The 143182-nt window shown below is 45.9% G+C and overlaps 3 protein-coding genes and 1 non-coding gene across 8 annotated transcripts; 1 reads left to right on the top strand and 3 right to left on the bottom strand.

Annotated features, from left to right (window-relative positions):
* Window positions 1-44619: 44619 nt before the first annotated feature.
* On the bottom strand, window positions 44620-70797 carry SNX5 (sorting nexin 5). Of its 2 annotated transcripts, XM_036120498.2 has the most exons (14): window positions 70663-70797; window positions 70341-70423; window positions 59620-59724; window positions 57987-58097; window positions 57039-57160; window positions 55754-55877; window positions 53950-54045; window positions 52685-52790; window positions 52524-52599; window positions 51517-51556; window positions 51342-51428; window positions 49532-49691; window positions 45907-45992; window positions 44620-44820 (listed from the first exon to the last, which is right to left on the bottom strand). In XM_036120498.2, exons 2-14 carry the CDS (start codon window positions 70389-70391, stop codon window positions 44770-44772), a joined length of 1215 nt encoding a protein of 404 aa, XP_035976391.2. In that variant the 5' UTR covers window positions 70392-70423; window positions 70663-70797; the 3' UTR covers window positions 44620-44769. The 2 variants fall into 2 exon arrangements, with proteins under 2 accessions (XP_035976391.2, XP_077913013.1); XM_078056887.1 differs by lacking the exons at window positions 45907-45992; window positions 70663-70797 and having other exon boundaries at window positions 70341-70578.
* LOC118553496 (small nucleolar RNA SNORD17) lies at window positions 64562-64798 on the bottom strand. Its single transcript, XR_004926061.1, has one exon. It is a non-coding gene; the product is annotated as a small nucleolar RNA SNORD17 (small nucleolar RNA).
* Window positions 70798-70922: 125 nt separating the features above from the next.
* On the top strand, window positions 70923-89333 carry MGME1 (mitochondrial genome maintenance exonuclease 1). Of its 2 annotated transcripts, none has more exons than XM_036120499.2 (5): window positions 70923-71074; window positions 71705-72284; window positions 76192-76408; window positions 87638-87770; window positions 88153-89333. In XM_036120499.2, exons 2-5 carry the CDS (start codon window positions 71771-71773, stop codon window positions 88312-88314), a joined length of 1026 nt encoding a protein of 341 aa, XP_035976392.1. In that variant the 5' UTR covers window positions 70923-71074; window positions 71705-71770; the 3' UTR covers window positions 88315-89333. The 2 variants fall into 2 exon arrangements, with proteins under 2 accessions (XP_035976392.1, XP_077913014.1); XM_078056888.1 differs by lacking the exon at window positions 70923-71074 and adding an exon at window positions 71139-71612.
* A 20255-nt stretch (window positions 89334-109588) lies between these two features.
* OVOL2 (ovo like zinc finger 2) lies at window positions 109589-138527 on the bottom strand. Of its 3 annotated transcripts, none has more exons than XM_078056885.1 (4): window positions 138145-138527; window positions 135715-135935; window positions 122988-123177; window positions 109589-110289 (listed from the first exon to the last, which is right to left on the bottom strand). In XM_078056885.1, the coding sequence occupies exons 1-4, from the start codon at window positions 138347-138349 to the stop codon at window positions 109976-109978; spliced, it is 930 nt and encodes a 309-aa protein (XP_077913011.1). In that variant the 5' UTR covers window positions 138350-138527; the 3' UTR covers window positions 109589-109975. The 3 variants fall into 3 exon arrangements, with proteins under 3 accessions (XP_077913011.1, XP_035976388.1, XP_035976389.1); XM_036120495.2 differs by lacking the exon at window positions 138145-138527 and adding an exon at window positions 136608-137208; XM_036120496.2 differs by lacking the exon at window positions 135715-135935 and having other exon boundaries at window positions 138145-138281.
* Window positions 138528-143182: the final 4655 nt, after the last annotated feature.

Here is a 143182-nt window from a genome sequence, read left to right as displayed (position 1 = left end):
GGACCCTGACAAGAAGGAGGAACTAGATGCAGGCATGTGTCGCTGGTTCTTTTTGTCTCTCTGCCTCCACATGTCTCTCCTGCTTCCCCTTCCATGACACCTCGCGTGGGGCCAAATACAGTTCACGAGTTCATATATTCTAAATAAATATAGGTTGTACTCCGCCAAAATGGGCTCACACTTGCATAGTGCACTGCAACCTGCTTTTATTCGCTTACCACCAGGAAGCACAGCACCACATTCGCCAGCCCCCAGCCTTCCTCCAGGCGCTGGACCGGGATTTCCTTCATGGATCTGTCCCCTAGCCTAGCATGTGAGCATGTTTTCGTGGCAACTATCACTGGTGTCTGGAACACTCGTCCCTTCCCCAGAGCCTTCTCCCAGGATCCCTTTTAAAGCGGGGGACGGACTTATTCTCCATCTCAATCCCCCCTCCCACCCCAGCCCCTGATCTGGCTTTCGTTTGAAGCTCACCACAGCCAGTGCGGTGGCAGATACGGCATCCTCTCTCTCTCCCGTCCTGCTTTGACTTACTCCAAGCTTTCTGAACATATCCCCCTTGGGGATGAACCCATCTTCATTCCGGCCTGTGTTCCTTGGCAGCTGTGGCTTTTAAAACGCAGTTGATTCTCGCACTGAAGATGGGCACAAAGCTGCTCTTCTCTCCTTCTCCAAAGGCCAGCTCTGCTTCTTAAGTTCAAACAACAGCGATTCGATTGAACACACACATCCACTTCTCTCCTGAGGCCTTCAGGAGAGGAAGAGGATACCACAGAACTTTCTAAAACATTGCACAAAGTAAAAATTTTGAATATCATGTCAGCCACAGTCCCTGGGGACCCAGATGGCAGCACTCACACTGGGCAATTTGAGGGGAGTTTGATAAAGACACCACTGATAAAGATGTGGGATTCATGCGGAAGGCTGGGGCCAGCAACATCAAGGGACCATTCCCAAGGGTGAGGGACTGATTACTGGAACCCAGAGAGAATGACAGTGTGGAGGGTGGACAGGAGCTGGGATCTTCAGGGGACAGATGCACCCAAGCTTGGGGACCCAGAAAGGAAGCTGGGGGCCAGGGACGGGGAGGTAGTGCAAATACCCATACGTCACTTTCCACTTGCCCTCCAGATAGCCTCCCCTTGGGTGCACCCAACTGGAAGCTAGATGTCATGGCTGCCATTGATACAAGCTGTGTCCAGTATCCCAGGACACAAGTCACAGTAGACAGGGATCAGAGAGGGCTGGGAGGGAGCAGGAGAGGAGAGCAATGGAAGGTGATTTTCCACAAATGCTTTGAAAGTATGCAATCCGATTAGAAATTATGAATTTAGTGAACAGAAACTAGGGAGTGATTATTTGCACAACTAAATGATTTTTTTTTTTTTTTTGGCTTTCAAACATTTTCAACTAGTTGCCTTTAAATAACAAACTTCCCCCTGCAATTAAAATATGGTTCCACTTATGGAAAATTCAGCTTACTCAGAGCTCTTCAGGACCCCAGACATTCAGATAAACACTAGTATGGCGAAAACTTGGGTTGGCTTTAAGTTAAGGACACTTCCTGCAAACGTCCCCTCCAGCAACCTCCTTAATTGCATCCAAGTTGGGGAGAGCAGACAGTTTCCAAGAAGGGCATGCTGAAAGGGGGAGCAGGCTCTGGAAGGCCACAGAATGCCAACCATCCATTCTACACAGGCACAAATTAACCTGCAAAGTCACCCCACTGTGAGGGCTTGAGCCCTGATGGAAACCACCAGCCTATTCTCCCCGATAGCTCTCACAGATATTCCAGGGAACCTTCCACACTGAACTGTGATCTTTAAGCACCCAATCAGCAGCGTCTTTCCCAAAGATGTTCTCTCTTGATGCTCCCATCAGGAACACCTGGGTCTGCCACATGCACCCCCTGCCTTGGGTGACCTGGCAGCTGGCAAGTCTCTTCCAAGGAAAGTCTTTCTAAGGGGATTTTTCTTTGTTCTCAGAGTCCCAGATATGAGACATCACTGCAAAGTTGTGCTCCACTGATAATAATTGAGTGTATGACACCCATAGGGATAGACTCCTCATCCATCTGAGGGTTCTGCTCCAGTCCAAGGCCCAAGACACCTGCAGAGCCCGGGCCAGCACACGTGTGGCTGAGCCCAGCATCCCAAACCCACCCCAGGACAGCACGTCCCCCAGCACTGTGCCGGACATGATCTCAAGGGCAGAAGTCAAGAAACAGACTGCCTGCAAGACTGCTTTAAACACATCATGCTCAGACCCTCTCCTTCTAGTTCAATCTCTTCCCGACTTGTGCTAATGGAGAATGATGGCTTCGTCAACTTGGAAAATGGATCCAAAAAGCACCAGCCTGAACCAACAAGGACAAACTACCACCAAGGTCAGAAGACACTGCGTGTTTAAAAAGCTGTTTTGAACAACTGACCTTTTCAGGCAAATCCCAGCAAAATCTCTCCCTCTACGCGCCATCTCTGAGATGGCAGGTCGGGGGGTGGGGTGGGAGGGTGTGCGGGGCTCGGCGGCTTGCTGCGGGCCCGCTCAGCAACACCTCCTGTGCCCTCTTGAGACGCCCATTGTTCCCTGACGTGGTGGCCATGGACCGGCTGGTCCGTTACGTCATATTTCCTCAATGGAGGGCATTGTCTCCTGCTAGCAGCCCCACGGCTCTTGTCTTCACAATGCGCTGCCCGCCGCCCCCCCAGCCCAGCTCCGTGGGCAGCCTAATGTGATCCTGGCAGGGCTCAAAGGAGGCCTTCACTCCCTCCCCACACGTGCAAGAGTCCCACTGGCAGGACCGAGGAGGGGAGATCTCTGTCCCCAAGCTGGGGCCGGAACTTGGCCACCTGGAGTGAGGGCAGATTCCATCCCACCCTCCTGCTCCGGTCGTGCCTGATTTTCTTCTGGCCCCATCACACCCCCACCCACTGTTCCTGAGATAGCAGGCTTCCAGATGGACCCCACCTCCTGGCCAACCGGCCCTCAAGCGGCCACCTCCCACACCACATAGGGCCGGCCTGCGTGACGGGCTGAGGAAATGCCAGCGTGGGACGAGGCCAGAGGAGGCATGGCGGCTTCCACCTTGCTCTCCCTGGGGTCACTCCCTCTGCGGAGAGCCAGCTGCCAGGTTGTGAGGACACTCCGGCGGCCCTGTGGAGAGGTCCACAGGGTGGCGAATTGAGGCCTCCCGCTAATGGCAGGCAGGAAGTTGCCATCCATGGGAGTGAGCCATTTTGGAAGCTGATCCTCTGGTTCCAGTCAAGCCTTTGGAGGAGTGTGGACCCGGTGCATCTTTTTTTGTTTTGTTTTGTTTTTGATTTTAAGGTTTTTAATTTATTTGAGAAAGAGAGAGAGAACATGAGCAGGGGGGCAGAGGGAGAAGCAGGCTCCCCGCTGAGCAGGGAGCCCAATGTGGGGCTCGATCCCAGGACCCTGGGACCATGACCTGAGCCGCAGACGCTTAACCGACTGAGCCACCCAGGCGCCCCGACCCAGTGCTTCTTGATGTGAACCTCATGAAAGACCCAGAGCCAGGCCTGCCCTGTGAAGCCCGCCTGGACTCTGGACCCACAGAAACTGAGAGACATTAAATGATTATTGTTGTTTCAGGCCACTCTGCTTTGTTACACAGGGTGATTTCTTTCACAGCACTGGCTAGGTTAACACTCTGGGTGATAAAGTCCAAAGAGGTCAGCCTCTGGAGGCTCGGAGCAGAGTGAAGATGGGCGGAGAACGGACCTGGAGGAGCAAATTAATTCAGCACACTTGGTTTCCTGATCCCTTACCATGGGCCTCTTATTTGAAACAAAAGGAAGGAGGTGTTAAAAATGGAACGAAGGGGACCCCTGGGTGGCTCAGTTGGTTAAGTGACTGCCTTCGGCTCAGGTCATGATGCTGGAGTCCCAGGATCAAGTCCCGCATTGGGCTCCCTGCTCAGCAGGGAGTCTGCTTCTCCCTCTGACCCTCCCCCCTCTCATTCTCTCAATAAATAAATAAAAATCTTTAAAAAAAAAAATGGAATGAAGTTGTCCAATGAGCTCCAACCAGCAGTGAGCATGTAGGACCATCCCCTTCTGTGAGCTGGATGCTACCCTCCCCACAGAGTGCTCCAAATCATGTCTTTATAAAAAATGACACCCCACCATTGACTACAAAAATCCTGAGCTCCTTTTCGTATAAACTACTGCCCAACCAGTCCCCCGCAACCAGTTCTGTGTTTGGACAAAGAATTTCTCTTTAAAATCTAGCTTTCTGGGGCGCCTGGGTGGCTCAGTCGTTAAGCATCTGCCTTCAGCTCAGGTCATAATCCAGGGGTCCTGGGATCAAGCTCCGCATCGGGCTCCCTGCTCAGTGGGAAGCCTGCTTCTCCCTCTCCCACTCCCCTGCTTGTGTTCCCTCTCTCGCTGTGTCTCTCTCTGTCAAATAAATAAATAAAATCTTTAAAAAATAAAATAATAATAATAATAATAATAATAAAATCTAGCTTTCTCTCTCATGAGCTTCATCTCAACTTTATTCTAAAGTTCCAATCTATCAAAGTAACTTCCATCTCAATGTAGCTGTCACTGTCACTCTTCCCTCCCACACTGGGTCACCTGCACATTTGGTGCCATAGTGCCTTGCTATCTGCATCCGGAATGTTGACGGAGGGGCGCCTGGGTGGCTCAGTCGGTTAAGCATCTGACTCTTGATTTCGGCTCAGATCATGATCTTGGGGTCGTGAGATTGAGCCCCACTTCGGGGTCTGCGCTCCTTGGGGAGTCTACTTGGGCTTCCCTCTCTCCCTCTCCCTGAGGCCCCCACAAAAACAAAGTTGACTGGAGAGAGTGACCTGAACAGAGCTAAGCCCAGAGCCCTTTGGCTCTCCCCTGTGGACTCCACCACTGCCCAGGTAACAGAGACCCCTTGATGATACACACTTTGTACAGAGTTGTGCAACCTGCCATAACAATCTCATTATGAATGGGTTTGCCCAGCCTTTATTAAAATGGGTTTACTCCCTCCATCCACCAGCACTGTCTACAGAGGAAGTTATCTTGGCTTGTGTATTAGTTTCTTTCAGTTGCTATAACAAATTACTACAAACTGGGTGGCCTGATACAATAGAAATCCATTCTATCACAGTTCTGGAGGCCAGACGTCTGAAATCCAAGTGTCTGCAGTGCTATGCTCCCTCTGGAGGCTCTAGCAGGGAATCTGGTCCTGCCTCTTCCATGTCCCGGGGGCCACTGGTATCGCTGGCTTCTGTCAGCAGTTCCAGTTTTCAAGTCCAGCGCCTTCCAGTCTTCCTCTGCTCTGTCTTCACCTCACTTTCTCCTCTGCTGAGCGTCTTATAAAGATACTTGCAATGGCATTCAGGGCCTACCCAGATAATCCAGGATAATCTACCTATGTCAAGATCTTTAGTCACATCATCCGAGACCCTTTTTCCCTAAGACATTTGCAGGATCCAAAGATTAGGCCCTGATATCTTGGGGGGTCATTATTCAGCCCCCCACAGCTTGGCACGCTCATCCCCTCTGCCAAGCTTTCCCACAGGGGTACGGCGTTCTTTTCTAATGGTTACAGATAAACTATGTCATGCTCTGTTCTAGCATCTTCCAAAAGTCAACATAGACATCACCTGTCCCTACTTTTTGGAATCTACTCGAGACCTGGACTTCCCCAGGTCATATCAATCTAGACATAAAAATGGGGTCATAATAAGCAAAAACAGCATTTCTCAAATTTTCCATGACTGCTGGTTCTTCAGCCTCCTAGAAATGTCAGGAACCTCGGGTTGTCTGGCTGGCTCAGTTGGCGGAGCATGCAACTCTTGATCTCAGGGTTGTGAGTTCAAGAGATTACTTAAAAATTTTTAAAGATCTTTAGAAATGTCAGGAACCCCTAGAATGTATCTCTTAAGAGGAGGCAGCCTAGAAATTGAGGTCACAGTTTCTCAACTCAGACTGCCTGGGTTTGAATCCTGGTGCTGTCACAATGGCCAACTGTATTTTCCAAAAGTGACGACAAAAATATCTCCCATCCTTCACATTCTTCTGCATCAAGCAGCAAAGTCTACTTCTCCACCCCCTTGAATCTGGGTGAGCCCCTAAGTGCTTTCTCCAATAGAACACAATGCACCTGACACAGCCATGTCTATAGAATATGTTGCATATGACACTGTGCCATTTCCAGGCAAAGCTTCTAACTGGACTCACATTTTCCTATTCCTGCCTGTTAGAATGTTCATTCTTGGGATGCTGCTCTCTGAAGCCAGCCAGCATGCTGTGAGGAAGCCCTCGTCACACAGAGAGACCACTTAAAGATCTCTGGCTGATACCCCAGCTGAGCTTCCAGTGTGGGAGTGAGCCATCGTGGGTGTCCAGCCCAGTGGAGCCCTTAGAGGCCTCCAGGCCCACCAACATCTGACTGCAACCACACGGACCCTAAGTGAAAACAACCCAGCTGAGCTCAGTCGATCCACAGAACAATGAACGATAATAGGTTGCTGTCTTAAGCCATTGAGCTTTGAGGTGGTTTATTATATAGCAATAGACACTCAGACGAGCCACTTAGAAACTACGTAACCTGACGCAAGTGATGGGCGATAGTTAAGAAGCAGACCCAGCAACAAAGACTTGGTGTGTGTCATTTATCTGGGTGGTAGTTGCAGGAACTATAGGTGGGAGAGTGGAGGAGTGAGAACAGAAAGGAGGAGGCAGGAAATATAAGAACACTTACGAGCAGGTCACCACAATGATCAGTCTTTCTGGGGACCCTCTGAGAGAGTCCAAAACTCATCTCACAATTATCTCATCAAGAAAACCATGCAGCCACTGTGGAAAACAGTTATGAAGTTTCCTCAAGAACTTAAAAATAAAATTACCATATGATCCAGCAATCACACTTCTAGGCATCTATCCAAAATAATTGAAAACGGGATCTCAAAGAGATAGTTGCACACCCATGTTCACTGCAGCATTATTGCACAAGAGATAAGAGCCAAGTGTCCATCAGTGGATGAATGGATAAATAAGATATGGATTATACTTACAATGGAATATTTTTCAGCCTAAAAAATAAGGACATTCTGTCCCAGGCTACAACCCAGATGCACATTGAGGACATCATGTTAAGTGAAATAAGCCCATCACAGAAGCATAGATACTGCCTGATTCCACTTAGATGCTCTATGTAAAGTAGTCAAATTCATAGAAACAGAAAGTAGAATGGTGGTTATCAGGGGCTGGCGGAGGGGAAGGGGAAAAGGAGAATTGTTCAATGGAAACAGGGTTTCAGTTTTACAAGATGAAAAGTTCTCGAGATCTGTTGCACAAGGTACATATAGTTAATACTACATACTGTAAATTTAAAAATAGGTAAGATGGTAAATCCTACATAATGAGTTTTTTGACCCAATAAAAAAAAATTGTCTTATCAAGGAGCAAACAAGTTGGGGTATTTGCCATCAATTCCCTGGTTGAGGGTTGCTCTTGGGGTATTAACTCCCCACACTCCAAAGACCAGAGAACATCCCTGAAAAGAGATGCAGGAAGCCATCAGCACAAATGGGGACCTTCTGGGGTGACCTCCAGGTGACTGAGAACATTGGGTGGGGCGCTGACAGGATCTGCCACATCACCTACGTTGGAGTCTCGCTTTCCTTGTCTATAAAACAGAAATGAGAAATACCCACCTGGACAGACGGTTGTCAAAGTTATTTTGGGTGACATATGCTCCCTGAATGCCCCGCCCTGTGGGCCCCCCACCCCCAGTCTGAATCAGGAGTACACGTAGTCTCCAGTTGTGACACCCTCATGGCCACACACCGTGCCTTCACCCTCACTTTTATTTTTCCAAATCAGTAAAATATTGCCCAGCTCCAAACTTTTGGAACCAGCCTCTGAGTTTTGCAAAGATCGGGGCAGTGGCTCTGGGCTCTCCAACCACACACCCCGCGCCCCCCCCCCCCACACACACACAGACGTCTTCACTGGGCTAAGTTCTCTCCTTCTCGGCTTACAGACGTTGTCCTGGCCTAGTGAAGGGAACACACAGGCAGCCCTCGCTCCCGGCCTTTGAGAACATGACATCACCTTCCCCAGCAGAGAAGACTTCAGCTCTTCCTTATTTTGTTTCCTGCTCCAAGCACAGCTTTAAAAGCCCTTTCTGGAGGCTGCCAAAAATAATAGCAGTGATTACAGCCGTTTGTAGGGCTTAGGGAGTAGGTATTTTCTTCTTTCTGCTTTTTCTGTTTTCCACAATAGGCACATTCTATTTTTTTGTTGACAGAAAAACACATTAGTGTTTTTTTTTGTTTTTTTTTTTTTTAAGATTTTATTTATTTATTTGAGAGAGAGAATGAGATAGAGAGAGCATGAGAGGGGGGAGGGTCAGAGGGAGAAGCAGACTCCCTGCTGAACAGGGAGCCCGATGTGGGACTCGATCCCGGGACTCCAGGATCATGACCTGAGCCGAAGGCAGTCGCTTAACCAACTGAGCCACCCAGGCGCCCCCACATTAGTGTTTTTTAAGCAAGCAATTTAAAAGCCAGTGCAGTAGCCTTCGGGAGGTTTCATAGCCTCCACTCATTCTAGGCGTCAGCTTTCCACACATCACTCTCTCCAATTTTTTCCCTCTCTTCCTTGAATCCTTTGCTCCTGTCCTTTGAAAATCTCAGCTAAATCGCAGTTGCTCATGCAAACCACACCAGCCTCCCTAGATGCTTTTTGATTTTCCTTCTCACTGGGAACATTTATTGACCAAATTTGTTTTAAAAATCTCCCCAACCAAGAAATTGACCTCATCTTCCTGATAGGATGAACCAAGAAGAACACAACACGGGGTATGCCTGGGTGGCTCAGTTGGTTAAGCGTCTACCTTCGGCTCAGGTCATGATCCCAAGGTCCTGGGATCGAGCCCTGCATCGGGCTCCCTGCTTGGCGGGAAGCCTGCTTCTCCCTCTCCCACTCCCCCAGCTTGTGTTCCCTCTCTCGCTGTGTCTATCTCTGTCAAATAAATAAATAAAATCTTTAAAAAGAAGAAGAAGAAGAAGAAGAAGAAGAAGAAGAAGAAGAAGAAGAAGAAGAAGAAGAACACAACACCCCTGTCCTCATATTCTTGCCGAAATGCACAACCGGAGCGGACTCACAGGGAAATGTCAGACAGACCCAAAGTGAGGGGCGTTCTCCAGAGTCACTCTTCAGAAACACCAATGTGGTGAAAGACAAAGGAAGTCTGAGGACCAGTTCCAGTGTGGAGGAGAGAGTGGACAGTGAATTGCAATATGGGAGTAGGGATATTGTTTAGCTATAAAGGACATTATCGGGACCCTTGGTCAAATCCGCGCCTGAATAAGGTTTATAGATAATTGTATGGAATTGATATGCTTCCTGAGTTGGGTAATTACATTGTGGTTACATAAGAGAATGTCTTTTATATTTTTAGGATTTATACAGTTGGAGCTTTGAGGGGTAAAGGGCATCATGTCTGCAAGTTTTTCTCATATGATTCAGAAAAAAAAAACTACACACACACACACACACACACACACTGAATCTGGGTGAAGAGTAAAAAAATTCTTTGTTCTATTCTTGCAGTTTTCCTCGTAGCCTGAAACAATGTGAAAATGAAAGAAATTGAAAGATTAAAACAATCCCGCAAACCTCGGCACCAGGGGCATTTCGCACCCAGGGACTGTCCTCTCTTCACATGTGCGGTGAGCTCCATGACAAAGACATCTCTGTCCTGTCTGGGGGCTCGTCCTTCTCTCACCCACTACTCCAATTCCTCGCTGACCCTTCAGAGCTTCCACCTGGGACTAAGAATCCCTTTCCCTAGTGAAGACAAAAGGACCTTTCCCATCCAGCTCTAAAGCAGGAATCCCATGCTGAGGATCCCCTTAGTTGAAACAGTGCTTCTCAACCCTGGGAGACGTTTAAAACTCCAAAGCTTGGAAAACTCCCTAGATCAAAATCTCTGAGGGTGGGACCCAAGCACCAGGGCCTTTTAAAGCTCTCCAGGTGATTCTATTGAGTAGGCAAGACTTGAAAAATTTGATGCTGCCTCCCGCCCAGAAAGACTTGAAAAATGTCATGCCTGGGCAACATTCCAGACCAATCAAACCAGAAGCTCTAAGGTTAGGACCCAAGCAACAGATTTTTTTTTTTAATTCCCCAGGAAATTATACCTCCCTGATGCTGCTTTTTAAAAACGAACAAACAGGGGCACCTGGGTGGCTCAGCCCGTTAAGCATCCGACTCTTGATCTCATCAGGGTTGTGAGTTCAAGCCCCACGTTGGGCTCCACGCTGGGTGTGGAGCCTAGTTAAAAAAAAATAATAATAAAGTGCACCCCGATGTTTATAGCAGCAATGTCCACAATAGCCAAACTGTGGAAAGAGCCAAGATGTCCATCGACAGATTAATAGATAAAGAAGATGTGGTATATATATACAATGGAATATTATGCAACCATCAAAAGGAATGAGATCTTGCCATTTGCAACGACGTGGATGGAACTGGAGGGTGTTGTGCTGAGCGAAATAAGTCTATCAGAGAAAGACATGTATCATATGACCTCACTGATATGAGGAATTTGTAATCTCAGGAAACAAACTGAGGGTTGCTGGAGTGGTGGGGGTGGGAGGGATGGGGTGGCTGGGTGATAGACATTGGGGAGGGTATGTGCTATGGTGAGCGCTGTGAATTGTGCAAGACTGTTGAATCACAGATCTGTACCTCTGAAACAAATAATGCAATATATGTTAAGAAAAAAAAAGAAGATAGCAGGAGGGGAAGAATGAAGGGGGGGAATCGGAGGGGGAGACGAACCGTGAGAGACGATGGACTCTGAAAAACAAACTGAGGGTTCCAGAGGGGAGGGGGGTGGGGGGAAGGGTTAGCCTGGTCATGGGTATTAAAGAGGGCACGTTCTGCATGGAGCACTGGGTGTTATGCACAAACAATGAATCATGGAACACTACATCAAAAACTAATGATGTAATGTATGGTGATCAACATAACAATAAAAAATTTAAAAATAATAATAATAAACAAAATAAAAACAAACAAAAAGAAACAATCAAACAAATATCAAAAAATTAAAAAAGGTAATCAACTGGAAACAGACGATTCCAAGAGTGTTTTCGAACCAGTGATTTAGAACAGTGATTCGCAAACATCATCTGGCATGTGAATCCCTGGTAAAGCTTGATAAAACACAGGTTACTGGGTGCCACCCCAGAGTTTCTGATTCGGTAGGCCTGGGATGGGACCCAAAGAGAGGACTTTTCTACAAGGCTCTGGCTAGGGGATGTCATGCGGGACCTCAGGACCACACTTTGAGAACAAATGACTGGACCACACTTTGAGAACAATTGACTGAGACAATCTTGCTAGTTAGGTGTGGCAATGGGACCAGCAACATCAGTCTCACCCGCGACCATGCTAGAAATGCAGACTCTCAGTATCCCCAGACCTCCTGAGCCAGAATCTGCATATTAACAAGATTTCCAGGAGATCTGTGTCCACGGGAAAATTTGAGGAACATTGCTTTAAAGGAAATCCACACCATCTCACGCACATCATGTGTGTTAGAGCCTCAAGCGCTGAGGACTCTGGATGAGATGGGTGCAGGTGGGGAGAACCCCCAGTAATATGACCAAAAAAACCCTCTAGTCAAAGCAGTGACAGGTGGAAGCAGCCAATCCACTGGACCCACAATGGGAGTTCCAGCTGGTCCATGTTTGTCCGGCCCTGATCATGGTCAGGACACTGATGGGGAGGGAGAGGGCAGAAGCCTTGCAGGGGTTAACTATCCAGAGAGCACAGGTGGGAGTAAAGACCCTGCCCCCTTGCAAGACAGCTCAGCCCCCTGGCATGCTCCTTGATTTTGACCTCTGGATGATGAAGTTGACATAGCAGCCTAACTCCTAGGTGACTCCCAGCTAATACATTTGCTTGATGTTCTTGACCTTGGATTGTGTCCTTACCCTGATTTAGCCCCCATAGAGAGTTTCTTAGCAGGAAGACCACCAGCTCAGAGCTAGGGGGTCTGTCACTGCCCCATCACTACCAGAAGGGGTACCTTCCTTTGAGCACTTACTATATGCTGGTGCTGCCCTGAGGACTGTCCTTCACTCACTCTTCGCCGTAATCTTGAGGTTGGTGTCCTTATGCCCCAATTTACAGATGAAGAAACCGAGGCACAAAGAGATGAACTCACATGCCCTCGAACATAATAGCTATTAAGTGGCAAGGCCAGAACTGACTCCCAAATCTCTCTGGCTCCACAGTCTTACATTAAACCAACCTGAAGTGGAATCGTCATCAGGGATATTGGTGAAGAGGGGACTTACTGGACGCTTCTCTGTTTTTGCATTTCCTCTCTTGCTTTTCCTTTGCCAAAGTGATGGAAACAAAAATGATTCCAAAACTGGGCTCCCTGATACAGTGACCACTGGACACATGTGACTATTTAAATTTAAATTAACTAAAATTAAATAAAATTTAAAATTCAGTTTCTCAGTCCTACTAGCCATATTTCAAGCGCTCAATGGTTACACATGGCTAGTAGTTACTGCCATTAGCTCAGATTGTAGAACAAATTGCCCAAAGTTGTACTGGATAGCACTATTCCCAAAAATGTTACATACCCTTCACTACCCAAGGTCACTCTCCATTCAAAGTTAACTTTTTTTTAAATAAAACTTCAAATCCACAAAATTTACTTTTACACTGTTCTCATATGTCACAGGGAAACCAAAATGTTCCGCAGGAAGAGCATCAGGTTTTAGAAGGGAGGCACCTACTGGCAGCACGTGGGATCACAACCTAGCACAATCAGACCCTGGAAACCGGCCAGAGGCTAGAGTCCAGTAGCCATTAGCCGGATACAAGTGGATGGATCCACAAATGAGAGTGAAACCCCACGCCAGGAAAGGATCAAAGATGAAGTGCTGGGAAGAGAAACTGAGTCAGAAGATGCATCCACCACCAGACTAAAATCCCCAGTATTATATCCCTTATAGCTGACACCAAGGACATACATAATAAATGTCAGTTACTTAAATGATTGATTGATTGATTGATTCTGAAGATTCCAGAACTGAACTGCTGAGCATTTTATCCACAACATTTTTTTTCCCCAGTTGGACACATCTCTTACATTATGAAGTCAACACAGAAATAGGATTTACTGGGGGTGCCTGGGGGGCTCAGTTGGTTGTGCAACCAACTCTTGATTTTGGCTCAGATCATGATCTCAGGGTCGTGGGACTGAGCTCGTGTGGGGCTCCATGCTGGGTGTGGAGCCTGCTTGAGATTCTCTCACTCCTTCTCCCTTTGTTCCCCACCCCCCCTCACACTCTCTGTTTAGGCAATTTCTTCTCTCTCTAAAAGAAGAGAAAAGGAAAGGAAAGGAAAGGAAGGAAGGAAGGAAGGAAGGAAGGAAGGAAGGAAGGAAGAAGAAAGAAAGAAGGAAGAAAGAAAGAAATAAAGAAAGAAAGAAAGAAAAAAGAAAGAACTTCCTGTTTCAAACAACTTAGCTGCCACAAAAGTGTTCAGTCATTAAGGGAGATTAGGACTTTCGGAAATCATCAAGAACAAGAAGATGTCAAAATTTTCAAGTCTCTGGTAGAACATGAAAAGATGGTCCTGTTTTTTCCTTTGGCCCAAAGTGGCACTTAATGAGAGACAGCTTGCCTGACTGAGAGATGAATCAGACCCCAAATCACTCATTTATCCATTCAGTTCACAAATCCTGATCCGTCTGCTTGGGAGCCAAGTGCAAAGCAGCTGGAGGCTGCTTATCTGAGTCCTGTGCACACAAATGAACATAATGTGTCCAAAGTTAATCACCAGTCTGGAAATCACCCTGGGCAGAGCAAATGTTTAACAAAGACCTGGGCTTGGGGAGGGCAGCCTGTGGTCCCTGAGGAGCTCCTCTGGGGATCCAGGCACCTAAATGCCAGGAAACCTGCACTATTAGATGCAAATCTTGACCCTGAAGAAACTGGAGTGTAGATAGTGATACAATTACAGGGGATGTGGAGGACCCCTCCCCCCCGACCCCGTTACTGGGGAAGTTTCCATGGGACCCAAGCAGGCTGATCAACAAGTCTGAGTCAGGGCTATATTAGCAAGCTGGCAGCCTAGGGCTACTTATGGGCCAGTTGTCCAAAACTGGAGGGGACCCAGGGTCCAACCTAGCTTCAGAGGATTGGAAGGGTAGATCATGGAGAATATCATTCATTGTAAGATCCCCAAAAGCCCGCCCTCCAAACACCCACACACACACACACACACACACGCCCATACGGGACAGTCCCCCTACTTGATGAACTTTAACTGGTTTCCAATCCTGTGCAGCCCGCTGTTCTAGGTACTGGGGAGACAGACTGATAGGCTTCAGTGGGCTGGGGGCAGATTCATTAAGAAGGGCCCTTCTCTCTCTCATCCTCCTCTTCACAAGCCTACTTGAGTCCCCTCTCAATTCCTGGCATAAGTAAGGCACAATTTCATGACATTCCTGCCCTTTACTAAAGGGTCTCAGATACCCAATTGAAAAAAACAACAACAGGCAAATGACTCGGACCGGCACTTCACACAACAGGAATACCCAAATGGCCAGGAACCATGTGACAAGACGCTCCACATCAATGATTACAGGGAAATGCACATTAGAACAACAAGTGCTGTGACTACCACTCACTAGAATGGCTGAAATCAAACCTCTGAAAATATCAAGGTGGGTGCGAATGTGGAGCGACCAGAATGCTCATGGACTGCTGGTGGGAGTGTAAATAGGTACAAGCACGTCAGGGAACTGTTTGGGCAATTCCTTCTAAAATTAAACATACACTGAGGCTCCTGGGTGGCTCAGTCGGTTAAGCTTCCGACTCTTGATCTTGGCTCAGGTCTTGATCTCAGGGTCGTGAGTTCAAGCCCCGTGTTGGGCTCCAGGCTGGGCATGGAACCTACTAGAGAGGAAAAGGAAAAGGAAGAGGAAGAGGGAGAGGGAAAGAAAAGAAAAGGGAAAGTAAAGGGAGAGAAAAAGGAAAGGGAAGGGAAGGAAAGGGAAGGAAAAGGAAAAGACATTATACATACGCTTAACACATGGCCAGGAAGTTCTACTCCTGGGTATATACTCAAAAGAAGTGAGCATGTTTATGCACACCAAAGGACATGTACAGAAACATACATCGCGGCTGAGTTGGTAATAGCCAAAAACCCACCAAATGAAGAAGGATAGATATATTGTGTACAACACAGAAGGAAAATGAGTGAATTGTTCTTACTCGCAATAATGGGGATGAATCTCAGAAACAATGTTAAGGGAAAGAAACCAAATACAAAAGAACACATCCCGTATAACAATGTATAAAAAGTAAGGGCCACCTGGGTGGCTCAGTTGTTAAGCGTCTGCCTTCGGCTCAGGTCATGATCCCAGGGTCCTGGGATCGAGCCCCACATCGGGCTCCCTGCTCGGCGAGGAGTCTGCTTCTCCCTCTCCCTCTGCCCCTCCCCCTGCTTGTGTTTTCTCTGTCAAATAAATAAATAAAATCTTTTTAAAAAATGTTAAAGAAAAAAAACAATGTATACGAGGTTCAAGACCAGGCAAAACTCATGTGTGGCGAGAGAGGTCAGAATAGGGGTCACCCGGTGGGGCAGTGGAAGGCAGGGATTGACCAGAAAAGGATTCAAAGGAACTTCCTGGAATGAGGGAAATGTTCTCTGTGCTGATCTGGGTAGTGGTTCCACAGATGTACACATAGGTAAAAATTCATCAAACTGCCCCCTTTAGATCTGTGCATTTTACTGGCTGTAGATTATGTCTCGATAAAAGAGGAAAAACAATTAAAAGTCTTGGGTGACCACACTTGATGGAAGCATGGCTGAACACCAAAAGCTTGCGTGTCATACAGTGGACACAGTGGTCTGGGGTTTAACAGAACAGCCTCCCATACAGGCACTTCCCAAAGCCCTTGGCCACAGTTTCAATCCTTACCGCTCTCTGGCACCAAAAGAACAGAGAAACAGACGCATTTCCTTCCAGCCAAGGAGGCTGTGGCTCTGTGCAGAGCTTACCAGGGACTCCCTCTTCTGAGTTGTCCTCTTACTGCCCCCACGGCACTGGGGCCGGGCACTCTGGAAAGCCAGGCCTGCTCGGAGCCCCTGAGAGGGGCCCAGCAGGGCCTTAGAGGGAATTTATGGTGACCTGAGTGCCCTGGATGCACAGAGCTGGCCTGTAAGGAAAGACCAGGTGAAGAAAGAAGATTCTGTATTCAGAGCGCCGCTCATACCAGTGGAATCACACAGGTCAGCCCATGGACCAGGAGTTACCAATCTCAGCTGCACATCAGAACCACTGGGAGCTTTCGAAACATAGGCTTCCCCCAGGCCCGCCCGCCCAGCCCCAGGCCAGAGGAAGCAGGACCTGCAGCACGGGGTTTCTCAAAGGGGATTCCGGAAGCAGGAACTTGTTAGAAATGCACATTCTCAGGCACACTCCAGACCCGCTGGACTCTGGAGCCACCCCAGCAATTTCTGCTCTCATTGTTCTGATGAGCTCTCCCATGATCTGATGCATGCTCAAGTGTGAGGCCCGCTGCTGTGGGTAGAAATCTGCCTTTCTAGAGGGCTCCTAGGTGATGCAGCCTCTCCAGCTCTGGGCACCACGCTTTGAGACCCACCACTGTCCGTCTCATGGGCAGAGCCAAGCTTGGGGACAGAAAGGGGGAATTCAAAGCTACCCAGGTAAGCGACTCTGATGCAGATGAAGGTTAACAAGAAGAGCTTCCATAGGCGTTCATCATGTAATCTGGCAGGAGGCCCACACAGGTGAGAATGTTACAGGAGAAGAAATACAATTTGCTGCTGAACGTGACCTGTCTGGGGCCTCTTTTTGTCCCATAAAACTGCATTTTATGGTTCCCGGTGGTGGAAGATTTACTTTCTAGGCATCCATCCGTGAGAGTTTGTTCTGACACTACTGGACCTGGAGAAATTTCTGGTAGAACACTTTGCGTAAAAGCAAATTTCCCCCCAAATGGGGAGAATTTCCCCTCAAATTGGGGGAAGGCTTGATTTTACCCTCAAAGGTTAACCTTTGGTCCAAGGTAGATGGAAAACAAGGGCAGGGGAAATTAAGGAGGAGTAAATGGAATGAACAAGAAGAGATTTTGTGCAGGGCTGGGTGAGAGGCAGGGAATGAGGGGGAGTGGAAGAGAAGAGAAGAGAGAGCATCACAGGTGAGAAGGGCAGGAAGATATTCTCTTCTTTCCGAAGAGGCCTGACTCTGTCTTGTTTTTTTTTTTTAACTGAGCACTGAGAGGGGTTTTGTGCATGATTGGAGGGAAGAGCTGGACAAGCTGATCTCCAAAGCAAGAAAGGAAGAATTTGAAGTGAGTCAAGGGGAACTGCGGGGAGTCAGGGGGTCAGGGAGGCCAGCGTGCCAGGGAGGAGGGTCAGCCATCATGAGGATTACAAGTTCCTGCTCTGAAAAGGCAAACCACATTCTGGGAGAAAATATTCACAACAGGTATATCTTTAAAGAAGAAGAAGGAGGAGGAGGAGGGGGAGGAGGAGAAGGAGGGGAGGAAGAAGAAGAGGAAGGAGAAGAAGACTTACGTTCTGAACATATAAAGAACTTGTACAACTCACTAACAGGAAGGCAAACCACTCAGCGAAAAAAATGGGTAAAAGACATGAACTAACAAACAACATACAAATGACCAAAAAGCACATGAAAAGATGATCAACATCATTTGTCACCAGGGAAATACAAAATAAAACCACAGCAAGATACCACATAACACCCACTAGAATGACTAAAATTAAAAGCTTGCAAAACCAAGTGTTGGCTAGGATGGAGAGCAACTGGAACTCTCATATCTTTTTTTTTTTTTTTAAAGATTTTATTTATTTATTTGAGAGAGAGAGAATGAGAGAGAGTGAGTACATGAGAGGGGGGAGGGTCAGAGGGAGAAGCAGACTCCCTGCTGAGCAGGGAGCCCGATGCGGGACTCGATCCAGGGACTCCAGGATCATGACCTGAGCCGAAGGCAGTCGCTTAACCAACTGAGCCACCCAGGCGCCCTGGAACTCTCATATCTTGCTGGCAGGAATTAAAAATACTACAACCACTCAGGGAACTACTGGAGTTTCTTTTATACATATACCTCCCAAATAACCCAGCAATTCCACTCTTAGATATTTACAGGAGAAAAAACAAACAAACACAAATTTCCCCAGAAGATTTGTACGTAAGTATAAATAGCCACACAGGGCTAGTGACCGCCATGTTGGACATGTCAACTCTACATGATCTAGTTGCTCAAATATTCATGAAGGTCTACATTAAAATACATAATTTATCTTAAGAAATAAAAGGCTTGTACACAAATGTGCCTAGGAGCTTTATTCACAATTGCTAATAACTGGAAACAATCCAAACATCCATCAACTAAGAAATGGGCAAACAAAATTTGGTATATCCACAGAAAGGGATCATAATAAAATGGATGAAATTACTCATAGATGTAACAACATGGATGAATCTAGAAATCACTATGCAGAATAGAAGAAGCTAGATGCAAAAGAGTGCCTGCCCCATGATTCCATATAAAATTTTTAAACAAGTAAAACTGATTTAGAGTGACAGAAAGCAAATCAAAGCTTGCCTGGAATTGAGGAGACTTCAAAGAGAAACTAAAGAACTTTCTGAGATGGTAGACAGGCTCTAGATCTTGTTTAGGGTCCAGGCATTGGTCAAAAGTCACTGAACTGAATGCATAAAGTGCATAAATGAATATCACTGGATGTAAATTATACCTCTGGTGATATAGCAAAAAAATTTAATGAGGCATATACCTCATTTTATTGCACTAGGCTTTATTGTGCTTCACAGATAATGTACTTTTTTACAAATTGAAGGTCTGTGGCAACCCCGCATGGAGGAAGTCCCAACGGCATTTGGCTCACCTAATGTCTCTGTGTCACATTTTGGTAATATGCCCAATATTTCAAACTTTTTCATTATTATTATATGTGTTATGGTGACCTGTGATCAGTGATTATGATTCAGTGAAAGCTCAGATGATGGTTAGCATTTTTTAGCAATAAAGTATTTTTAAATTAAGGTATTTACATTTCTTAGACATAGTGATATTGTATGCTTAATAGACTACAGTATCATGGAAACATAACTTTTATATGCACTGGGAAACCAAAACATTCATTGGACTCACTTTATTGCAATATTCACTTAATTGCACTGATCTGGAATGGAACCTGAGAAATATGTCAAAGGTATGCCTCCAAGGAATTGTCCTCCACTCCTATAGAGCAGTGTTAACTATAATCATCATGTTGTACATCACATCCCCAGAACTTATCTATATTATAACTGCAAGTTTGTACCTTTTGACCACCTTCACCCATTTCCCCCACCTCCTACCCCTTGCCTCTGATAACCACAAATCTGGTCTCTTTTTCTATGAGTTTGGGTTTTTTTTTTTTTATTCCACATATAAGTGATATGATACAGTCAGTATTTGTCTTTCTCTGTTTGCCTCATTTCATTTAGCATGATGTCCTCAAGGTCCATCCATGTTGTCACAAATGGCAGGATTCCCTTCTTTTTTATGGCTGAATAGTATTCCATTATATCTATAGCTTTATCTGTCCTATTTTCTTTACCCATTCATCTGTCAATAGACACTTAGGCTGTTTCCATTGTAAATAATGCTCAATGAGGAGTCATTCTTGAGACACAGGTTGAGGGGTGACGATGGGGGCTAAGGGAACAGAGAGCACACCTTAGCCAAGCAGCTTTGTCAGGATGCTTGAGGAAGGAGAGAGTGGGCTCCTAACAGAGCTTGCTATGAGAATCCCCAGGAAATCCCACCTGGCCACCCAAATTCCCCAACATCTATTGTGTATCAATTCTTCATTTCTACAGAAGGATGGACCTTATTCTAACTGCCGCTCTGGGGCAAAGTATGCCAAAAGTCCCCATGCCCTTCTTCTATAAAGACTTGTCCTATATTTGCTCTGAGGAAGGCTGAAGAAACTAGGTGAACTGTCCCACCTTGAGTTCCCAGGATTAAGGCTGGCTTGCCCATCCAGGTCTCCTTTCCCATTCACCTGTGTTGCTGGTGGGAATATATACTAGTACAACCTCCATGGAAGGCGAGCTGACAAAAATCTATCAAAATTACACATGCACATACCCTACACTTCTACCCCAAAGTATTTGTTTTGTAGAAAAACTTGCACACATATGAAACCATACATATACATGGTTATTTATTGCCTCACTTTTTGTAACACTGCTTGGCCAGAAACAACACAAATGTCCCTCAGTAGGGTCATCAAAAAATATTAATATTGATTAAATTATTTATATTGAGTATTTATTATGTTTATATTTATTATTTAATATATATTTTAAGTATGGAACATACCAACAATGGATACTATTCTGGTGCAAAAAAGTAATGAAGATGCTCTCTATGTACAGACATTGAAAGTTTTCAGGATATATATATATATTTTTTTAAGATTTTATTTATTTATTTGAGAGAGAGCGAGAGCATACAAGAGCAGAGGGGAAGGAGAAGCAGATTCCCCACTGAGTAGGGAGCCTGACACAGGCTCGATCCCAGAACCCTGAGATCATGACCTGAGCTGAAGTCAGACGCTTAACCAACTGAACCACCCAGGTGCCCCACCAAGATATATTTTTAAGTGGAAAAAAAAGCAAGATGTATAACAGTCGTACAGTACAAAACCATTCATGTCTAAAAAATAAATAAAAGGTGTATAAGTCAGATCCAGAAACTTATACTTGTTTATGAATCCCCACAAAAAAAGTCTTGGTAAGAGTCCTCTAGCCTATTAGGTTCAGTACATGGGGGCCTGCAGATTAAACTGACAAGAGACAGATAACAAGAGAAAAGACAGCTTATTAACACATGCAACACACATACACGCATTACTCATGCTCATTACTCAATGATGAGTGACTTAAAGTGGTCATTAGAATTTGAGCCTTATATATACTTATATATCTAACTTTGTAGGGAAAAGGGAGGGAGAGAATAAAGGCTTCTCTGAGAAGAGCAAATAGGTTTCTTTAGGAAAGACAAATGGGTTTAGAGAACAAACTGGAGATCAGAAAGTTTGTGATAATGCTTGTTATGCAGGTGCAGGCGGTGTTTCCCTGTTCTTCATGGCCATAAAACTCCCCTGGAGAGAGGACTTACGGCAGGTTTCCTCGTGGTCTCTCTCACTGCCCCCAAGAAAGGATTTATGACAGTCCTCCTTTCTCAGAAGTTTCTACTTTTAGTCAGATAAGGGAAACTCCAAAGGCTTCCTTCTACATCTGTTGAATTTCAAATGTCTTCAGCTTAAAATAATCCTTCTACCAACTCTGGGTCCTCATGCAAAGATACACCAGAAACTGATAATGGTGATAACGCATTTGTAGGGCAGGGCAGAGCATGGCGGTGGAGAGGAACTGAGAGGTTGGGGACAGTGATATGGAGAAGACTTTTGGGGTACACTTTTTTATCTTTATTAAGTTTTAGCAAAATGTGAATGTGTTGCCCATTCAAAAAAAGTAAGTTCTAAGTATGTTTCTAATCTATTTAAGGAGTGGTTTGCCACACACACTCTCTTTAGGAAAAGATAGATTTTTGCCTCATTAGCAAAGCCTAATGGGATCCAGCCCTGAGGGAGGTGCAAAGATTTTATCATCATTGGCTGCAATTTCTACGCAGAAAGGTTATAAAACAGAGTCAGAGCACCCTTTTCATTTTGCTGGGAGAGATACTTACAAGCTGAAAGTCCCAGGACCCTCTCACACTGTCCCCCTCCAGTCTCCAGGAACACAAAGGCAGCTGCAGAGGATTGGGGGGAGGGGGCGGTTGCTGGGAGTAGAGCCAAGAGCCAGCGGACAATGGAAATCTGCGCCCTTCAAACAGATGTCAGGATTATTATTGGGGCTTTGCATGTGGTGGAAGATAAAAGGACTGGCAGAACCCCTACAAATGCCTGCATCTTGTCCTAACATCCTAACTCATTGCCCATAAAAGAATCAAAGTGCTTTCTAGCCCAGAGAGGGAGACATTTCTGATCTGAAGATTCCAAAATAGGAATTCAAAGTCAATTGAAGGTTTTTCAGATAGAATTGATGAGCAGAACTTAAATGCCCTAAAATTCCAAAAAACAAGCCAAAGAAAGAAGGGATCAAGATTCTGTTCTGGGGACACATCTCAGTTCTGGAACATGCCAAGCACACTCCCACCTGAGGGCATCTAAACCAGCTGTCCCCAGTGTCCACAATAGCCAAACTGTGGAAGGAGCTGAGATGTCCTTCAACAGATGAATGGATAGAGAAGATGTGATTCATATATACAATGGAATATTACTCAGCCATCAGAAAGGATGAATACCTACCATTTACATCGATGTGGATGGAACTGGAGGGAATTATGCTAAGTGAAATAAGTCAATCAGAGAGAGACAATTTTCATATGGTTTCACTCATATGTGGAATATAAGAAATAGCGCAGAGGATCATAGGGGAAGGGAGGGAAAACTGAATGGGAAGAGATCAGAGAGGGAGACAAACCATGAGAGACTCTTGAATCTGGGAAACAAACTGAGGGTCAAGGAAGGGGAGGTTGGTGGGGGATGGGGTAACTGGGTGATGGGCATTAAGGAGGGCACGTGATGTGATGAGCATTGGATGTTATACGCAACTGTTGAATCATTGAACACTGCATCAGAAACTCATGATGTAGTATGTTGGCTAATTGAATTTAAATTTAAAAAAATTAAAGACCAGGAAAAATAAAATAAAATAAAGCATCTGTCCCCTCCACCTAGAATCCTCATCTCAATCTCCTCACTTTGGTCCCAGCTTCTCATCCTGATCTCAATTTACACTCCCCCTTTTCACGGGAGGCCTTCTGTGATCACCCAAAATATAAGCCCACCAAACACTCTCGAACACATACATCCCCATTTTCATTTACTCTCTTCATAACCCTTACTACCATCAAATTCTGTATCTATTTGTTGTCTGTTTCTCCCAGCTAGAATGTCCTCCAATGGTACAGCGATAACTGGTTCATTCTCCCCACGTCCCCAATGTTTAGAGCAGTTGCCTAAGACATAGTGGGTGCTCAATCAATATTCGTTCAGTTAATGAAAAAATGAGTAAAAGTTAAACTTGAGATGTCTGTGAAATATCCAAGAAGGGATGTGAAGTGAGGAAGTTGTTGAATTGTCAGCGTGGGAAAGATCCAGGCTGGAGGCTCATATTTGGACATCATTAGAACAAATTCAGTTTTTAAATACATAGGAATTGATGAATTCACCCAAGGAAGGATTTAAAGAAAAAAGAGCCTGAGCTCCAAGGAAGCAAAAATTGAGAGGCTGGAGAGAAAAGGGAGCAAGCAAAGAAGAGCAAGAAGAGACCAGCGAGGTAAAAGGAAAACTAGCAGCAGGTGCCCTGAGGCTGAGTCTGGGGTTTTTGGAGACAAGGAAGCAGCCATCTGTGTGGGATGCTGCCCCCACAGCTGCCAGCATGGAGGCTGTCAGCACAATGATGAGAGAGACCAGTTTGGGTGCGGTGGTGGGACAGAAGCCTGCCAGGAACAGACCGAAGGATGACTGGTACATGAGGGAGTAGAAGTTTGGCTGAGTTGGATGGCAAATATACTTGATGTAGTTAAGAGGCAGGCAAATACAGGTCAAGGGAAGATTCTTCTTGTTTGCTCAATGTTTTATTTTGAAAAATTTCAAGCCTGCAGAACAGCTGAAAGAAGAATACCATACACACCTCTTCACTCTTTACCTTAATGCATCATTTGTAAAGACTTTGCCACATCTACTTTCCACACACACCCATATATATTCATTTCGGGGTGAACTGTTGGAAATAAAGTTGCAGATACCTCTAAATACTTCAACATGCTTTTCCTAAGAAAAGGGCCTTTCTCCTATGTGACCTCAATGTTATATCCCACCTGAAGTAATTAACATTGAATCAATAATATCATCTGATAAACAGACTATATTCACATTTCCCTGGCAGTCCAGAAATGTCCTTTTTAGCTGCTTTCCTTTTTCCCTGGCCTACAATCCAATCAAGTTTCATGCATTCCATTTGGTTGCCATGTCTCTACAGTCTCCTTTAATCTGAAACAGTGCCCAGTCTTTTTTTGTTTTTCATGGCACTGACATGCTTGAAGAGTTCAGGCCAGTTGTCACGTAGCATGTCCCACAGCCTGGATTTGTCTGATTGTTTCCTCATGATTGGATTCAGGTTAAACGTTTTTGGCAAGAACACCAGATAGATGGTGTGAACTTCTCAAGGGAGAGGTTTTTTTAAAGATGGAAAATATTCAACCTACTTAAATGCCAGTGGCAATTATGCAGTAGATCAGGGATGGATGCTGGGGAAGGAAATCAGAAAAATTAATGAAGTAATGAAGTCTTTGAATTGGCAGGAGGGGGGCACCTGGGTGGCTCAATTGTTAAGCATCCGACTCTTGATTTCAGCTCAGGTCATGATCTCGGGGTTGTGAGATCGAGACCCACGTTGGGTTCCACACTGGACATGGAGCCTGCCTAGGGTTCTCTTTCTCTCGTTCTCTCTCTCTCTCTGCCACCCATCCCTCCCCCTTAAAAAAATGAATTGGCAGAAGGGTAGTAAGTGGAATTAGATGAAGGGATTTGTCCAGACTGACAGCTGACATGTCTGTGGTTGTAGCAAACAGGAAGAAGGAGAAGATGGTGTAAATGAATAAATGCAGTCAGACACAGTGACCTGTGGGTTTGGACCTGATGGCTTCTAATCTCTCAGTGAAGTGAAGCAAAGTCAGCTGCTGAACCTGGAAGTAAGCCTGTGGAAGGGGAGGAAGGAGCTTTGAGGAAGGAAGAAACAGTCTGACATGGTCATTGGTGGAAGTGGCAAAGCAAGCTTTCTTAGAGAAATATCAGAAGTTAGGCAGCACTGTTGTGACATGGACAAATCCAAGAGGACATATCAGTACACACGTCCAAATCAGTATGGACATAGTTGGACCAAAAGCACCACATATCAAGGGGATGTAATTGATATCCTTAGACTACTTCATCCAACAACAGTACAATACACATTCTTCTTAAGCTCACAAGGAATATTCACCAAAAGAGACCACAATCTGGGCCATAAAACACACCTTAACAAATTTATAAGAATTGAAATCATACAGTGTCTGTTCTCAGACATGGTGGAATTAAACTAGAAATCAGTAACAGAAAGATAAATGGAAGATCCCCAAATATGTGGAGATTAAACAATACATTCATGAATAACAATGGGTCAAAGAGGAAACCTCACAGAAAACTTAAAAACATTTTAACAATGAAAACACAACTTATTAAAATTTGTGGGATGCAATGAAAGCAGTATGAATAGGGAAATTTGTAGAATTGAATGCATATATTGAAAAATAAGTAAGATCTTAAATCAACAATCTAAGTTTCAGGGTACCTGGGTGGCTCAGTCAGGGAAGCATCTGCCTTCGGCTTGGGTCACAATCCCAGGGTCTTGGGATCAGGCCTGCACTGGGCTCCCTGCTCAGGGGAAAGTCTGCTTCTCCCTCTCCCTCTGTCCCTCCCCCCAACTTTTGCTCTTGCTCTTGATCTCTCTCAAATAAATAAATACAAACTTAAAAAAAAAGGAAAAAAAGATCAGTAAGATCAATAAAATAAAATCTAGCCAGACTAAGAAAAAAAAGAAGACACAAACTTCTAATATCAGAAATTAAAGAGAGGACACCACTACAGATCCCATGAACACTAAAAGGACATTAAAGGAATACTAGAAACAACTCTACGCCCCCAAATTTGATAACCTAGATGAAATGGACCAATTTCTTGGGGCACCTTGGTGGCTCAGTCGGTTGGGCATCTGCCTTCGGGTCAAGTCATGATCCCAGGGTCCTGGGATTGAGCCCTGCATCAGGCTCCCTGCTCAGCGGGGAGCCTGCTTCTCCCTCTCCCTCTGCTTGTGCTCTCTCTCTCTGTCAAATAAATAAATAAGATCTTAAAAAAAAATTCAACCTTACAAAAGATTCCCCTCTACCCACCGTTCCCAATACCAGAGGCATGCATTTCCAGTCCCTTTCTATTATTTTCATTCATATTTATGTACCTATAGAAAATATAGAGTGTTAAAAATATAGAGAGAGTGTTGTTTGTTGTTGTCTTTTCCCACTCAATAATGTGTGTCAGCCACCTTTCCATGTCAAGTTTCATGTCTTTATATTTTACTATTACATGGATTTTACAGTATGGACATAAAATGTTTATGTATTGATAAATATTTAGGTTCTTTCTGATTTTGTTTGTTTTGCAAGCAACACAGCAGAACAGCCCTACCCAAAGACTGTGGTCTAGCACGTGGTGCTGGCCCATGAGCTGTTTATTAGCAGTCTATGCTGGGATACAAATAGAAACCGAAGTTAAGCACTGAGAAACTTTTTTTTTTAAGATTTTATTTATTTATTTGACAGAGAGACAGAGCGAGAGAGAGGGAACACAAGTGGGAGAGGGAGAAGGAGGCTGCCCGCAGAGCAGGGAGCCCAATGTGGGGCTCGATCCCAGGACCCTGGGATACGACTGAGCCACCCAGGTGTCCTGAGAAACTTTTTTTGTTTAGATTTGGTTTATTTAACCGAGAGAGAGAGCACAAGCAGGAGGAGAAGCAGAGGAAGAGGGACAGGGAGAAGCAGGCTCCCCGCTGAGCAGGGAGCCCAAAATGGGGGCTTGCGAGGTTCGTGGAGTTCGTGGAGCTCGTGGGGTTCGATCCCAGGACCCCACGATCACGACCTGGGCCGAAGGCAGACACTTAACTGACTGAGCCACCCAGGCGCCCCAGGCACTGAGAAACTTATATTTGACAGAGTGATGTTATGTTGAATCCCACAATAAAAATCGCAGGGTTGTATTTTGTAAGTCTTGAATTTAGAATTTCATTCTCTAGTAATTCATTCTTACTGTAAAATAAAAAATGTACATGTTTGTAACTGATCGGAAATTAAAAGCCTACAGATGGTTGAGAAGCGCTGCTTTGGTGAACAGCCTCATGCATACCTACTTCCTTATGCTTGTGTGCAAGGAAGGGTCTCTCTGCAGTAAATGTGAAGAAGTGATTCTCTGGGTTTTGGATATGAACACTTTTTATTGTACGGGCATACCTCAAAGGTATTACTGGTTCGGTTCCAGATCCTGCAGTGAAGTGAGTCAAATGAATTTTTTGGTTTCCCAACATATATAAAAGTATGTTTACAATATTCTGTAGTCTCTGAAGTGTGCAATAGCATTATGTCTAAAAACACAATGTGCCTAGTTTAATTTAAAAATATTTTATTGCTAAAAAATGCTAACCATCAGGGAGTTGGGTGGGGGTATGGGTAAAATAGACGATGGGGATTAAGGAGTCCTCTTGTGATGAGGAGCACCGGGTGATGTACGGAAGTGTTGAATCACTGTATTGTACACCTGAAACTAATATAACACTGTATGATAACTAAAATGTCAATACTTAAAAAAAATTAATAAAAATTGGGCACCTGGGTGGCTCAGTTGGTTAAGGGACTGCCTTCGGCTCAGGTCATGATCCCGGAGTCCTGGGATCGAGTCCCATATCGGGCTCCCCGCTCAGCGGGGAGCCTGCTTCTCCTTCTGACCCTCTCCCCTCTCATGCTGTTTCTCTCTTGCTCGCTCGCTAATAAATAAATAAATAAATAAAATCTTAAAAAATAAAATAAAATAATAAAAATTAAAAAATTAATAAAAATAAAATAAAAAATGCTAACCATCATCTGAGCTTTCAGCAAGTCATAACCACTGATCACAGATCACCATAACAAATATCATAATAATGAAAAAGTTTAAAATACTGCTCGAATTACCACAATGTAATAGAGAGACACCAAGTGAGCAAATGCTGTTGGAAAAATGGTGCCGATAGCCTTGCTGGATGCAGGGTTGCCACAAACCTTTGGAAAAAATACACTATCTGCCAAGTGTCACAAAGCAAAGCACAATAAAATGAAATATGCCTGTAATACCTAGTGTCAGCTTACTAGCTAGACACCCTCCCCCCATCCCTAGCATCTTGCTTTAATTCCCGTGTTCCTGAATACCCATGAGGTGGAGCCTCTTTTTATACGCTTATTGTCTGTTTATAGGTCTCTTGGAGCCTCAAGCCCAGGAAGTCAGCCAGGCTCTGGGTGGTAAAGATCCTTTTGTAACCTCATTGGCTTTGATGTTCCAGGCATTCCTAGGAGGTGGGCTGGGGAAGGGTAATTTCCCCTTCAACACTGTGATTCCTCCCTTGGGGAATTGAGGCTGGTGCTCCACACGTGTATCTGTTGGCAGAGCCCAGGCCCCCTGGCCCAGATGTCCCTCTCCAGACTCAGAAAGATGGCCCAGGTGCAAAAGTTCACCAGGAGAACAGGCTGGGAATATACAGAGGGTCAGGGAGGGCCAGGGAGGGTCAGGGAGTCAGAATAAGAACCAAGAAGTAGATCTGGGCGGGGCAAGTGGGGGAGGGGGAGAAGGGGGGGGACAGTGAGAAACCGGGACACACCCCAGGGCATCCCAGTGTTGGGAAATTGCAGCTCCTGGAGGTATCAGAGGAAGCTGGGACTAGAGATTAAACGGGTTCTCTGTCTGGCCAGCAGTCTAAGCAAACAAAGAAGCCAGGAGTTTCTTCCGCCTATTTGCCTAATCTTTTAACACAGCTTCTTGGTGGGTTGACATAACTCATAACTTCCTGAAACAGGACAGGAGCGAGTCCCCATCCAAGTCAAACAATGAATGTACAATTACCAAGACATTAGGCCGAACCATCACTCATTCTGATGGGATGTGACATTGTGCAAATATGCACCCATTTCCGAGCCAGTCCACCTTGTGGCAAGTGAGCAGGCAGCGTAGGAGGAACTTGCCATGAGAAGCAGAGGCAAAGGGAGAAGATTTCAGGGTCGGATGGAGACTTAGAACCATTTAACGCAATCCTTACCCGAATCATAGCACTCAGTACCGTTTCGATGAACCGCAGTTTCTTCATCTGTAAAATGGAGATATGCCTGTAGTGGGCGCTATTGGTGCCCCACCTGTGTCCTGTAGAAGACCCTTATCATCTCCAAGCACAACTTTGCCTGAGGACTTTCTCTAGTAGCAAGAGCCCACTCTTGCATGCATGCTTAGAAGTGCTAGAGAATGAACATGCCCAGGAGGAACCCTCAACCAAAAACTGACAGGAGTTGGTATATAAATACCCCAGCTCAGGAGGGACAGGAAAACTCTTACATACGTGTTCTATATGGTCTCCCTCAAGGTTATCCAGCAGGATTGAGCCCCAGGGGCACGTAGCGATAATGTGCTTGATAATACGACAGCTGCCCTCCACTCCCTGTCTCACTTCCCCACTCCCCATTGAGATCACATCCCAAAGCAAATACTTGCACTTGAATCCTTGTAACAAGGTCAGCTTCTAGGAGAACCCAAACTAAAAAACTTCCCAGCTTTCTCAGTTGTTGGTAAGATCAGGTGAAGCTCTTGGACAAGGGTCAAGGTTATCATCATGAAATCTTGGTGCTATTCTGTATGCCAGGCAAAGGGAGCTAAGGTCAATATGAGCTGGATATTCTGGAGCTTTTGAACTCTAGGTTTTCACTGAACAGACACTAAGGTAGAAGGAACATAATTTGTAGAAGACAGTAGACGTGGAGCCTACTGGGTCCTGCCTGGTTTTACCAGCTCCCAACACAACAATCATAACATCCAAACTCCAAATGGTGGGAATTTCTTCCAAAGAACCAGGTCTGCCAACACACCAGTCAACGAAGGAGTAGGTTTGGAGCACAATCTGGACCATAATTGATACCAAACAGAAGATGCGATCTGTGACCACAATAGATCACAATCTATGCAGAACACAAAGGATACCTAACAGGGGCTCCTGGGTAGGGCAGTCGGTTAAGCATCAGACTCTTGGTTTCGGCTCAGGTCGTGATCTCAGGGTTGTGAGAGCGACCCCCAAGCAGGGCTCCGCACTCCGTGCTCAGGGTTGTCAGAGACCACTTGACCACAAATCTAGGCCATCAGTGTGGAGTCTGATTAAAAGATTCTCTCTCCTGGGGCACCTGGGTGGCTCAGTCATTAAGTATCTGCCTTCAGCTCAGGTCATGATCCCACGGTCCTGGGATCGAGCCCTGCATCGGGCTCCCTGCTCGGCGGGAGGCCTGCTTCTCCCTCTCCCACTCCCCCTGCTTGTGTTCCGTCTCTCGCTGTGCCTCTCTCTGTCAAATAAATAAATTAAATATTAAAAAAATAAAATAAAAAATAAAAGATTCTCTCTCCCTCTCCTTCTGCCCCTCCCCCCACCCTGCACTCGTGCTCTCTCTCAAATAAATAAATCTTAAAAAAAAAAAGGGGGGGTATCTAACAGTTAGCTGAGTGAGGCCAGCAGCAAATTCTGGAACTTCATGTGAAACCATAAAAAGGGGGGGCCTGTTGAAAGAACAGAGCTCTGAGCAACCAGGGTTGGAATCATCTGAACAATAAAATAAACAATGATGGTATTAGAGTATAACCCACAGAATAAAATATCCATGAGTCCACACCGATATAAATAACTACTTGATTAAATAAATCGATGGAGCAGAAGTGACAGGTCTTTCTTGCAATGGAAATTCAGTGAATAAATGTGGAAGGAAGGAGAGAAGGAGAAAATCAGCACTGGGCAAACAGACACCTGCTATGGACCAGATCTGCTGATAGATGCTAGAATCTGTGGAAGGCTTAAGAAGAAAAGGGATTTGCATAGCCTCAAGGCATCTCTCCCAGTTTGTTAACTAGTCAGGGGGTAGTGAGTAGATATAATCCTACAGAAGAAAAGCCCCTCAGAGACCACCTGACCACAGATCCAGGCCATCAGCGCAGAAGTAAGAGGCGTCAATGCCATGACCCCGCAGCATGGCGCCTTGAGCGGTACGCTGCCCTTGCCTGCGATGCACGACCTCCACCCAGTCGTGAGAAGCCCCAGACAGGCCTGCACTGAGGGGCATTCAGCAAAGTAACTGCTCAATAACTCTCTGTGGGCATCCAGGCCCTGAAAGACAAGGAATGACCCTTGCAGACAACAGCACACCAGAGAGAAAAAACCAAGTACATGCCAACATGGGGTCCCGAAGGCTTTCCTGGAGCAAAAGAAGGATATTAGTGCAAAATCATGGGAGGTTCTTACAGGGGCTTTAGTTTGAGTAAGATGTTAATACCAAGGTCCATATCCCGGTTTTAATCACTACGCTATGGTTTTGTAAGGCTGGGGGAGGTTGTGGGAAGGACAGAGGGAAACTTGGATTTTTTTTAAGATTTTATTTATTTATTTGAGAGAGAGAAAGAGCACCAGCAGGGGAAGGGGAGGGGCAGAGGGAGAAGCAGACTCCACACTGAGCAGGGAGCTCGACTTGGGGCTCGATCTCAGGACCCTGGGATCATGACCTGAGCCGAAGGCAGACGCTTAACTGACTGAGCCACCCAGGTGTCCCAGTAACTTGGATTTTTGTCAATAAATACAGTACAGGAATGTAAATGTATTTCTCTTCCTTATGATTTTCTTAATAACATTGTCTTTGCTCTAGATTACTTTATTGCAAGAATATAGTATATAGGGACGCCTGGGTGGCTCAGTTGGTTAAGCGTTTGCCTTCAGCTCAGGTCATGATCCCAGGGTCCTGGGATTGAGCCCCACATCGGGCTACTTGCTCAGTGGGGAGCCTGCTTCTCCCTCTGCCTGCCCCTCTCTCTCTCTCTCTGACAAATAAATAAATAAAATCTTAAAAAAAAAACAAAAAAAAGAATACGGTATATTATACATATAACCTACAAAATATGTGTTAATCGACTATGTATGTTACTGGTAAGGCTTCCAGTCAACAGTAAGCTATGAGTGGTTAAATTTTGGGGGGAGTCAAAAGTTATACGTGGTTTTTGACTGCACGGGGGTTGGAGCTCCTAATCCGCCACCTTGTTCAAGGGTCAACTGTATTTCAAAATCCAGGAGTGGGGAGGAAAGAGCCAAGGCACTCTCCCTCTGAAACATTCCCCTAAGGTTCGAAGGAGACAAAAATTAGATCTCAGCTGAACAGATTTGGAAAAAATAAATGTTCAGTGACCTGTGTGAGGGCTTCACACGTTTATCCATGGCTCCGTGGCTCCATGGCTCCGTGGCTCCGTGGCTCCGTGGCTCCAGCTCGGGTCTTCCTGGCCTCTGCCAACGCTGGGATCTGATTTCACAGAAAATGATGCTCACATCTGTCTCAAACCACACAACCTTTCACCACGACAACCTCCCAGGGGCTTGTTCGGACTTGGATCTGGAGCCATGCTGCAGCTAGGAGATTTGGGGAACATTTAGAATGTTCTGAGTTCTAGGCCCGTAGTGCAGACACGACGCGTATGAAACCCGAGGACAGATTTGGGGGGGGTCTCTGAGGGGAAGTGGAGTCAAGGGTGATGTGAGAAAGCTCTCCTCAGGCCTGGAGCCCCGTGCTGGAGCCAGGGGCAGAGGCGGGCTGCCTGGTGAGCGGAACGTGCCGAGGACCAGGCAGCCCGCACAGAAACACCAGGAAGCAGAGCGCAAGGTGTGCCGCATCTGTTCCTGCCTTTTAAGCAAATACCGGGCTGTTGGAGGCTGCAGAAGAAGTAAATATTGACAAAGGTGAGGCCCGAGGCCCGGGGGCTGAGGCCGCAGAGAGAAGGTGGCCTAGAGAGGGTCCCCTGGAGGGTGCTCCCAGAAATCCCCAGGCCACTGAGCACCCCTCCACCTCCCTGAGGTCCCTGATGCCTTTCAGCTGATGCTCCAGGACCCTAGCAGACTCTGCATCAGGCCTCCAGGATGGGGAGCCGTGCCAGGGGCTCAGCAGCTTGTGTTTGGCAAAGGTGTAGCCTCAAGGGGCCACCTGTAATCTCTGGCAAGTGCCAGGGCTGGGAGGTCCTGGGCAAACGGTGCCCCTGCTGCAGCAGGGTACTTGGTGGATCCCGGGTCCAGAGGGCAGCTAGCAACCTCAGTGAGTCGGGAGGAGCTTCTCAAAGTGTGGGTGCAGTGCTCTCATAGAGGCCTCTGGGGTGCTAGGTAAGCAGGCACATTCCTAGGCTGCTTCTACCCCACATCATCCCTCGAGACAGTCAGGGATGAAGCCCAGGAATGTGCATTTTTAGCACCTTCCCTGGTGATTCTGATGCCCATTCAGCTGTGAGGCCCACCAGACCCACTTGACAGAAGAGTAAGCCAAGGCCCCGAGAGGGGGTGCAACTTTCTTTGGCCACACAGGGAGTGAGGGGCAGTGAGGGAGGACAGCCCCAGTGTCCTGGCTTCTTCCTCTCTCCACAGCCCCACCGAATGGAACAGTCAGACCTGCTTTTGTCACTTTGGCTGGGAATGCTTGCCCCTCCCTCCCACCCAAATTGTCCAGTAACCACCACCAAATAACCACTCCAAGCCATGAAAGTCTCAGCCCCTTCCCACAGGAAGGCTTCCCTGATCCGCTCCCCCCCCCCAACCCCTGGGCTTCCCTCTCTCGCTGGAATGTGACAAGCCACCGACCCTTGGCTGCCCCACAGCAGCATGGTGCTTGGCAGGTGGACACAGGGGCAGGGGCGAGGTCACCAGGGTTCTCTCTGCAGTGGCCCACAGGAGAATCTGGGGTAAGGAGGTTTACTCGGGGTGGGAGGCGCATCACCGGAAAGAGAGATGGCAGCTGGTAGGCAAAGCCCAGCACACATCCGCATCCAGCCCCACCTCCCCTCCTCCCCTCCTCCCCTCCCCCCACCAGGGAGCCTCATCATGAGAGCTGTGCTGGTGATCAAAACTCTTCGGGATTGAGTCCACTCCTGTCTCCCTGTCTCTCTTACTTCCTTCTGCCTTTTTAGGGCTGCCCAGAACAGCCTTTCCCTTTGTTGGCCTGATGGCCCTTCAAGGGTTTGCTGACAGCTCTCAAGTCTTCCACCAACCACCCAAATGCACTCCCCTCACATGGGTGATTCCCTGGCCCTGCACTCCCACTTCCTCTGCCCCAGACCCTTCCCATGCCAGCTGCCTGCCCAACCCTGGACACTTGCTGTTCATCACACACGGACCACTCCCCCTGCTCCAACCCTCAACGGTACCCCATTCCCTGCCATCCCAACCTTCACTCTAAAATCCATCTAAACCTGGCCCCCCAAATAGAACTGGCAGTTAGTCATTATCCCATAAGCCTGTTCTGATTATTTATAATGAAAAAGGTAAATATCTCCAAATTCTCTGACCCTCCTGGAGATTGGACCCACTCATGGGCACTCTATTCTTGGGCGAGCTCCCAAGACGGCAAGTGGAAGGTCCTGGGAGCTTGCCTGTCTGTTGAGAGCACAAGCCTGCTCAAGCCCGCTGTGGGGGGGGCAGGGGATCACATGGAGCCCAAGTGAGCCATCCCAGGTGGGACCATTCTAAACCATCAGCCCCAACCCACCTGGCAGGTGACCTCAGACAACCAAGGGACCCCAGCTACCAGAACTGCCTAGCTGGGCCCCCCATTCAAAATACACAGTGCTATTTTAAGCACTAGGATAGTTTGTTATGTAGCAATAGCTAACTGAGAGCACACTGGAAATGTTGGTCTATGGCATTGCCCCAAGGTCTCTGCTCAGTGAGGTCATCCTGGCAGGTCCATATAAACCACCCCCATTCACTCTCTCTAATAGATACCTCTCTGATAGCCCGCATTACGTCACCTCTTATATTGGCCTATTGTTTATTGTCTCTCCTGCCCCAGCGCTCACAGTAGAGTCTAAGCTCCATGAGAGGAAAGATACTGTCTATTTTCTCCATGCTAGCCCTGGTGCCCAGCACACAGTAGGGGCTCAGCTGCTTGTGGAATGAACAAAGGAGTTCGTCTCACACCCTGGTGATTCCTATCCCGCTGGGCACGGACCACCATTCTGGGCATCCCTGCACCTGCCCGCCTTGCTCTGGGCCCTCAGCTCCCCCGAATCACAGTGGTCCTTGCATTTAGATAACCCTGTTAGCATGTAAAAGGGCCCTCCGCACTTATCTGTTTGGTTCTCCCTTTCCCTCAGTCTGCCAGTGGGGGACACTTTCACTCCTACGTCTCAGGTGAGAAACCAGAGGCTGAGTGGCTTGCATAAGGAATATTCTGAGGCCCATCTTGCCTGGAGCTCCCTCAGATCACCAGACAGAGGTACCTCCTGCTACCACCCCGGCCCCCCCACAAGGCTCCCAGTTAGCAGACCTCGCTCTGAGCCTCTCTCCTCCTCCCAGCCTGTGCTGGGGCCTGGCCTGGCCCTCCAGTGCAGATGAAAGCCCGCCCACCCCCCCACCCCGGCCCCGCCAGTAAGAAGCCGCTGACAACCCCAGCCCCTGATTAAATGGACTTTCATGTTGTTTAATGCGAAGCGAGCAAAAGAAAAGGGAACAGCGGGCTACCAGGTCTTGGCTGTGGGCCCCTCCACTCAGAGCTTGACGGACTAAGAGAGAGGGGAAAGGAGGGGCCTCTCCTACAGCCTCAGGCTGCTCCCACCTGCATCTCAACCTCCCTCACTCCCTCGTGGGCGCCTCAGGGAGAATGCTGGGAATTTGGGAGGGAAGCCACAGAGAGCAAGTGTCTGGAGTTTGCTGGTAACATTTGCCTTAGTCTGGGCTCTTTCCAGAGCGGACACTTTGCTTGGGAGGTAGCCCCAGGAAGTCCTGGCAGCGGGGAGGGACTGTGGAGAATCCACGGCCAATTCATCCCACCGAGGGGCGGGGCGAGGACCCACCAGCTCCCGCCAGGTGGGGTCGCTCCCGGGCGCTGCAGGCAGGCGTGCCCTGGGACAGAGAGCTGGGACCTGAGGTAGGGCCAGGCTGCATGTGCAGGGACAGCTGAGGTGGCCGAGGTGGCCAAGGCCCGGGGGTGGGGGGTGGGGGGGACTGAAAACCTCGCTAATGTATCAAAGAATGGCTCCCTAGGGGTCTTTCTGCAGAGAAGGCCAAGGTTTGGCCCAGGAGGACTGGGGCAGGTGACTCTGCACCCTCAGGCTGGGTAGTAGTGCATTGTCCAAGCCCGCCGGCCCACAGAGGCACCTGCGGGGTCCCGGCTGCTGCGGGAGCTGCCTGCCCAGCCATAGGAAGCCATGACCTGTTGCCTCCGGTTATATTCTGGAAACTCTTCATGGGCAGAGCTGAAATTCCTAGAATTAGCCCCCAGGTAAATGGCTCCAAACCAATGGTATGAACAGCACTGAGTGAGAGTCTGCCTGAGCACAGCCTGCTGTGGAGAGGGGCAGGGACTAATCGTAAGACAACAGTCCCATTTATTAAGCACTGACTGTATGCCGAGCACTGTGCTTAGAAGGCTTTGCGTGGACTCCCCCCCACTTTTGATCTCACAGCCCCTCAGACTCGTCTGAATTATTCATCACAGAGGGAACCGATATTGCAAATGCCTCTTAGGTGCCGGCGAGGGGGCTAAAAACGTCACCAGAGACCCTCTGCTTGTGCTCAGAGTAAAGTTCCCCCACGTTACGGATGCCGAAAGGAGTGTGTCCCCGGGCACCGCTGCCGGGAAGGGAGACAGCAACCCACCCCTGCAAGGCCTGGATGATTCCAAAACGCCACAGAATCCTTTCCCGCGGGAGCCACGGTTCAGTGGGGAAAACAAGACCCAGAGGAGAGCGCACAAGAGAAGTTAAACCCCAACACAGAGCCTTCACACGGGGACGGTGGGCGCCCAGGTGTCCTAGCCGCTTCTCCCCTGGCGGGGGGCCCCTTGCTCTCTTTACATATTCTGGGAAGTTTCTAAAACGGTTTCTGAAAGACTACTCCCGAGTGGCACTTGGTGGACGGAAGGGGTTGTGGCTTTCTACTCTGAAACATTTGCCACCGGATTTTGCCACACCCCCTGTAGGGCTCTAGAGCTGCTGCCTCTCCCCTCCCCCCAGCCCCCCTGCCCCCCCCCCCCGGACAAGCAGCCAGCTGTAAGAAAGCAGCCCCTTTAATTAAGTCAGGGAGGGGCCTCCCGCTGGAAACAGAGCCCCCAGGTCCTGGGAAACTGCTGAGGAGGCAATAAAATTAGAGGGAAGGGCGGAGAGCAAATTACAGAGCGGGAGTGCGCGGGGCCAGAGAGCCTCTCATTAGCCTCATTAGCTAAGGGTGAGGGCCCGGATGGAGGGAGGGCCGGCCCTGGGTGAGGAGGTTATCTGCCTCCTGTGGGAATAGAGGGCTTTTCCAAAGAGCTCGGGGCCCTAGTCCCAGGCCTCTGCCTTCTGGTCAGACCCTGTCCCCTCACTGCAGCGGGAGGACCAAGAGACTCCCAGATGCACCATTTCTCACCCTTGACCTCCGGGTACGCGGCAGAGCCTCTGAGTCCCATTGTCCTCATCTGTAGAATGAGGTTCTACTCTATTGCCTCACCGGCAATAACCAGGATTCAGGTAAACAAGTGGTTTTATTTATTTATTTTTTTAGTAGGCTCCACCTCCACGCTGGGCTTGAACTCACGACGCTGAGATCAAGAGTCAGATTCTTAACCGACTGAGCCAACCAGGCACCCCTAAACAAGTGGTTCTTCTAATCCTGCCTGAACGTCGGAACAACCAGGTAAATTTTGTAAACTGCCAACATTTGGGCTGTACCCTGTACCATCGAAATCGGAAACTATGGAGATGGGCCCAGGCACCAGCTTTTTAAAAAAAATCTTCCATGGTGACAGGCTAGGACAAGACCATGCCTAGGAAAGTGGCTAAGATGCCTGCATTCATGTCACCAAGTTAAACCGCAATTCACCCTCTGGGAACCTCACCCTCTTAGAGGAGAGACTACTTGAGGACAGGGCCGTCCCCTGTCACGGGCACCTCTGTATCCCCAGGTCCTGGGACAGTACCTGGCATGGAGTGTTTGTTGAATGAATACTCTTAACAGGGAATCTAGGGACAATGAACAGCACAGCCATACCTGAGAGGCATCTGGGAAAATGTCACCCCCTCATCCACTTAACATTCGTTCACTCATTCCACAAGTATCTACCGAGTATCCACTGTGTGAAGGGCACTCTTCTCGGCATCTGGGGCATATCAGAAAACAGGAAAGGTGGAGAGCCCTGCCTACCCTCCTTGATCTTATGGTTGAACAGAAATAGATGGAAAATAAGCTATATGTACAGAGTCAGGATGGAGAGGTTTGTGAACATTTTTTATATAGAGTAAGGTAAAGTGAATCAGGAATTAAATAGGGTGGTCAGGGAAGGCCTTACTGAAAAGTGAGCTTTGAGCAAAGATTGGAAAAAGGTGAGGGAATGAGCCAATATAAGGGAGAACATTCTAGCACAGGGAGTGGGTGAAGCAAAGGGCCTGAGGCAGAAGTGTGCCTGGAGTTCCCTAGAGTAGAATGAGGGAGGGGTCTAAGGAGAAAAGGTCAGAGAGGTCAGAGGAGTTCAGCCGCTATTGCTGAGAGCAAACCACCACGATGTCATTGCTTGAAACCACCACTATGTCATGCTTCAAGACAGGGTTTAGTGGTTACACAAAGTCTGAGGCTTCAGCTAGGGAGATGTGATTGTCTTGGGGTGACAGGAGTGACTGGATCTGGAATTCTCTAGAGTGCTCTGTCCAATGCAGTAGCCACCAGGCACATGTGGCAAATCAAATTAAAATTTAAGGGGCGCCTGGGTGGCTCAGTCGTTAAGCGTCTGCCTTCGGTTTAGGTCATGATCCCAGGGTCCTGGGATCGAGCCCCACATCGGGCTCCCTGCTCAGCGGGAAGCCTGCTTCTCCCTCTCCCGCTCCCCCTGCTTGTGTTCCTCCTCTCACTTATCTCTCTCTCTGTCAAATAAATAAAAATTTTTTAAAAATATTTTTTAAAAAATTTAAATTTAAATTAAACAAAATGTAAAGTCGCTTCCTCAGTGGCACTAGTCACATTCCAGGTGTCAGACTTAGCCAATAACCATGCAGGATGCCCAGGTAATTTGGATTTCAGATACACAATGAGTAATTGTTCTTAATGTAAGTATATTCCAAATAGTGCATGGGACATACTTATACTACAGAAGTATTTACTGTTTAACTCAAATTCAAACTGAACAGGGTGTTCTGTGTTCTCTCTACACCTTAGCTAACATGCGGCTAATGGCCACCGTATTGGACAGCACAGATACAGAACATTTCCATCACACATGAAGGTCTATGGGACACCGCTGAAGACTTCTAGAGACTTGTCTGGTTCCTGGGCTGGGATGACTGGAAGGCTGGCCTTAGCTGAGACACACGGCCCCTCCCAAATGAGGCTTGGCTTCTCCTAGCATAGCAGCTGGATTAAGAGAGACAGAGAGAGACAGAGACAGAGAGAGGCCCCGGGGGAACAAGGGTCATCCAGAAAGTGAGGCTTCCTCTGGTCTATATTGGAAAGGTACCTCCCCACATCACTTCTGTCCCATTCTATGGCTTACACATGTGTCACTAAAGCCAGCTCAGATTCAAGGGGGCAGGGAGAGGAGACTGACTTCCTGTGACGGGGAAGCAGCAAGGTCCCATTACAGAACATATGGGATTGGAAATATCGTCTTGGACAGCTTTGGAAAACACCTCCGCAGGGCAGGGGCAGCAAATCAGGCAGGGCCTTGTCATTGGAAGGACTTGGGCTTTTCTGTTGCATCAAATGGAGAGTCACGGAAGGTAGAGAAGGCCATAATCAGACTTAGGTTTTAAAATACAGCATAAGGGGTGAAGGTAGGTGCGGGGGCTTATCTGGAATGGAGCTAGGCTGCCATGCCAGGACCCGAGATGCAGGCACTGCAGGACCGTCCCAGACCCGCACCCTCACACCCCTCCCCCTTCCCCGCAAGGACCCTTGCAGCCCACCACAGGGCATCTCCATCTCCTGTCCCCAACTCTGAGGCAAGTCACATCTGGCCAGCCCCGTGTCCCCTGCCCCTCCTAGTGGGATGAGCGCTTTAACAGACAGTGCAAGAGGGGTCCAAAGCGCTGCAGACACAAACCAGACCTTGGAAAAACACTGCAAACCCCGTAGGGACCCAGCAGGCGTTTCCAGCGTTTCCCTCGCGACCGCCCAGACGGGATTTCCTGTCTTCTGGGGCATTCGCTGAGCAGGCCAAGATCAGCTTCACGGAAGGAAGGAAGGAATGGGGCTTTATCCATCGCCTATCTGCACACGCTCCCTGGCTCCTTCTCTTCTGCCCCCCTGAGGATCCTTTCCCTGTATTCTTCCTCCTCCTGCTGCCCCTTTTTCTGCCCCTGAACACGGGCTCGGCCACCTACCTCCCAGCAAGACCGGATTAGGGGCTCGTGTGATACCAGCAGCCGCTCCGAGGGAGCCAGCTGCAATCCCAAAGGCTGCCTCTGGCTGGAAGCTTCCACACTGAGCAAACGGCTTTGCAGAAACCTCCCTTGCGCTGGCAGGACGGGGCAATGGGGAGTCGCAGCTCCACCAGCTATGTCAGAATGACCGTGTGTATCGGGCCACAATCAGGACTCACTGGTACCAGCCCAACGCCCCCAGTAGCCCTTTCTATTTGCTATTCTGGAATCTTGCCTCATCTTGGGTTCATGATCCAGGGCATGAAAAGTTCCTTCTGTGGCTTTGCGGTGTGGAGGGGACATGGCAAAGAAAGGACAAGCAATCTCCACTCCATCTGTAAACAACTCTAAAGTGACCGGAGAGATCCACGACGTGGCAGCTAAAAAAAATAAGACCAGTCACGGACAGTTCCTGAAACACAAGCAGCCCACCAGCCTCCCACCACGCCCCCAGCGCCCAGATCCCTCCCCTCTGACCGAGGCTAAAAATCCCCCCACCCCCACCCCCGTGGCTGAGGGCGCACCCCATGAATTAATGCAAGGGCTGGAAGGCAACTGTCAGAAAGAAAAATGGCTGTGGGCTGGGATTATGGGTCTCCTTTTCCTGAGTGTTTTGAATATTACAGGTCCCACAGTTTAACAAGCTTTAAAGTTTTGTAAAGCATAAAAATAAGACCCAATTAAAATTAAAACCCTCCTAAAATGACCACAGACTTCATTCACAGTCTCAGTAATGAAGCCTTTGCAGGAAGAGGGATGTCTGCTGACAGAGGACTGGGGGCAGGGGGATGGGCAGTGGAAAGACAAGATGCCAAAGAGATGTTCAGGGCCATGGAGATCATTCCAGAGAGATACTCAACAGCTAGGAACCTCCAAAAACCACCCCAACTCTGGCATCCCTAAATTGCTTTCCGTAAACCACACTACACATATGGCTAGGGGGCAAAAAAAATCAGAAACGTATTTAATAACTGACTTTTAAAAAAAAGTTTTTAGTTTTTAGTAACCTCTGTACCCAACGTGGGCCTTAAACTCACAACCCCGAGTCGCACACCAGGTGCCCCTAATAATGGACTTTTATGGGATTCGTAAACTAGAGGACTTTTACTTTCTAGTTTATACGTATTTGTATTATTTGGGTTGCTTCTAAGTATGTATTGCTTTTATAGTCAGAAACAAAATCAAAAAGTAAATGCCTTTGGATGGCGACCAAACAAACCTCTGATAAGGAATCTGCTCTGCCCATCCAGGCAAGGGGAGCCATGTGTTCAGGGGACAGGATGGGGAAGGGTTCTCCCGGACTTCCTTCCGGCGAGGTCACATTACCTCATGGCTGTTTGACGGTCCCAGAGGCGAGTCCCCAGAAGGAGCAGCCTCAGCAAGACATTGTGTCGTGGGTCACCAGGGATCAGGGGCCCACATGAATCCTGGAAAAGAATGCCGGTCTGGGAACACACCATCTGGAGTCACTGGATATCTCGGGTCCCGAGACATTTCTCTTCCTGCCTCAAGATGATCCTTTGAGGGGCGCCTGGGGGGCTCAGTCGGTTAAGCATCTGCTCAGCGGGGAGTCTGCCTCTCCCTCTCCCTGCCTCTCCCCCTGCTTGTTCTGTCAAATAAGTAAATAAAATCTTAAAAAGAAAAAATTAAAAGGGCTCCTGGGTGGCTCAGTCGGTTGAGCGTTTGCCTTCAGCTCAGGTCATGGTCCCAGGGTCCTGGGATCGAACCCGTCGGGCTCCCAGCTCAGCGGGAGCCTGCTTCTCCCTCTCTCCCTGCCCATACTCTCTCAGATAAATAAAATATTTTTAAAAGATTAATTTAAAAAAATGATCCTTTGAGCAACTGTGCAGAACCACCAGGCTTTCCCCCTCAGTTGCACCCAGAGAAGCCCCACAAGAGGGCGCATGGCCGCCCTGGGAGCCTCTGCCGCCTACAGGCGGAAGGCTGGTAGTGCAGGGAAGAGCTTCCAAGAGAAAATCCACCCCTTACAGGGCTGGGTCTAGGTCTTCTCTCAAATGAACCTTGCAACCCCAAAAGGTGGACAAGGCAAATACTGACACCCAAAAAAATGGGGGTGGGTCACGTGGGGAGGGAGCTGGCCCACAGCTTGTGCTAAGTGACCAGGGTGGTCTTCCCTCGTCTGTCACCGCGGAACCGTGGCTGTGCAGGCTACAATGCAACACCCCCAAGGATGGCCAGTGGGCAGTCTCACTGAGGCTTTCCTGACACCCCCACACAGCATTCTGAAGCGACCCCAGGTCACCCAGTGGCCTTAAGCCATTCTGAAAGATTCTAAGCCCACTTTCACACTCAGAAGGTTCCTCAGCAGCTAGTTTGCCACTTGACTTTCCCCCTGCAGAGGCCCACACAGAAGCCCTCTTTGCTCCGCACCACGGGGGAGACACACCGGCGTCCGGCACACTGCCTCGCCTGCAGATCCCAGGATGTTGGCTACCTCTCCGCAGGTCCGCCTGGTGCCTCAGGAATACTGAGCACAGGACAGCACAAAGGCAGGGATGATTCCGTTGACAGACACCGGCGGGAAAGGACTGGAAACACCCCTCACCCACTCAGAACCCCATGGTTTCATGGAAATGACTCAGACCCAGTTGTGACTAAATTATTCTTGAAACCAAGATAGTGCAGGTGCACACCTGGAAATGTGCCCAAGATTACACTTAAAGTCACTGGTAGAAAATTGAGGGGTACCAAAAGAATTGCTTCTCTCAGCATGCAGGGCCAGGACTCAGGACCCCAGCATCCTGGCTGCTTATTTGGCACCCAGCCAGACCTAGTCCAAAGTGCAACAAGGCCCCAGTTGAGCCTTGAAGCATGGGGTGCAAGCAGCCGGAGCACCTTAGCAGTTGTGACCCAGGGACACTAAGTTACCCACCCCAACCACACCTAACATTCGTGCTACTACGGATAGTATAGTATGGGGCTGTCAGGTAAGCAGGAGAGAAATATGGTCAGGAACCCAGACTGGAGTTTCAACTGTTTAAATTCATTTTGTGCACCATGCTTCCTAAATATGTAACATGGAGAAGCAAGCTGCTGTGTCTGGCCCGTTTAGTAAATTTAGGTACCTGGCTCATTTTATTAACTGGCTGGGTGGGAAAGCTAGACTTCAATGCCAGTTTAATAAAAGAAAAACTGCTCCCTGTGGTGTTCAGACATCAATATTTTGCAACTCTTGTACCAGTTACAGCTAATCCAAGAACAGGATGAAAGTGGTGGGTAAACATCTTTTACAGTCTCAAAGGATCTTCCCAATAGTTACCTACAAAGGGTAAGATGTAAAACTTCACAGGGGAACCCCTGGCAGGTACTAGTCATCACCAACAACAGGATCGATGCAGCCTGAGGACATAGCATCACTTATGCTAAGCCTGTCAAAAATGCAAACCCGAATTGAACCCATGAGCAAGCCAGGCAAACCCGATCTGGAGACCTTCTAAAAAAACTGGCCGTCAGTAGTCTCAAAAGACATTAGGATTAGAACAGAGGCTAGGACTGTGGGCAGAGAGACCTCGAAGCCCTCAGCATCAGAGGGTTAGCACCAACTGCAGTCTTGGGGCACACTTGGGCCTTGTTTTCCACAAAAACACTCCGTATGGTAACATGATTTATTTTATTATACAAAGTACACACACACACACACACACACACACACCTCCCCCTACGGTCAGGAAGGGGGCTGCTCACATCTTAACGTAGACTGGCCATCTTCTAAAGTAGGCCATATTATTTGTTTTTATACCCTAAGATATTTCTCTCCCCTCAAATATTTATATCCCAACTACAAAAAATGGAGCTGCAAAGGGTATATAAATGAGATTTTCTCGTTCTTGTTATAGTACAATCACTTAAGGTGACTAAAGAACCATGAGTGTAAGGGGGGGGAATCACATTAAGGAATGGAATGTATATGTTACCTGCAACAAGCAGCTGACTTATTTGTTGTCAGTGGCACCTACTCTAAATTAACTGGTTTGTAGGGACATGGGCACATGAAACCACGAGACAACATGCGCCAAGCCATTGCTTGTACTTGGTTCCAGAAGGCACGTTTCCTGCACTCTTTATAACTAAAGACAAATTACAGGAAAACAGCATGTAGATTCTGCCCACTTTGAGGTATTAAATGCATAAGGAAAAGATTAGTTACGTCCAATTAGCATGCAATAGAAATATTTTTAAACCAACATGGTTAAGTGTTAAGATTTTTAGAAATCAAAATATTTATTCACATAATTTTAAACTAAAGTCAAAGGTAATAAATCTTCTGTGGTGATGATTTAAGTGCAAGTGATGCTGGCTTTCTTTCACATTCGTGTCCTTCATTCAGAGAAAAGGCAGATCAGTTGTTCTTGAACAAGTCAATGCAGCTCTGCAGGAGGGAGACATTGTTCTGGAAGAAAGACAAAAGTCGAGGCAGACCAATGAATCTCTCGAGTCCAGACCTCCTACATATCTGTAAGAATTCAACTCAAACCCACAACTTAAAACTTTTCACAAGAGATTTAAAGCCAAACTGGGTTGGGTCCTTTTCTTCATTAAATCTCAACTGAACCTCATCCTACAACCTGCACCCCAATTTCATGTTGGTGAGTTCCTCTCCCTCTGAGGGTCTGGGACTGCCACCTGGAGAGGCTCACAGCTCCACTGCAGGTCTGCTCTCAATGCAATCCTGCCCATTTTGCTTACTATGACATAACCTAAATGCTATAGAAGAATTTTTCTTTGAAATTGAAGGCCCTGGAAAGACCGGATAAAAAAGTGCTAAAAAATTCAGATTACAAATGATAAATATTTGTAAAGAACTTAGCACAAACTGCTTTACAAAGAGGAACTGAGAAAACACAGAACACTCAACATTACGTGTATGATTTACATATACAGGCCAATTTAAAAGGTCATACACAACAGGACCTGGACTTAATCAAAAAGTAAATAAATGTTGTAGTCAAAATAAAGAAATTCAAAATACACACATATGTTCAAAGTCCTCCTGCTTAACCAATGCTGATGGGACAGACAGCACTTCTGGGACTCACACGCAGATGTACCTAGGAACCACCGGAGGAGCCATGCCCAGAAACTGAGCCAACTGCTCTGGGCACCAAAAAGTCTTTAAAAGCTCCTTTAGGAGATTCTCATGTGTACCCAAAATTGAGAACCATTTTTCTCCGTCTTTTCTGTACCAAATTAAGCTACAGACATTAAATATACAAGGAAGTTCTTCCTTTCTAAACAAAAAAAGAAATTAATATTAAGACACTAATATGCTCTTCTCCAAAGCAGTATTTCATCATGATGTTGTAGAATTTTGGTTTGCAGCAGAAAAAACCCAACAAGTGACTCCCACCTACACCACAGGAGATTAATACCACAAAACAAACCTCATCTGCCCAATGATACTGATAGTGAACTGCGAAATAACCTGAGGGGGAACCCTAAAAAGCTTCTGGAGGAAGCTTTGGAGAAAAACACTTACCCTGGCATGCTTTATTTCCAGTTCAGACATTTCAATTAGATTCTTTCTAAACGCTGCCACTCTCTTTCGTTTGAAATTGATTAGTTCTATAAAAGAATGTATACCAACAAAAGCTGAACAATTTCCATCTTTAACTTCTGAATATCATTCTTACATATAATCTCCAAAACTTTGATACACACATTTTCTCATATTCTTATTATTTCTGCAATTGGGACATATACCTGACATTGCCTTTATTTATTTAAAGATTTTATTTATTTGAGAGAGAGAGAGAGAGAACATGAGTGGGGAGGGAGTGAGAGAGGGAGAAGCAGACAGACTCCTCTGCTGAGCAGGGAACCCGATGCAGGGCTAGATCCCAGAACCCTGGGATCAAGATCTGAGCCGAAGGTAGACACTTAACCAACTGAGCTACCCAGGCGCCCACCTGTTTTTTTAAGATTTTATTTTTAAGCATCTCTACACCCAACATGGGGCTCGAACTTACAACCCTGAGATCAAGAGTCACATGCTCGACCTACTGAGCCAGCCAGGCGCCCCTGCCATTGCCTTTAAAATGAGCACTAGCACTGCACCCAATTACTGAGCATCAAAATTCAGAGAATGCCACGGACTACTTGGAGAATCTATGAAATAAGCAGTCTTGCCCTGAACTTCTAGCTACCAGTACTTGTGGAAAGAAGGCTGGGGAGGTGGTGAGCCACATATACATACCCGCACCAATGGCTATTTCTTTAATGATTATTTTTAAACTTGTGGTGAAACTACTGCTTATGTTCAGACTGCTTCTCCGTAGATATGATCTATACAACATGCCACCTTTACATCTATTATTTTCTATCACCAAACACTATTCAGCATTAATGCCCCATTAGAAATTAGGGTAAACCAAAAATAAGTACTTCCTCCCTTGGATTCCTTTCATAAACGTGTAGTTCTGGTCATCACTCCGTTGGTCAAAGCCCTCCCCAGCTCAAGCTGGCGCTCTAGTCCTCAGGAGCAAACTTACCCTCCTGTACCAGGTCTATACAGCACCAACCAAAAGAAAGATGAAGCAGCCAACATTAAAAAGTAAAAACTTACAAAACAAATCTTATCATGAGGGTTAATGACATTACCTTGGATATACTAAATAGGTCTTCCCAGAGATCAGGATAAACTCCTTTCCTCTAGGCCTGCACCCAGGACCAGGACTCAACGCTAACCTGTCTCATTCTCCCGTGATGCCTGTCCACACCACCATCTTTTGTACTATGCTCCCATTCAGTGCAGTATTCTACACAACGCTGTACTTTTAAATATAGCATAACCAGGCTTATTTTGAATAAAAAGGATAAAATCTAACACAGGAGCAAACCTTAGGTAAGGACAGGCCTAAACTGGCACCATTTTAAAGCTTTGTGGTTTTTCTTTAATCCCCTCGAAGTTGTCAGGGCTAGTAAACTCTGGCCTATGTAATAACCTAAGATTTCAACTCAGGAGTTTTGAAGCTTGTTCTTTTCCTTATAAATTTAAAGTAACTAATTAAAAGCAAAAGGCAAAAATTTATCTTACCATGGCAGCAAGGAGATTCCTTTGAAAAGAATCCAAAAGACAGCCAAGCGAGCATATGTGCATGCCCCTTTCAAGATTTTTGTACAGAGAAGCTCTGTCTCTTACAGCTAAGGAATTATAGTACTGAAAACAATGAGCCAACACAAAGGCTCACTATTATCAGAACGTTTTCAAATAATGCTTAGATTCCGGAACCACAGGGGAGGGGGAAAAAGTTCTGAGAAAACAAAGTCTTTAAAATGAGATAGGGATTTCTCACAGAAACTCAAGTTTGGGGGTGAATTCGGTACAGACTATCAGTATAATTACATTCACATTCAGGAAAATACATTCTTTACTTTCTGGCATGTTCCATTGTCCCCTGAGAACTGCCAGGTAGTGAGACCCCCTAAAGAGAAGACTACAATTTACACTCCTGTTCTGTGGAAATGGAACTCTATCTCCTGAATTAAGGTAAGCCATATTCCCCCTTACTCTGGAATTGGGTAGGCAAGAAAGAACCCCAAGGCTATAGATTGGAACTGAGTCACCACCATGGACTCATGATTTCTGAAAAGAGTTACACACCCCTCCATTTCCTGGCTCTGTCTCCTGAAGGGCCTAGAAGCAAACATACCCCAGGAGGAATGAGCACTTAGCACCCAAATCTTGTCACAATTCTGTAAATAGAAACCCAGGGGCGCCTGGGTGGCTCAGTTGGTTAAGTGTCTGCCTTCGGCTCAGGTCATGATCCTTCCTGCTCAGCGGGGAGCCTGCTTCTCCCTCTCCCTCTGTTGTTCCCCCTGCTTGTGCTCACTCACATGCTCTGTCAAATAAATAAGATCTTAAAAAACAGAAATAAAAACCCATGTCTCTAATAATGACAAGGAAGGAAATGTGGGAAAGAAGGGAAGGCTTGTGTTTAAAGGATGATGGCGGCCAAGGGCTTGGAAAGAGAATGCTAGAACTGGGGGAGGGGAATTGCCTTTCTGCAACCATCACAGTATAGGCTGGCTCAGACAAGAGTCAACACAGACTAAATTTAGGGAGAAAGTATGATGAAGAGCAGGCTATCTGCAAGGTCTTAAACTGTCTCCCCACACACTGCTGATTAGTGGCACGGCGGGGGGCGGTGGGGGGGAGATTAACTATACAGTGGAGAAATTGGACAACACCTTGATTGGGTAATCAAACTTAACACCACAAATGAGAGGGAAATGGGACATAAGGTGCCCTCAGATGAGACACCTGAAAGACACATTACTCAGATAGTATTCTCCTGGAAATGCATAACCAGAACTATTCATAAGGGAATAGACATTCCAAAAATGAAGAACACTATTTGCAGAGACTGTGGTCCCCCAAAAGGCAAATGTCATTTTATTTTTTATAGTTTTTTTTTTTTTTAAGATTTTATTTATTAACTTTTCAGAGAGAGAGGGAGAGAGCACAAGCAGGGAGAGTGGCAGGCAGAGAAAGAAGGAGGTTCCCCACTGAGCAAGGAGCATGATGCGGGACTTGATCCCAGAATCCTGGGATCATGACCTGAGCCGAAGGCAGACGCTTAACGACTGAGCCACCCAGGCATCCCTGCAAATGTCATTTAAAAAAAAAAGGCAGGGGCAGGGGTCCCTGAGAAGGGTTCCTTCCAAATTAAAGGAGACATAAGAGCTACGGTAACCTAATGGCAACCCTAGAGAGGAGGACGTTATTGGGACAAACAACAAAATGGGAATATAGACAACAGGCTGGAATGTATTGCATCAAAGCTTGCCAAAGTCAGTAAGTATACTATAGGGATATAAGAGAAATACACCACAAAGCTTTTTAGGGATAAAAGGACAGTAGATACAACTTAATCTCAAATGGTTGAAAAAGGAAAAGAAAATTCCACCCCGTGTGCATTTATAAACATACACGTGCCACTACGTGTTTGTGCAAGTGACGAAGCAGAAGAGGCAAACTGGACAGCTAGGGAACTCCAAGTAAACAATGCACAGGTGTTCTCTGCATTATCTGTGCAACTTTTTTTCTATAAGCTTGAAATTATTTCCAAATAAAAAGCAAAAAGTAAATAGCCCTGCTCAACCTTCTTTTGCAGATTCAGAAAGCTGTTCAAATTTCTGGCAGCATTCCTGCTGGTGTGCCTCAGCCAACTTAACATCTTTGCTTTTCAACCGGGCCTTATCCAAGGCTTTGTTTGAGTTCTCATAGTCAGTGAGGGCTTTGGTGCGTCTGTATAAGAGATCCTGAGAAAAAAATTAACAGACAGCAAATGGTATTTAAAGTTATCCTGGAAAATGGCTAGAGAACAAAACAGGAGGAGTAAGTATCTAAACTACTCTAAAATTAAAAAAAAAAGAGGCCCAAGGGTCACAGTGCCAATGCACTGTCTGAAATGTCAGAAGGCAATAATCTAGCCCACTTCTACCTCCCCCGCTTCCATTATGTTTTTTTTTATTTCAAGATTATCCTAGGAACAGCAATTCTTGCAGCACTGTTGAGAGCTTTTGGAAATTCTTTATATGGATCAAAAAAAAAAAAAAAAAAAATCCAAAAAACCCAAAACAAAACAAGAACAAAAAAACACCCAACAGTGAAAACTAAAGGATCGAATCATTTCCATAATTCACTCATGGAAAGCAGTTTCAGAAAATTAACCACTTCTACCAAAACAGCAGGCACTGCTGGGCGGGTCAAGTGATGCTACTAGAACACAAGTGAGGCAGCAGGAAGAACGTTCTTCTGACCTCATCCCATCACAAGCCCTGCCTCAAGTCCGACAGAGGCTCTCACATCCGAAATAAAGACTATTTGCAATCTCCAGCAATGTACAAGTTACCACCATATTTAAAGCAGAATAGATACAGGAGGCTCAACATACATGTTTTTGTGTACACTCAAAAAACTTGGGTTTATAATCAGCTCTCAAGTGCATTAAAATACAAAAGAAATATAGTCTGAAGTATATAAAAATATATCCAAATATAAGACTAAGGAAACATGCCAAAAGACAAGTTAACTAAAAATGAAACTATGAGGAAAATCATGAATTTCTACTTCCTAATGACATTTCAGGGCAGTGTTATGCCCAGTGAAAGCATGTTTCATTCCCAAAGGTCATTCTGCTTACCACTTAGTCTTGGTTTTGGTGAGTAATGGTTTATAGACTCAAAAACTGCAATTCAATAAAAAACTCACAAAACCCCAAAACCTCTTCTCCCTCAGAGCCCTTCTGGAATGTGTTCGGTTATACCCGCATCCAATAACCTATAATCCCCCAAATTACTATCTGTCCACTCAGCACCACTCCTACTGCTCCTGATACAAACTAAGGACACAATGCCACAAAAAGGTATGTTACTGTAAAAAGATTTCAATCTAAAATGGAACCAGAGGCTATGAAATGGAGAATCTCACACACGTGCCCTCAAAAGAATGGAACCTAAGAACTAAGGGACTGATTTCAAATGCCCAATTTATAGAAGACCCGGAAGATAAGAGACTTATCTCCGGTCTGATCAACTCACTTCTTGGCACAAACATCCTCAAGCCAATGAACTTAACTGCTTGGATGTCCCTTTCTTCACACTCCTACTAAATACAAGCCCAGCCCAAACCCTTAATGCACTTGCCTGTAGCTTGCTACAGCGTGTGTTTCCTGAACTGCAATTCTTCTGCTATTCCCAAATCAACTCAATTTCTGGTCAAACTTGTCTCAGTTTACCTCTTTATTTAGTATTACTTACACAAACAATCCTGACAAATTCCTACCTTCTTTCATTTTCAACAACAAAAACAACAAGAACAAAATAATACTTCTCTAACAGGAGACCTCTTCTGGGTCATGGCAAGGTGGTCTTGTATTGTTCTGACGAGTTAAACACCTGCTGCCTTACCTTAGCAGCCTCTATGTTGAGCATGTAGTATCGGAGAAGCTCTGTCAGCTTTAAGTCTTCATCTGAGGAGACTCGACTTTCTACTTTCTATTAAAAAAAGTAAAGGTCACCATCATCTAAGCAAAAATCTACAGATTATAAAATATATAATGAAGACCAACATAAAAATCCTTACCCTAAGTTTTTCAAATAGCTCAGCAACCTTCAATAGGTACCTGAAAAGATACACATGATTTTGGCTTAAGGTCTTAAAATCATGTATGAAACAGGACCTTCTCAGTAAGACATGAATGAGTAAATGCAGGAATCTGAGCGTGTGGTGCTTTAGAATTAATTTAGCAAACTAGTACTTTCATCACCAACTGGCCCAATCTAGTAGAGAAGATGGTTACAGAACTGAGCACATCTACGGTGCCACACTCGTGGCTATCAACCCCTCTCTCAGTGCCCCTCAGCCACCTTGCCATGCCGATACTGTGTCCCTAGATAGTCTTTAACCAATGTCAACGCCGTGTTAACCAAGGGCAGGTTCTAATGAGCTGCTACCATGGGTGTCCCAAAACCATAAATATGCTATTTAAATAAAAAAAATAAATAAAATTTTTAAAAAGCTACTGTTTCATTTTGACATTAGCCTGACTTCCATCTTCAAATCAGAAATACCACCACCACCTATTATACCAAGCCCTAACTGTTAAGTAGAGTGCAGTCTCACACCAGAAATACCCAGGATGGAGGAACTGTGAATTCATATAAAAAAGCTCAAACCAGACTGCAGTCATTGCATTACCCTTAAGACCACCTTAACCAAAACAAATTTCTTAATTCCATGGCTTTACCAGGTGAAACACCACTTGCCAGAGAACATATAAGGCAAACTTCATTCAGAGACAACTCCAGAATTAAATCAAAAAAAGGAGACAGTTTGACAAAAATAAATTCTTTGACAACAGCTACCATGTTTGGTATAGAAGTGCCCTCCGAGTACCCTACAAACATCTTAAACTGTGTCTATGTTCACATGGTGTATAAAGATGTGAGTGCTATAGACTCTACTATCCTCTACTCTTGATGAGCTCGTACTCAAAAGCAGAAGTGAAACTATACAGTCATTCTGCATTATACCACTCAGGACTTTTCAATTAGGGGAGTAGGGAAAATGCTTTTCCAACAAAAACTTACTTTTTGATGACCGTGGGCTCTTCTAAAGCCAGGCTATGCAGGCAGGCTGCAGTGTGGATATAGTCATCTGCAACATCTGCAGAAACAAGGACAGCCCTTTTTATATGAACAGAGCTAGCACATTAGCAAAGCTAAGTGGCTAGTGGGTGAATGGTATTTACTTTTATGAGATCGGGTCATTTTGTCAGCTTTTGCACATGAATCCTTGATCCTATTATAATAGTTAATGAGGAAATTCTTCTCTTGCTCAAAGAAGTCATCTACCTCCTAAAAGGGGAAAAAAAAAATTTAAGAAGCAAAACTCTTAAAAATACGAATGTATTATGCATTAGAAGAAACATTAAGAAAATAACCTCATGCATTAAGAACTTTAACCTTTATGGACCAAGGAAAGCCAAACTGACAAGACAGCATTTCATGCCCAAGATCAGCAAAACTCAAGCGCTGGCAGGAAATGTCAACAGAGAAAACAATTTAAGAGCCATTCAACAATGCCCAGGAAAACTCTGGTATCCTCTCTAATATCCAGCAATCCTGGCAGAGAAGTGGTTCTGGCTAGCAGGTTACAACTCAGCAGTGGATACCCACATCTGTTTGTATGGGGGGGTATATTTGGTGCACACCAGTCAGGGATGCCAAACATCCTGTGATATGTGAGTACAGGACAGCCCCATATACCTTAAAATGCACCAAAGAGAAATTCCTAGAGTTTCCAAATTCCTGACAATGCCCTCTACTCAGCACCTATACTCTGGGCCCCTTGCTCAAGCCCTCAACAAGTGGCAAAGTTAAACACAAGACGGTAACTCAGTTAAAAAATGGAAGGGGCTGAGGAGTGAGATAAATATCACCCATGAGGATAATGAGAGACCTGTTTGTTAGTCTTTTAAAACAGCTGTGTCCAACAGAAATATGTGAACCACATGTGCTATTTAAAATTTTTCTAGTAGCCACATTATAAAAAAAAACAAAAACAAAACACAGGTGAAACTACTTTTAATATTTTACATTCTTTTCTTCACATCAGATCCTCGAAATCTGGACATGCAAATAAAATTAAAAATCTGGTGTGACTGGGACTACCAAAATGGATAGTAGTCCTGGAGAATTGCATGAAATACTAATCCTGTAGCTTATTTTCTTTTTAAAAAATAAACTGAGTAACCACTCTCTGTACAGAAAAGGAGAAAAAGAAGAACAAAGCGTGAGACTGTTCTTATCCCCTCACTTAAGAGAACAGGATATTTTAGGAATATAAGTGAAAAATCAATGAGTAGATAAAAATAACCAAAATTTAAAAAATTATTTACATTTCTGTGAGGTTAATACCATTTGTTTTACAAATATCTCTTGTGAAGAAATAAAAGCAGCAGCAGAAATAAAATGTAACATGAAGAGTTTTCTACAAACAGCTAAAAGCCCTTACCTTAACTCCAGAAAAAAGGACCTCATCAGCACTTTTCACCACACTTTTGAAAAAGCCACCAAACATCTCTTTGGTATTTTTCCGCCTAACACTTAGCTGGAAAAAAAGAAAGAAAATTATGAAAAAATAGTTTATGGTATACATATTTCTCTAAGTACTTTAAGCTCTTAAGTATCTTCCAAGTGATACTGTGTACTAGCATAGGAACACACATAAGATAACCTTTTAATTCCATCTTAGCCACCAAGTCTAAATAGGAATAAACAGCAAAACCTAAACACAGGTCACAGTTCTAAAAGCGTGACCTAAGGGCGCCTGGGTGGCTCAGTCGTTTAGCATCTGCCTGCTCCTCGGGAAGCCTGCTTCTCCCTCTCCCACTCCCCCTGCTTGTGTTCCCTCTCTCGCTGTCTCTCTGTCAAATAAATAAAATCTTAAATAAAATAAAAGCGTGACCTAAAGATATTTTGGAAAAAATACCTGGCACTAAGTCTCAGTGGCTTTTATTTTATACTTTATTTTTAAGTAGGCTCTACACTCAATATGAGGCCTAAACTCACGGACCCAAGATCAAGAGCTGCATGCTCTTCCAACTGAGCCAGCCAGGCATGTGTTAGTGGCCTTTAAATCCTTGGCTGAATTACTGTACTGTTGTTCTATGTTGTTCACTGAACTTCACTGGTTAGACGATACTGAGGAACTTCTTAAGTCAGGACTTGCCTCACACATATTAAGTAATTAAAAAAAAAATTAAAAGAAAAAAAAAAAAGGCCAACAGGGCACCTGGGTGGCAGAGATGGTTAAGCGTCTGCCTTCAGCTCAGGTCACTATCTCCAGGTCCTGGGATGGAGCCCCACATTGGGCTCCTAGCTCAGCGAGGAGGCTGCTTCTCCCCATCCCTCTTCCCTAAGCTTGTGTGCGCACGCACTCTCTCTCTCAAACAGATAAAATCTTAAAAATAAGGCAAAACATACAACTCCTTCCAACAAACAGGTAACCAGAAACAAATGTAAATTGAAATTCCTCTTAATCCCAAAACTGGGGTGCCTGAGTGGCTCAGTCAGTTGGGTGTCTGACTTTAGCTCAGGGCATGATCCCTGCACATCAGGCTCCCCGCTCAGTGCAGAGTCTGTTTCTCCCTCTCCCTCTGCCCCCACACCCGCTTGTTCTCTCTCTCTCAAATAAAACCTTTCAAAACAAACAATCCCAAAATTAACTGAAGGCAAAAACTGGTCCTTTATTAAAAGGGGAGAAAAGTAATCTTTACGCATTTTATAAAAATGTCTTGAAATGGATCTACGAGGGAGGTGGAAACAGTATCTAAAAAAAAGATTCCATTGTCCCATTAAAAAATTCAGTACTTTAAAAGTCAATTTTTCAGAAAATATATCAGGCCATCAAGTATATTTATTTTTTTAAAGCAATCTCTACACCCAAACATGGGGCTCAAATTCATGACCCCAAGATCAAGAGCTGCATGCTTTTCCGACTGAGCCAGCATGGTGCTCCTCAAGCGTATTTTTTAAAAAAAATACAGTCACATGGGGGCTCCTGGGTGGCTCAGACAGTTAAGCATCCATATCTAACTCTTGATTTCAGCTCAGGTCATGATCTCAGGGTTGTGGGATCGAGCCCCGCATCGGGCTCTGTGCTAGGCATGGAGCCTGTTCCGGATTCCCTCGCTCTCCCCCTGCCCCTCCCCCCACCCCTTCCCTAAGTGGGGTGGGGGGTGGGGGGTGGGGAATAGGAAGAAATACTGTCATGTGCATTTTCACTGGATCATGGAAATGGAACAAAAATGCCTTACATCCTGATCATATTCCAGGAACACATGGAAGTTGCGATCTTTACTGAGAACAGGGTGAGAAGAGAGCCGCTGTAGAAAGACTTCATGGGAGGATACAGTCTTCTTAAAGACCGCAAGATACTCACTGGAAGAGAAGCACACAAGGCATTCATCTGGCACCGCTCGACTAAACGACCAGTATTGGTCCTGGTTATCACCACTGTTCTGCTCATGCCACTAAGGGAAAACACCTGAACTGGACCAAAACATTTTGGTATAACCTTTTATCTAATTAATAATAAGGCATTTGCCATTTGGGAACCTGTGGAATAAACCAAAGAAAGGGGAAAGTAATATTATAACCGGAGTTAAGAGAGCAAGTCTACAAAGTCCAAACCTACATGCAATTACTGCTAGTATTTAGCAGCCACAGAACACTGGTTTCTGTCAAACAATGAAGAAAATGCCTTAGTCCTGCACCCACATACATAGCACTGAAGTCTAATAAGGCTTGGAATTATCACACATTATAAAGGGACTTTATCTCAACCTAGGTATTACAGATCACTCTAAACTTCTCAATGGTAGGACTTCAGTCTGTTGTGCTCAGTATCTTATTCCCAGAATAGGCCATGACAGGTACTCCAGCATGTGCGGAATGACTTAGTACCTGAGGTGTGTGAACACTGGCCCTAGAGAATATGGCTGTGGGGCAGAGCACAGAGGACAACTGCTGAGATGGGCACCACACTGACAGTGGAAGTGGTGGAGGGAGCCAAGTTAGAGGTGCAAGGATAATTTCATAACTAATTTTAATGCAAATCCCCAACTGTGATACAGTTTTGTTTGAAATAATTACAACCAAATTAAACATGCTTCCTGTGAACCTAGGACTTCTTTCAAACCATCAATGTGATTATTATTCAGAGTGCTTCTCTGCAACCGCATTAGTGCAGTCTAGTTTCAGCTATACTTCAGTCAGCAAACTTCAGGGAATAAGACTTAGTACATTATCAGCAGCCTGAAGAGTTCTTTATCTATAAAGACACAAAGGCTTACTTCTTCACTATGCCAGACCAGCATTCTAGAACAAGTAGTCCACATGGGGGAAAACAATCAATCTATCCAGTGTCCGTCCCCCCCACCCAAGGGAATCAACCACAAAACATAGTTCTACAGGACAGCGCACTAGGCAACTAATTAGCTGCCATACTTTTAGAAAACGGCCAGCTTCTCCTGGTTTCTGTACACATCACCACTTTGGTTCTTCTCAAAAGATACAGCCCCATCAAGAAAACCCACTTACGCTTCCAGCTCTTGCTTCATCTTAGCAAATTCTTCTTTGGTCATAGACCCTTCACCCTCTCCCAATTTCTGCATCTTTTCTCGAGGGCCATCAAAGTCAGGCTTTGTAGGAGCAGGCGGAATCTGTAGGAGAGGCAGGTTAACTCGCAAGCATCCTTGTCCCGACAGTGATGTTCTACTCAGTGCCTATGCACAAGGAGGCAGCCAGCCCAGTGGGGCTAACAGGTCAACCACTGTTTTTCTCTTAACCTTATTCCTTTTGGCCATATAAAAGAAGTCTCCTCCCCACAACTGGGCACTCAGACTGTAATCATTTGTTCAGGTTATCCATTACGGATGATTTGTAGGGGATAATAGTGTTTAGCCTGCTTCAATGTCAGTTTAAAATGTATATATGACCATCAGTGCTAAAATGAAGTCTGTGAAGCACCATCAAAATTAGTCTCTAGACATCAAAGGCAATTTTTAATTCCACAGGATAATTAGAAGATTCCAATTTTGAGTGAACAGAATATTCTCAAACACAAGCTCCAACACTACTTTTATTAGCACAAAGACAACTGCTTCCTCTACTCCTTGAGCGGAGGACACTTTTTGAGAAATTTATTGTACACCATTACCATTCTGAGATTTTCCTAGAAATCAATTCTACTTGATGCCTGGAAGTACCAGAGAAATACCAAACCCAAAGGTAGAGAAGATTCAAACCATGAAACCATTTAGTCTATTATGCAGGTCTTAAGAGTGTATGTATGCTTCACCTCACAGCTATAACACGATTCTCATGTAGTTTAGCCTTACCAATAGTACATGGTCTAGTTGGTAGATGAAATCAGAGAGTTTTCACAATCCATTATAAAAAATGGGTAAAAGTCTCTTTAAACAAAATGAGTAAGAAGGTAGAAGAAACTGGCTTCAGTGATTATTTGATTTTCCAAAATGCACTTACGATAAGCCCAGCATAGTCTGCAGTTTCAATAAGAGTGTCATGTAGCCACACAAAGTCTTCATGTTGCCTTGTAACAGAAAACTCTGGGCTCTGAAACGTGGGCAGCGTGGTCTGTGAAGAACAGAGTAAAAAGTTAACTGGTAACCACCACTTTCTGATAAAGCGGTTTGGGTTTCCTGGGCTGTGCTATGGGAAAATTCTGTGTAACAAAACATCTCAGTGAGACCCAGTCAAGAACAAAAGCAGCAACACATGATCTCCTCACTATAAAAGTCATCGCTGAAGATTCAACATGTTCTTTAAGGAATTCTTTTCACGTAACTCCACCTCTCAGGTCAACTCAGGCAGATATAATCACATAGTCGTCACATTGTCTCCTGAGTGAGGTATGCTAATCAAGCCACCAAGGTATTAAAAGAAAACCACATGGGGGAGGACTGTACAGATAGCGTGTCTGTATGCGGGAGATGGCATGTAACCCAAAAGCTTTGTATAGAATCAAACTGCCCAATTCAAATTGTGCTTCAGCCATTTATTTCACTTAAACCTGTGGCTCAGTTTCCTCACCTGTATAAGGGGATAATATGATACTATCATAAGGTTATTATAGAGAGAAAATTAAATCCATATAAACCCTTTACAATGCCTGGTGTAAGACAAGCATTCAATACATTTTAACTAGTATGGAAGGAGCAAGGACACTGAAAATGTTCCTGAAAGGATGGATTCTGAAACATTACGTTTACTCTCCACATTTTTCAGATAGGCATTATTGCCTTTGTCAAATTAAAAATTTGTACATAAGGCATCCGGGTGGGTCAGACTGACTCCATTTTTGGCTCAGATCATGTTCTCAGGGTTGGAGATTGAGCCCTGCATCAGGCTCCAGGCTCAGCGGGGAGTATGCTGAAGATTCTCTCTCTCCCTCTCTGCTCCTCTCCCTGCTCATGCTCTCTTTCTCTAAAATAAAATCTTTTAGGGCGCCTGGGTGGCTCAGTCATTAAGCGTCTGCCTTCAGCTCAGGTCATGATCCCAGGGTCCTGGGATTGAGTTCCACGTCAGGCTCCCTCCTCAGAGGAAGGCCTGCTCTCCCTCTCCCACTCCCGCTGCTTGTGTTCCTGCTCTCGCTATCTCTGTCTCTGTCAAATAAATAAATAAAATCTTTAAAATAAATAAATTAATTAAAATCTTTTAAAAAAATTGGATAAGGAAAAAAGTGCTTTGAATCACAAGGAACAGGAGGGACTAAGGCCAATAACTTACTAAATATGGGAAAAAGCAAGCACTTCTCACTCATGCAAATAAAAACAAAGATGGAAGATTTGAGCTGTGTAGGTAGTGGCTCCACACATCACTATGCCTGGTTTGCTTCCTCATAAAGCAGAGTATAAGCCACACGAACATCAGCAATACCCACAGCCCTAAGGCTCCACCACAGTGGAAAATGCTGAAGCAAGAGCACTTATCTGATGCTCACTACAAGCAAGATGAGGGATGTTCTCACTCAGCAGTAGTGCTACACTGCAAACAAACAGCAACCATTTTGGTTCAGGATCATCTCTTCTTGCCCACTGTGAATCACAAAGCTACAACATAGCACTGCTTTGATTACTGAAGTCATTCTGTCACTTACCTTGGTGTGCACTGTAAATTTGACCTTATCTCTCTCACTGAGTGCATCGGGTATGTCAATCTGAAGCGAGGGATCAACATTCAGGTCCACAGATACAGATCTCAGCTGAAATACATTTTTTGGCTATTAGTCTCAATTTCACTGTAGTGTTAAAAAGTATCCTTCCAAAAATGGAAGCTAGGATTAAAAAGCATTCTACTGTACCTCTGAAACAAATAATGCAATATATGTTAAGAAAGAAAAAAAGAAGAATGTAGCAGGAGGGGAAGAACGAAGGGGGGGAAATCGGAGGGGGAGAAGAACCATGAGAGACGATGGACGCTGAAAAACAAACTGAGGGTTCTAGAGGGGAGGGGGGTGGGAGGATGGGTTAGCCTGGTGATGGGTATTGAGGAGGGCACGTTCTGCATGGAGCACTGGGTGTTATGCACAAACAATGAATCATGGAACACTATATCTAAAACTAATGATGTAATGTATGGGGATTAACATAACAATAAAAAAATTTTTTAAAAAAGCATTCTATACAAGATCATTTATAACAAAGTCAGTTTAGATATCTCCTAAGTTTATTTGAAATTGTGGGGAAACCTGCTCTTTAGATGAATGGGAAGGTCCAAAATATTCCTGTATTTCTGAACAAAGCAACCACATGATTTTAGGTCTACAAGAAAAATACACTTAACCATATATTTCAACTAAAGCAGCTTTGAAGTAGACAGAATGAGATCTTGAACTTCTCACATAAATACCCCAACTACAAAGAAGCATTACCAGATAGTACACAGAACTGAAAGAAGTTAGAAATTAAGAAAAAGAGAAGACACAGAGAACAGGCATGCAGTATAGGGTTCCTAAGTAGAAGGAAAAGAAAGAAGGATAAGAAAAATCAGCTCGAGAGAACAATTTATAGTCAGGGATTGTTTCAAAGAGATGAGAAATCTACACACAAGATGTGATTTATTATAAAAACAAAGGCCTCAATTAGGAGAATCCCACTGTGGTGACACATAAGGACAAAGTGTGAACACTGCCCTGGAAGCAAAAGTAACCAATTTTGTGATCTGGAAATTCAGAGGAAAAGAATATTCAATTTCCTTTTCCCAGCTTAAGAAGAATTTTGGAAGAACTAGATTGTTGGGGGGATGTGGTTAAAATGGCTTTCCTATTAAATTTAAAACATGATAAATTTCCTAATTCTGAAAGCAGACAATGATGGTCAATCTGAAGATCTGACACAAACACAGCATGACAGTGTATGTGGAATAAGCAGCTCATCCCCCTCTCACCCAACTAGTAATCTAGTGCTGAAGCGTCACAACACTGATTACTGAACCCAGCGAATGCCAAGTGAAAACTGGCATTAAGAGGATGACAGAGCAAATTCCCTCTGAATTTCCTTTTGGATTCTTTGCTTCAAAATTTGAAGTTCAACACCAAGGTTTAACTTCTGAAACTAGAAAGTCTGGTTCAATCAGTTCTATAAAGATTAAATATATTCACATACAAAAAATGGATTCTTTCTCTCCCCTTTCTATCTTAGAAGCAATCAGTACTCTCCTTTCCCAGTGAGCACTGCAACTAAAAATTTTAAACTGCAAAAACCAGTCAGCCCTAGAACAATGGCTCTCCTCTAAAAAAGAAGCTTCAAATAATAAAGTTATTATACAAAGAAAGGCTTCAGGTATTAATACAGTATACTTAACAGTCCCTGACATCTCAACCCAATACTTCTTCCAAATGGATTCTTGATGACTCCTACGAAATATTTGCTTCTTTGGTTCAATTTTCACATGTCCATTTATGAGATCTCTGCAAACAGAGATAAAGCTTCAAGGTCAGGGATACTTCATTTTATCACAACTGTGACTCTAACTCTGACATTTCTGATAAAAGCTTCCTTCCTTCTGTTCATTTACCACTGGGCAAATACAGTGTTGGAAAAGACCTCAAAATACACACAAAATTTGATTGCAGAGAATACTGGCCATCCCAACTATCTTATGTTTATATCTGGTAGTCCAGGAAATAAATAGGCCAGGTATAAAAGAGACAAGAGATACTGCTGGAAAGACAGGGTAGCCCATGGGACAGGTCTAAGGTGCATTTAAACAATTGCTCTTTCCTAAGATTCCAGCTCCCAAGTCACAAATCCTGGTTTCTAGCCAGCTCTCAATTTCTGAACACTGACAATTCCATTTTGGCCCACTACAAGTGAAGTAAACTCCATGAGTCTACAAACTCCACATGGACTACATTCTGAATTAAGATTGAAAGACCCAAGGGGAACATAATCTAGTAAATGGGTTCATTTAAGCACCTCAGTCAAAGCTACAATGGACTTTCCCAACTGCTTTTTGTTCCACTCAACAAATTATTCTGGTTTCCTCTCTTCCCATACTTTCACCCATAGAGAGGTAAAACCCCAGACTACTTACTATATTACCACCTTCCTTTTTTGTCAGCATAGAAATACCAGGTTTTGGTTTTTGTTTTTTGCAACAAGGACACAAAGAAATAGCAAAAACCAATGGAGGTTTCAAAAGACTTTCCGTAAGATACCAAGCATCCAAGCTTCTTCAGCACGTTATCATTTTTTGCCAGGACACATCACCCTAGAAAGGGATTCAAACAAAAATCCAACCACCTGACATGATAGTCTTAACCACCAAAAAACCCCAGATAACACAGTAAGTCTGCATTTGAACCTTAAAGAATTGTCTGGAAAAAAGATACTAGCAAAATTCTAAGCATTCAGGCCATCACCAACTCAAGAGTCCTCATTCACAAGTTAAATGAACTTTCTTGTACTGAAGAAGCATATAACCCTCCAGATAATGAAGCAGATACATCATCAAGGAGTAAAAAATTGTGAAATCTTCAAAGCTTCTAAGTCAGCACTGTATCCTGACTCCGGAAGCACAAGTATGATTAAAAGGTCAGCATTTCTTCTGCTTAGTCAACAAAAACACCACCAGATAGCCCCATGCCACAGTACTTGCTAAATACATCACCAGGATGGAGGGTATAAGGATAACACCCCTCCATGTATTTCTCCCATTCACACACCTCCATCCCCTATCCTAAATAAGTATTCAGAGTACTGCTTAGCACTGCAGGCCAACACTGTCAGTCTGACTTGGGCCACAGAGGCCAAAATGCCTAGAATGGCTGTTTAAATCAGCAAGGAAGCCGACTTCAGAACTATCTGACCTTAGGCATATTAATTTTTCTGTTTCCCAGTTCCCTTAGGTACCTCCTGAGAATCGAATTCAAAACGTTATCTACTCTCAAACAACAAAGTTTTAAAACTTTCTTCTGGGGCGCCTGAGTGGCTCAGTAGTTAGGCGTCTGCCTTCTGCTCGGGTCACGGTCCTCGAGTCCTGGGAACCTGCTTTGCCCTCTCTCTCTGCCCCTTCCCCCTGCTCATACTCTCTCTCAAATAAATAAATAAAATCTTTTTAAAAAAATCTGAATGCTTGGTAAGAGAACCTGAAAAGCAAAAAACTTGATACAGAATCCCTGTGCATTTCCTCACCTGTTTATCACCTTTACAGCTGAGACATCTGATACTGCTTGCAGAGCTCTGAGCCGCTAAGGACCACTTTTGGTCCAAATCTTACTTATGACTCACCCTGGTACAAGAAAATACCACTGCAAAGCTCTCTCTTCAAATGGCTTAATGGCTTACAGATGGCAAAGGGTACCTACCTCTGTGACTGGACAACACAGAAGGCTAGATTCTGAAATTCAGAATCAACAAGAGGAACAGAGAAAATACTTACATAAGGTATATGTTATGGTGACTACAGACTCCAGTTTACACTAGCACCACACAACCAAAATGACAAGACACAACACAATGGGAAGAAATTATCTCACAGTAACTGTTCTGCCAGAATGGGGGCTAGCTGAATAGCCATTTACATCGAACTTTTAGGGCAGGGGATGGGCTAAATAAATTGATGGGTATTAAGGAGGGCACTTTTGATGAGCACTAGGTGTTATACTAAGTGATGGATCACTAGATTCTGCTCCTGAAACCAATGTTACACTGTATGTTAACTAACTACAATTTAAATAAAAATTTGAAAATAAAAAATAAAACCAGTTTTGCACAGAGGAAGAAGTTGGATATGCTAGCACATGTGACACCAATGAGTCTTCCCTTTAAACTGTTTCTATCTCCTAAGGATTTTGCCTTGTTATCCTTCCTACTGCCTAGGAACTAAGACCCCTTTCAGGGAGATGGGCAATATGACATGTCATCCAAGAATGGTCTGTTAACAACATGAGCCAAAACAGGCAAGAAGCCTGCCTTGTAAAACAGATTTTCATTTTGATCACAAGAACCAAGAAACGGGATTTCAGCTAAAAAAGTATGTACACCTTGCTCAGCCCAATACTCATTATTGAGGAAATTTAAAAAAAAAGCTCAGCTGCAGACTTACTCTAAATTTGTATTAGTTCTGAAAATAAGACTCACATGACCCTACTTATGAAACACACTTCGCCGTTTCAATTCCTAAGACGTGCTCTATTAGAATTTCTAATACCATACCCTCCTCCAAACCCCTCTTTATGGTTCAAGTATTGCTACCCCAAGTGTTTGTTATGTTTTCCTCCATCCTGAAAGGTAACCACAAGCTATTTATTATCTGCATTTAATTCCAGCTTTTTATCATAGCATTGGTGCATGAGAAACAATTCAATCAACTATAAGCAATGTATGAGCTCTGCTTTTACAGATATTTGTCCTCATCTCCTGCCTCCCTCCTCCCACACCAACTGGATCTCCCCTTCCTATAATTCAGGCCTGCCAATATCATCTTAGTCCTCAAAGATAACAGAACCAAAGACTTCTGGAAAATTTCAGTCTACAAACACAGGTAATAGCTATGGAAGTCATATGCTTTTAAAACTAGATAAAGGGATGCAGCAAGTGATCAGATTTCCACCACTCATCTTGGTGAGATGGGACCCAGAGGGACCCATCCCTGCTGACACCAACCATTCTAACCGGTAGTCTACCAACACACGAGCTGCCCACGGTAGAACACCGCAGACTGCAGGGCATTTGGAGGCTACGTAGCCCCAAGTTCCTAGAACAGGAACCGAGGCTTGGAAGAAGGTCAGCGCAACGCACTCAGCGAATGGATAAACTGAATCATCACTTCACAAAGCTGCAAGCCTATGAACTAGTCAAATTCCAACAAAGAACCAGAAAGATTAAGTTGAATTACTGGCTTAAATACATTAATTTCAAGAAATCCACCTATATGCCAGATACCTGAAGTATTTTCAAATGAGCTCACAAAACAAATAGGTTGAACTATATGATCTGTAATGATCTTGTAGCACAGAACTTTTACTAGGAAGCAATAAACCAACACTACACAGGAAGTAGCTCCAACAAATCCATTCAGAGCTCAAGTCCTTTGCCTCCCCACCAAGGCTGCTCCCAGCAGTTTCCTGGTCTATCAAGTCCAGGGCCCTCTGAAACAAACCTGATATTTTACACACTAGTTGTGTTGATGAGGGTGTTTAGAAACATTAACCACCATGCTGGCTTAGGCAGCACATATACTAGAAACATTCCCCGCCTGATCCTCATGAACTTATTTTATGATCAACCCAAGATGAAATACACATAGGTTTGAGAATAAAATTGACCTTTACCACCAATGAAGTGGTTCAGCAACATGTACAGAGAACTGTCTGAAGTTAAGCTTGTGTCATCTAAATTTGAAACACAAATGGTAGCATCCAAAGAGAAGGCAGCCTGCTTCGTGGTGGTGTTTCTTCTGCTTTGAGTCAGAGGTAAGGCACATTTCCCAGATCATTCAGATGCAAAGATTGCAGTACCAGCTTTTTAAAATTTTATCATTTACCAGCTCTCCGTATCCATCAGCACAACGTTCAAGCTTTGTAGTGCTCTCCGTGAAAGGCCAAGCCAAAGCCTTGGAAGTTGGTGACATCTGCATTTGTACTCTTCACAATTTATACGGACTAGAATGAAAACTTACGAGTCTGCCCCACCAAAACAAGTAAACCATAAACTCTTCGGGCAGAAAATGCACACCGCAGGTTAACATAAGCAATTATCTTGAGAAAATTACCCTTTCTCTCCAGACCATAGTAGTACTTTAAAAAATTACACCAAATTTGTGAAAGGAAAAGCTGGAGGGAATCAAGCCAAGGACCCAATTTCTAAAGTGAAGGAAGTTCAGTCATTTCTCTGCTCCTCCAACTACAACTTACACACTCCCCCCTGTGGTATTTATGGTTTGCATTTGGGGTGTGAAACAGCTGATGATTTCCACATTCCTCTTTTGGGGGAAGATCTCTTTTTAAGAGTTAACTCATTGGCCAATTATAAATAGGTGTTAAGAGGTAAAGAAATAGCTTTTTGGAAAGCTAGATCATGCAGAAAAACTTCAATTTATACTTGTGAGAAGTTTGCCACATTCATGTGAGACAAGATGTCCTGCAGCTGTCTTCCTGCCGTTTCAAAAAGTAAAGGCAGAATTTTACAAAGCTCTGAAATACTTTCCTCAAAAGAACTGGGTTCATTAGAAGTTAGGTCGTTTCCTTAAATACTGCCTAACTTCACTGCATGAGCTTTTCACCACTGGTTATTTGAAGCATTTGGAGTACTAACCTAAAGAACTACTCTTGCCTAATTTCCTCAAGCACTCAGGCCCTGACAAAGCAAGATGTTCAAAAAGCAGGATTTTACACCAGTTCTACCCACAGCACGCTTCTCCGTGAGCTTGCATCTCGGCCCACAATGCTCCGCGAGTGCTGTGTCAGAGTCTCAGCAGCCTCAGGTTTCCGAAGTGGCACTGAACTCCACCATGGTAAACGCAGCTACCCCTGTAACCTTCAATTGCCCAGAACCTGCTGAAGAAAACCACCTTTTACCATCTTTTGATATGGTTCCTCAATACTGGTAAGAAAGCTAATTCCAAAGATGGTCAACAATGCTTATGTTTTTATACAGCATATTATTTCCTTAGGATTTATCAATCCTAGATCTGACAAAATTTGAAATGGGCTTACTATGTATTAACTTCTATAACACAACCTGACCCACACATACCACACATTTTAGGGAGAAAAGTTACGAAGTGATTCTCAAGGGACCTTTGACAATGCATAATTTTACTCTCACTACTGGAGGGAAGGGAGCCATCACCTAACAGAGGCCAGGAATACTGATGAACACCCTACAATGCACAGGACAGTTCACCACAACAAAAAATTATCAAGCAAAAAATGTCCACAGTATTTAGATTGAGAAATCCTGCTTTAAACTAAAGCTCTATATTAGATGGTTAGGTCTCACCAAATGAGAATCTCAAAGTGTAGAAAATTCTCCCCTGGCCATTTTTTCCTCACAGCCAAAAACAAAATGTGAGCAGATTATGACCTGCCAAAGTAGTATTCACAAATAAGGATCCTCAGACACAGTGTACAAGTTACTGATCCAGAACTAAGGTTTGGGCAGCTCTGATTAAGTCACACTTCTGGCATGTAGAAAATTAGGAGAAAAATGAAGTCAACCATTTAGTATAAACTTCAGTCCACAAAAATTAGTAAATTTGGACTTGCTGTAGTATTGTTAAAAGTTCAAGATTGTTCCTATAACAAACTGTAGGTCACTCTTCATTCAAGCTGAAAGAGAATAGTGTCCCTACAACTTCCACAAATAAATAAAATCTTTAAAAAACAACCAAAACACACAGGGCGCCTGGGTAGCAGTCTGTTAAGCATCTGACTCTTGGTTTCAGCTCAGGTCATGATCTCAGGGTCCTGCGATTGCACCCCCCAGTCAGGCTCCATCAGGTTCCACGTTGCGTGGAGCCTGCTTAAGGTTCTATCTCTACCTCCCCCTCTGCCCCTCCCACTCGTGCTGTCTCCAAAATAAATAAAATCCTTAAATAAGTAAAATAAAAACGAGTTGCAAACCAGAGCAGCACCATAAACATTAATGACTGGCTGAGGAGACCCCATTCAACCAAATTCCACATAACCAACTAGTTAAGGGCCAAGCTGTAATGGCGGTAGACGGGGAGGAGTATCACCTCACAGCTTTTCTTATGTGTTAAACTTAACTACACTCTAGTAGCAATTTATCATTAAAAAAAAGTCCAAGAGGCAATCAGGACCCACAATTCAATTTACCATAGGTTTGCTAGACTAACAGGAATGAGACTCATCAACTTAGAAAGATACACAATGACACTCTAAGTAGAAACTCAAAAACATGCTGCCCACCTATTTTAATGACTTTTTGGCAAAGGGAAGGCCCAGAAAGCCTAGAAAAGCACAAAATGACTGAAGGCCAGGGTAACTAATTTGCAAAAACAAGGTCCTGCATAATCTCCAATTATTTTCGCCTACCCATGAAAAACTCCAAGACACCAGAGAACTCTGGAGGAATGGGTAATCTCAGTACTAGTTTATCATGACGATAAGGCCTAAAATGGGTTAATATTTTAACCCTTTCAGGAGCTAGACTTGGTAAAACCTTACTTTTCTAAAGATCAAAATACAATCTTTCCTATCACTAAAGTGGAGTTAAAAAAACAAAATTAATCATGTATCTCTTTTCCTCAACTGCTTTCTGGGAAAGGAGACAAATCCTAACACCCTCAACTAACGGATGTAACTAAACGGAAATATCAGGCTACCAGATACAAACCAATACTCCTTTTAGTTTTGCTGACCAAGCTGAAAAAAGTACTTGCTGCATGAGCATTCAAAATCCTCAAGAGTCAATTACATTCCCTACTTTACTAGTGGATCTAAACCCCATGAACCCCTATCCTCATGTAAATCCGTAAGTATATGGGAAGTTTACACTTAAAACATTTTCTGTAAAAATGTAAAATACTTCACTTGACTAAAAGCTGTATTATGGCAAGAAAATAGTTTGCCCAAGATTTGACTTCCTGTTATTTCACATTTGTCCCAAACTCCCTTTTGCTTAACAGTGAAAACCACCTAGACTCAATCCACAGCACAGGGCTAGCATCACAGACATAAGAAAGCAAAATGAGGGTGCCTGGGTGGCTCAGCCGGTTAAGCGTCTGCCTTCGGCTCAGGTCATGATCCCAGGGTCCCAGTGAGTCCCACATCCGGCTCCCTGCTCAGCGGAGAGCCTGTTCACATTCTCCCTCTGCCCCTCCCCCCTGCCTGTGGCTTTCTCAAATATATAAAAGCTTAAAAAAAAGGGGGGGGGTAAAACAAAACCATGAGTAAGAGTAGTATTTTAAGTTTTTTTATTTCCTGATTTCTGTAACTTAATAATGCTGTATAATCCTTTCCTGTATCCACTAAAACTGGCAGGAAATAGCCTTTATAATCCTCCAATTCTACTGGAGCTCAGAGTGGTGGGAAAATTACTTTAAAAGCCCGCTACAATATAGTGCAGTAACATAAGAAGGTCAGTTGAAGGAGTTAAGTCCTTTTAGATAGCTGTATAAAACAGATTCTGGATCAAGAGATGAGGTACCAGATTGGGGGGGGGGGTCGTCAAATTGCTGTCAAAATTCCTATTCAGCATCTAAACTTCTTCAGAGAAAACTATGTCTACAGTATTCTAAAAAAAATCATGATCAAGCTCCCACTTTGTTTAGTTAAAAAAAAAAACACTTCAACTCTCAAAAAAAATAAAAAATACCCCAATCAAGAACCCTACCTCACACACAAAGTTGCATTTCAATAACTAACGTAGCAATGATACCCTTGTTGGAAAAATCCAGCTAGCTGTGTGTTAACTTCTGTACTTCCTAGATGAAGAAAAGTCTCTCCACACGTGCTGTGTGTGGATCAAAGGCTGCCTTTGACTTCTAAGTAGATGGAATTCTCTAAGATGCCCTCCAGGTTACTTACATTTGAGAGAGCTTTGTATTCTTAATTTTTTTTTATTTTCTGTCAGAAAAACTTTCAGGGTGATGATTCTGCACATAACCTTGTGGCTCGTACCCACCTCTATGAATTGCGAAACTAACAAGTGTAAACGACCAATGAAAGATAACCTGAACTTATTGCATTAGTTTTCTTTTAGACCTCAAGATATAAGGGGCATAGGGCTAGCTTACATAAACACGAAAGTTTTTGGAAGGAAAAACTAAGTTTAACAAGTATTTGAGTACCTACTAAAAAATGACAAAATTCCCGCAGTGACGCATTTGGCGTTTATAAAGTTCTAAAGAACATGCTTCAGATTTGACTTGATGGAATTTCCCCAGTATATGGGCCAAAAAGCTTTCCCAAAGGGGGGGGGGGTGCAGTTCGAAGGCAACAAAACCAAAATATGCCATTTACTGCATGTCAAGTGGATTTCACGTTCACCGTCAAATCTTTACAAAGCCAGGAAGTTTTCACAACTTTTTACGTGAGAGTACTTTTCGAGTCTCCAGAGAGAAGCTCCAGAGACTCGCCGCGCGCCCTCGGTACCGGACACCCGGACGCGTGCTACCAGGACCGGTCCCGCGATGCTCGCTCTCGCCTCGGGTCCGCGGCCCTCCAAGAGGAGGGAGCAAAGGGCGCGCGGGGTCCGGCGGGTGCCTCCGCGTGGCGGAGGTGGGGGTGGATTTCGCGGGGAAACAGAGCTGCAGGAGCGGACCCCAAGGAATAGGGGAAGGAATGTGGGGCTCCGGGAGGTCGGCGGGGCCTCCCGTCCTGGAGCATGAGGGCGAGGAGGGCCTCACCTTGCTGCGGTCCTCCTCCTGCTGCTGCAGCAACTCGGGAACCGCGGCCATGGCGACGCGGGCCTCGAGCGGGGGCCTTCTGGCTGTGCGGGGAAAGAAGAGGCTGGGCCGCCGCCGCCTCCGGGGCGCCTCTCAGGGGCGGCCGCGGCCCCGCCTCCGCCAGCCTCCCTGCCCGACGGCGGCGGGAGGCCTCCGGACTCCGCCACCATCCCAGCAGCCCCGGGAAAGGCCAGCGGCGCGCCACGTGCTCCCCCAGAGCGGCCTCCCCCGTCCCCGCTGCCGTCCATCTTGGAGCCGGGCAAAAAAGCTACGCGTGGCCTACCCTCGCTCCGGGCCACGCGGAAACGGCCGACCGCAGGGCCGCGACAAGGACTCGGAGCAACGGGTACTCTCAGCAACGCGCGTCTCAAGAAATTCCGCGCTCTTGCGCGGGGCAATTTATTACTCAGCCAGAGTCCAAGATGGCGACAGGCTGTGACGTAAACAAGATATCGTGAGAGCGTAAGGGCGGGATTTGGAGGAGCCCGCGCTAACGCCTGAGGGGAGGGACTCCCCAAGGATCTCGGGAGTGTCTGTAGCGGTGAAGGAGAGGCTAGCTGCGCCGCAGTGGATGCCGGGACCACCGCCCCTTAGGCGGAGCCTAACTCGAGATCAGAGCGCGGGACCGAGGAAAGTACGGGTCCCGAGAGGTTGTCGGCGCTCTGGAAGTTAAGTGAAGTCTGGTGGCTCCTGAGGTACCAATCCGGGCCGTGAGCTGGGCTTCTATTTAAGCCATCTCTACCTAATCCTGACTCCCACACCAGGGGCCCCAGCGTCCTGTCCTCACCGTGGTTCCCCACGTATGGCGGAGCGGGAGGCCCCGTTCCGGGGATCACGATGATGGGCCTCGCTGACCACCGCTTACCCGCTCTTTCCTGGTGGGACCCTTCAGTCTGTAAAACGATGTCGCAGAAGTAACCACCTTAAAGGGTGTGAGAGTTTAGTGAGAAGTCTTCTCCTGGAATACTTAGCAGGGAGCCTGGTATCTAGGGATCAGTGGTTCACCGTGACCGTCGTGGCCGGTATAGGACGGGCTGTAGCGTTCTTTCTCCGTCTCACACATGCTTCCCCTCCTAGGCTTCCCAGTTCTTCGGATTGAATATTGGGGACGTCTTGCCCCAAGCTGTACTATTTCACACTTAACAAGTGCTGGTCGTTCTGGCTATTAAAGAGAGTCTTTCTTTGGGGAAATAGCTTTGTCCGAACATGTCGAAAAAGCTTAACGGAATGCAGGTTAATGCGCCTTATCGTACTGATGCAGCTTGCATTTCAGCCGTTCAAATATTTAATACATTGGTATCTAACTCCACTTTTCTCTTTACTAGGAGTGCAAAAATAAAAGGCCCTCAACATTGCAAGTAGCCTAGAGGGAAGTGAGAAAGCATCTAAAGATGAAGGCGTTTCGGACCATCTGCAGACAGCTCAGAAGTTCAAAGGGGTTTTCTCTAGAACCAACCGCCCATGTGGATTTTTCCACTTCCTCTTATTCTTGTAGCCGGAAGAAAAAAGTGAACCCTTATAAAGAAGTAGACCAAGAAAAGTACTCTGATTTAATACAGTCTGTCTTGTCATCCAGAGGCCTTGCTCAGACTCCAGAATCATTGTTTGAGGAAGATAATTTACTCTATGGACCTGTGAGTAAGTGTAAGCCCCCAAAGCAAGATGAGGAAGCAAAAGTTCCACGAAACTGGTGTCCTCTCTTAATCCCAGAGAGAAGTGTAAAACCAAATGCAACAAGTACTCCTACAGTTCCTTTGAGAATCCCTTTGCAAAGAAATACCATACCAAGTGTGACCAAGATCCTTCAGCAGACCATGACATCAGAACAGATTTTCTACTTGGAGAGGTGGAAACAGCGGATGATTCTGGAACTGGGAGAGGATGGCTTTGCCGAATATTCTTCAAGTAATTTTCTCAATCCTGGTTCTGTATGGTTACTGTGTTTTCTAGAATATAGAGCAGTGTCAAAAGAGTGAGGGTGTTTTTGACCTGAACTAGTGAGGCACTGCTTTCAAGTGATAATTAGCATCAAATAGCAGTTTGTGTATTAACTCAATCATCATAACAACCCTATGCAGCATATATACTATTATTCTCATTTCACAGATGAAACTGAAGCACAGAGAGCAAGTAGTTTGGCTAAATGATGTAGAAAATTCTTTCATAAGCTACAAACTTAAGTATTAAAGTTGCCTGTTTTCTTTGATTAAGGAAAAGAATCAGTCACCTGATAATGGAATTCTATTTGTTTGCTAGGCATTCTATTCAGAATGTAGTAAATACCCCTTGCTCTACTTATCCTTATTGACATGTAAATTTAAAGACTTGGAGTAAACCGGAACACATGATTTGTATTTAGATTTTGGTAAATTGAGATAATCTGATGCTCTTGATTGGTAACAGAATAAACAAACTTTAGCTTTCAACTCCTAATTTACTGACTTCTTAGGTGAGGAGAATAGCTTCCTTAAAACAGGCTCCATTCAGAAGCAAGGTGAAAGACCATTGGCACAGGTGAATTAGCTGGTCCCCATCAGGATCATATAGTTGTCTTTTATTAAAGCTAGGTTTTTTGTTGATCATTCCTTAGCCCGTGCTTCCCTAGTGGTTGGTAGAGAGCACTTTTAATTTTAAGAGTAATGCATTTATTTTGTGTCATCTTAGAAAAAACTGTGTGTGGGTAACACATTAAACGTGTCACATATATTAAGTATATAGATAGCACCTGGATATGGCAAAAAAAAGGTCAAGGTCCTCATCCTTTAGAACATTCCTCAGCTGTGTGGGGGGAGGAATAGATGTGGGAGCTGCCTTTAGGTAATAAGTAACAACACTAATAAGCTATTCTTTGCTTTCTAAATAAGCAACATAAAATGAAATTTTTTAATGGCATCTTATGTTTTTTATTTGTACCACTAGGATTTAGAATAGACGTTGTTTCTTCAGGGGAAGTTGTTTTTTATCTTCCTTAAACCTGGAATGTCATAGTTTGTGGGGATCCTGAAATCACTGATAAGAAAAGTAAAGGCAGAAACCTGCTAGGAGTTTGGGAACCTAGGACTTGTAGCCCTTGGCACAAAGTAAAAAAGTACTCTGGAGGCCTCCTTGATAAAGGAAAGGAATTTCTGTTGGGAATGTGAAGGTGCTCCACTATCCCAAGCAGAGATAAAACTAATGGTTGTTTTCCATATAATCAGCTTTGTTGATCTAGATTATTACTCTGATGTGTTTCTCAGTTAACTCAGGATCAATTTTTTTTTTTTTTTTTTTTAAAGATTTTATTTATTTACTTGACAGAGAGACAGCGAGAGAGGGAACACAAGCAGGGGGAGTGGGAAAGGGAGAAGCAGGCTTCCTGCCGAGCCGGGAGCCCGATGTGGGACTCGATCCCGGGACTCCAGGATCATGACCTGAGCCGAAGGCAGTTGCTTAACCAACTGAGCCACCCAGGCGCCCAACTCAGGATCAATTTTAAGAAGCAGGCAGAATCACTTATTTTTTCATAAGGGGCAATCACAGGATTAGTGTCATGCTCCCCGCTACCACCAAAAAGGAAGGGAAGAAAAGAATGAAAAAGCATGTCATTGCCCACTAAATTGATTAATGGGTCAGGAGAGGCAGTTTTTTAAAATACTGTACTGATAAATTCCTTTCCGCCTGCTCTTCCAAAGGCTAGAGCATAGAGATGTGCCCAGAGCTGGCATTCTCAACTTGGTCAATTTCTCAAGCATCAGTTTACCTTTTGAAGATTGCCAAGGATAAGAAAGTCTGACTTGGATTTATATTTAAGTGTTGATCATAGTGGAAAGGGATGGGGTTTATTTTTTCCAGTTTATTGCTGTAGTGACTTTTTAATCTTAAAATATTATCCATCCTGCCAGTTTATCAGTCAGAATCTTGGAGACTCATGGATTTTTTTTTAAATGCACTTTATATACTGGGACTTGAAAACATTTCACTTTCATTGGTCAATTTAATTTACTGAATGAATATTCTGACTTGATGCTATCTGCAATAAATCTTGTGCTTTTTAAAATTTACTTAGATAGGGGTGCCTAGGTGGCTCAGTCAGTTAAGGGTCTACCTTTGGCTCAGGTCATGATCCCAGAATCCTGGAATCAAGTCCCGTATCAGGCTCCCTCCTCAGTGGGGAGTGTACTTCTCCCTCTCCCTCTGCCCCTTCCCCCTGCTCATGCTTGCTCTCTCAAATAAATAAAATCTCTAAAAAATACTAAAAAATAAAATTTACTTAGACAAATTCAGTCATATTTAATGCTCTGAGCCTTACAATCTAGGGGATCCTATAATCTAGATTCCCATGTTTGCTGCCTCTTTTTAATTTTTTTAATTTTTTTAATTTTTTTGTTTGTTTGCTGCCTCTTTTATGTGAAGAACCCAGCCAAGGGTTAAGTCTGCAGTGGAAAATGAATTGTTTATTTGCTTGGAAATTGATAAAGCAGTTTGTTTTCTTCCTGTTTTGACCATGTTTGTGTTCTGCTTCATTAAGCTTGTCTATAGATGAATGCTGTACTTTTACCTAGATTTTAATTCCATCTGTCCTAAAAATCTTGTAGGCCTTTCATATGCTAATAAGTCCAATTGAACCGAGTAAATTTGGAGTGTAATAGCTCAGTTCTTCAGTTGAATTTCATTTAACTCTCCAAGTAATTTCCCAGAAGTGATTCCATTTTTTGACAGTAGTAGAACTGACCTTTCAAAATCCTGGTAAAATAGTATTTGACAAATGTAAAATATGGTTTAAAATTACCTTATTAGATCAGATTTTCCTCATTTTCTATGGGTCTATCTCTATGCATGTATATTTCCTACTGTGCTTCTGTGTATATCTAAATGATGGTCCCTAATTTTGCCTTACTCACTCTGTTGTATGATGGACTGGAATTGAACATGGACTCTGGTGCCAGGCTGCTAGTCTACCTTTTTTGCCTTGGGGCAAATTAACAGCATTGTGTAGGCCTCATTCATTAAACTGGGGGTAATGATTCTTATCTTGCTGGGTTGTTGTGTTTGAAAGTTAAATAATATTTTGAAAGCGCCAAGGCCACTGCTTAGCACAATGCCTCCTCTTTGTTTCCTTCCCTTATCAAGGATGAAGTGAATTTGTACAATTTCTTGGATTTGTTTGTTTTCTTAAAAGTGTGTGAGGATATACAGATATCAAATCATTATGCTGTATATCTGAAACGAATACAATCTCCATTATACATCAAATTTTTCTTAAGCACATGAGGAAAATTTTCAGGACAGAGCAACTGTCTTAAGCTGTTCTAGCGCCCCCAAAAAGTGCAGAAGAGTGTTAGATATTTCCTCTTGCCCCCAAGCCCCAAAACATCCAATTTGTTTTTGATTTGTATATGCCTTGATTTTCATTCCTTGCCATTCATTAAGCCTGTTAGTAAAAGGATTCTCCCACCTATATTCATTAATTCAGTGTTGGTTGTAAAAAAAAAAAAACTGAACAGAAGTTACTAAAATGGATACTTAAAATCACAGTATGGTACACTAGGTGTGGTCCTATTGCCCCCAGATCTTCAGTTGTAGCTTTGGCCTAATTCTACTAGAAATTCTTTATTTTAATTCATTTTATTGTTCAAACTATTTTAGTCCCTTTGCTTTTCAAAGTGCATTTTTAGATTTCACAGGAGGCTAAAATATGGTATCTTAGCAGTTGTCACTTAAAGGTAACTTAATATAATTTCTAATTTTATTGTCCACAGGTTTTTAAATATTTGTTTTTTAGTACTAGCTTTGTTCTTATTTGTTTTTCTTTTTCCCCTGATTTTCTTTGCAGATATATTTTTACAAGGGAAACGGTTCCATAAAGCCTTGGAAAGGATACTTGCACCCCAAAGAGACTTGAAAGAGAGTGATGAGAATCTCGAATCTGGATATATCAAAAGTGTCCAGCATATCCTGAAAGATGTCAGTGGAGTGCGAGCTCTTGAAAGCGCTGTTCAGCATGATACCTTAAAGTATGTAGGTCTACTGGACTGTGTGGCTGAATATCAGTAAGTATCAGATTTTTTTTTTTTCTATCAAAGTGTGGAGATAAAGTAATGCAGGTCTGTCAAACACTATTTTTTCCTCTGAACTCCTGCTTCAAGGTACAGCCCTGTGAAGTCAAAACCTCTATGATACATAAAAGAATTAGGTATGGGGCAGGAGGTAAGGACAGATACAGGAGGAAGAGCCTCATAATTCTTATAAATCTGTATTTCAGAATCCAAGTGTTTGGTGGAGAAAAGGTATCATTTTTCAATATCCAGCATGTTCCTCCTTCCCTACCCCCAAGCAAGCTACTAACCACTAGATCCAATTTGATGGGGCACCCAAATGGCTCAGTCAGTTAAGCGTCCAACTCTTGTTTTTGGCTCAGGTCCTGATCTCAGGGTCATGAGATCGAGCACTGGGTCAGGCTGTGCTGAGTGTGGAGTCCACTTAAGACTCTCTCCCTCTCCCTCTGTCCTTCTCCCCCAACCCCGCAACTCGCATGCATGCTCTCTCACTCTCTCTCTAAAATAAATAACTTAAAAAAAAAAAAATCCACTTTGATTCCTGCATTTTCTTTCCCATTTCCCTAAAAATAGCACCTCAGCCTATTTTCCCTGAAAATCATTTCTTTTTCTGACCTCCAGGCCGTGTTTGACGTGGATAGGAACTCTGAGCTTACTAAAGCTTCCTGTGGTTTTTAAATTGCTGCTCTGTTAACTGTTTTCCCCACTTACTCCAGATTCCAAGGGGAGATATAACCTGCAGGTACCCCTATTCCAAAAAAAGGATGTGGGCGACCCACAAGGATAGGTAAAAACCTGTAACTCTTGGGGCACCTGGGTGGCTCAGTTGGTTAAGCGTCTGCCTTCGGCTCAGGTCATGATCCTGGAGTCCTGGGATCGAGTCCCACATCGGGCTCCCTGCTCAGCAGGGAGTCTGCTTCTCCCTCTGACCCTCCCCGCTCTCATGCTCTCTCTGTCTCATTCTCTCTCTCAAATAAATAAATAAAATCTTTAAAAAAAAAAAAAAGCCGGGCGCCTGGGTGGCTCAGTCGGTTAAGTGGCTGCCTTCGGCTCAGGTCATGATCCCAGGGTCCTGGGATCGAGTCCCGCATCGGGCTCCCTGCTCTGCGGGGAGCCTGCTTCTCCCTCTCCCTCTGCCTACTTGTGTTCTCTATCTCTCTGTCAAATAAATAAATAAAATCTTTTAAAAAAAAAAAAACCTGTAACTCTTGGAACTCTAGGCAAAATTTAAATTTTAAAAAATTGACAGAATATTCATTAGTCTGGAAAGTGTTCAGGTCACCCAACAGTTTTGTGCCATAATTGCCTCATATCTGAGAAGAGCCCTGGGTGCCTAGAAATTTAATAGGCTGTTTTTAGCTGCCCTTTAGTTAACCAAGGTAGCCATACAATCAATTCTACCCAAGGCCTTCCAGAAGTTTCTGACACCAAGGGTGCCTGAGTGGCTCAGTTGGTTGGGCATCTGCCTTCAGCTCAGGTCATGATCCCAGAGTCCCTAGATAGAATCCTGAGTCGGGCTCCCTGCTTAGCAGGGAGTCTGCTTCTCCCTCTAACCCTCCCCTCTCTCGTGCTTTCTCTCTCTCTCTCTCAAATAAATAAGTAAAATCTTAAAAAAAAAAAAAAAATTCCTGACACCGAACACTTCACAGTGATGTCCACAGTACTGATGTTTGTTTTCTGCTCTTTAGGTGGAAAGCATCAACATTGAGAATATGCGCATTGAATATTTTTGAAAATTAAAGTTTTAGAAATTTTAAAAACATTTTTAATAGTTAATATATGTGTTTGGTTAACCCAAGCTACTAAAATAAGTCTCCCATCTCTACTTTTTCTTTAAAAAAGGTTTTTAATGTGGTAAAATATACGTAACGTAAAATTTACCATAAACTTCACCATTTTTAAGTATACAGTTGAGTATCATTAAATACATTCATAATGTTGTACAACCGTCAACACCATCCATCTCCAGGACATGTCATCTTATAAAACTGAAGTTCTGTGCCCATTAAACAGTAATCACTGGGCGCCTGGGTGGCTCAGTTGGTTAAGCGACTGCCTTCGGCTCAGGTCATGATCCTGGAGTCCCCGGATCGAGTCCCGCATCGGGCTCCCTGCTCAGCAGGGAGTCTGCTTCTCCCTCTGACCCTCCCCCCTCTCATGTGCTCTCTCTCACTCTCTCTCTCTCTCTCAAATAAATAAATAAAATCTTTAAAATAAATAAATAAATAAATAAATAAATAAACAGTAATCACTGTACTCTCCCCTACTTCCAGCCCCTGGCAACCACATTCTACTTTCTGTCTCTATGAATTTAACTATTCTTTCATACCTCATGTGGGTAGAATCAAAGTGTTTGTCTTTTCGTGACTGACTTATCTTTATCCTTGCACTTTACACAATTTTTTTAAAGTTTTTCCTGTAAGCCAATTTGTTTATTTTGTTGTTGTTGCCTGTGCCTTTGGTGTCATATCCAGTAAATCACCACCAAATCCAGTGTCATTAAGCTTGGACCCTATGTTTTCTTCTAAGAGTTTTATGTAGTTTTAAATCTTACCTTTAGGTCATGGATCCATTTTGAGTTAATTTCTGTATATGGTGTTGGGTAAAAGTCCAACTTCATTCTTTTGCATGTGGATGTCCAGTTTCCCCAGTACCATTTGTACCAAATGAGGAAAGGACGAAACAAATGAGGAAAGGACGAAAGACTGTCCTTTCCTCATTGAATAGACTTGGCACCTTTGTCAAAAGTCATGTGTATGTGAGGGTTTATTTCTGGGCTGTCTATTCATTTCCATCGGTCTGTGTGTCTGTCTTTATACAAGTACCATACTATTTTAATTATTAGAGCTTTGTAGTAAGCTTTGAAATTAGCAAGTGTGAGTCCTCCAGTTTTGTTCTTTTTCAAGGTTGTTTTGGCTTTTCAGAATCCCTTGAGATTCCATGTGGATCCATTTAGGATGGGTTTTCAATTTGTCCAAAAATCGTCACTGAGATTTTTATAGATTGTATTAAATTTGTAGATCACTTTGGGTAAAATGAACATCTTAACAATATTAAATCTTCCAATCCGTGAACATGGGCATATTTCCATTTAGGTCTTTAATTTCTTTCAGTAATGATTTGCAGTTTTCATTGTGCAAGTCTTTAGTCTCCTTGGTTAATTCCCAAGTATTTTATTCATTTTGACATTATTATATGGAATTGTTTTTGTCATTTCCTTTCCATATTGTTCATTGTTTATGTATAAAATGCTCTTGAATTGTGTGTTGACTTTGTATCCTGCTACTTTGCTGAATTTATTTATATAGTCCTACCAGTTTTTGTGTGGATTCTTTAGAGTTTTTAACATAAAAGATCATTCATCTGTGAACAGAGATAATTTTACTTCTTCCTTTCTAGTTTGGATGCTTTTTTATTTGTTTGTCTTGCCTAATCGCTCTGGCTGGAACATCCAGATCTGTTGAATAGAAGTGGTGAAAGCAGGCAGCCTTGCCTTGTTCCTGATCTTAGAGGAAAACCTTCCAGTCTTTCAACATTGAGTATGATGTTTGCTGTGGGCTTTTCATATATGGCTTTTACTATTTTGAGGTAGTTTTTTTTTTCTATCCCTAGCTTGTTGAGTATTTTTTTCATAAAGGGTATTTCATTTTGTCAAATGCTTTTTCTTCATCAATTAAGATGATTAAGTGGTTTCCTTCATTCTGTTAATAAGGTATATCACATTGGTTGATTTTTGTATGTTAAACCATCCTTGCATTCCAGGAATAAAGCCCACTTTGTAATGGTGTATAATTCTTTCAATATGTTGCTGAATTTGATTTGCTACTATTTTGTTGAGGATTTTTGCATCCGTGTTCATAAGGATTATTATTCTGTAGTTTTCTTGTAGTGTCTTTGTCTAGCTTTGGTATCAGGGTAATGTTAGATTCATAGAATGAGTTAAGAAGAGTTCCCTACTTTTCAATTTCTTTGGAAAAGTTTTTAGCATTGGTATTAGTTATGTAAATATTTGGTGGCATTCACCCATAAAGTTATCGGATCTAGAGCTTTTAGTTGCCAGGAGATTTTTGATTACTGATGAAATCTCCTTTCTAATTATAGCGCTGTTCAGATATTCTATTTCTTCAAGATTTAGTCCTGGTACAGGTTTTGTGTTGTTAGGAATTTATTTCATCTAGGTTATCCAACTTGTTGGCATATGATTTTTCATAGCGCTCTCATCCTTTTTATTTCTGTAGAATTAGTAGTGATGTCCCAGTTTCATTTCTGATTTATGCAATTTGAGTCATCTTTCTTTTTTTCTAAGTCCATTTAGCTAAAGGTTGTGAATTTTGTTGATCCTTTCAAAAACCAATGTTTATTTTCATTGATTTTTTTCCTATTGGTTTTCTATTCTGAATTTCATTTGTCTTTTCTCTAATCTCTTTTATCTCCTTCTATAAAGGTTTACTTTGGGTTTTTTTTTTTTTTTTGGCTCCTTAAGTTGTAAGGTTAGGATGTTGATTTGATTCTTCCTTGTTTTTTAATATAAGTATTTATTGTTGAATAGCTTCCTTAATACTGTTTTCACTGTGTCCTGTAAGTTTTGGTATGCTGTGTTTTCATTTTTATTCACCTCTAAGTATCTTCTAATTTCCCCTGTGATTTCTTCTTTGGTTGGTTGATTATGTTAATTTCCACAAATTAGTGATTTTTTTCCAATTTTACTTCTTTTATTGATTTCTAACTTCATCTTGTGATTGGAGAAGATACTTTGTGTGATATCTATCTTTTTAAATATATTGAGACTTAATTTATGGCCTAATATATGGTTTGTCCTGGAAAGTGTCCTGCGTGTGCTTGAAAAGGTGTGTGTTCTGTTGTTGGGTAGAGAGTACTATATGTCCATTAGATCTAGTTGGTTTATTGTGTTGTTTTAAGTCCATTATTTCCTCACTTCCTTCTGTCTGGTTCTGTCCATTATTAAAAATAGGTATTGAAGTCTCCAACTATTATTATAGAACTGTATTTCTGGAGCACCTGGCTGGCTCATTTGGAAGAGCATGTGACTCTTGATCTCAGGGTCAGAGCCCCATGTTGGATGTAGAGAATACTTAAATAAAAGCTAAAAAAAAAAAAACTGTATTTCTCCCTTCAATTTTGTCAGTTTTTGCTTCATATATTTTGCTAGTCTGTTACTAGATGCATAAATGTCTATAATTGTTATATCTTCTTGATGTATCGAACCTTTTATTAATATATAATGTCTTTCTTTGTCTCGTCTTTTTCTATTTAAAGACTATTTTGTCTGCTATTAGAGCCACCTTTGCTCTCTTTTGGTTATTATTTGCATGGAGTATCTTTTTCTATCTTTTCACATTCAGCCTATTTGTGTCTTTGAGTATACAGTGAGTCTCTTATAGACAGCATATAGTTGAATCATGTGTTTTATCCATTCTGCCAGTCTCTGTCTTTTGATTGGACAGTTTAATCCATTTACATTTAAATTAATTACTGATAAGGGGAGACTGCTGTCATTTTATTTATTTTCTATAGGCATTTTAGCTTTTTTGTCTCATTTCCTGTATGTTACTGTCTTTTTTGTGTTTTGTTTTCCTTTTTTGTAGTGAAACATTTCAATTTCTCATTCCCTTTTGTGTATATTCTATAGCTATTTTCCTTGTGATTACCATAGGGATTACATTTAACATCCCAGTTATAACACTCTAATTTGAATTTGTACCAACTTAACTACAATGACATAAGAAGACTGCTCCTTCACAACTCTATCCCTGTCCCTTTCAGTTGATGTCACAAAATTGTCTTTATATATTATGTGCCTCAAAACATAAACTAATAATTTTTTTTAGGTTTAGGTTTATTAATCTCTTAAATTATGTAGAAAACAACCCACTCACCCATCCATGGGCCCCTCCCTCTTTGCTGCATGCAGTTTCTGGCACCTGAGGTGCATGGCTCATTGCCAGCAACAGGATGCTACTGGCAGGTTAAGGTTAAGAGTTAGAAAGGGAGTCAGTATATCTTTAAAAGTCTTGCAGAAGTGGCAGGATTGCTTGGTGGATCCAATAGAATGTGTAGTATTGTGGATTTACAAATAGAAGGAAAAGTGACTGCGGAGCAACTGAGACAAAAGGAAATGGCCAACTTGGAGCATGAATGAGAACTAGCTCTGATGGGGCAGGAAATGATGGAGAGACCCAAGTCAGAGGAGCTCCTGTTTCAACAGCAACAGCTAATATTCCAGCTAGAGTTGGAAATGCAAGAAAAAGGTTAGGAGAACTGCAGAGAGCTCAAGAACAATCAGAGAATGAGATGAGTGGGGCAACTGGGTGGCTCAGCCAGTTAAGCGTCTACCTTCCACTTAGGTCATGATCTTAGGGTTCTAGGATCGAGCCAGCATCTCCCTGCTCCTCCGGGGAGTCTGCTTCTCCCTCTCCCTCTACCCTTCCCACACACATCCCCCCCCCCCCCACCACCACACTCTTGCTCACACGCTGTCTCAAATAAATAAAATCTTTAAAAAAAAAGGGGGGGGGGGAGATGAGAATGAGTATAAGAAATAAGGGTGAAGATGTTTCCCATTCAGAGGATACAGCAGCAGACTCAGGCAAGACACTAGTTGAAATTAGTGCTCTGTATGGGGCAGCTCACTTGAGCAGAGTGGAAGAACATGATGAACCAGTGCTATCTGATGTTTCATTAAACATTGATCAAGATTTGTATGATCAACCAACCTAGAGCAATAATTTTTTATGCTTGTTTCAAGTTTACAAAAAAAACTGTAGAAGACAAAAAGTAGAGTTACAAATCATTGTTACAAGAATGCTTGCTTTTATAATCGCCCATGTATTTACCTTTATTGAGGTCTTTGGGCATCTTTAAGACTAAAAAAGTCTTTGTCTAGTAGAACTGCCATCACATCTTTTTCAGGGACAGTTTCTGTTTATTTTTTTCCTTTGAATGGGCCATACTCTCTTGTTTCTTTGTATACCTTGTGATTTTTGTTGTTCTTGAAAACTGGATATCTGAATCTAATATGTAACTCTGGAAATCAGGTTCTCCCTCTACCACAGGGTTTGCTGGACTTTGTTCATTGTGGGATTTTTTTTTGGTTTTTTTGTGGTTTTTTTAAATTTTCTTTTTTTTAAAAGATGTTATTTATTTATTTGACAGGGGGGCGTGGAGAGAACAAGCAGGGGGAGTGGCAGGCAGAGGAAGAAGCAGACTCCCTGCAAAGCAGGAAGCCCAATGTGGGGCTGGATCCCAGAACCCTGAGATCATGACCTGAGCCTAAGGCAGACACTTAACTGACTGAGCCACCCGGGCGCCCCGTTCATTGTTTTTGTTTGGGGTTTTGTTATTGTTCTTGTAGGCTATCTCTGTGCTAAGGATCAGCCTGAAGTATAAACTTAAGGTCTTCTCAAGTCTTTTCTGAGCCTGTGCCCTTCCCTGGACATGCACAGTCACTTTCTAATTTTCCCCATAGATGCAGTTGCTTTGGGATGTTGTAGTCTTTAGTATCTAATTCCCAAAAGGGGAAAAAGAGAAGAATGAGGGGTTGGAAAAAATGGGCATCGGCCCTTTAAGTCCTCTGGAAGTCATTCATTTGGAGGGTGAGGGGCTTGTGGCAGTGGGGGGAGCTGCAGTAACAATGGCCACCCTGCTCTTGTCTTCACCTCTGTGACCAGTGATCAGTGATGAGAGCACAGATCCTTGACATTTGGAGACTGGGGCCCTTTTTGTCCACTCATTCCCACAAGCTGTGTACCGTGCTGTTCCAAGATCATGTGTATAGCTGCCTGCCCCATGAGAAGGAGTGGGGGGATGGGTAGCTGTTAAGAGCCAAAATTGACCAAAATTAACCAGTTTACCATCTAAGCCTTCAATAGGCTCTAGATATCCAATAATTATATCAGACAGATTCTGCCATTGCAATTGTTGTCTAGGTGGGCCTACAGATTTCTGGTGCTTCCTACTCTTCCATTTTCCCAGAATCCTCCACCCCCACTCTGGTTTTAAGTTCTTGTGACCCTGGGGCGCCTGGGTAGCTCAGTCGGTTAAGCATCTGGCTCTTGATTTTGGCTCAGGTCTCGATGTCAGGGTCGTGAGATCAAGCATGGGGCTCCATGCTGGGCATGGAGCCTGCTTTAGATTTCCTCTCTCTCTCTCTCTCTCTCTCTCCCTGCCCCCCCCACACATTTCTCCCTCCCTCCCTCCCTTCCTCTCTCTTTCCCTCCCTTCCTCTCTCTTTCCCTCCCTTCCTCTCTCTTTCCCTCCCTCTCCCTCTCTAAAGATAGATAAAGTGCTTGTGGTCCTGAGATATTTTATGACTGTATTTATAATCATTTGTCTCCACCCCCATTTACTAACAGAGAGTGCCAATCCCTGCTTTTTTTCATTCTGAAAATATTTTAGAGATCTTCCCTTATTAGTTTATGTAGATCTGCAACATCCTTTTCTCTTTTAATAATTCTCCACCACTCAGAATTTACAGTTATTAACACTTTGTCACATCTGCTTTCGATTTTTTTTTAAATATACCATAAATTAAGCTCACATCACCTGTAACCACATCTTCCCTCCTCTCAGTCCCCTGGCCAAAGACAATCACTGTGAGATGTTTGCTACTGTGTCCTAGGCTACTTCCTATCCTACTTAACACACCCACCATACTGGATAGTGCATATCCAACACATTGCCAGTGTGCTTCCTACATACATACACAACACTGTGTATAGTACACATACACAGAATACTATGTCTTGTTACCTCCATGTCTGTGAGAGTCACAATATATAGAAATTTCTACGTACATAGTATCACAAAGCTGGTAAGATATTAGGCTCTGGAGCCAGGCTGGCTGGGTTTGGTTTCTGGCTTTTCATCTTAACCTTAGGCTAGTTAGCCTCTCTGTACTTCTATTTGTTCATCTGTAAAATAAGACAAAAGGACTTACCTTATAGAGTTGTTATAGAGATTAAATGAGACATTCTCTGTATAGTACTTAAAATGCAAACTACTCAATAAATGTTAGCATGATGATTTTGATCTTGTTCTCTCTTTTAACTGTTGTTTGGTATTCCTTTGTATTTTTTTTTTTTTTAAAGATTTTATTTATTTATTTGACAGAGAGACACAGCGAGAGACGGAACACAAGCAGGGGGAGTGGGAGAGGGAGAAGCAGGCTTCCTGCGGAGCCGGGAGCCCGATGCAGGGCTCAATCCCAGGACCCTGGGATCATGACCTGAGCTGAAGGCAGACGCTTAACGACTGAGCCACCCAGGCACCCCTCGTAGTCCTTCGTATTAATGAAGCACATCCATTTCCCTTTTGGGAACATTCAGGTTATTCCTAGTTTTTCATAATTACAAATTGCAGCAATGTACAGGTCTCCTTGTATACGGCTGTGAGGTTCACTTGTTGGTTTGTTTTCATGGATCATATATATAGTTTGAATAAATTCAGTTGGTCTGAAGTACGCCTGGATATGAATATTTAGATTTTCCAGGCACTTGTCACTCGCACCCAGGGTATCAAACCATTGCTCTCCAGTGCATACCGAAAAGGGAAATTGCTGGCTTAAAGGGTACAGGCATTTTCAGTTGTCCCAGGTGTGAGTGTGCTTTGTGCACACCTTTAATGACACAGTATTAGACACAATTGATTAACATTGTCTCTTGTGGTTTCAGTCTGCATTTCACTTAAATTAGGCTGAGCATCTTTTCATTTGTTGTGAACTGTCTTAGTGCAGTTTTAATTTAGGTTTATACTACTAAAAATCTCTTTTCCACATTATTAAGTTCTGCAAGTTATAGTATGTTGCAAGAAACAGTGGTCCATGTCGGAAATCTTTATTTTAGGGTATTTTGATTTATTCCAGGTTGAGAACTGTGAAGCCCCCTGGCGATACTGGGGCCCTCTCTTCATTTGCATAGATTATAATTGTTTTGTAATATTGCAAAGTTTGACAGAGGCAGTAAAACTACCTCTAGACCTGCACTGTCCAAGAGAGTACCCACTAGCCACATACGACCATTAAATACTTGAGTGTGGCCAATCTAAAGTGAGGTATGCTATAAATATACTACTAAGTAGGTTTCAGTGACTTAGTACAAAACAGAGTGTAAAGTATCCCATTAATAACTTCTTTATATTACATAATGAAATGATAATATTTTGGGTATGTTTGGGTTAAATAAAATATTAAAATTTCGCCTGTATTTTCTTTTTTGATATGGTTACTAGAAAATTTGAAATAACATATATAGCTTGCATTTTATTTCTTTTAGTGCTACTCTAGGTTGACTTTATCATTACCTTGCATAAGTTATAACTCTAGAGCTATGGCAACAGGTGGGTAACATGCATACTTTGTACAAAATCTCCCTCTAAACTGCTGGTCTTGAAATTGAAGTTCATGAAAGACAGAATGAACCAGTTATCAGTCTGCTCACCCTGTGATCCTTCTGATATCTGCACTTGGCAAGTATAAAATCCCATCAGGAGAGGGGTGATAGGAAGGAATGTACTGGTTATTTGACTTTTTTAAAGTGGCAGGAATTTTTTTTATTTTTCCAATATCCCTAATAGTAAGACACCTACCCTGTGTGTAAACTTTCAGGGTAGGGACCAAGTCTTATTTGTATTTCTGCATATAATTGGTGCCTATTAAATACTGATAGATCTGAACCCCAGCTTTGGTTTCTGAGCAAGAGAATTTCTGGAGCACCATGATGCTTTTGTCGTTTATGACGGGGACTTTGCTTCTGGTCTGTTGTGGTTCGTCCTGATACATATTTGAAATAAGATCAACTAAGATAGTGATAGACATAGTTTCAATTCCCATGTCAACTGTTAAACAAGGCATGGAGGTCCAAAGGACTTTGGAGAAAGTTTAGAAACTGGAACTGTGGGAAAGTTCCCCAGCACTTCTGTATGGGTCTGCACCTGTAACTCTCGCCAGTGTGCTTCCGGAAGCATTTCCCATCATGCCCCTGACAGGCCTGTTAGTGACCTGAACGTAGGAATCAAAGGAAAGAGAACATCACACTTCTCTGATTCCCAGAAGTAAAGCTCAGAGGAGCCGTCTTTTTGGAAAGTGGAGAATAGAAGCAACAATCATTGAGTGATAAAGAGTAAACCATACCTAAGAAGAGGCTCAACCTCTTACAGTTTCTCAGTTTGAACTATTAACTACGAAGACTTCCTTTGGTTTCTCTTTAGGGGCAAGCTGTGTGTGATTGATTGGAAGACATCGGAGAAACCGAAACCTTATATTCGAAATACATTTGACAACCCGCTGCAGGTTGTGGCCTATGTTGGTGCCATAAATAATGATGTCAACTATAGCTTTCAGGTCAGGACACTGAGCCTCAACTTATATAAAGCCTTGCTTGATGCTTATTTATGGCTACTTAACTCCTTGTGATTTTTATTCTGTTTGTGTTCCACTGCTTACTCTGTTCCTTGTCCTTCTACCACCTTAAAAAGCAATTCCCCCCCGTTCTGAGCTTTCTGTCATTGCTAATAATGCTCTAGTGTTTACAGTTTATTCTTCAATATCTTGTCATCTTTGTGTTCTTATGTATCCTGGTGCAATCTTTTATCAACCCCTCTTAGAAACAGGAGCTATTACTATAGATTGTTTTGTTCTGAGTTTGCCATAGAGCAAGAAGGAAATGAACCTCAGCTCTGGTCCTATTGTATAAATACTGGAACTGCCCTGTGTTTCTTCCTAGGTTCAGTGTGGCTTAATTGTGGTGGCCTACAAAGATGGATCCCCTGCCCATCCACATTTCATGGACACTGAGCTCTGTTCCCAGTACTGGGCCAAGTGGCTTCGTCGACTAGAAGAATATACAAAGAAGGAAAAGAACCAGAATATTCAGAAACCAGACTAGGGGACAGAATGATGTCTGGGAACATTCACTAGTTCCTCACAGTTTGGGAAGATCTATTGCTGTTTACAGTAGAGATGCCACAGGATCTGAGCTACATAACCCAAGTGGAAGTATTTGTTGAAATGTATTACAACTAAAAAGATCAAAAAGCCAGAAAAGTTTAGATTTTAAGGGTTGGACTTGAGCACATAAAAGAAGCACAAGTAAGCATGGTCTATCATTTACCTGAAAAAGGGAAGCAGGATTCACACAGCATTGGTGGCTCTTGGACCCCCCTGTAGAACTTTCTGTATCCCGAGCAGGATGCCCAGTCCTTGAATTAAGATTGGCGGGCGTGAGGCTTGGTGTGCAAGAAGTTCCCCAGGGTACCCCAGAAGGGAAGGGGTCACATGCCCCCACGGTGTGTGTGGTGGGAGAAATCGCATCGGCCAACTCCTACTGCCAACATGGTTTCCTAAAACTGGTTTTATATGTTGAGGTTTTCTATATATTTCACTTGGGGGAAAAAACTTCCACTTAACATTTCTAAAAAAATTTATTTTTTTCATATTTAATGTGATTCCTTAGCCTCAAGTAAACATTGCTCTCTGGAAAGATGGAGCATTTTCACATGGTTGATAATCCCCCTTAGCATACCAGTAAATGACCCCCAGGAGTAGCCAGACCCCAGTCTGAGATTCATAATCGTGGATATTTTAGTAGCTCTGTTCTGGTTTGAGTCAATGAACCATGTACATAAAGAAAAAGTATCATTTGTGAGATTCTTCAGCTAGGGGGAACAGTAATTTTTGTGTGTTTGATAAGTAATAAAAAGTACTAGTTTTCACTGGGATCGGGAAACTTAAATGCCCGCTATAGCTTTGGGGGAAGGCTCCTTATTTTATGGAATGGGATAACATTTAAGTTACAGTTGTGGTCTTAAAATAGTAAGGTGCTACAATTAGTTTTTTTCTTTACTTAGCCATTAATTATAAGAAATAAAATATGTGAGTAAAGTAATGAGACTGTTGGTTCTGTTTCTTTTTATTTAGATTTATGTGTTTATAGAGAATTTTGTAAACCTGGAAATTGTTTAGATTTTGTATTTAGAAGTTCAGAATTCACAGTATTGCCACTGGCCCAGTAGCTTTGGTGTGAGTACTACGTAAGTGCGAACAAGAAGGAGGCGTCCTTTGCCATGGTCACCTGGCAAGGAAAGTAAGCTTCAGGTAGGAAGGAGCAGGATTGCAGGGGACCTTTCACTGATTACACCTCTCCATTCTCTTCAAGCAGCAGATATTCACGTAGCCTGTCATTTCCAAACTCAAAAATCAAGTGAGATCATTCAAAGTTGTAACAGCAGATTTTTCCACACTGCTTTAATAAGCCTCCCTCCAGAATTTAGGAGACTAGGCCCAGCAAGACTGCATTTTAATACAGTTCTCTAGGGTTCACAGAAATATACCTTGGACCTGTCTTGCACCGACTTGCCCAAGCTAATGGCATGCAAGACCCTCAGAGTCTGACCAGGCAGACGTTGTACGAGAACAACCAAAGTTAATCCCTGGGCAGGCTTCCCAGAAAGACAAGAACACACCGGTTTCTCACTACAATCCTGATATTCCTCAGATCTCACCAATTAAAGAAGTCTCAATCCTCTTGAGAGGGAAATGTCAAAAGTTTTTTCCCTGCTAAGGCATAGAAGGAGAAAGCCAAGTCTGAGTTTCTAAATGAGACAACTTTTCAAGAATTAGCATGTATGTTACTAAATTGTGGGTACCACCTGTTCCTCTAAGTGATATGACATATTAAACTCCAGTGAAATGAAACAAGATTTGTGATGAGGGATTCTCTAAATGAGGATAATTAAAGTATTTTTTTAAATTTTTATTTATTTGAGGGATGCCTAGGTGGCTCAGTCAGTTAAGCGTCTGCCTTTGGCTCAGGTCATGATCCCCGGGTCCTGGGATCAAGTCCTGCATCGGGCGCCTTGCTCAGCGGGAGCCTGCTTCTTCTGCCTACCACTCTCTCTGCTATGTGCGCTCTCTCTCTCTCTGGCAAATAAATAACCTTTAAAATAAAATTTTTAATTTTTTATTTATTTGAGAGAGAGAGCACGGGGGGGCAGAGGGAGAGGGAGCCCAACGTGGGGCTCGATCCCAGGACTCCAGGATCAAGACCTGAGCCCAAGGTAGATGTTTGACTGAGGCACTCAGATGCCCCTAAACTTTTTTTAAAGGAGGTAGAAATTGCCCTTGTGAGGAGTCTCCCTCATAGTACAGGACATAGTGTTACAGTCTTTTGGGCTTTGAGACAATCCGTTAGGTTTAATGCTATCCACCACATACCCTTTTCCTCTGCAGTTCTACACATTCTCAGTGCATTCAGCAGCTGACAAAAGCTCCATGCTGGCTGGCACTAAAAACCAATTTTCAATTTTATACAAAAAAGTTATGCTTTCCCCCTTCCCATCCTAACCCCCCAGACCTGACCTCTTGCTCAGAGCCATTATCCCCTTTTAATCGGAGAGCATTAACCTCTATACACCTATTATAGTTCTAGGAAGACCTGTCACCATATGACCTGTGGTTTCATATGTGCTGACTGGTAAATAAAGGAAGATGGTTAGTTGTAAATCATTGTGTTTCTAGGTAACCAATTTGCCTACCGGCTTTAAATGGAGTTAGAGAGGGGTAATTTGTTTGAATCACTGTGTCTTTCCACCTGAGCAATTAAACATTTGATTATAACCTGCCTTCCCCTCCCGTCTCCCAAAAGTGAAGCAAGGGAATAGTTGGAACTTTACTTGAAACACTTCAGTTTGAAGCTGGGGCCCTAAAGAGAACCACTGTCTTAAATCAGTAGCTAAGTACAAGGCAGAAGGCTCCCTGTCCCCATCCTCCCTCCCTTCTTTCCAACCTCAGAGGCCTACAGGCTTGTGCTGCTGCAGGAAGTCTAAGGTGTGGAACCTCAGGTGATTTACACTATAGAAGGGAGCTTGAGAAAAGCTCTCTGGGGAGATGCCCCTGATGGAGCAAAAGGTTTGTATGGTTGCTTGACAGTAACAGTTGTCAGGTTTGAGGAATGGAGTTATTTGAGAGGATCCAATCATAAAATGATATTCTGGATTAGAGTAGGATTTGAGCTTTTGCCTCTTGGCTCAAGAGACAGGTAGGTAGGGGCGCCTGGGTGGCTCAGTTGGTTAAGCAACTGCCTTCAGCTCAGGTCATGATCCTGGAGTCCCGGGATCGAGTCCCGCATCGGGCTCCCTGCTCAGCGGGGGGTCTGCTTCTCCCTCTGACCCTCTTCCCGCTCGTGCTCTCTGTCTCTCATTCTCTCTCTCTCAAATAAATAAAATCTTTAAAAAAAAAAAAAAAGACAGGTAGGTAGAAAGAAAGAGAAAATAATAGCACATTACAGATAATCTTAAAAGCCCTTGTCTTTTGTTTCCGGAGTCCTATTTCCCTCACCCCTGACACACCATCATAAATTTGGTATGTATCTTTGCGGTGTATCCTTTTACAGTTTTACTCTCCACGCTGGGCTCCATGAATAATATGCAGTTTTGCTTCCTGTCTTTTTGATATTTGCTTGCTTTATCTCAACATTAGTTTCTGCCGGGTTGACCACTTCTAGATCTAGTTGCATGGCTTTAACGTTCTGCAGTATTCCCTCAGGGTTTCTTGTCTCACTGACGCGGTTAGGCTAACGCACTGCTGCAGTGAACACCCTCCTCTGTGTGTGTGTGCGTGCGTGTGTTCCTGGTGTACAGGGGGCACGTGCAGTGTACTAGAAGCAGGGTGAGTACTGGAGCTCTGCCACTTACTAGCTCTGACCTTTGTGTGCCTGGATTCCTCCTTTGCAAATTGGGAGGGAAATACTCGTACCTGCCTGCATGGAGTTGGGAGGACTGGATGAGGTAAGCACTTAGGGCAGGTTCTGGCACAGAGTCGGGACAAAATAATCTGAGCCGTCATCATCCTTCTCAAATGATCAAATCCAGACGTGTCGGGGCTGGGTCACATGGTATGCGCAGCGTGAACGTGACTCTCAAATTCCTCCAAGATAGTGCTATCCACTTACGCTTCCACCAGTGCTTTCTGAAATTTGCTGCTTTCCCACATATTCACTAACACAAGAGTTTTAAGACTTTTTTTTTTTTTTTTTTTGCCAACATCATGGGGTGAAAACAGTTACTTTTTATCTTTAGCAGCATTATTGCTTGAATAAAATTTGTTTTAAAACGGGATTGCCATCTAGTGGTGGGAAAAGTAGACTGCACTTACACGGCACAAGCCAAATCTGGGTGGACCTACACGTAGCTTGGGGTACTTTGGGCATTCGAGTCACTACCACGGGTCTGGTTGCTTTAATTCCACTGTGTGAGGGTTCTTCTATTATTCTCCCCCCATTTTTAAGCAGCTCGTGATTTTCTCCTCATTTTTTCCGGCACGGCAACATGGAGATCCGTCTGCACCACCCTGTGCGTGCAGCCTCCCAGCCCAACGAATCTGGGTCACTGGCTCAGAAAAGAGGAGTGAGATAAATTAGGAACGAGGCTATTTACAAACTGGCAGGAGACTGTGGCTCCCAGCAGAGCAGGCTTTCCTTGAGCGATCCCAACTCCCCAGTGGAGAGGTGGTCAAGTGCCTGCATCAGCTTCATTCCCTCAAACCGCCACAGAGGGCTGAGCAGGGTCCCAATTGCCGTCCTTCCAAATCCGGGACTTGGACTGTCTGTTGTGAAGACTTTTCAAATCATCGTCTGCAAAGATTTAAAAGTGTCTGACAATGTTAGATATTAATCATCAAAGACATAGGTACATTTTTTTTGAGATTTTATTTATTAGAGAGATGGAGTGAGCACGCGTGGGGGAGGGGCAGCAGGCAGAGGGAGAAGCAGGCTTCCCGCTGAGCAGGGAGCTAGATGTGGGGCTTGATCCCAGGACCCTGGGACCATGACCTGAGCCGGCTTAACCGACTGAGCCACCCAGGCGCCCCACATAAGTACATTTTTAAAGATCTGTACAAAAATGTTCCATGAAAGATAAAGGTATAAATAAAGCAGTGTTGCTGAAAAGCTTACACAACATGCATTGAATTAAGTCCCGTTACTAAAATAATGGGATATTAAAAGTTAAAGAAAGAAAACAGTCTCAACAACAACAAGCAAAGGTCAGCTGTGGTTAGAAACACCCAGTCAGGCGGCTCTAGACCATCCCTCAGCTCCGGGCTCCTGCCCATTTCTAAGCTGTTATTCGTGTGGATGCCTTTGCCTAAAATAACTTCCCTTCCTCGTTCGGCCAGATCTTTGTTTTCCAAGTGCTCGGGCCTAAACCCCAATCCGCCTTCAAGTCTTAAACCAACGCTAACAGGGAAGGAGATGGTGTAGCGTAGATGGCACGAGCCTCAGAATCAGGCAGACGCTGAATCCGGCCTGCTGCCTGTTTCTGTACCGTCTGTGAGCTAACAATTGTTTTCACATTTTGAAACAGTTGAAAAAAAATCAAAAGACGATTTAGTGACACAAGAAAATTATAAAAATTCTAATTTCAGTGTCTAAAAATAAAGTGTTCTTGGAACACAGCGACACCCACTTGTTTAACATATTGTCTACGGCTACAGAGTTAAGTATGTCCAGCAAAGGCTGTATGACCCGCAAAGCCTAAAATATTTGCTATCTGGACCTGTAGAGAAGAAGTTGGCTGACTCCTGGCCTGGATGAGAGCTGATGGTGACGTGGGCAAGAGAGGTGGCAGGAGATGCTGGGCAAGAGCCAGATCTGAGATGTACTTTGGGAGGCTTGCCTGGCCGTTTGGATGAGTGAGGTTGAGGGAGAGGTATAAAGGTGACTCCTTGGTTCGGGGTTTGGGCAGGTGAGTGGTACTTGCTGGAATGGGAAAGACGAGAGTGAGAGAAAAAACCAGGTGAAATCCTAGCTCTTCCCCCATTGTCAGTGCCATCAGCTAGCTCTGCTGTGTTACGGATCACCCCGTCATTAGTGGCTTCCCAAACTTATTTCTCATGAGTTCGAGGACAGGCTCTGGTGTGGGGACTCAGCCGGGGCAGGACGATCTAGGATGGCCCATGGTTAGCTCAGCACCAGCTGGGGCCATGGAGCTGCCTGGCCCTGCGTCTGCTGTCCTCCAGCAGGCTAGCCTGGCTTGCTCAGAAGGCAGCGGTGGAAGGGCTCCCAGGCCTCAAAAGAACAAGTCCCAGTGCACTGTGCTTTTCAAGCCTGTCCGGGGCATGTTCGCTGATGCCCCAATGCCCAAAGCAAGTCATGTGACCAAGATTTCGGGGGGGGGGGCAGGGGAACTGTTAATTACACTTATCACCTCTTGATGAGAGAAGCCAAAAAGTCACCTTGCAAGGGAGGGTGGGGGTGGATCCAGGGAAGGGAAGACCTGGGGGCATTTTTACAATGTACCATGCTGACGGCGTGACTCAGGCAAGTTACCCAACGTCTTTGAGCTTCGGTTTTCTCATCTGTAAATGGGCAAGACAACAACAACTTCATAGAATTTTTATAGGGATTAGAAATAGCAGATTTAAAGTCCCTGGCATAGAACAGATACCCAATAGTAGCTGTTTTATTGTGATGATGAACAATGATCAAGTTTAATCTCTATCGGGTACTAGCATTTCCTAAACTTCAGTCCCTCCCCGCCACCACCAGGATTTTTGCCATCTTTGAGGACCACTTAGACTCATATTTACACAATATTTTTCTTCAAACAGGTTCACTCTTTTTATTTAAAGAATTTTAGGGACGCCTGGGTGGTGCAGTGAACCGGTTAAGCATCTGCCTTCGGCTTAGGTCATGATCTAAGGGTCTTGGGATCGAGTCCCGAAAAGGCTCTCAGCTCAGCGGGGGCCTGCTTCTCTCTCTCCCCGCCCCGCCCCCTGCTCATTCTCTCTCGCTCGAATAAATAAATAAAATCTTTAAAAAAAAGAATTTTATTTCAAAAGCAAACTTTATCTCACTACCACAATAAAAACAGGCCACGGCTTGCCATAAATAGAAGGCAACTATAAAATAAATACAATAAAAACAAAGCAGTGCTATTAATCCTAACTCAGTTCTCTTGCTTTCCAAAGGCCAAATCTGAGACCTGCTATCTCTTTGTTAAAAGAGGGTATTCAAGGGGCACCTGGGTAGCTCAGTGGGTTAAGTGGCCGACTCTTTGATTTCAGCTCAGGTCATGATCTCAGGGTTGTGGGATCAAGCCCCTCTTCAGGCTCTGGGCTTAGTGGAGTCTGCTTGGGATTCTCTCTCTCCCTCTCCCTCTGCCCCCCTTCCCTCTCTTAAAAAAAAAAAAGGGTATTCAAGAAAAAGTTGCCAAAGAAAACCTGCAGAGGCTTTCTTCTCCATATAACCAGCAGGATAGAAGACTCTTCCGCTGTTATCTCCAGAGCAGCACATATAATGTGCAGTACAGAAATGGTCTGCAGTCATTTAGGAATGTGCAGGCCAGAGACGAGGAGAGAATTGCTTCCCACCCTCATGAAGACCCAATGGGCCTCCGAAGGGTAATAAGAGGAGGGAGACAAACGGGACCTGGGTCAAAGACCCAGGTGTGCCTCATAGACCTGCCACTTCCTAGCCATATAGCCTTGGCCCAACTGATTGACATTTGGGGGACCTTGGTTTCCTCAACTGTAGTTAGGAACATCATACCTGCCTCATAGAGTTGCTGTAAGGACCCACCATGAGCCTGTATGTCACAGTGCTTCTCCATCTATAAAGTACTATCGAAATAGAACAGATTATAAGCATATTCCCTAGGGCTAGGCATGAAGAAGGGGGCACAAGGAGATGGGCTGCTGGGCCGTAGAGGAGGGGAGAGGTTGCCTATCAGCCACCGGGGCAGATGACCTAGTGTTGGCACACTCCCCTCCCATGTGGTCTTAAAATCTAGGATCCAGGGCGCCTGGGTGGCTCAGTCGTTATGCGTCTGCCTTGGGCTCAGGTCATGATCCCAGGGTCCTGGGATGGAGCCCCGCATCGGGCTCCCGGCTCTGCGGGAAGCCTGCTTCTCCCTCTCCCTCTCCCCCTGCTTCTGTTCTCTCCCTTGCTATCTCTCTCACTCTCTGTGTCAAATAAATAAATAAAAATCTTTAAAAAAAAAAAAAATCAAGGAGCCAGCCAGTCGTAGAGCCGGGGTGGGGAGAGAGTGCCAGGGGCCTCCCCAACCACCTTCCAACTCCGGGACCCTCTGATTTGTCCCCAGGGCCATCAGCCAGCTCTCCCTGCTAGGATGTGGCACTGACTGAGAGGCCTCGGCCCGCTTCCAGTGTAGCCTTCTGTGTTGAAGGCCCGCGGACAGTTCTCGGGTTAGGAATTCCGGGTGTCCACCACCCCAGAGGCAGCCACCATATGAGTGCAGTGGTACACATATGTAACCCCGAACTCCTATCTGGTTCTCAGGACCCCACTCATGTTCCCTGCTCTGCAAAGGTTCCCGGTGCCCCCACAGCCTTTGCGCCCGTGTTCACCAGGTCCACTTTATATCCATCTCGCCCACTAGACTCTGCGCAAGGGTCTGGCTTCATATGCACCGCACCTGCCTGGGGCAGGCGACAGACAGCACTGCTTGGTGAGCAAACGCCACCTGGCCCTGCCCGTACCACCTCAGCGCTCACTGTAAATGACGGGCTGGATGTTTGTGTGTCCCCCCCCCCACCACCAAATTCATACACAGAAGCCTTAATCCCAATGTGATGGGACTGGGAAGTGGGGCCTTTGAGGGTGGAGCCCCGTGGGTAGAATTAGTAGTGCCCTTCCCAGAAGAAGCCAGAGAGCTAGCTTGCCCTCTTTCCACCAGAAGATGAGGAATTGACAGCAGTCTGCAACCCAGAAGTGGGTGCTCACTAGAAGCCGACCATGGTAGCACCCTGATCTTGCCCCCCGCCCGGCCCCCAGAACTGTGAGACAGAAATCTCCACTGCTTACAAGCTCCCTGGTCCATGGTGCACTGTTCTAGCAGCCCAAACTAAGACGGAGGGCCTCTGCTAGGAAACTGAGAACTGCCTGAAGGTTTGGTCTAGCTGCAGGGCAGGTCTAAGTTCCACGAACTGAGGTCCTCTGGGGGCCCCCCTTAGGCAACAGGAGAAACAGGAGTCGGTGGATGAACGGCCCGGCTTCCTCACACCTCGGGTGGGACAGCTCTGGGACGCGCCGTGCCCAGCCGCCCACAGCGGTCACCCACTTGCCACCACACCACACCCTGTGTAGTCCTTCTCCCCTCCCCTGGCTCACTTCCGCGCCACCCTGTCACACTCCCTGGGGTCCAATGAACTACCGTCTCGGGGTCTGCTTCTGGGGCAGTTGGCGAGCCGGCTGACTGGATGTAGAGGAGGATGCTTAGCAGCAAAGAAAGAAAGGGAAGCCAGCTTGCCCACTGTCCCTGAGCACATGCTGCTGCTTCCGCAGCGTCTAGACTACGCTGGGGCACGTGCACAGCCAACAGCTCTGGCACAGGAAAAAGCACTTCTCAGCTGTCCCCACCATCCTGCTATTTGTCATCCCATCCATCTGCTGTCCCCACGAAATGCTCACCCACGTCAGCTAAAATGGTGCACTGGGCTTGGAATCAGTTGAGAAAATGTCAGGCCGATGGAACAGAGGAGAGAACCAAAATAGCAACTGTACGGACCGCAGGGACCACACAAATCTGCCCCTTCGCCCGGCAGGCAGGACTCCCAGAGCCCAGAGGCCGCTCCTGGGAGGTTGGTATGGAGTGGGGGGGTGCGGGGCAGGGCCCTCCCCTCTGTTCCTCCACCTGGCACCTGGGTGCTCTTTGCCCCTTCCTAAGCCTGGCTTTGCATGAGCTCCTGCTTCTTGTCCCCTCTTCGGGGCCACGGCTGGGGGGGGGTTCCCCAAACACAGAACTGGATTTGTTTAAAGTTGCTGCTTATTTTTAAATGTTCATGTGAGTCTTCCAATCAGTGTTCCCTGTAGAAAGTGCTCAACAAAAATGTGTCCATTTCATGCCCCAGGTCAGTGGCAGGATGTACCTCACGGACCAGCCTGTGGCCCAACACACTGGGGATGGGCTGTTCTTCCTCAGAGGAAAAGGGCCCTTCTGAAACCAAGGCCATTCTGATCGCAGAAGAGTGGATACTTATTATACTCATTCAACACGTCCATTCATTGTTATTCATTCATTCACGAGTTATTCATTCACGGAGCGCCTGTGACTAGCCAGGCGCTGTCCCGAGCTCCAGGAATACAGCAGTGAGCAGAACGAGGATTCCCCACCTTGCAGAGATCAGAGTGGGCGGGGGGAGGGGGGGGACGGCAGTGAACAAACGCACACATCAGTGTCAGCAAATGGGAAGTGGGGTGAAGGAAAAGCAGGGGCAGGGCAGGGACAGAGACCACGGCTTGTGCTGGGCGGTCAGGGAATGTTCCGGGCATCTACTGCTTGCAGGACAAACCACCTCCAAACGAAGAGCTTCAAACAATAATCTTTGTCTTACCTCCCAAGATTCCGTGGACTGACCGGGCCCAGCTGGGTGGTTCCTCTGTTCCCCACGGATTTTCGCTGGGGCTGTAGTCTTCTGAGGCCTCCCAGAGCCCGAACGTCCAAGACGAGTCACTCACATGTCTGGTGAGTGAGGGACGGGAGAAGGCTGGGCCCCGCTGGGACATCAGCATAACCAGGGCCCTGTCTGCAGGCAGTCTCCGGGCCTTTCCCCGCCGGGGTGGCCTGTCCAGATAGCCCTTCCACCTGGCCTTGCCAGCAGGGTAGCCAGACTTCTCCCACGGCGACCCAGGGCTCCCCAGATTCAAAAGCAGCGGCCAGGCCATCTCAAGGCTCAGGCCCAGAGTAGGCACGGCCTCCCTTCTGACACATTCTGTGGGTTAAAGTGGGTCCCAGGGCTGACATAGATTCAGTGTGTGTGTGCCGGGGACTGCACCGGGCGGTGGGCACTGGGAGGCAGGGCTCGCTGCCCGTGGGACACGGCAGCAGACACCAGAACAGAGTGGACACGTGAGACCTGCAGCGACCGGCGGGCACGCAAAGGCCCTGAGCCGGGAGCATGCTTGGGGTGTGTGAGGAGAGTAGAGTCCACCGTGGCATGAGCCAGGCAGTGAACCCATAGGCAGCTAGAGGCCACACCACCTCAGCGGCGCAGGCCCTACCAAGGGACTTGGGAGCTAGCCGTTAGTGTGATGGGAAGCATGCCATGTGCCATCGTCCACGGTGGTCACCTGATCCCAACACTGCTGGGGTCCTGACGGGGGGTCAAGGCTTCCCCCCAGGATCACACTATTTAACTGCGGTCCCCTCCCCTCGCTCTCTCCCTGCGCCTTCTCTGCCCGATGATTCCTCCACACCACTCAGCACCAACTACATACGTGACATTGACTCATTTCTCTTAGCTACTGTCCACCTTTTCCCTCTAGCACGGACACTCGAAACACGCTGGGGTTTTGTCCGTTCCATCTGCAGGCCCGCCGCTAGTATTTGCTGTAGGAATGATAATCGGGTGGGTCTAGCGCATGGCTCCTGTGGGGACCGTGTGCCTGGTAAATACTGAACAACTGAATTAATTTGGCAACCAACTAACTTTTATAGTTGGACTGCGCTTATCTAGAAGTTACCTTCCAGTCAGCAATTATCCAGGGGAAATGAAGAAGAAAGGAAAAAAGCCTTCAAAGCAGCCTCAATAGCGACTAAAGGTCACAGGACAGCCCCTTGTTTTACGATTCTAGTGAGCTCAATAAGCCGGTTATCGAGCAATTGTGGCCTGGAAGGATCTGGATTAAAGAGGGAGGGCCTCTGCTAGGACAAGAAGGAAAGTGACACCTGCCAGCGAGGGGAGGCAGAAAACTCCAAATGCACCCAGAAGGTGCAGAGCTGAGCAGTCCCAATGGGGGCCCATGGGCCACGGAAGCCATGTCCACAAGTGGTCTGATGACAGGCCACATGTAGAATGACGACTAAGTCCCTTCCAAAAGGTCAGACTGTGCTCACTGTGCTCTGTTTAAGATAAGGAGCTACCCCTATCTGAGGAAGATTTTCACTCAAAGCACCTGCACCACCTCTCACCACATGCCCCCCTTTCCTAGGCAACTCCTTCTTATTCTCCATGTGGGAGTTCTTCTTCACGCCCCAACTTCTGCACTGGCCTGTCCAGGGCTCTTCTCACGGCCACGGAGGACGGTGGCCAGCCTCCTGGATTCATCTTTATTCATCATTCTCTGGTCAAGAAACACTCACATTCCACCTCCACCCCAGACGCCCCACCACCTACTCACCTTGTCCTCCTGCTCATGAGACCCTTTGACGTCTCTGATTCCTCCCTGACCAGCGATGTGCAGACACTCCATCTCAGAAAATGGCACCATAATGCTTCCAGATGCTCAGGCCAAAAACTTTAAAGACGTCCCTGACTCCTCACTTTCTTCTCATAACTAGAGGGCCATGTCATTCGTTACATAAACTAGAGCTGTCCCAGACAAACCAGGATGTGTGGTCTGGCCATGAACCCACATCCAATTCATCAGCAAACCCAGTTGGCTCTACTTTTAAGTACATAGCTAGCCTCCGGCCATTCTCCACACCTCCTGCACTATCGCCCTGGCCCAAGCATTCACCCTGTCCTGCCTTGGTTTTTGCAGTGGCTTCCTAACTGGTCTTCCCACTTCCACCCGTGCCTCCCACCTCCAAATCTGTTCTCACAGCAGCCACAGCAAGCCATTAAAACCTAAGTGAGATCACGTTACTCCTCTGCTCAAAATTCTCAATGGTTTCCCAATTCATTCAGAGGCAAAGCCTCGGTCTTTACCAGAGCTTTGCCTTTGCTGTTCCCTCTGCCTGGAACGCCCCGCCAGGTAACCACAGCGCATGCTCCCTCGCTTCTTCCGGTCACAGGTCCCTGCTCCCTACAGAAAACGCCAACAATCTCCACCAACATCACCTATGCAGCCGCACCCCAGCCCTCCTTGCGTGATGCGACAGACTGCATTTTCTAACAATGGCCATAGCAATCCATACGGTCCCACAAGCTCTTCTAGAACCACTCCTCGCATCAAAAGGGAGTCTTATCCCCCCCTTCTTTGATATGGACCCGCCTTAGGAACTCACTTCTAACAGACAAAATGTGACAAAGGGACACTGCAGGGCTCCGGAGGTGGGCTCTTCCGAGGAGACACAGCCTCCTCCTGACTCTGTCTCTCAGGACCTTCTCCCTGGGAACCCACCACTCCAGAGGAAGCCCAAACTAGCCCACCCAGAGAGACCAGAAGGCGAGGAACCAAGGCCCCAGCCAACAGCCACCATTAACCACCAGCTGCTTGAGTGAATAAGCCTTCAGGGGGTTCGCAGGCCCCGGGCTTCAAGCCTTCCAGCTCAGGCCCTGGACATCAGAGAGCAGAGAAAAGCCAGCCCCTCGCCCTGTTCTGTGCCCTGTTCAAAGCCCCGACCCACAGCACTCCTAAGTTTTGGCACTGTTGGTTACACAGCCATAGTAACTGAAAAATAAACTTGATTTTTCTATCAGCTAACACCATATACATTTACTTGCTTATTTCTTGTGTCTCCCCGAAAGAGAATGGGGACTCCTGGAGGGCAGGTACTTGTGTCTATTTTTCCCGAGTCTCAGTATCTAGAAAAGTACTTGGCACGCAGTGGGCACTTGGTAAATACTTGTTGAACAAACGAGTCTTTGCTAATTAAAGACAACTGCTCCGTACTATAATTGCAACACCTTCTGCTGAGGCACGCGACCTTTTCCTGAAGAAAGCGTTCTCTGGTGTGTTTTGGACAAGCTCCCTGTTAAAAAAATATCTCTTGTCAGCCATCTGGAAAATGATAAAGTTGGATCTATACCTCCCACTATACGCCAGGAAACAGTCCAAACGGATCAAAGATTTATACGTGATAAAACAAAACCATTAAAATCCTAGAAAAAGGCACGACAGGATTCCGATATAACCCTGGAGTGGGAAGGCCTTTCTAACGACGACTCAATCTCTCGCAGCCATAAAAGAAAAAGACGGATCGATTCAAACTGCATAAAAATCACAAAACTTCTGTTTGGCCGAGGAAAAGCAGCATGAGCAAAATCGAAAGATAAATGACAATCTGGGAGGAAAGCCAGCCGCTTCCATCACAGAGCTAAACTTCCTGATATATTTAAACAAACAAACAAACTCCTAGAAGTTGGGCAGGAAAAGAGGCCAACAACTCAGTGGAAACATGGCCATTCAAGGCAATTCGCAGAAAGGGCCCTTAATCGCCTGAAAAAATGCTCCACATCTTTCTCTCACACATAATGAGAGAAATGTAAAGTAAAACTACACTGAGAAACCATTTCTCGCCTATCAGATTGGCCCAAATCCCAAGCCGCAGCGAATGATGTTGGCAGGGTGGCGAGGAGAGGGCTTCTCCCCTATGTGGCTGGTGGGACGGTGAACTGGCCGTATCCATCGATGTTACGGTTGGCTATACCCTTAGCCTGAACAATGACATTTCTGGGAATTTATCCCACAGATCGGTTTGCACGTATGTGAAATAACGTATATATGAAATCACTCACCTAGCATTCTTCAGAGTAGACAAACACGGGAAACAGCATAAACGTCCATCAGTAGAAGATGGATAACCTACATTATGGTACATGCATATCACACAATACTAGAGAGCTGTAAAGAAGAATGAGAACTTTGTTGTCCGATTATAGAAAGAGCTAACAGATGCATTATAAAAAGGAAAATGCAAGGTTCCAAACAGTATGCATGATGCTATCTGCTAATTTAAAAAAACCTGGAGAACAATAATTCTATTCCTGTTTGCTTATATATGAGTAAAGAGACTCAAGAAAGTTACACAAGGGGCGCCTGGGTGGCTCAGTGGGAAGAGCATGAGACTCTTGATCTGGGGATCATGAGTTCAAGCCCCATGCTGGGTGTAGAGATTACTTAAATAAATAAATAAAAACTTAAAAAAAAAAAGAAAGTTACACAAGAAGCTAACAGTGGTTGACTATGATGGTAGAGAGGCTTGGCAGATGAGGAACAGATTTGGAGGGAAGACTATTCTCAGCATGCATTTTAATTTTTTTTTATTTCTCCCCAAAACACGACATAATTTGCAGTGAGCGATTCACTCCTTTAGCTCCAAAAGAGGTCCCTTATCAAAAAGTAAATAATCCATGGAGAAACAGCCAGAGCTTACAGACCTCAAGCTTTTCCACCCCTAATAGTCCATTCCTGTGATTAAGCCCCCAGCTGCTTAGAACACTGGCAGCTAAACAGCCCAGTGGCCATGTCCTTTTCCCCTCCCCACCAGGGATAACCCAAAGCCAATGACTAGTTCCCCGGCCTCAAAGAGGGCCAGCGTCTATAGTGCCATTCACCCTCCAGAGTCCCCCTGAGATCAACCTGAGGCTAGACTCCAGCTGAGCCCACATCTTTGCCTGGTTTCTTCCTGTTGTAACTTGTTTCCGTCTCCTCCTTACTGGTTTCTCCTGAGAGCCTCTCTCAAGAAATCACTTAGCGGGGCGCCTAGGTGGCTCAGTCGTTAAGCATCTGCCTTCGGCTCAGGTCATGATCCCAGGGTCCTGGGATCGAGCCCCGCATCGGGCTCCCTGCTCAGCGGAAAGCCTGCTTCTCCCCCTCCCACTCCCCCTGCTTGTGCCTTCTCTCTCTTGCTGTGTCTCTCTCTGTCAAATAAATAAATAAAATCTTAAAAAAAAAAAAAGAAAGAAAGAAAGAAATCACTTAGCCCAGAATCCCTGTCTCAGGCTCTGCTTCTAGAAACTCAACCTAAGACATCAACCAAATAAACCACCTGAACTGATAACAGATCCCTTTCTCCAAAATGCACCACCAGTAGGCACTTCTGACAAGCACATGCGTGAGTTTCCACACTGTGCGGACCTCATACCAACCAAAAGCGAAGATACTGCTGGCCGGACTTTGTACAAGTTCGTACATGGTTTCCAAAGAGGGCTAGAAAATATTGACAATAACTCGTGCATGCATTTCTATGCCCACCACCCATGGACCTAAGGTCCCGAGGCCCCCAGCCTGAGAACTAGTTCCCCCGAAATCATGATCCCAGACACTTTAGCTGGATTTCCTGACAATTGGCTGAGAGCAGGACAGGCAAACAGGGTTGGGAGGAGGCCAAAGGCTAGGGCGAATGTCAGGGGGCTTTGCCTGCTGTAGCAGAGACCTCGAGACGTCCACCACAATCCATTCCCTGGTCCTGGCATACAAGAGTGTTATGGCCGAGGAGGCTGCATTTTCCTGCCCCTCTGGTAATATGGCAAAATCCTCACCCTGGAATGGGAGTGGAAGGGCTATGTGCTGTGTCCGGGCCAGCAGCTTCAGAGAGTGCGTGTGACCCCTCCGCACCTGTACCAGACCTGTACCACACCCCGCACCTCCCGGCTGAGCTCTCAGCATCGGCTCCGTGCTGACGCCTGCTTACAGCCAACCCCCGTTAACTCTGCCTAAGACCTTTTGCTGGCACAGGGAAGCATGCTTGGCCAGAGCAAGCTGGAAGAGCCCAGAAATGAACGCCCCAATGCCAGCACCCTCAACTAAATCTCCAGGGATGGGGAGTTAGTGGACAAATGGTTTCCTATGCTCTCAAGTAGGGTAACACTGAGGCACATCTATACCGTTTCCCGGAAATCCCCACTAGGATCAAGCTCCGGTTGCCACAGTAGTAACTTCCTTCATTATATTCCCTTTATTGGCTGTCTGCTCTCTCCTATCACACTTCCCCACTCCCACTACAGATGCTTCCTGGGATCGCCTCCTAAGCAGTTGACTTGAACTTGACCCCTAGCCTCAGAACCTGCAGAGAAACCCAAAGCAAGGCAATTCTCCTACCAGCCAAAACCCACTGAGACCCATTTCAACCATGCATATGTTAGAAGTGTCCTAGGGCATGGCAGAGCGACAAAGGAAAGAAGTCCAGGTCTCTGGGGGGCCTGAGTGGCTCAGTCGGTTGAGCCTCTGACTCTTAATTTCGGCTTGGGTTGTGATTTCAGGGTCATGGGATCAAGCCCCACATTGGGCTCTGCACTCAATGTGGAGCCCATTTGAGATTCTCTCCTTCTCCCTCTGCCCCCCCCCCCCCACCGCTTGCTCTCATTCTTTCTCTAAAATAAGTAAATAAATAAATCTTATTTTTAAAGATTTTATTTATTTATTTGAGAGAGAGTGCAAATACAAGCAGGGAGGGGCAGAGGGAGAGGGAGAAACAGACTCACTGCTGAGCAGGGAGCCCGATATGGGACTCGATCCCAGGACTCTGGGATCATGACCTGAGCCGAAGGCAGATGCTTAACCAACGAAGCTGTCCAGGTGCCCCAATAAATAAATCTTTAAAAAAAAAGTCCAGGTCTCTGACTGCTGGCATGAGGAGAACCACCACCAACCCCGAACTGCTAGGTGAGAAATAATCTTCTCTCTTCTTTAAGCCCCAGAATTTGTAGGGAATCTTTGTTACAACAGCTATGCCCTGTCCTAGCTAGGAGACCTGCCAAACATCCATTTCCTCTCTGGTCACGGCACCCGCTTTTCTGCTGGGGAACCACTTTCCTACTCCCAAGCCAGTGGTGTAGCTGGCCCGCTCATACCACCCTGACTTCAGGAGAGGCAGGAGCATGGCTCAGGCCCGGGACAACCACGCCCCCTATCTCCCACAGCACAGTGACAGTCTCAGGGTGAAACCAAGAGCCAAATCGAGCCACTTAGAGACAAGAAGCATCAGCCCAAGATCTTTGGCTGAAAGATAAACCCTTCTTCTGCTGAGCTGCTGTACTATGGGACAGGAGTCCAGAGCAATGGTTGGCCATGAGATCCCCACTTGAACCTGCCTGGATAGAAGTCACCTTCAGGAAAACCAGATACAAGACAGAGAGAAAGATGAGTGATAACATGATTTAAGCACCTAGATCCAGCTATCCCTGGAGCCGGAACAACCCTAGATTTGTCAGCCAATACATTCTCTTTTCTGTTAAAGTCATTTTACTTTATTCTTTTCTTTTATTTTTTTTTTAAGATTTTTTTTATTAATGTGACAGAGAGATAGAGAGAGAGCACAAGTAGGCAGAGGGAGAGGGAGAAGCAGGCTTTCCGCTGAGCAGGGAGCCCGATGCGGGGCTCGATCCCAGGACCCCGGGATCATGACCTGAGCCGAAGGCAGATGCTTAACGACTGAGCCACCCAGGTGCCCCACTTTTTTTTTTTTTTTAAAGATTTTATTTATTGATTTGAGAGAGTAAGTGAGAGAGAGAGAGAGCACAGGAGCGGGGGCAGAGGGAGAGGGGCAAGCAGACTCCCCTGCTGAGCAGGGAGCCCAATGCGGGGCTCGATCCCAGGACCCTGGGATCATGACCTGAGCCGAAGGCAGATGCCTAATGACTGAGCCACCCAGACGCCCCAAAAGATTTTATTTTTAAGTAATCTCTACACCCGATGTGGGCCTCGAACTCACAACCCTGAGATCAAGAGTTGCATGCTCCACCAACTGAGCCAGCCAGGCACTCCTGGGAAAGTCATTTAATTTAATTAATTTATTTGTTATTTTTTAAAAAATATTTTATTTAGGGGCGCCTGGGTGGCTCAGTCGTTAAGTGTCTGCCTTCGGCTCAGGTCATGATCCCGGAGTCCTGGGATCAAGCCCCGCATCGGGCTCCCTGCTCGGCGGGAAGCCTGCTTCTCCCTCTCTCACTCCCCCTGCTTGTGTTCCCTCTCTCACTGTGTCTCTCTCTGTCAAATAAATAAAATCTTTAAAAAACAAATTTATTTATTTATTTACTTGAAAGAGAAAGTGAGACCGAGAGAGAGAGGCCAAGCGGGCAGAGGGAGGGGCAGAGGGAGAGGAACAAGCAGACTCCCCACTGAGCAGGGAGCCTAACGTGGGGTTCGATCCCAGGACCCTGGGATCATGACCTGAGCCAAAGGCAGACACTTAACCAACTGAGACACCCAGGCGCCCCTGATAAAGTCATTTTAAACTGAGTTTCTGTCACTTGCAACCAAAAGAGTTCTGTTTAATAAAAATCTGTGCCAGGGCCACCTGGCTGGCTCAATCAGTGGCGCATAGGGCTCTTGATCTCAGGGTCATGAGGTGAAGCCCATGTTGGGCATAGAGCTTACTTTAAAAAAGAAAAAAAAATTTTTTAATCAATAACTAAAAATCCATCCCTAAAGAGAACATCATGTCAGCTAGTTCACAATTCCCTGTGCAAACCAGACCACAGGCCAGCTGCCCCAGCTAGTCATTTAGATCGTCCATTAGAGGAATACTCATTTTTGTTGTCAAAATTACCCAGATCACTGTGGAGAGCAAATCATGCTTTCTAGACACTCTCCCCTGTATCAAGTGCTAGGAGACGACAGGATGTCAGCAATTGGCCCCCTGCAGCCAGGGCCGAGGCCTTGGCACTGGCTGTCCCAGGAGGCTGCACCATGTGGCCTTCACAACATCCCACTCTGCTGCTCCGGGTCCCAAGTGCATCCCCAGCCACCGCGGATGCTTATACGTGGCCACGTAGACCAAGCTCCTGGACCTTCACGCGAGGCAGAGCCCCTAGGACCACGGTGACCCTTCAGGATGGCTCTGGGGTACGGAGTGTTGCCATTCAGAGAAACCAAAGGCGTGAGGATCTCCCAAAGCCTGCCCTCGTCTCATGCCTGCCTCTTGCATAGTCCTAATTGAACCAGGGGTGGGGGAGGTGGGAGGATGTTCTTTCCTTTCTTAAGGGTGGGGAGGGGGAAAGGGGGATTTTGACCAGAGTTAGGATTCCTGGCCCTTTCCTCCGGCCACCAGCCGATGGCCCCTGCGGCTGTCTCATCTGCGCCTGGGCACCAGGATGCTGACCCCCTTGGGAGTGCTCTGAGGATTGTTCCAGAGAACGCTGTGCAGCCAGGGGTGCCAAGCTGGGTGCCCCCACATCATAGGGGCTCCACAGAAGGTTTATTTCCTCCATTAAGAAAGAGGAGTGGTGGGGCGCCTGGGTGGCTCAGTCGTTAAGCATCTGCCTTCGGCTCAGGGTCCCGGGATCAAGCCCCGCATTGGGCTCCCTGCTCGGCAGGAAGCCTGCTTCTCCCTCTCTCACTCCCCCCCGCTTGTGTTCCTGCTCTCGCTATCTCTCTCTCTCTGTCAAATAAATAAATAAAATCTTAAAAAGAAAGAAAAGAAAGAGGAGTGGACTTGCAAGAGAAATGTTCACTTGCCATGCCACTGAAATTGTCCAGACCTTGGCATAATGCCTGGCCCACAGTGTGGGAAAGGAGGACATTGGAAGGTGGGGGGTGGGGGGAGAGAAGCAGGGAGAGAGGTGGAGGGAGGAGGGAGAGGAAAGGAGAGGAAGAGGCGGGAGGAGGGAGGAAGTACGAAAATGGCACCATCACCCAAATGTTCCCCAGACCAAGAAGCGGCTTGATCCTGACGCAAGATTTTCTTCCTCTTCCAGGGTGGAAATGAGGCTGGGGCCCTGGGCACCGGGGGAAGGCAGCCGAAGGACCGCAGGGTAGAGTAGGTCAGCACTCTCGTCTGTTCAGGCAGCTCCCCAGACTAGGGAAAATCTCTCTCTCGGCCACCATGGTTCCGAGCGTTCGGGCCCTTCCTGCTACCCCTCCAGTCACCGAAGGACCCTGGAAACCACCTGGCCACCCCTCTCATCCCCAGAGGCTCCTGCCTCTCCTTCGCCCGATCTCCGTCTCAGGTCTGCTTTATTGTGAACCGCCTGGGCCTCTGGGGCAGGCCTCCCAGGTGAGGAGATGCGGGTGGCCAAAGGTCACAAAGCTCAGCAGTCACATGCCCCGAAGGAGACTGCTGTCCCTCCCACAAGGGCACAGCATGCACCAGGCCAGCCAGCATTCCTCCCGGTCCCAAGTTCGCAGCTTCTCCGCCAGGGCCAGACTCAAGGGAGGGGCAAGTGCCTGCAGCCAGCAAGTCCCTGCCCCAGAAAGCCAGAAGCATCTCCACAGTGACCCCAGGGACACAAAAAGTGATGAAAGCATCCATGAGTGACCTTCCCCGTCCACCCCAGGCATCTCTGCCCATCCGCCTTGGGGCACCTGTTCAGCTGCCCTCCTACCCAGTGCTCAAGATCTGCTTCCTCGAACCCACCCACCAATACAAAATTACCCACCCCAAAGAACCTGAAGTCGAATGTCACACATTAGGCCCTAAACAGGGAGCTAGAACTCAATGCTCTGTTTTGTTTTTATGAGGAAATTTCCACAAGAACATTTCATTTATTAAAATAATTCCTGTAAACTCTTTCGGAATAATAAAATTCATTTTCCTTGCTTGAGTAGCATGGCAAGTGGTTTATTTCAAGGCACCATAAAATGAGTCTCTCTAAGAACACCTCTGCCTCCACATGTGAAAATCCTAAAAGAAATAAAGAAAGGAAGAAAGAAAGAAAGAAAGAAAGAAAGAAAAAAAAAAAAAAAAACTCCTCCTGGCGATCATGACCACCCACAAACTTTTGTTAATTTCGACTGTTCAACAGGATGTGGGTTACGGAGGGGTGGGGGGCGCCAGACACCACTATTATCATCAACAACCCTTAGAACAGATCCCCTTGCTCAGGCCCCAGAAGGGCAGAGCGATGAACTGAACCCAAGTGGGGCGGGGGACCTTCAAAACCCCAAATCCCCGTAAACGCGGCGGCTCAGGCTGCCTCCGCCCCCCTCACTTCTCCTCCTCCTCACTCAGGTTGGCATTCCCCTGGCGCGTGGACATCAGCTTGGTTTGCAAAAGAGCCGCTAGTTTTTTGGATGTCTTTTTGAGAAAGGCGCTGCCCGGGTGGGCACTGTTCACGTGCAGGTACAGGTCCTCCTGGGTGGGACCCGTGTAGCCACAATCCTCGCAGACGTAGAGCTTGTCCCGGCGTTGCTTGTAGGCGTACTGCTGCTGCACCCCGTGGATCTTCTTCAGGTGGGACTCCAAGGAGCAGCGCTGGGTGAAGGCTTTGTTGCAGATGTCACATTTATAGGGGCGAATGCCTGTAAGGTCGATGGGCAGACACATCACCAGTGGGTCACAGCCAAGCCAGAGCCTCCGAACCACGAAGCCATTTAAAAACATGATGCACAAAAACGAAAACAAAAACCATGATGCACAACCCAATAGCAAAAAACCAAACCGCCTGGTTCAAAACTGGGCAGAGGAACTGAATAGACCTTTTTCCAAAGGAGGCATGCAAAGAGCCAACAGGTACATGATGGTGCTCCACACCGTTGATGGTCAGGAGAATATGAATCACCTCCCACCTGTTAGAATGATTACCATCAAAGACAAGAGATAGCAAGGGTCCTTGAGGATGTGGAGAAAAGGGAACCCTCGTGCACTGTTGGTGGAAATGTAAACTGACACAGCCGTTATGGAAACCAGTATGGAGGCTTCCCAAAAATCAAAAATAGCACTATCACGTGATCCAGAAATCCCACATCTAGGATATATATTCAAAGGAAATGAAAAGAGGATCTGAAAGGCACATCGGCACACCCGTGTTCACTGCAGCATTATTCACAACAGCCAAAAACATGCAAATAACCTAAGTGTCCACCAACGAATGAATGGATAAAAAAGATGTGGTATATTTATACAATGGAATATTATTCAGCCATGAGAAAGAAGGAAACCCTGCTATTTGCAACATCATGGATGAACGGTGAGGGCATTATGTGAAATAAACCAGACGGAGAAAGACAAATGCTGCGGGGTACCACTTATGTGTGGAAAAGTCAAACCCATAGGAACAGAGTGGATAAACAGTTGCCAGGAGCTGAGGGGTAGAAAAAATAGGGAGAGAAAAAAAATCAGCCTGACCAGGTATTCAACATGAGAAAAATGATTAAGGCAGGAGACAAAGTATGTCTACAAGGGTTCGAAGCAAACTTAGCAAGGAAACACCACCTGGCTTTGGGAGGAAGAGTTTTGGCTTTCCCACTTGTATGCCTTACTGTTTTGATTTTATAGTGGGCAGAGTAAACCTTGTTTTTATTTTAGTTGTGGTTTTCCTGGGAACAGACCCCGTGACAAAGATCCCAGCAGCGCCTGTCGGTGAGTGAAGAGGTGGGGCAGCGAGAGGAAGGAGCCCTACAAGGTGGGGACAGCAAGGCGGTCACTGCTGTGGGCGACCAGAGTCCACTTCCACCGGACAAGGTAGAACACTTACCTCTGAGCCATCCTGCCCCTCACGGCTAGGGTCTTCCCCCCACCCCCGCCCCACTCCAGCAGCCTGTCAGGGGCCGTCCCTGGGGGATGCCGATTCTCCTTCCCTGTCTTGTGCCAGCAAGAACACTCTCAGGCAGAGTTGCAGGTGTGGGCAGCTGCAACATGGATGGGTGTGCCCAGAAATGGCAGGAGCCAGGGGTGTGGGCGGGACATGGGTGGCATCTGCTACGGTTATGAAAGCGTTTCCAAACTAGATCTCATGCTGGCCTTAGCAATGGGCTAATACCAGTGGGGCTTGTCTTCTAGATGGAGAGTTCCCATGTGCCATCTCCACCAGGGAGCTCAGCCTCATGAAAGCACAGACCTCCCTATTTCCACTAAGAGCACTCATCCTGACTGTGAGGGCAGAAAGTCACATGGACTGATGTAAGTCAGACCTAACGTAGGCTCTAAAGGGCGAGTATTGTGCTGGGGTACGGGGAACAGATAGGGGGCGGCCCCCACAGTCAGACCATCTTAGAGCCCAGAGGCCAGCTGAGCCATCCCCTACGGGAATCCCCAGAGCCTGAGATGCAAAATTTAAGGGCATGCCAAAAACTCATCAGTCAAGTGAGATAATATTTCAAAAATCGAAGCACATTAAAAAAAATCCACAGGACCCAGTTATCAAAATCTTAAACAAGGACAAGACCCAACAGTGCCATCCTGGAGCTTGAGGCAAAAGGAAAGACGAGCACTCTATGTAGATGTTTTCATGTATTTTTTAAACGGTTATTCTTTTCCCCATAATGTGCTAGCTGTTGAAAAAAATATACTGAACAACTGAAAAGTAGCTGAATTAAAACTCACATTTTAAAATGTTTAAATATTTTTTTTTTACACAAAAATGGAATTTATGATGATTTTACTATCCTGGCTTTAATGGAAGCAAACTTATCCAAAGATATTTTCAAAATCTACTTTTTTAGCTTCAAAATAATCTGGAGGATTTCTCTATGTTGGTGCCTACAGCTCGGTTTCATTCCTTTTCACAGCACCATGGTGTTTTGTTGGACGGCTATACCCAAATGCCATCTTTCACAAGCCAGAGACAGACTGACTGCCTTGTACAACCAGGTCCTCACGCGTGCTCCTCGGGCCAACAGTCAAATTGCGTCCCCTGGGAGCTTGTAGGAAATGCAGAGTCCTAGCCCCTCCCACCCCACACCTGCCCCGACTGAATAAAATGTGGAGTTGTGGTCCTCAAACCCAGGGGGCTCATCAAAACACAGATTCCACGCCCCAGCCCTGGTGTTTCCCTTTCTGGGACAGGGCTGAGACTCCTGCGTTTCTAGCGTGTTCCCAGGTGATACGGAGGCTGCTTGTCCCAGGACCTCTTTGGGAGTCACCGGTCTAAGGCCTCGCCAAATGAGGTGTGACCAAAATGAACATTTGAATAGACCCATTACCAGCAAGGAGATTGAATCAGTAATCAAAAAACTCCCAACAAACAAAAGTCCAGGACCAGACGGCTTCACAGACAAATTCTACCAAATGAGGCATGAGGACGGCACTTTGGGGGTCTGAAAGCAGCTCTGGCCCCAGTATTTTCTCTTCCAGGTTAAATGTCCCCACTTCCTTAATGGTGGCTCATGGAGGGGGGCCGAGAGAGCCCCTCCTGTTCACGAAGTGTGCAGATGATACGGGAACTTGAAATGGAAAAAAATATCCCCCCCACCCCCATCCAACCACCTGAACAAACCAAATCGCTTCCATTTCTCATGCAGCCCACGTCCAGAAGCACACACGTGAAGCGTATCCTGTAACACTCAAGCAGAATGCAGGTCGATCTTATATTCCACACATCCTAGAAAACTGCCAGAAGTTAAGAAACTCCTTTACAATTCTCGGCATTGAGCACATAATAGGTGCTCAGTAAATAATTTTTAAATGAAGGGATGAATGAATGAACCCCTACTGGCCCGGAGAAAGAGATTTAAGAAACAAATTTAAGGAACAGGGCTGCTTTGGGTTTCATGCTCGAGCCCTAGAGGGCTCTGTATCTCTTCAGGCTTTCTGGGCCGCAACAGCAGCTGGCTCCCCCACCCTCTGCCAGAGCAAGCAACAAACCTGATTTCAAACCCACAGCTCATCACAATAGAAATTCACCCAGAGGGGTGCGTGGGTGGCTCACTCGTTGAATGTCTGCCTTCGGCTCGGGTCATGATCCCAGGGTGGTGGGATCGAGCCCCGCATCGGGCTCCCTTCTCAGAGGGGAGTCTGTTTCTCCCTCTCCCTCTGCCTCTGCCTCTCCCCACCCTGCTTGTGGCACTCTCTCTCTCTCAAATAAATAAATAAAATCTTTTTTTTAAAAAAGAGAAATTCACCCAGAGACCAGTTACTCCTTTCAATAGTTATTGGAAGTAACCCGCTACTGTTTTACATCCAAATTGAACATGTGGGGAGAAGAGTGCACTTACCCCCAGCGAGCTCCTAGGCCCCCCAAGAAAGGAAGCTTCCAGTCCTGCTCTAGGAAGCCCTGCCCATCAGTGACCCAAAAAGGTGATCTGAAGTGGCTGCTGACCAGGGCTTTGCCAGATCCCTGGCCCCCCAGCAGAGGTGAGCATGCCAGGAGCGCATTTCCTTCTGCATCCAACAGGTCAGCCGAGCACCTTCCATGGACAGAGCACCCAACAAGGCCCGGACAAGCAAAGACTAGAGATTCCAGAGCCCTCCATCATCCAGACTATATAGAAAGAATGGGAATGACCACGGCGGGTGGGCTTTGCCCAGGGAGGGTGGGATGTGAGCCTAGCTTGGAGGACAGGAGACTCGCAGACACCAAGATGGATGGAAGACAGCAGACACCGAAAACTCCAGTTCGGGCAATTCTGACTTCTGCACACGCGCTTCACGTCCCTTCTCTGGCAATAGCACATTCATCCATCACTCACTGGTGCAAGCAGACACTGTCATGCAGCAGCCCCCCGGGTGACCCTTTCTGGGCTTGGGAACAAACCCCTGCCTCCTGGAATCCCCATCCCGCCATGAACTCAGGGGTGGGTGGGAGATGAAGGTGGCCAGAGAGGACCCCTGGGCAAAAGAGACTGATGCCAGGGCCTCCCCAACTTTGGGGACTCACCCACCTTAGCGCTCTGGAGCCAAGGCCAACCTTGTCCATGTCCGGAGGGGGATACTGGAACTGGAAAACACTACACCCTACCAGACATCATTAACCTACTGACACCACACAGCAAGAGTCCGAGGCCTCTAAAAACCCACACATCACACATCTGCTTCTCATCACGTGAGCCCATGATAGACGGCTGAACCCCTCCAAACCTCAGTTTCCTCACCCGTAAAATGGGGATAACACTCATACCCCCTTATTAGGCTGCTCTGGGGATTAATGGAGACACCACCTGCAAAGGGCCCAGCACGTATTCCGTACTCAGTGGATACAGCTCCGAAGAGTTTACAATCCAGCTTAACAGAACACGAATATGCTCTATTCCTCAACTGGCTGGTGGGCACATATGGAGTATTTGTCTTTCCATTGGCTCTAGATATGCACTTTTTGTATTTGCATGCACTTTGGGATGTATTGTTTATTTCACAGTGGGGAAAAAAAAGGGGATAATTGTTTTCAATGTGGTCAATAGGTGTCTGGTGGAGAGACCTCCTTCGCCGGCAACCCTTTCGAATGTTGTGCTTTATGGCCTCTGTGACCTCATCCAAAAAATACTGCATTGGGTTATGCAAAAGGATTTCTTCTCTTCAAATTTTCTATTCCTATTACCAAAATCAATCTTCATATCACACATCTCCAAAGAAAATTCTTCGCTACTGGTGCTTTCTGCTTGCTCTCCTTGCCGTAGCCACGAGCTGCACTACTGAACTTGATACAAACATGAACTTCAGCAAGAAGCTTTTTACAGGCCTCCTTGTGGGAGTGGGTATTTAGGGCAGCCTCCCTGGGAGGCAATGTGGCCATGCCCACCAAAGATCGCCATGTGTCTACCCTTTGGCCCCCTTTAGGGAAATTATCTACAGAAAGATTCACACAGGTAGACAAAGGATGTGTAAGAATATTCATGGTAGTCTGACATTTAAAAAAGGAAGGAAAGAAGGAAGGAAGGAAGGAAGGAAGGAAGGAAGGAAAGAAGGAAGGAAGAAAGGAAGGGAGGGAGGGAGGGAGAGGGAGGGAAGGAGGGAGGAAGGGGAAGGGAGGGAAAGAAAACTCTGAGAATGGAAACAAGTTCATCAGTTGGGACAAGGGGAAATCATGGTGCCACCAAATTTGAAATTGTCATAATCTCATATTAAAAAATGCTCTGACAACTATTAAAAAGAGGTATGTCTGCCCATGCAGATATGAAACGATGTCCGAGATATATATGACATGAGAAAAGCAATGTGTATTAACAACTTGGGGGGGGCGGAAATATTAAATGTTTGCTTTCAGGCGTGGAATTTTAGGGCTTGGCAGGGGGAGGAAGGCTTACTTTTTTTTTCTTTCACTTTTTCCCCTGTTCATATTATTTCTTTAGCTAAAAAGTAAGTCAAAATGAAATAGAGCAGTGACAGCCTGATGAGCGAAGGAGGTGATCCCACCAGACAGCCTTGAACTCCCTAGGGGTGGAGTTTACTTTCTTCTTTTTCTGCCATCTGCCCCAATCCAAACTTCTCCCAATCTGCATCCCCCCCCAGTCAATCCTTCCCTGTAGGCTCCACACAAAGACTCCATTGTTTCCTCTTCTTCAATCAAGATGGGATTTGTTTGCCTTCCAGTCCCTCTCAATGTGGCCCGATGGAAGATAAGGCCAGAGGGCGTCCCAACGGGTGGGGCAGATACCGAAGCTTGGGCCTGTGCCCCCTCCCCACTTCCCGGCGCTCGAAATCTGCTTTCCTCAGCTTCTTTCTCTGGAACTCAAGAAGCTTCCACAGGAATGCCAGGCGCCTTGACCAGACTCCTTTATTCCAGTGTCATAAAGTTATAACCAACATGGGTTACACCTCCTCGGCACAACCCCCTAAAGGCTGCACTGGGGACCCCACAGATGCGCATGCCCTTTTCGGCTGTTGACAGCGGCTTACACTTTCTTGTCTGCATTGGCTGGAGTCTCTGACTGAATAAGTAGCCATTTTCCAAACAAGAAAAGTAAGACTTTCAATAAATGCCGTACTTGTCTGAAGGGCCTGGCACATCTGGCCATACCAGCCAACAATGCCCAGGCCACACCTCACGCGCCGTGGCCTCGATGAATGTGGTTCTGCCTCTCCAACACGCGCCCAGGGCCCACTGGTGGTGCCGGCTCCCGAGCATGAGGTGGGGCCCTTGGTGCTCAGTCCGGCACATGCAAATGCCGGGTATTACGTTTTATTCTAGAATATGGATCCCATCCTACCCCCCCAACCCTGAAAAGCGAATCATTTCTTTCCACGGATGGCCATTCTTAGGATGCATCCCAGCTAGTTCAACCTAAACATTTAAACAAATCCAAAAGAATCTTCTCTAAAAACAGGCCCGTGATGTCTTCCACAGGCAGTGAACTGAATATACATTCATTTCTTTTTTTTTTTTTTTAGGATTTTATTTATTTATCTGAGCGAGAGAGAGAGAGAGCTCGGGCAGAGGGGGAGGGGCAGAGGTAGAAGCAGACTCCCACTGAGCAGGGAGCCCGATGGGGGGCTCGATCCCAGGACCCCGAGATCATGACCTGAGCTGAAGGCAGACGCTTAACCGACTGAGCCACCCAGGCGTCCCACGTTCGTTTCTTTAAAGCTCATGGCCCCCTCTCTCTATTTTGACAAGAATCTCCCACACTGGCCTCAGTGGTCCTGTCAACTCCACTTAAATAGAGCAGTTTCCTCTACTATGTGTGTAGTGGATGCTGCTGGTCCCTTTGCAGACCCCCTTTCTGAGCTAGTGCTTCATTCTGCATCTATCATGTGTGTGGGCCGCTAACAGCTCCCGGCTGTCCCCTTCTCCAAGGAATGGGCACTGGGCAATGAGTTTCCAGCCCAGGGAAGACGCAGCCCTCGGCTAATGTCTCACTGACACTGAAGTGTCCCCCACTTGCCTATAGTGCTGTCCACACCCAGAACCCCTGGGGGACCAGGCTGAGGCCACATCTCTGCTCACCCCCTGCCCTGCCCCGTCCTGCTCCCCACTCCCCTCCCTCCAGGTTTCCTCTGACCCCTCCCTTAAGAAATCTTTTTTTTTTAAGATTTTTTTTTTTTAATTTATTTATTTGACAGAGAGAGAGAGCACAGATAGGCAGAGCAGCAGGCAGAGGGAGAGGGAGAGACAGGCTTCCCGCTGAGCAGGGAGCCCGATGCGGGGCTCGATCCCAGGACCCCCGGATCATGACCCGAGCCGAAGGCAGCCGCTTAACCAACTGAGCCACCCAGGCGCCCCAAGAAATCATATTATAAGAATCACCATCTCAGAATCTGCTTCTAGGGAATCTGACCCAAGACAATCTGGATTGAAAATAGCCCCTTACTTGCTAATCTATTTTCACAAAATGTTACTTTTTGTGCATCAGTTTCTGTCTTCCAACCTTGAAATCAGATGTCATTTGACTAACATCCCCCCTCCCCATCACACACACACACACACACACACACACACTCTGAGTTACTTTTTTCTTGGTGAAGTCATCCAAAAAAAAAAAAATCTTAATCTTTTCTTTCATCCACTTGGATATTAAGGTAAGACATTTACAGACTCTGGTTTCCCTGGGCCTCTTTCAAGATGTCTCCTTGTGTTCTGAGTCTTTCCTTAGCTGCCCTGTCCCTCCTAGCACAGGACAGGAGGAGATGCGAGGGAAGGAGAGATTAATCCTGGCTCTCTACGCCACTCTCTCTGCCCACCTCATCGATACGGTAGCTATAATTCTCAAAAGAAGGGTCCTGCGCTCCCAGGAAGTCTTTAAATTAGTCAAGACCGGTCCAATCAGACTCTAAGCAAACACAGCCTTCACTCAACTGCTGTCTACTGTATCTGTGTTCACACATCTTTGCTTCTGGTCTAAATACGTTTACTTGCAATCGTTAATAACATAAATCCAAACTTCATGTCTTAATCAAGACCCAAACTCGCAGAATTCTGGTAAGATCTTTTGGAATCAGGGAGGTTGTTTACAAGAACCTTGAAAATGTTTGAGAACCCCAAAGTTTTGCTCTTTTTACTGACTAACCGTTTTGTGCAGAGCTGGAGAGATGGCAGGGCGGGCCCCTCCCACCAGGACGCCATGGCAGCCCCTCCTGCTGCGGGCGTGGCCGCATCCCCAGAGCCAGGAATCCTTTTCCCGTTGGCTACCGCCTAATTTGCCAGTAAGCCCTTTGCTCCTCCTTCTGGTCCCTTACTACCTGGAGGCACATCTCCAGCAGCAAATAAACCAGGGCAGGAAAAACAGGTTCAAGACATTTCCATAATTCTATTTGTTGATCACTCTAAGAGTCAAATTATGTTTGAAAATTTTTTAAATCATTACCTGTAGATTCGATTCGATCTTATAGTCAATGCTGTCCAACAAACATTAAAATGCAAGCCACTTTGTAATCTTAAAATGTCCAGTTGCCTCATTAAAATAAGTAAAGAGGGGCACGTGGGTGGCTCAGACGGTTAAGCGTCGGACTCTTTTTTTTTTTTAAAGATTTTATTTATTTATTTGACAGAGAGAGACACAGTGAGAGAGGGAACACAAGCAGTGGGAGTGAGAGAGGGAGAAGCAGGCTTCCTGCGGAGCATGGAGCCCGATGCGGGGCTCTATCCCAGGACCCTGGGACCATGACCTGAGCTGAAGGCAGACGCTTAACGACTGAGCCACCCAGGCGCCCCAAGTGTCTGACTCTTGATTTCGGTTCAGGTCATGATCTCAGGGTCGTGAGATCGAGCCGGCTGCGCGCTGGGTGTGGAACTTTCTTAAGATTCTCTCTCTCCCTCTCCCTCCGCCCCTCCCTCCCTACCCCACCCCAACCCCGCCCCTGCACATGCGCACTTTCTCTCTCTAAAAAACAAAAACAGGTGAAATTAATTTCAGTGATATATTTTGTTTAACCCAGTGTATTCAAAATATTACCATTCCAATGTGGAATCAACATTAAAAACCGAGATGTTTTACATTCTTATTTTGCATTAAATCAAAATCTGGTGTCGGTTTTACACTGAACACCACATCTCAATCGGACCAGCCACATGCTGGGGGCTCTGCGGCTACCCGTGGCCAGGGGCTGCTGTACCGGCCAGGACGGCTGCAGCTCTCCCCCTCCTAGATGCCTCCCCTTCATGGGGTAAACCGTGAGGGTCTTTAGGAAAGCACTAGGTGGAAGGCATTATGATTCACCAACTTCAGTAATTTCCAGCCCCTCTATGAGTCACTAGAAATGTCACCTTTGAGGAGTCAGAGATGGAGGAGCTCAGGAGTCTGAGATGCCGGCCATCTCCTTCCTTGCCCACTCTTGTGGGTATCTTGGCACCACTGAACACACACACTCAAGACTCCCATGCAACCTGCCCACCCCCAGGCTGCAGTGTGCAGTCTGTGCCAGGCCTGAGTGCCCCCTCACCTCACCTTCTTGCAGGGCAAGCAGGCTTCCAGAAACTGGAATGGGGCAGGCTGGTGAGGCCCCAGCCTCGGGGAGAAACCTGAGTGAGGAAGGCACTGGGAGGCAAAGGGGACGAGAAGGGGACTGACAAAATGGAAGACCATGAACTCTAGCACCAGCCGGTCTGGTTCCTGGCTCCACCACCTATGGTTATCTGACCTCCCTGAGCCTCGTCTCCTCATCCGTTACGTGGGGCTCGCTGACTCCTTCGGGCTGAGATAGCAGCCTAAGTGCTGAGGGCCTGGCATGGAGGAAAGTGACCACTCGTGGCTTGCTGCCATCTGAAGAAGCTGTGTCACCCTCTGTAGGGACTCCCAGCCTCTGCCAAGCCACCCCCCTCACTTGCTACCTCTTCTTGTCCCTAAGAGGACGCTGCCAACACCCTGCCCCCACCCCTGAGCCTTTCACTGGGTCACCTCAGTTCCAGCAAAGTCAGTGGCTTCCTGCATCTCTCTGCTTGAGGAGATTCCCCAGGAAACACCAGAGACCTGCAAGGAGCTGGGGGGAGGAGATGCCTAGGAAATGAGGGTCCCAGGATGGACCCCCATCAATGAGGGACAGGAATTACTGGATAAATACCCCAGCTTCCTCACCCCGGAGCAATTCTGCAGTGCATTCTACATGGTTCTTCAGAGGGTCCCCAGCGGGGTTGAGCCCCTGTTGCCCACAGTGATAACCTGCTCATTAGCTTGCTCTTATTGGCTGTCTTCCCCTCCCCATCTCCCCTCTGTAGCCCCTCACTGTGCTTCCTGAGATCATCTCTTCAAAAAACAGCTTACACCCAAATCCTTGGGTCAGGGTCTGCAACCTAAACCCACGGAGCCCCACCAGCCCACCACTCCCTCAGCATTCTCCTTGCCCCAACCTAGGGTGCCAGCCTAACCACACAGAGATCAAACTTTTACTGATTCACTGGTGCTAGGGACTAAAAAAGAAGCCTTACAGCCAGACCCGGGAGAGTTCACACTACATGATTCCATTTCTATTACGCTCAAAACCAGGCACAGTAATTAATGCTGTTCCAAGTCACACAAGTGGTGCCTCTTGGAGGGAAGAGGATAGTGACACAGGGAGGAGCGGTGACTTCCGGGGGCTAGACGTACGGTAGCCCCCCTTATCTGTGGGTTTGCTTTCAGTGATTTCAGTTACCCATGGTCAACCACAGTCCAGAAGCAGATGATCCTCCTGCTGACCTAGCTTCGGAAGGTCAGTAGTAGCCTAATGCTACGTCATTCAGCTCGCTTCATCTCATCACGTAGGCATTTTATCATCTCCCATCATCGCAAGAAGGGTGAGTATAGTATGATAAGGTATTTTGAGAGAGAGAGAGACAACGTTCACTTAACTTCTATTACAGTATATCTCTGTAAGTGTTCTATTTTATTATCAGTTCTTGTTAATCTCTTACTGTTCCTACTATATAAATTAAACTTTATCAGGTATATATATATATATGATATATAGGGTTTGGTACTACCTGTGGTTTCAGATATCCACTGAGGTCTTGGAATGTATCCCCATGAATAAGGGGGACTGCTGTATTCTGTTTTTTGATCTCGGTGCTAGTTACATGGGTGTGTTCACTTTGTAAAAATTCCTTAAACTCGTCAAACTCTACACTTATGATTTGTGTGCCCTTCTGGATGCATGCTACATTTAAATGAAAAATCCACTTGAGAAAAGGTATTTTAGAAGGAAAAAAGGAACTTCTAAGTATGCCAGTCCACTCTCTCAGATGGAGGACACTCTTCCCAGGCCGGGGAAACAGCTCCTGGCCAGCACTCTCAGAACACAACAGTGGGATAAGGGCTATACAAGAAATCTGAATACACAGGATCGGAGAAGGGCCCTGTGTGAGGACTGAAGAGCTGGGATCTCCATCCGGAGGGAGGAGTGGACACTGTCCTATTCCACCAAGATGCCAGAGGGAACCCCAAACTCTGAAAGGACTTGAGGATCAGGAGACAATCTATCGTAAATTCTATGAGGCTATAGAGAGAATGGGTCATGAGTAGGTTGGGGCCGAATGGTTAGGACAGGATGGGTTTACCTGAGATGAAATGGGATAGGACGGGACAGGATGGGGATTTGAAGATGGGACCCAGATTGTAAGGAGCTTACATGAAGTCCATGAAGATGAGGAGTTTGGATTTCATCTCACCCAGAGTTGGGGAATTTTCAGAAGGGAAATGGCATCCTTAGAACTATCCTCAAAAGATCCCTCTTCTGCGGTGTGGAACTGGGGGCCTCAGGGGGAGCCTAGAGGCCAGATGTGTCTAAATTAAAACAAATGACGCCTTAACCAGTCAGAAGGGCTGGAAGAGAGGCCAATGGGCACCCCTAGGATCCTCTGTGAATTGAGCTGGTAAGGACCCAGATCCATGCTTCATAGGTCTGGAAACTGAGGAAGGACCAAGGGGAGGAAGACACCTGCCAGCCTCACATAGGAGCCGAGCATTTCCTTCTCTTCGAGCTCTTAGGAGCTCATCCTGAGACTGGCTTACATCCCAACAAAGGAGCAAAAGACACCACCAGTGAGACCACAAGAATCCATTCCAGCAGTCAGCCAGATGATGGCTGAACTATGCCCCCGGGGAGCCTTGTGTCAGACTTCACAACTCTGAGGACACTTCCAGCCAGTGATGTGTCTCGAGGGGCCCTAGAACTTGGGCCATTACCACATCATACAGAGGCGAAAACAGCGTCAGCAAAGGGCCTTGCCTGGCCCAAGGTGACTCAGGGGGCTGGTGGCACACCCGGGAGGTGAGCCCAGATGCACTGGCCTCAGACGCCCCAACCTGCCGTCTTTCCAGAAATACCACACTGCTCCATGCTCCCGATGTGGTTCTCTGGTGGCCAAGGGGCAGGAGCTCCGTGGGCCAGAACCGCAAAAGCAAGCGCGAGGCCCACGCCCCCTCCCCTTCCTCACCTGTATGCGTGCGGACGTGCCTCTTCAGGTCGAAGGTGTCATTGAAGCCCTTGCCACAGAAGGTGCACAGGTGCCTCTTCACCTGGTTGTGGCACTTGAGGTGGCGGTTGAGCATGCGCTGCAGGCGGAAGGCCTTGCCGCACAGCTCACAGCTGTGGGCCGCGGGGTCGCTGCACGTGCCTGTGGTGAACTGGGACAGAGGGGGGTGTGTGTGAGGGCCCTGGGGCAAGCGGGCGCAGCCGGTGGGCTCAGCCCGGGGGGCACACCTCCCTGTGTGTCTCCAGGCTTGGCCAGGCTGGGGCTCCTGACCCCTACAACTTCCAAGCGGGTTTGGGAAGGAAATGGCTGGAAGCTCCTCCCCGCGTTCATTCCCCCCCTCCTTCCTCAGAACAGACTTCTGATTTCTGGGCACAATGGGCCCCAGCTGAACGTCTACAGCAAGTCACGGCGGCGGGACTAGTGGGCCAACAGCATATACCCCTTCTGTGGGGGAAGGGGGAGCCCTCTTCCTCCTTTGCTCCTTCCTGCTGGCCAGAACTCCAACAGCCACCCTGGACCATCGAGGGGAAGCCAGTGCTGAGGACGGGAGAGCAGAAAGAAAGGAGTCCAGGTCCCGATGAGGTACAGAGTCCCCGAAGACAGACACGGTCGATTCCTTCCTCCCTGTGCCTGCACGCTGCTCCATCCATCAGGAGATTGGAAACCCTTTCCTCTCCCCTGGGATCTGGGCAGGGCCTGTGTAAGTTCTAGGTCTTAAGACACTTTGCAGCTGGGGCGTCTGGGTGGCTCAGTCAGTTGAGCGTCCGACTCTTGATTTTGGCTCAGGGTCGTGAGATCGAGACCCACTCATTGGGGCTCCGTGCTGAGCAAGCATGGAGCCTCCTTGGGATTCTCTCTCTCCCTCTCTCTCTACCCCTCCCCCCACCAACGTGTGCGCTCTCTAAAAAAACAAACAAACAAACAAACAAAAACAAGAGGGAGAGAGACTATGCAGCTTCTACATGTTCCCTTTTGGAAGCCAGCTGCCATGTAAGACATCCAAGACCACCATGCCACGAGGAAGCCCAAGCAGCCATGAGGAGGGCAAGGCCACTGGGAGAGGCACCGAGGTGCCAGATAAAGCCTCACTGGGCCTCCCAGCCCAGCCCACAGCTGCCATCAGCTAAGTGACTCTGGCCAATGCCACCCAGGGTACAGCTACCTTGTTGGGCCATGCCCCAGCTCCTGACCCACCAAAGTATGAACTCCTAAAATGATCATTTCGGGAAGTGACTTGGTCAGGATCCCACAGCTTCATTCTCAGCAAAATAACCAAACCCCAGGCCCTGGGCTTCCAGTCCCATGGGCCCTCAACCATGTTTGCCGCCTCTAAGACAGAAACTTGAATCCATAATTAAATGGTGAAAAACACCAGAGCTGATATATTCATCAAAGTTTTCCTAGCTACCAAACCAAATCGAAGCTTGAGTCAATTGCTCTGCCATTTGTAAAAGGGCCTAATAACCTGATTTTCATACAAACATCATTAACAGGAAGAGTTGATCCTTGCCTGGCTCAACACCTCCATAGCCCCCAACACCCTTCCGCCTCCCCCCGCCCTCGGTATTGCCCTCCACTAAGTCCCAGCTCAAGTGCTCCCTCCCTGATGCAGCTTCTCCAATTACTGCAGCTTCTGCCCGAACTGTTTTCTGTAGCCCTAAGACCAGGGCCCTCAAGCCCCAGTGTGTGCACAAATCCCCCGGGGGTCTGATTCAGCAGGTGTGGTGGAGTCTAGATGCTGCATTTCTAGCCAGCTCCCAGGAGGTGCCACTCCGGCATGGACTGTACCGGACACATGAGGCTAGGGTATGGCCCTCACAGTTCAGTACGCTATTCCACTCGTTCCAGAGGGTTCCATCATGCACAGATGTCTCCTCAGTGTTCACCTCGTTTCCTCAAGTGAACGCCTTTGCAGAAGTCAGCAAGTGTTTGTGCACATTCCTGCCCCCCAACCCCCAAGCTCAGACTCAGGCCAGGGCACCAAGAGTGCTGATGGGCAGTGGCTCACAAGTGGCAAAATACAAAGAGACTTGGGGAAGGCACAAGACCCCAGAACACAGTTTTTCGGTCGGCCTCCTCGTCTGTTTGGAGCTTACTTTGTCTCAGCCGACATACGGAGTGCCCGGTCTGCAACAGGCCCTGTGCTCAGAGCTGGAGGCAGCACCGTCACCAGGATGGCTTGTCCCCAAGAAGCTGCCAGTCTAGTGGGGAAGCAGACCCATCAAAAGGCCACTGGTATCTAAGAAGCTCCGGGAGCAATGGAACCTCGGAGAGGCACCTACCCCAGACGGAGAGTATGAGGGAAGGTGCTTCCGAGGAAGTGAGCTCACTCCTCAGCCAGGCAAAGATGAGAGGAAGAGAAGGGCAACGGCAATGAATATTCCAGAAGAGGGCAATGGGCAACAGGGAGACTGCGTGTGGTTCCACATGGCTAGCCTGAACCCAAGAGAGCAGTTAATGAAAAGAGCTGGGGTAGCAGGGCAGGGCAGCGTCCTCCTTGGGGCTCTACCTTGGGGCCCTAAAGAAACTCAGTTCTATTCAAAAGGCAGAGGGGCCACTGGAAGGCACACAGGAGGATGGCCTCAGGAGTTGGGGTGTTGACCCAGTGGGTAGCCACCCTGGGCCTCCAACTGCTCAAAGCCCACCTCTGTGTCCTCCAGAGGGGTAGGGCCTGGTCCTCGTCCTGAGGGAGACCCAGCTGAGCCCAAGACTTTCTTATTTCTGTCACCAGGATGGGGCAGGTCTTTTCTCCTTGCCTGGAAGTCCCCATTCTGGGCATTGCAGCCCTTGAAGGGATGTAAAAAGACTAAATATGACCCGGGGTGCCTGGGTGGCTCAGGTCATGTTGCAGGGTCCTGGGATCAAGTCCCGAGTCGGGCTCCATACTCAGCGGGGAACCTGCTTCTCCCTCTCCCTCTGCTCCTCCCCACTGCTGGTGCTCTCTCTCTCTCTCTCTCTCTCTCTCTCGTGCTCTCTGTCTCAAATAGATAAATAAAATCTTAAAGAAAAAGAAAAAGACAAATATGACCCAAGTCTTGGCAAACCGAATACCTGGAGTTTCTCAAGGCCGAGTCTACACAGGAGAAAGGTCACTGAGAGCTGGTGAATGCCTAATAAAACAGAACACAGACAACTGACCCATGTAGTTTGATTAAGAACATGCAAAAAGCTAGAACTCTTCCTGCAGAATGTTCTTAAGGACTTGCCAACTTAGAGTCCAAACCTGAACTCCTGTTTACTTTAAGCCTTTTGGTAAATTCCTATTTTTAAAATGCTCTGCATGTAATATGGATACCTTCTATTACAGTCCAGGATGAAAACCTCAAATCACTGGCATTATTTTGTTTGAAAAGAGTAAAATCTTGAAGGGTAGAGAGAAAGGAGGTTAGTGACAACTTAAGGGAGTACAGGGCCAATGGATCATCTGACCAAGATACAGAAAGCCTTTTAACACAGGGGAGAACATGAGAATGGGGGAGGAGACTGAGGACTAAGCAGTTTTCCTCTGGTTTTCTTGTAACAAAAATAGAAATTCTCCAAGTGTACGTCAACATAGGCAAATTTTCCATTTCTCTCCATCTTCATATACATCCCCATTCCACAGGATGGCAAACTGAGCCAGCACCAAGGGGCTCATTTAGGGAATCCATGAAGCACTGTTTGCCACCTCTCTCTATCTGTGACCAACCCAGCACCCGGATATTAAGGAATTATATTTGAAGGCTTAAAAGGGCCTTGTTGAAAGATGTAAAGTTAATTAAATGGGAAAAGACCATGGCCGATGAAGCCAGCTTCTGCCAGACTATTTCAATCCTCAGAAAGGAAGGACTATTTGTAGGATAAATTCCTAAATGTGAAATTTATCCCAGAGTATATTTCACATGGCAGGTGCCCTGAAATTCTGTCTGCAATGGCAAAAGACCAGGAACTACCTATAAGTCCATCAATAGGGGCTTTAAAAAGATGGTAGAACCATATAATTAAAGCATCTAGAAAAAGGAAACAGTGTCAGCTGTCAGACATGTGATCCAGCCCAGTTAAGCCCCCAGAAGATGCCAGTCGGCTGCCATTTGACTGCGACCACGAGAGAAACCTCAGGCAAGAACGGCCCAGCTAAGCCCAGTCATTCCACAGAACTAGAATATAGAATAATAAATTAGGCTGCTTGGGGCGCCCGGGTGGCTCAGTGGGTTGGGTGTCTGCCTTCGGCTCAGGTCATGATCCCAGGACATCCTGGGATTGAGCCCCTTGTCGGGCTCCCTGCTCAGCGGGGAGTCTGCTTCTCCCTCTCCCTCTTCCTCTGTCCCTTCCCCCCAACTCCGTGCTCGCATTGTGTGCTCTCTCTCTCGCTCAAGTAAATAAATAAAGTCTTGGGAAAAAAATAAATTAATAAATGAGGCTGCTAAATGTGGGGTTATCTGTGAAAGTGCAATAGGGAACTGGAACAGCAAGAGATGTATCACATTCTCTCCAGAGCACGAGGCCTGCCACATTTCCTAATGTTCTCTCCCAGGATGGGCTGCAGGATACAGACAACACATCTGATTCCTGGAATGACATCCCACGGGCCAGAGCACCAGCAATACCCTCCCCAGGTCACTGGGCCATCTTTACAATGTTTATACAGGTTTATATCTAACACCTGACCTCCTACAGTTCAAAATAAGGTTAACCAATCATACCTTGTTACTCCACTTTGAAGTAGTAGACCAAACTAGTTACATCTTGGCCTTCTTGGTTACAAAATGAACAGACAAGGAATGCTGAGGATCAAATAAAAACCTATACCTTCCATCACCCACTTGTGGGATGTCATTTAATATCTCTGCACCACCATTTCCCACGTGTTAAGTATGATAAAATGGCGGGGCACCTGGCTGGCTCAGTCCGTACAGCATGTGACTCTTGATCTCAGGGTCGTGAGTTTGAGCCCCACACTGGGTGTAGAGATTACTTAAAAAAAAATGAGGGGCACCTGGGTGGCTCAGCCGGTTAAGCGTCTGCCTTCAGCTCAGGTCATGATCCCGGGGTCCTGGGATTGAGTCCCTTATTGGGCTCCCTGCTCAGTGGGGAGCCTGCTTCTCTCTCTCCCTCTGCCTCTTTCTCGATCTTTCTATCTCAAATAAATAAATACAATCTTTAAAAAAAAATGATAAAATGGTATTAGATGAGCCATCTTCAGCAGTATGGAGATCTAAGGGCAGAGTCTTTTTTCCTTTTTCTTAAGTTCAAGCCCTGCTCCGCCACTTACAGTCTGTGGGGAGTAGGCAGGTTACTCCCCCTCTCTAAGCCTTAATTTCATCACCTGTAAAATGTGGACAGTATCTATATTTGCCTCTCAGGATTGTTAAGGAATTAAATAAGAAAAGCTAGTAAAAAGGACCTGGAGGAGGCGCCTGGGTGGCACAGTGAATCAAGCCATGAACTCGGTTTTGGCTTTCAGCTCCAGTCACGATCTCAGGGTCCTGAGGTCGCCCTGAGTCCGGCTCCATGCTCAGCGTGGAGTTTGCTTAAGACTCTCTCTGCCCCTCCTGATTGTGCTCTCTCTCTCTTTCTCTCTCAAATAAAATAAATAAATCTAAATAAACAAACAAACAAACAAAGGACCTGGAGGTCAGTAACTCGTAACTCATAGACCAGATCCAAAGTTCTGTGATCCTGAATAAAAGGTAATTGGTCAAAATCTCTTGTTTCTCTGTTGCCCTTTTGAATTTCTCTCTCTCTGATGGAAAAAAAAAAGGGAACTAACCTTCAGTGTGAGCTGCCAACCCTCAGTCCTTCATCCACGACTCTGAAATCCAAACAGCTCTGAAAACCAACATTCTCACATATCTCCCTTTGGCAATACAAGTGGGCCCGAGCAGACACGGAGCTAGGCAGACTTCATCCCATTTGGTGTCAATATTCATGTGTTTTGATACGAAAATTACTAATGTGTTTAATTATAGGGTACTGCTCCAGACCTGCTGGGGGTGGTATATACACCATGCTACCTTCTGGAAAAGCTTAACAGTTTCACCCCGAATCCAAAATTAACACTTCGCAAAAGGCTTATTAATGAAATGGGGGAGCTACCATGGATGGTGGGAGGTGACATCAGTCTGGGGATTCATTCAGGGCAAGAAAGATGAAGAGAGACTGAGTGATTCTCCAACCCCATGGCTGGGGGGCGCTTTCTTGCTTGCTGTCCTGTTTTCTGCAGGATCTCGACTTTCATTTTAAAAAACACACAGGTTTCCCTCTAGTTCTTCTAAAAAACAGGTCTTTGCAGCAAAAACAAACCGATCATTGTAACAGGGCTGTTGAAAACTGCAGGAGTGTCTGGGGAGGTAGGGACTTTGGCTGGCCCTCTGACCAACTTCAAAGCTGGCTAAGGTCACTTACCTGTCAAACTTCTAAAGAAAAAAAAAAAAAATCCTTTATTTTCTGTTGATGCTTCCCCCAGACAAGTTTATTAAATTATTAATGGCCCTATTTCCTGTGGCAGAGTACCGTGAAGGTGGTGGCCATTTGGATAAGATTTCCATTGACACATTTGCTATGCTTCAGCATTAAAACATGCTAAGCAAGGGGCACCTGGCTGACTTAGTAGGTAGAGCATGGGACTCTTGATCTTGAGGTCATGAGCTAGAGCCCCATATTGGTCATAGAGATTACTTAAAAAAACAAAAAAACAACAAAAAAACAAACAACAACAACGACAAACAACCATGCTAAGCGTATTGCCCGATTCCCTTGGGATAAAAAATTCCCTCCTGGTCCCTGTACCACTCACTTCTTTAGGGTTCACAACTCCACTATATGGTAGAATGGAGAACCTTTTCAAATGCAGAGATAATGAAGAGAATACAACCTTATAATCCAGAAAAAAACTGAGGCTCCAAGAGAGCTAAACTGCCCTTGGTCACATGACTTGTAGGTGCCCACACTGAGATTTTGGATGTGGCCTGTTATCTGCGAAATTTGTGCCTACACTTCCCCTAGACAGGTCCATGGATCTGGGCATGATGTGGGGGAGAGAGAGGGGATGAATCCTATTGTTTGTCTCATATCATGGTAAGCAATAGCTTCATGTCAGACCGTCAACGCTAATGGCTGAAGTGTCAAAGACACCTCCCACAATGCAATACAACAAGCCTAAAAGGATCCTTGGGTTGGACTTTGCTACTAAAAACTGTGTCAAATTCAAGGAAACCCCTCTGGGCTTTCCCCTTCTTTCCTTGAAAATGAGGGGATTGGACCACACAAGCTTTAAAGGTCCCTGTAGTGAATCCTATGGATGGACACTCTTCTTAGCATCTCTTCCTACTTTTTTCTGGTGGGCCTTCCTGTGCTGCAGAGGCTAAAAAGCTACAAACTACATTTCCCAGACCCCCTTGCAGCTGTGGGTTTTAGATGTGACTTGGGTTCCACCAATTTACATGCACTATCAGGAGATTTGAATCTGGGCCTGAGTTAAGTGGACAGAGCATCACGATGCGGGAGCAGGCACCCGGAGAGGCAGTCGGCTGTAGCTCCCTTAATGGCCCAGTTCTGCAGTGTGGCTCTGGGATTATAGCCTGGTCTTTCTTTAGTCCATTCATTACCCTATCATTAACCATGCTCAGCTGAAGCTAACTACCATGGATTCTGTTGTCTACAACTAAACCCACTTCACCCATGCTCAAAGTAAAAGCCAGTGCAATTAACACTTATATGGTTCTCCTCTTTTCCCCCTCTTAATTAATTTAGGCTTTTTTGAGCATCTATTCCAGGTATTTTCCAAGATCTATGTTTCCTTCTTGCTTCCTATTTCCTTCCAAATGCTGTCATTTACATCCAGGGACGGCTGACCCCTCCCCCCCACACCTGTATTTCTGTTCTATGTTGACCTATATCCTCCTATGAGTCAGGCATTACTGTACCAGATGCTGGGGATACAAGCCCAGCAGGAACGTTCCCTGCCATCGGTGGGTCTAGAGTCAAGAAGAGGAGGAGTCTGGTCAGCCAGACGTCAGGCACATGGTCGTGAGTTACAATGGGGGCGGGGGTGAGGGGCAGCCAATTCTGCCTCAGGAGATAAAAGACAATAGGCAAGGAGTTAGGGACAGAGCTTATGTTCTCTTCCAAATATCAAATGGATGGGTTTTTAAAAACCACTTAAATCATGATTCACAACAATATTTTAAAAATAAACAAGTTGGCCATCGCTGTAGAATTCTGGTGAACCAACAGATTAGCTTGAAAACTGGTAAATAAAGGGAATCTTATTTGGCCTTTCCTAAATGAACTGCCTCACTGGGAACCAAACAGCAGGTGAGGGGAAATATATCTCTATACAAGAGTATCGGCTAAGAAATGAAGGACAGAATATCACAACCCCTAATAACCTAAAATATTTAGACCCTGAGTATCAACAGCGGCTCATATCACAAATATCGTGCACTTCCTGATGTTAGTAGATGACCCTCCCCCTGACATATTTTTTAGCTAAAATAAATACACCTGAGCAAGCATCTAAAGCAGTGTTGTCCAATAGAACTTTCTGCAATGACAGAAATGTTCTAATCTGCACTGTCCAATACAGTAACCACAGGTCTCATGTGGTTACTGAGCACCCGAAATGTGGCTCGTGCAACTGAGGAACTTAATTTTTAATTTGACTTAGTTTAAATTTAAATAGTCACATGTGACTTTGGCTACCAGAGTGGGCAGTGCAGATACAGACCCAACTACCCGTCTAGAGAAAACACAGAAGACCAAGGAGCGTTAGACTCCGTGCTGATGCATTCCTCAAAATCCAGATTGTTAGCAACTCTCCAAGCAAATTACTCATCTCTTCAATAATTAACTTGTAAGGACATGGAAAAGAGATGGAGGGAACATGGACAAATTATGAAAGAACTGAAAGACATGTCAATCAATTACAATGTGTAGACATTGTGTGGACCTGATTCAGCAAACTGAAAAAAGTATGAATTTATGAGACGATTAGCAATGCGAACACCGCTCTTAATGTAGGTGTGATCATGTATTTCGGCCTTTATCTACTACAGGCACATTCTGAGGTATTTATGGTTGAAGTAATATGATAAATGAGATTTGCTTCAAAATCACGTGTTGGGGATGGGTAGGGGTTGGATGGGCAGGAATAACCATGGATTACTGGTTGTTGGGGTGGGTGACAAATGATGGGAAGAGGAAAAAGACTACTGCATGTTCCTACGTCTGGCAGGACTCGAAGACTTGGACTACAGAGCCAGGTAAAAGACCAAAAATACTTCAGAAGGAATTCTACACTCAATTCCTTTTGAAGTATCCTTGGGAGAGGCCAAAGGACGAGAACAGAAGGAAAAAGGGAGAGAAGACAGATTCACCTGCTACTCTACACTTACACCTGGGTCCCACCAGCCACTGAGCCAGGAAGGTAAAATGTCCGCCAAGTAACTGATTTAACTTCACAGTTACTTAGTTTCCAATAAGCCTTCAAAGGAAGGGCAATGGTGATCAGGGTTTCTGGGGGTCTCTGCCCCGCAGCTGGAGTCCTGTGAATGGGACCAGCACAAAAGAGACTTAAAGCCACCTGGATCTGTCACTACCGCCTTCTTAGATACACATGATCTCTCCACCTCAATCTGTTTGGAAAATTACTGAATCCTCAGCAGTAAAGAGACAATTTAGTAAACTGCCCTGAGGCACACAGTCATAGGCAGATAGGCTGGAAAAGGCCAGTTTCCTAACCAGCACCTACAACTCCTTTCCAGAGCCACTCACCAGCACGGCCGGATTGGCAAATCCCTTGTCCCCACTGTAGGCAACAGAATATTGGACCTTAAGGAAACCTGCCATACATAACTTTTAGCTAACTCCCTACTGGCAGTTTACACATGCACAAAAGTGCTAGACACTCTGCACCCCTCATTTCATCTAACCAACCCTTCTGAGAGGCCGATTCTATTGCTTTTCCATCTTACAGGTCAGGGAAACGAAGACTCAGGACAGATAATGTATCCCTAATACAGCTGGTAAGATGGACCCAACTGAGGTCTTCCTTCTCAAAACCCTTCCAGAACCCCTCCTGTGCCTGTGCAGGAGCATCCACACCTCTTGGCTCGGCCCCTTCATCATCTCACCCTGGCCCAGCTCCTCAACTCCCACTCTTCTCTCTGACCCTACCAGGTCCATTTTCCATTTTCAGGCACTAGGACTTTGAGTCCTTTACCTACTCAAGCTTCAGGCTCAACCCATGCCACTGCCCTAAAGCCCGCCTCTCCCTCTTCTCCACTGCCCTCAAATCCACACCAAGAAACCTTCCCCGGCTCAGAATGTATTACATCTTTGCTTGTGCTTTAGCATTCCCTTTGCTGTAACAGAGTTAATAATGTTTGTGTCTCTCCACCAACCCATATAATTCTAGCTAGAGCTAATGGGCACCTACCACGTTCCTCTCTTCACTCATTTATTATGTTTACCACTCTATAAGGGAGGTATCATTATTATTCCCATTTCACAGACAAGGAAACTGAGGCCCAGAGGGATTAGCAACCTGCCCAAGATCAGGCAGCTAAAAAGTGAGCCTAGAGGCTTAACTGTTACTGTCAGATGATTCTAGAACACCAGGCAGGGAACATCTTTATCTCCTGGCTGCCTAGAACACAGCAGGCACTCCATGATGTTAGATGGGACGCTGCCTCTCTGCGGGGCACTGGCTCAAACCTGCCCCTCCCCTAGTCCTGAGCCAACTGCTCAGGGGGTGTCTTGAAGTCATTCAAACTCAGTCATTATGCATCGTATATGGGCCTCATACTGGATTGGCATTCCTTTCCTTCTGGTTAAGAATTAAGAGAGCAGCAGGTTTTGCATAGAACTCTAGAATTAGGAAATATGCTAAGTCACAGGCGATTTGGACAATCATTTGAAAACGGCCAATACCACAGAAGATAATTCTGGAGGCTTGGAGTATCTTAATACCAAAATGTCTCCTATTTTCAGATGGAGGCTGAGAGGGAAAAGGAATCTAAACATCCTCAGTAAATAAATGGAACTTCTCTGGAAGCTGTGCTAAGGTTGAGGAGCTAACACTATACCCCATCCCCCAGCCCAGGGGCAGCATGTAGGCAAGATCATAGAAATAAGATTGTGGTTTATTTATTCCTTTAATCCAGGGATCCATGGGGCTGTTTGCCTGGGACAAGAGACAGCTCCTCAAATGTTGGTTAAGGGAGTGGATCTTTCTTCCCTGCCACTTTCTTCCCAGGCTAATCTGGGAAATTGGGGGACAGAGGGGCAAACTGACTACAGTCAATCCCAAAACAACGTTGCAATTGTCCTTCCAGCCTGGTGATAAATATGCAAGTGGGACACTTTGTAGAATTTCCTGGAGGGCAGAGCTACCAGCCTCAGGCAAACTGTCCCCTCCCACTTAACCCCATCTGGCCCAGAAAAGCCTCAGGCCAGCTGACTTTGAACCTCAGCAGTCAACTTTAACACCAAACAGCTTGCGCCGTAGCAACCTTTAAAGATGTCTTTCCAGAGGATTTCGGCTCCAGCCTCTAGCCTCAATTCATAACCAAATGCACCCTAGCCAGCTCCCAAGCCAAACCCCAGGAACCAGTAATATGCATAGGGAGGGATGGCCTCGCCCAGGAAAAGTAACCTAGTCTTACCCAATCCACAGCAAACACTAGAGTTCCTCCTCCCCATCCCCCCATCCCCCGCCTGGGCAGCAGGGCTGCAGGACCGCCCTGGCGCGCGCAAGAATTCTCGCCCACCACCCAGGGCCTGGAGCCCGCAGAGTCCCACCAGGCTAGGAAATGGGGTCATGTGATTCCTAAAACACCACTCCCTGGCTCCAGCTGACTAAATCAGTGGAATGAGATTCCTTAATCTTGCGGGTAACGGATACATTTGAGCAGGCGATCATGGAAGTTCTACCCAGAAAAGCCAGATGAATGTCCCGATATGATGTCGCGTACAATTCTAGAAGACTTGGGGGGGGGGGTTGAAGAATGATAATGCAGGGTAACAAACACTCCAACCCACTGGGGGCGGGGCACTGAGGCAGTTTGCAGTTGAACCCCTTTATCCATCAGTTTAATTCAAGATTTGAGAGAGATGACCAATTTAAAGTGCCCAGCACAGACCTGCAGTCTAACGGGCACTCCATAATTGTCAATGGGAAGAGCTGTTATTGTGAGAGGTCCACTGTGTGCCAAACTGTCGCCACTGCCTCCAGAACGCAAGGAAGTGTGTGAAACTCGGAATTCGCATAGCGCTAGGAATGCGCCGCAGAGAATGGAATTCCTGAGAGCCTGGGTCCCTCCTTTCCGAACCCGGGAACCCCGACGGCCTGGTGATTCTTCAGGCTCTGCACACAGAATGGGCTGCTGGAGGGAGGAAGCTGGGCCTGGGTCTTTTAGGCAGTTCCAGAGGCCACCCCCGCGGACCGTGCGGGCTCAGGAGCCGGCCTCCAGGGCTCAGCGGCGCCGGCCGCTGGTTACCCAGCAGACAGGAGGACGCGCAGAGCCGCCCTGGCCGAGACCCAGAGGCAGGTGCAGGAGCGGCGCAGAGGGCGCGCTCGGTGCCCGGGTGCCTGGGTGCCCGGGTGCCCGGGTGCGCGGGCGGGCGCGGCAGGGAGGGGCGCGGGCTCCCGGAGCCCGACGCCAGGGCGTGGTGCAGGTGGCGCCGGGGGGCAGAGTCGACACCGTACCTTGATTTTCGACCTGGCGACCGGGCGCTGCATCGCCGCCAGGTGTCCGCCCGGGCCCTCCGCTTCGCCGGGCTCGGGGATTTCGCGCTCGGGGGCGCGCGGGGACGAGCTGCTCTCGGCGCCTCCAGGCTCCCCCGCGCTGCTGCTGCCGCCGCTGCTGCTGCTGCCGCCGTCGCTGCGGCAGTCCTCGGGGGGGTCGTGGAGCAGACGGCCCAGGCCCACTGCGGAGGAAGGGGCGGCGCCCCGACACACAGACACGCGGCGTCAGGCCCGGGCGTCCGCGGCAGTTTGACCTGCGGGCGGTGCCGCCGCCGCCCCGCCCTGGACCTGGGCACCTGGCCAAGTGGGCAACACGCGGGGGTGGGCGAGCGGGTCCCCGGCTGGGCCTCCGGAGCGAGCACGGGGTTCGAGGGGCGGCTCCTCGGTCCCAGTCCCCGCGCCCACAAGGAACCGAGGGCCTTCGGCGGCCGCGGACCCCGCGCGCCAAGTTTCCTCTCTCTGGGATAGGGGGTTAGGAGTCTGACCTCAACCCACCTAGCCCGAGGGGCTGACGGATCCTGGTGCGACCCCATGAGGACATGGGACTGAGAGTAACCCCTACCGGCCTTCCGTCTCCCCTCCAGGTTCACCCCGGCCCGCGCGGCAGCCAACGGTCCCGCCGCCGGGCAATTACGGGCGCCCACTAGGGGGAAGGGGGCGCAGGGCGTCCCGGGTTCCCCAGCCTCTCACTCTCGGTCTTCCCGCTCCTCAAAGACCCCCCTCCCCGCCCGCCCCGAAAGAGGGGGGCATGTGGTGGGGAGTCCAGCGCCCGCCGAGGAGCCGAGGGGACCCGACCACCCCTGCCCCCACCCCACGAGTCCCGCGCCCAGGCCCGGCCCCCGCGCGGCGCTCACCTGGGATGTAGGTGTCTGCCCTTTCCTCATCCGGCAGCTCATCCCAGCTGCGGACGGAGACCCCCGGGCTCCTCCTCTTCACCAGGAAGACTTTGGGCATGGTGTGGCGCCCCCTCCCCGGCCGGCGGCCCCCTCCTCCCTGCTGCTCCCCGCTAGAAGCTGCGGCAGGGACTCGGTCCCCGGCTCCCGGCGGCCAGAGCCCACCTTCCCGCCTAGCCTGCCCTCTCCCTCCGCCCCCCGCCGCGGCGCGGCCCAGGCCTCTCCCCCGCACGCCCGGCGACTCCCAGCCTCCAGGCTCGGCGACACCTATGCCTTAAATCGCGGGTGAGACCACGCCGAGGAAAAAGTTTCATAAGGTGGAATAGAAAAGGCACCAGGAAACTTGGGAGTGAGCATGCGCCCTGCAACATAACGGTGTCAACAAGCTCGCTACCTGTCCGACCGGTTCCGGCGGCCGGGGCTGCCTGTTCCAGCCCTTCCTTAGGCATGAATGTTTGCAAAAGAATTTAACGTCTGATTCTTCCCCCCCCCCCTCCCCTTTTTAAAAAGGGAAGAATGTTTTTTAATCAACCTCTCGCCCCAGTCCCCATCACATGCACCTCAGGGCAAACTCTGAGAGGTAAGCCGCCAGGTCCGCTTCCCAGGGCATCCATCCTAAGAGTTGGAGCTTCCTGCGAGTTGCACCCCCCCTTCCCCGCCCCCAGGTGGATTTGTCTCCGACTGGCAAGCAAGAAAATGGCTCAGTTCCTCCGGACTTGGTGGATGGTTTCCGCGGCTGGCTGAAATCTCGGCGGGCGGAAAGTGGAGGCGGCGGGGAGACTCTCCAGGACTCTGATCTCGTAAAGGGGGGAACTTGGGGGCTTAGGCTCCCCATCATTTACAACAGACCCCCAAATAAACACAGTAATAATAAAATTTAGAACACGTCGTTATTGATTTGTGCCATACAATCTAGGAAAAACAAGTCGGCTAGCTCTGCTAAAGCAGCTTCCACCCCAAGACCTACCACCCCAAGAGCCCCATCAACCCAAATAAACACACAATGGAAACAAAAGCCAAGCGCATGTTATGCAAACGCGGCTTCGTAACAAATTCCTTATCCTTGCCCACTCCCATTATGGTCTCCCCATAACCTCCCGCTCCCCAAATTCCGAGGCTGGGAAATACGTCTCCCAGTTAAGTGAAGTTGGGCTGCTACTGGGGAGGTGGCTGGAGAGCTTTGTATTTATTTTTGGTTTTGGCTTTTCCTCTCTGCCTTTATACCTGGAGGGGGAGTTGGGAGAGAAGGAAGAGGAGTTGGTAAGAGAAAGATGCCAAGTTTCAAAGGGCAGCCGTGCCTGCATTTGGGGCGCGCGCGCTGTCCCCCTCACGGCCGCTGCTCGGGTGCGCCCGGGGACGCGCAGAAGTGCCTGCACCGCTGCGGTGGGCGCACCCCTCCCGTGGGTGGTCAGACTTGCGCGGGCTCCGGGGGCTGTGCAGGGGCGCGTCTCGCCTGGAGTTCCCTGGCGCCCGCAGCTCGCCCATCCGCCAGACTCACCTGTCTGTAACCTGACCCGCTGCGCGCCCAGCCCACAGGGCCGAGGAATCAACACAGCGGTTTTCCCTGTCCTCTTCCGCCCTGGAATGGCCCTTGGGGACACAGCAGCCTGGTAACGGATTTCTCGGCTCGGCGGGAGTACTCTCCCCGCGCACGGAGAGGGGGCGCAGCTCTCCTGGGTCTGAGAAGGGAAGAGAAGCGCCATGCCTCAGGGTCTGCCCTCAAGAGGTCACCCTCTCCTGGCTCAAGCCTGTCTGGACTCCAGATTTTCTGAGAACAATCAACTAAGAATGAAAAAGACTTTGATCCGGTTAAGCCCGGAGTGGAGAAGGGAGACATTTCTATAGCGGCACAAGGAAACGAGGCTTCTTTTTAGTCTATGAGGCTGATGGCGCAGCTTCTGGGAGAATCTGAGAATGTATTTTTATCTACCAACAAACGGAAGATTTTCTAGAAAGAAGGAGCTTGGTTGAATGAAAGTAAAATAAAGTAAAACTACGAAATCACAGAATTGCCTCCCATCTCATAAAAATTTTTTAAAACTTTCCTTCGTTCAAAATTCCTTATATTTCGAAAAAGCCAGTCAACCCCATTAACAGGTTTTTTTTTTCTTTTATTGGATTTCAGATCAATGAGTGCCTGAACTACTTTGTCCTTTATGTGAAAAGAATATTAAATGACAGAATATAAGGCTAGAAACCTCAGATTCGGGATGAAAATTAACAGAAATAACTACACTTTTTTTCAAGGATTGTTGGATGCACACTTACTATGATATTTGCTAGCTGTTTCTTTGGGAGAAAGGAATTCTAATGTGTTATCTTCCTCTCTCTCTCTCTCTTTTTCTTGATCGGACTTGAGGGGGATTTATCAATATTAACATTTTCAATGTTTTGTTTTTGTTGACTTTATTTTATGATTAGTTTTCTAAGTATTATGAGGAGCTGATAGAGCATCCCCTAAAAGTAGAATAAGAAATAAGCTCAATTCTTTAAAAATCTCAAAGCTGGTAGTTGAAAGAAACAGAAGTCCTGATCTGGCCCACATCCTGCCCCCCACCTCTCCACTGAGAGGATGGGGTGGCCCTCCCTAGAGTCCTTAGTAGGTGTGTGTCCAGCCCTGCTTGAATCTTTACAGGGCTGGGAGCTCACTTTTTCAAAAAGCAGTCTATTCTGGTGAGGTGACAATACGGTTAGAAAGCTTTTCCTTCTGCTTTATGGAAGTCTGTTTCCGCGCATTTCTATCTCTCCTCTGCATTCTGCCCTCTGGGGCTGCTGAGACTCCCTCAGCCTGTGCCCCCTTTCCCTGGTAGTTCTTCAAATGCGTGAAAACAGGCATGGGTGTTCTCACTTAAGACTTCTTTTCTTCAGTAATATGTTGTCAGGTTGAAAATAGGTGCAAACCAGCTCAGTGGCATCATTAGAGGATAAGGAGAGGTTAGGATGATGGGGAAATGGTCCTAAAAAAATTTTTTTTTTTACTTTTTACTGAAGTATAAAATAGTGTTTTAAAAAAAGGCACAAATCATAAGTACACAGCTTGATCAAATTTTACAAAAAAATTGTAGGAGACAGCACCCCAGAACGAGACCAAGCTGCCTACTCTCACCACTCCGCTTCACATGAGACCGGCTTTTTTGTGGGTACAGTAAGACAGAGAAGAGGAAATAAAGGTATAAGGGTCATAAAGAACAAAAGCAAAATTATCATCATTTGTAGTCAGTATGATTAGCTACGTGGAGAACAGAAGAATCTACAGATAAATGATTAGAATTAATAAAAGAGTTTAGTAAGGTTATTTTACAGAAAAATCTCTGTGTGTGTCAGTTGCATGTCTAAATGTCAATAACATTTAGAAATCTCCCCAAAGTCATCTGTGGATTTAATACTTCAAAAAAAAGATCTTTTTGTGAGAATGACGAACTTGTTCTAAAGCTTATAACCAAAACATTCCTGGAGAACAAGGTGTATAGATTCATTCTATCAGATATCAATAGTAATTAAAATAGCGTGACATTGGTGCACAGATAGACTGCCAGTGCAGAGTAGAGAGCCCAGGAACAGACCGCACACATGTGGACTTTTGATTTATGAGAGAGGGCATTGCAGAGCAGTGGGGGAAGATGTGAAATGGGAATGACTGGTTATGCATTTGGGGAAAAATAAAGGAAATTGCATAATGCATACACATATCATCAATTTCCAGTGGACTAAACATTTAAATGTGTATGTGTATACATATGCATAGATAAATAGAGAGATAATGGAGAATATCTTTATGACCATAAGATAGAGCAGAACTTTATTTATTGATTGATTGATTCATTCATTCATTCATTTTTCTTATTGAAGTACAGTTGACACACAATGGAGCAGAATTTCTTTTTTTTTTATTTTTTAAAAATTTATTTTATATTATTTAAATTCAATTAACATATAGTGTACTGTTAGTTCCAGAGGTAGAGTTCAGTGATTCATCAGCAGTACATAACACACAGTGCTTATTACATCACATGCCCTCCTTAATGCCTATCATCTAGTTACCCCATCCCCCCACCCTGGAGGAGAATTTCTTAAGATACAAAGAACAAACCATAAAAGAAAATATCTGATAAATCTGACTGCAGAAAAATTAAGAATGACTACTTTTCAAAAGACACAGTAAGGAGAATGAGAAACTAAATCATAAGTTGAGAGAACTTTTGCAACACATTTATCTTATAAATGATCAGAATTCTGATGATACAAAGAATTCAAATGTCAGAAAAAGAAACATAATTTTTAAAAATGGCAAAAGACATGAACAGGCATTTTCCAGAAAAGAAAACATGAATGGCCCATCAACATATAAAAAGACGCTCAATCTCAGGGCGCCTGGGTGGCTCAGGTGGTTAAGCGTCTGCCTTCGGCTCAGGTCATGATCTCAGGATCTTGGGATGGAGCCCCACATCGGGCTCCCTGTTTGGCGGGGAGCCTGCTTCTCCCTCTCCCTCTACTGTTCTCCCTGCTTGTGCTCTCTTGCTCTCTCTGTCAAATAAATAAATAAAATATTTAAAAAAAAAAAAGACGCTCAATCTCATTAGTAAACAAGAAAATGCAAATTAAAATGACAATGAAATACTATTTCATGTTCACCAGACTGGCAAAATTAAAAGGTTTGACAATACTGATAAGTGTTGCTTTGGATATAAGAACAATAAGTTTATGCATTGCTAATAGGTATATAGACTGATTCAAACATTTTGGGAGTTTGATTTTATCTGGTAAAATTAAACATGCACATATTGAATGAGCCAGAAATTCCACTCCAACTTTTTAAATTTAGAAAAAGTCTTGCACTTTTCCACCTAGAATTACAGGCAAGAATATTCACAGCAGCATCATTTATCATATTCAAAAACATAAAAACCTGAATACAACTGGAATGTCCATCAATAACTAATTGGATTAATATATTGTGATAAATGCATCCCAGTGGAAATGAGTGGCCCACAGCCACACTCATTAACAAAGGTCAATCTCAAATACATCTTGTTGAATGAAAAAAAGCAAGTGACAGAAGAATTGTACTGTAAGATTCAAATGATTATTAAAAATGAATCAAAGTATGGGCGCCTTGGTGGCTCAGTCATTGCATGTCTGCCTTTGGCTAGGGTTATGGTCCCAGGGTGTTGGGATGGAGCCCCACATTGGGCTCCCTGCTAGGCGGGAAGTCTGCTTCTCCCTTTCCCACTCCCCCTGCTTCTGTTCCCTCTCTCGATGTGTCTCTCTCTGTCAAATAAATAAATAAAATCTTTAAGAAAAAAAGCGAATCAAAGTAAACAATACCTTGCTTAGGAATTCAAACCCACATGTTAAAACCACTAAGCACCAACCAACGACCTGAAAGAATCTCTAGAGAGCTATGCTGAATAAAAAAAGCAATCCCAAGGTTTTGTATTCTCTGATTCCATTTATATAACATTCTTGAAATGAGAAAAATATAAAAATGGAGAAAAGATTAGTGGTTGGTTGTCAGGAGTTAAGGATTTATAAAAGGGCAACACGGGGACTCCTGTGGTGATGGAAGTGTTCAGGATCTGTGGTAGTTGATACCCAAACTTACACATGTGATAAAGTTGTATAGAACTACACACACACACACACACACACACACACAAATTAGTACAAGTCAAAGTGTATCAATCTGAGTAAGACCTGAGGATTGTCTCAATGTCAATATCCTGCTGTCCTCTAGTTCTATAAAATTTACCACTGGGGGATATTGAATGAAAGGTACACAATTGCATGTAAATCTACATGATCTCAAAATGAAAAGTTTAATTTTTAAAAAAATGTCAAAAGTTGCTGAAAGAGTAGATCTTAAAAGTTATCGTAAGAACCATGAGAGATGATGGACTCTGAAAAACAAACTGAGGGTTCTAGAGGGGAGGGGGGTGGGAGGATGGGTTAGCCTGGTGATGGGTATTAAAGAGCGCACGTTCTGCATGGAGCACTGGGTGTTATGCACAAACAATGAATCATGGAACACTACATCAAAAACTAATGATGTAATGTATGGTGATTAACATAACACTAAAAATTTTTTAAAAATTTTAAAAAATGAATGCAAAAAATGTTGGCAAAGATGTGGAATACAGCTGACCCTGAACAATGTGGGGATGTGGGGCACCACCCCCCCAGCCCACACAGTCAAAAGTCTGCATATAACCTTTGATCCCCCCAAAACTTAATTACTAATAGCCTACAGCTCACTAGAAGCCTTATCAATAACATAGTCAATTAACACATATTTTGTACATTATATGGATTATGTATTTTATTCTTACAATAAAGCTAGAGAAAATTAAAAAAAAGTTATCATAAGAAAAAAATATATAATTATGTGTGGTGATGAATGTTAACTAAACTTATCATGGTGATCATTTTGCAATATATACATGTATCAAATCACTAGATTATACACCTAAAACTAATAAACTGTCATATATCAATTATATCCCAATTTCAAAAAATACTAGGCAAAGCAAGAAAATGAT

Source organism: Halichoerus grypus, chromosome 10, assembly GCF_964656455.1.
Source record: "Halichoerus grypus chromosome 10, mHalGry1.hap1.1, whole genome shotgun sequence".
NCBI classification, from domain to species: domain Eukaryota; kingdom Metazoa; phylum Chordata; class Mammalia; order Carnivora; family Phocidae; genus Halichoerus; species Halichoerus grypus.
This window is presented reverse-complemented; position numbering and strand designations above follow the sequence as displayed.

Excerpts from the sequence above, each read along its gene's own strand:
- SNX5 (XM_036120498.2), bottom strand. The coding sequence starts at position 70,391 with ATGGCCGCGGTTCCCGAGTTGCTGCAGCAGCAGGAGGAGGACCGCAGC. Across the intron at positions 59,725-70,340 it reads AGGAGGAGGACCGCAGCAAG|CTGAGATCTGTATCTGTGGA; the intron begins GTGAGGCCCTCC and ends AATGTATTTCAG. Across the intron at positions 49,692-51,341 it reads TCAACATAGAGGCTGCTAAG|GATCTCTTATACAGACGCAC; the intron begins GTAAGGCAGCAG and ends TTTTTTTCTCAG.
- MGME1 (XM_036120499.2), top strand. The coding sequence starts at position 71,771 with ATGAAGGCGTTTCGGACCATCTGCAGACAGCTCAGAAGTTCAAAGGGG. Across the intron at positions 72,285-76,191 it reads CTTTGCCGAATATTCTTCAA|ATATATTTTTACAAGGGAAA; the intron begins GTAATTTTCTCA and ends TTTTCTTTGCAG. Across the intron at positions 87,771-88,152 it reads ATGTCAACTATAGCTTTCAG|GTTCAGTGTGGCTTAATTGT; the intron begins GTCAGGACACTG and ends GTTTCTTCCTAG.
- OVOL2 (XM_078056885.1), bottom strand. The coding sequence starts at position 138,349 with ATGGCGCTTCTCTTCCCTTCTCAGACCCAGGAGAGCTGCGCCCCCTCT. Across the intron at positions 135,936-138,144 it reads GCGGGTCAGGTTACAGACAG|TGGGCCTGGGCCGTCTGCTC; the intron begins GTGAGTCTGGCG and ends CTTCCTCCGCAG. Across the intron at positions 123,178-135,714 it reads TCGCCAGGTCGAAAATCAAG|TTCACCACAGGCACGTGCAG; the intron begins GTACGGTGTCGA and ends CCTCTGTCCCAG.